Here is a 144,179-nt window from a genome sequence, read left to right as displayed (position 1 = left end):
TGTTTAGAGCAAGGTGCTTTGGGGATTCTTGCCTGAGCTTTCACATGTTATCTCAGTGGTCTCTAGCTGTCTGGAGACCTCAGACATCCATCTGTCCAACGGTGCAGTTTTGCACAACAGAATGATCCCTCGGTGTAGATCTGCAGGATATGTGAAGCAGCCATGGGTCTGCTCCAGTGTACACTGGTCCTGCTAAGGATAATGTCTCAGAAACAGGTTACCAGAGAGCTCAGTGCTCTGGTCATGTGGCCTCTCCATCCCTGACAGGCTGCTTATGCAGCAGCTGCAGAGACCTGATGTAAGATCTGGTCATGCATGAAGTTCGTTTGCTTACAAGTTTTGCTCCCTGCATGATACAGGGATAATCCCACAGGGGGAACCGTGGAGGGTGATGGATGGTGGAAATCTGATACCATGCAAAATTTGATGCAAACAGGCCAGGCGGTTACTGCAGTCTTGGATTCTAGGTGGAGGAGTCCATGGTGTGAGATGGCACAACTTGGCCTTGCATTGCTTTTGAGGCTATGTTAGTTATACAAGCAGAGCAAACACAAAACAACAGATATCAAGAGAGGGCTGTACTGTGAGTGACCAGGGAATGCTGTGCAACTGCAGCAACATGGCAAGGTATGCTCTGCAGGCCACTGTAATGCCAGTGTAATGCCCCGGCCGCAGCTCTCTCAGGCCTTCCCCAGGAAGTCCATGACCAGAAGTGCACATGCACAGCAGTGTCATTGTAGGACACGAGAACCAAACCTTCTATTCCCCTCGGCATTTGAAAGGCCCTGGGTGGGGTGCTCAGTTTGGCTCTAGTTTATTAAGAAAGATACACATCAGTTGGAGACAGTCCAAAGGAGAACTAGAAGGCTCAGAGGTCTAGAAAACCTGACCTTTAAGGGGAGACTGAAAGAACTGGTCTTGTTTAGTCTAGAGAAGAAAAAACTGAAGTGAGACACAGTAGCAGACTTCAAGTATGTAAAAGTTTACTGCAAAGTCAAAGACAGTAAACTGCTGGGGGATCTGCTAATGGTCGCTGTAGCACTTGAGTAAGCCACAAAAGGAAGGTGCTAGATCTCCTCTGCAGGAGGCTTTAAAGAACGACAGCTATAAGAAAGGCTAAACTTCAAGGACAACCGGTCCCACCACAAGCCTGGAGGATGAAACCTGTGTCCTCATTTGGGATCCCCTCCACCTCTGTCTCATGGCTCTGCAAGGCAGTCAGCTTCAGAGGGTAAGACAATAAGATGAAACAACGTGACACGATTGTAAAGAGAGTAAAGAGGAAGAAAAACATTTACAGCTACAGTGATGTAAAAATGTAAATTCAGACATATGGAACTTGACCTAGACAGTCCCATCAGATGCCCAGATGTAAAGCATATTTCAGCAGAACTGCAGCAGGAACTTGACTCAGCTGAGGGAGGAGACTAAGGTGAAAGGGGCTGTGGGAAAGAAACCCAAACACAAGCACATATTTACGTACACTTATATGGACTAAAACTGCATCTCTCTCATAAAGGACATGGCAGTTCTCTTTCTTGTTACAGCCACCAGTAAAATTCACCATCAATATTCCAAATGCTGAGAGGACATGCCTCACTCTAACTTTCAAATGCACCTCTCGTGTCCTCTCCATCTCCTTATGCTTTTAGCATCAGTTGTTTATTTCAGCAGCAAGACGGGTCACAGCGAGATTGGACTACAAGCTATACTCAGAATCCATACTTGGGTATGAGGCCACAATGACAGACAGTTTATAAAGGGCTAAGAAAATGCAGATCCATATGACTGAAGGGGGGGCCCACCCTCATCATTAGTGCACCAGCAGGTCATGAGTGCTCTTAAAAGTAAAGGGAAGGGGCGGGTTAATTATTGCCTATTACATGTAGTTGTCAGGACACTAATCAAGGCACTTGTAATATCACTTAGTTTTCCAAAGGCATCCCTGGAAGATCAGGGAGAAACAGCTGAGCTGCAGGTTTTTGGTGTCTTCTGTACCATGCCAACCCACCCACCTGCACCAGCAGTAGAAGTGGCATGGCTTAGCACAGCATGGTGTGGAGAAAGAGCTCGTTCCTTTCAGAAAAATATCTGGTACAGCTGGAAAACACACCAACAGCCTTCCAGGCATGCCAGCTTTTTCTTGGTGAAGAGAGGCCTGGCAGCAAGTGGGGAACACAACACCAAGTCATTGAGCCTGGGATCCAGATTCAGACTTGTCTTAGAAGCAGAGTACGACCCACACACTGAGCCTAAAGCCACTACTCCATTTACTTGCCTTCCCAAAGTACACTTGCTGGAGCCTAAAGTTGTCCATCGTACAAGGAGGGATGGCTTGGCTTGAAGAAGCTCCTTCATTTCACTTCTCTGGTTGGTGCAGGGTGCACCAGGGTGGTCAACAGGTTGCCTGCCTCCACAGAGCAGGTTAAGCTTTTGTGCTGCACAAGCAAAAACTGCTGCATAGCACCATTTGTGGGTTATACACACTTCCACATGAAAATAATTTTGTTTTCGTTATGTTTTTCTCTTACCTGGTTCATTCCCTTTGCTCTTTCCTCTCTGTACAGTGGGAGCAATTGTGCACAGCTACCTCAAATCAAACCCTGTGGTGCAAAGCTCCTTCTCAGAATCTCAGGGGTTGGAAGAGACCTCAAAAGATCATCTAGTCCAAACCCCTGCCAGAGCACGATCTCCTAGAGTAGGTCACACAGGAATGTGTCCAGGCAGGTTTTGAATGTCTCCAGAGAAGGAGACTCCACAACCTCTCTGGGCAGCCTGTCCCAGTGCTCTGTCACCCTCACAGTGAAAAATTTTTTCCTTATGCTTACATGGAACCTCCTATGCTCCATCTTGCACCTGTTGCCCCTTGTCCTATCACTGGACTTTGTTGAGAAGAGCCTGGCTCTGTCCTCCTGACACTCACCTTTTATACATTAATTAGGTTGCCCCTCATTCTCCTCTTCTCCAAGCTAAAGAGACCCAGCTCCCTCAGCCTTTCCTCATAAGGGAGATGTTCCACTCCCTCAATCATCTTTGTGGCTCTTTGCTGGACTCTCAAGCAGTTCCCTGTCCTTCTTGAACTGAGGGGCCCAGAACTGGACACAATATTCCAGATGAGGCCTCACCAAGGCAGAATAGAGGGGGAGCAGAACCTCCCTTGACCTACTAACCACACTCCTAGTACACCCCAGGATGCCATTGGCCTTCTTGGCTACAAGGGCACATTGCTGGCTCATGGTCATCCTCCTGTCCACCAGGACCCCCAGGTCCTCTCCTGTTCCCCAAGACTTACCAAAGATGATGGAGAGTGGCCTAGCAATGGCTTCCACCAGCTCCCTCAGCACCCGCAGGTGCATCCTATCAGGACCCATGGATTTATGGATGTCCAGATTGCTTAACTGATCCCTAACCCAGTTCTCATCAATCAAGGTAAACTTCTTTATCCTGACTTCCTCTTAAGCCTCAGTGGTCGGGGGCTCATGAGGACAATCCCCAGCAGTACAGACAGAGACAAAGCTTTCTTTGTATCCCCTGTCACCAGGGCACCCACCTCATTCAGCAGTGGGCCTCTAGTATTAGTTTTGTCTGCAAGCCAAAGTCATTTCTGTTGTCCTTGGCCTCTCTTGCATGGTTTAATTCCAAGGAGGCCTTAGCTAGTTGCCGCCCTACATCCTCTGACAACAGGCTTATATTCCTCCCAAGTGGCCAGCCCCTCCTTCCATGACTCTCTTCTTTGACTTGAGTCTGCCCAGGAGTTCCCTCTTTAACCATGCAGGTCTCCTGGCTCCCTTTCTTGATTTCCTACCCATTGGGATGCTCTGATCTTGAGCTTGGAAGTGGTCCTTGAATGTTAACCAACTGTCTTGGGCCCCTTTACCTTCTTGTACCCTGTCCCATGGGATTTCTCCTAGCAATTGCTTGAAAAGGCCTAAGTTGGCCCTGCTGAAGTCCAGCGTCATGATCATGCTTGGTATTCTGTTCCTAATGCACAAGATCCTGAACTCCATTATCTCATCGTCGCTGCAGCCAAGGCTGCCCTCAACCTTCCCTGCTTCAATGAGACCCTCCTTGTTAGTGAGTGTAAGATCCAGCAGTGCTCCTCTCCTAGTTGGCTCATCCACCATTTGTATCAAGAAGTTATCATCAATGCACTGGAGGAAACTCCTGGACTGTGAATGGCTGGCTGACCAGGCCTTCCAGCAAATATCTGAGTAGTTAAAATCCCGCATGAGAACCAGGGTCTGTAATTGTGAGGTTGCTTTCAGCTGCCTGCAGAAGGCCTCATCAACTTCTTTCTCCCGATCACCCACAACAGTGTCACCCATGCTAGCCTCCTCCTGTAATTCACACCCACAAACTCTCAACTCACTCCTCATCCACCCCTGGACAGAACTCAATACATTCTAGTTGCTCTCTCACGTAAAGAGCAACTCCAACACCTTGCCTTTCCTAAAAAGAACAGAGCCATCCATGATCACATTCCACTCATGTGAGCTATCCCAATACATCTCTGTAATTGCCACCAAATCATAACCCCTTGACCACATACAGATTTCGAACTCCTCCTGTTTACTCCCCATGCTGTGTGCATCGGTGTACAGGCAATTCAGGGAGTGAGCTGCGCATGCTGATTGACCCTAGGGGGTGGGAGGCCTTCTGGTCTTCATTAATACTAGACCTAGAACTCTGCCCCGCTGGTGCAACCCCAGCTATGACCCCATCCCCCTTCAAATCTAGTTTAAAGCTCTGTGAATGAGCCCTGCTAATTCTTGTCCTAGATCCCTTTCCCACATATCACCAGCAGGCCTAGTGTCTTATAAAACCAGTCATGGTCAAAGAACCCAAAGCCCTGCCTACAGCACCAGTCTTGCAGACAGGTATTTACAGACTGGATCCTTCTATTCCATCTCATGTTGTCACCTACAACTGGAAGGAGAGAGGAGAAAATAACTTGTGCCCCAGTCTCTTTCACCAACCATCCCAAGACCTTGAAGTCTCTCTTAATTCCCCTCAGACTATGGACTGCAGCTGCCTCCCAGCCTGTCTGGAAGTTCAGTAGTGGGCAATAGTCTTCTTCCTACCTCAGAAAGTTTATTTGGGAAGCAGCAGCAAACCTCATACCCTTGAATTTGCAGTAGCTCCACTGTCAGGAAAGTGACACTTGTGGAGCAGTATGTCCAGTGCTGTAAAATGATGTTTGAAGAAGACACACAACAATCAAGGAAGTGCTGGTGGGCAGCACCAAGAGCCCACAGCAGAGGCAGCCACTCAGCAAGTAAACTAGAGAAGCTGTTCTCCCCAGCTTCCTTTTATCTCTTCTCCAGCAGGATTTCTCTCTCCTCGCCATCTTCTCACATAATGTACACCTGTGATTTTGCCCTTAAGAGGAGGCTCCAAACTACTAGGGCAAGCCCTGGGCTACCCTGTAATGCTTTGTCTCTATTGTTGTTTTGTTTTTTTTTCTGAGCAATGATTACCTGCTCATGCATTCCCCCCACGCCTACCATAAAACTAACTTTGAAACACAGCAGGTAAAGAGGGATATGAGGAATGTAGACAGTGCACTTTCAGATCTAGGGAAGGAGGCTCTCTGACTGCTGGGCTTCTGACAGTGTGTGTGCCTCACCTGTGCTTTCTGTGGCCAGGGGCTGAGAAGTTATCTCCACTGTTTAGAGACTATTTGTCCCAGAAGCATGTCCTGCCCCATTTCCAAGAGCTCCTCTCAGGGCATCCTGCTCTCCATTTATATATTCTGCTTTTTAAGTGTATGGGGGGGGGGGGTATTGTTTGTTTTGGGTTTGTTTTGTTTTTTATATGAAAGCCTCAGCTATTTCCTCAGAAGCAGAGAGGAAGATGAAGGGGCTGGGGAATAATAAATAACATGAAATGGTGGAGCAGACCTCACATTAAGCCTGTCAAGCCCACCTGTCAAGACATAATTCTCTCATGTCTCTTGTTGAACCAACCAATTAACCCCTTGGGTACATGTTCCTTTCCTGACCTTTACAAGATGAACAATAAATGCAGAAAATGCTGCTTTTGCTTCTTTTTGGCAGGGCAGGCATCTAGCAGAGGTCTTCCCTATATTGTTCCTCCTTTCATGGGAAGGACATACGTGCTTCCATGAGGGATGCCTGGGAATAAAACGGCAGGCTTTCACATGCCATAATTTAAAGCTTTGGATCGGGGTTTGGTGCAACTGCTGTTCAGCCCGGTGACCTGCCCGGGTGCCCCTGGGTGAGCAGGATCGGGGCAGCGCTGGTGAGCCGGGCTCACTGTCCCGTCTTCCCTCCACCCCTGGCTCCAGCGGCGGGCAGCGACTGGTACGGGAATGAGACCCGGGTGATCCTCTGCACCCCGGTGGGCCCTGCTTCCCTTGCTTGGGGCTCTGCCTGGCCCCTGAGAGCCTGGCCGGGAGCATGAAGGTTTTTGCGGCCATTTACGGTAAGGCTGGCTCCGGCCGGGGCTCCCTCCCTCCCCCACGGTGCCGCGGCGGGGAAGGAAAGGTGGAAACCTCCCAGCCTTGTATGGAGCGCGGTGGCGGCCGAGCTGGTGCCGCCCTGCTGGCTCGGGGGTCCTGCTGGCGCGGGGGTCCTGCTGGCGCGGGGGTCCCAGGCTGCGCCGGCTGCTCCTCTCAGCCCCCCGCAGTGCCCGGCTCTCTCCAGCCGCAGCCGGAGGCTGTTAGGACTGAAGCTGAGAAGCGGGGGGCAAAACGCGAGGGGCCAAACTCGAGACAGGGGCAGGGGAAAGAAACAGCCAGTGAGGAGTCTGAGGGTGGTCTGACTGCTCCAGACATTTCTGTGCTGTTCGAATAGCTGTCTAGGTAAAGATGCGCTGCTTCATATTGCAGAAAGTGGCGGTGCCTTTCTCTCCGGAAAGGGAAAGCTGCCCTTACAGCTCCCCCTGGGTCTGCCCGTGCTGGGAAAGGAGAGCTACTTGTTAATATAAAGGAAGAAGTGGTTTTCACTTGCGCTATGGCCAACAGCAAACTCACAATCACTATTTCTGGCCCAAAATACCCTGAACATCCCTACCCCATCCTCTTCACAGGGCAGAAGTGGATGGGGTTTCGGCACTTCCAGCTTCAGCTGCCCAGGAGGCAGCCTGTGGGAGCAGCAGGAGGCTGGACCTGGGAAGTATGTGGACACTTGAGAGGGGGAACAACCCTTCCATGGCCATCAGGAAACTCACAGCTATTCATGGTGCAATAGCTATAGAACACTTTTTTTAAGCATAAGAACTTCTGCACCTTGCGTTTCTATCACTTGTGTGCCAGAGGCCCAGGACAACAGGTCTCTGACCCCATCTATTTAGTGAGATTGGTGCTGTGGGAAGGCTTGGCAGCTTTGGGGTGTGATGGGAGCCCCATTAGAGGCTGAAAGGTTCTGGCCTTGGGGCTGATACAGTGGGACGTTCTCTCCCCTTGCTCTGGATGAAGGATGACCTTGGGAAGAGGTTGTTGCAGCCTTGGCACATGCCTAGCACAGATCTTTTGTCAGTGAATCACTTTCCTCATCTCATCTGTCCTACACAAGCCTTGGCCCAAAACACACTGGATTGCAAACATCTGCTGCTTTTTTTTTTTTTTTTTTTCCATTGCAGGGACAAGTTAGAATCAATTTTCATGAAAATTGTCTAGGAAAGGCTACAGGCATGAAGCCCAGGCTCTGTGAAGCATATCGCTAGAGTCATCTCCCCATCCCCAAGCAGCAATGTGCTACCTCATGGGGGTAATATCTTCTGGATGAATGAACCTTACAAAGGCAGAGAGGCAGAGCAAAATGGTTAATGGCCTTGTTTTTCCTTCAGTCTCATGATGGCTGCTGCGTGTCCCTTGGAAGAAGAGAGTCAGCCTCATCTTCAGAGGCAGCCCTATGGCTCTTGTGTATCTTGATGTCTGACTGCAGCATTTTTTCTTTCAGTTTTAGGTCAGCTCTCCAGCCAGCTGCTTGTCACCATGGTGTCCTCCTCTGTCTCAGCATTTCACCCATGTGCAGCCTGACCCCAAGGAGGCATCACTGTTTCAAAGTCATTGGACAAGAAATGAGGACATCCCTATGCTGGAAAAAGAGAGATGAAGAGAATGAGCCACAAGGTCAGTGTGCTGTTCTCTTCCTGCTAATTACTTATCTCCAGCTTTTTGAAAAGAAAAACAAACCAAAAAAAAGTGATGAAATAGAAGCTATGGAAGAAAAAGAAAGTGACCTGGTCTAACTGTAAGACTCAGCAGCTCTGGGGCTGAGTTTGTGGCACTACCCTGTTCTTCTGAACACCCCTCTGACACCCAGTATCTCTGGAATACTCTGTTCACAGCACTGCAGTCTGTGAGGGAGGAACTGGAAATGTCAAGATACTGAGATTTTGTGAAATATCCTTATTTTCTTTTTATTTCTGACGAGGTCCTGTTAAAGATCCTCAGCTATCATAGATGAACTTAGATGGTTCTCAAGATACCCCATGGGTGACAGCCCTAGATTATAATCTGTATTCATCTATAGCAACACCCACATAAAAGACAAACCCTTGTGGCATAGACTGCCTGTCTGTTTATAAAGGCAATTTGTTCCTTTTTGAATGGTAAGTAGTTTCTGAAAGAGAAAATGTGAAAAAATTAAGAGGGCCACCAAATGTGTAAAACGAATTGACAATATCTATTTGCAAAATACAGTGAAAGATAATATTTTCTACTGCAAATCATTACAACTACTGACATGCACAGTTCTGTGTTTCATCTCAGGTCTAGAGACAGATATATGCCCTCAGAAAAACAACTCCAGTTCTCTGCTGATAGACCTCCACCAACAGCCAATGGAGCTGAGTTTAACCCCTCTCTCTGTTTCCTTCAGATCCAAGTTGTTTCTAAATGCACCTGAAGTGCCTCAAGTACCTGATACTCTTAAGACTAATTGGGGGGAAAAAAAAAAAAAAGAAAAAGTGTGGATATTTGACTAAGAACCTAAGGGAACTTACATGCAACTTATCCATTTGCAAACTGCTGCCAAGGCAGTGCCAAATTCAGCCCTAGCACTACACAAATAAGAACTTGGTTGATGAAGGGTGTTTGCTGGAAAGTTCTGGTTAATTCTGACCTGACAGCACCTTGTTAGAGCACCCTATGATTCTTAGCAGACAAAACTGGGAAACAATTTCCATCAAAGATCTGTGCATAGAGTCTGTTCTGCATACTCATAATGTCTGTGACATACAGTTTGGGGATGAATCATGTTTCCAGGCTCTTTATTCAAGGATTATTTTCTGCCATGGCAAAAAAGTAAGCAAACATCCCTCTTCATTCCCCTGGATTCATAAGTCACCAATTCTTTGAATGACAGGCAATGCAAAAGGTACACAGTTGACATTGTTAGAAAAGAAGTATAAACACTTCTCTATCACTTGACTCAAGCAAGGCTCCGTTTTGGATTCTGAAAGGTACCCAGGTCTCCCTTGTCCTGAGATCAGTTTAGCACCATTGCTTGACTTGAGTGGGAGTAGAGGGAAGAATAGATCATTTTAAAATTATTGAAATATCAGGTTATAACATGCTCAAGTAGCGTCTGCTAATAGTAGAGCTGAGCACAGCTCCCAGTGTGGTGGCATCTACACTGCTAATAGTAGAGCTGAGCACAGCTCCCAGTGTGGTGGCATCTACACTGCTAATAGTAGAGCTGAGCACAGCTCCCAGTGTGGTGGCATCTACACACACATCCCCTCTGCCCAGGGGCTTCAGCTGAGGTGGCAGAGCTGCTGGAACAGGCTGTGTGAGTCTCACTGAAACACATAAATAACACACAAATAACCCCAACCCTCTCCGATTCTGCTTTCTTAAACCAGCAAATTAGCTGAATTAGCTGCAAGTTACCCTGCTTAAGCTAAAAATAAAATGTAACTATCATGGGGTTTTCTGCAGATGTCTGGTCTCTTTGTGCCTGACACCCGAGATCCCTACAAGTGAAAACAAAGCAGAGGACACAAGGCTCCCCGTTTGCTCCATGCTCTTGCGGTTTGTTGTCTCTGGGCATTTGTCAACACCGTAAAATTGCTGAGTTTCCTCTCCAGGGCCAGTTTCCTTGCTTGCCCAAACCTTCCAAACAGCTCTGGGAGAGGAAGCCCAACCCCTCCTGTGTGACCACCAGAGAGGAGAGTCCCAGCCCAGCTGTGCGGGTTCTTCCAGGGCATGACCACTTCTTTTGCAGCACAGCGATGGCACAACACCTTCACTGATGCCAGCTGGTCTGGAGTGAGTCCCCTGACCCTTCTTATTTTGCAGCACAGCCCATCTCAGCACAGTTGCATCCCAAGCCTTGGGCACTCTCTGGCAGTGACTCCCATTTGCATCACAGCTTTTGCACTCAAGTAATAAAAGCTTTCACAAGAGAAAAAAAAAAAACCACAAAACAAAAACACCACAACAAAAAATCCCCCCCCCCCAAACACACACCAAAAAGTCTACATACAACAACAGTGGTAATTATGGAAAGAGCAATTAAAAAAAGAGAAAGGGAGAGAGTCTGGGCCTAGTCCAAATTATGTGTTCCCAATAGCAAAACTGCCATTACTTTGAACAGAGCTCAGGGCTGGCTTCTTCCTGATTCCCAAATAAAGCTACAGAAGGTGCACAGCTTGGATTTATAGAAGCATTTTCTCTTGTACCTGCTTATCTGCTTTGTTAATTTATTTGTGACTTAGAGCTTATATTTACAAAATGTATCCCATCCAACAGGTTTCTGGGAGCATAGTCACAGCATATTGCATCTAGAACACCCTGAGAGAAGAAAGCAGCTCCAAGAGCCTCTTAAACATCAATAGACTTCAGCTCTGCCAGAGCGTTGGTGGAGGAAAATTAGAGATGGAGGCAAATGGCTGAAAAATTCCTACACCCATTCTCCAGCCTGGTTCAGCAGAAGTACCAGCCTCCTTACAGCAAACTTGTCCTTCCTGATAACAAACCTGTTTACCTCCATACTCTGCCCGCACCATCAGTCCAGAGACCCCCAGCTTTCTGTGGCTGCTGTTGATACAGAAGTTTCAAGGCATGGACCATGGTATAGCCTGAGCACAGCCCCATGCTGCATATGCTAGCACCCTCTTATGTTTGCACCACCCCCTTTTATTAGGCAAAAGATGACAATATCTTTATCAATTATCTGGGTGAGGGGATCAAGTACACCCTCAGTAAGTTTGCAGACTAAGTTTACACCAAGCTGAGCAGGAGTGCTGATCTGCTTGAGGGTAGGAAGGCTCTGCAGAGGGACCTGGACAGGCTGGATTGACAAACCAAGGCCAATTGTAGGAGTTTCAACATGGCCAAGTGTCAGGTCCTGCACTTGGGTCACAACAACCCCATGCAGTGCTACAGTCTTGGGGAAGAAAGGATGGAGAGCTGCCCAGCAGAGAAAGACCTGGGGGTGTTGGTCAACAGCCAGCTGAATATGAGCCAGCAGTGTGCCCAGGTGGCCAAGGAGGCCAATGGCATCCTGGCTTGTATCAGGAATAGAGTGGCCAGCAGGACCAGGGAGGTGATTGTGCCCCTGTACTCGGCCCTGGTGAGGCCACACCTCAAGCACTGTGTGCAGTTCTGGGCCCCTCACTACAAGAAGGACACTGAGGTGCTGGAGCGTGTTCAAAGAAGGGCCAATGAAGCTAGTGAAGGGCCTAGAGCACACGTCCTGTGAGGAGCAGCTGGGGGAACTGGGGTTGTTTAGTCTAGAGAAAAGGAGGTAGAGGGGAGACCCTATCACCCTCTACAACTACCTGAAAGGAGAGTGTAGCGAGGTGAGTGTTGGCCTCTTCTCCCTAGTAACAGGTAGGTAGAATGAGGAAATGGCATCAAGTTGTGCCAGGGGAAATTTGCATTGGATATTAGAAGAAACTTATTCACTGAAGAGGCTATCAAACACTGGAACAGGCTGCCCAGCAGGATGGTTGAATCACCATCCCTGGAAATGTTCAAAAGACATGTAGACATGGAGCTTAGTGACATGGTTTAGCACTGGACTCAGTAGAGTTAGGTTAATTGTTGGACTCAATGATCTTAGAGGTCTTTTCCAACCAAAACAATTGTATGATTCAGACCATTTTGGAACCAGCACGAGTGTCTATTTTCAGATAGGCCTGGGATGGATACCTTAAAGAAGGAACAGGAGCAGTATCTGCCTTCCACCTCCCCTGAAAGAGCAGATGCAGAATTCGCTCAACACTTGGCCCTGCTGAAAAAAAATCAGGTCTTGCATGTTAATCTCTAGCTACAGACAAGTCTCTTACTCCTTCCAGCCCTGACAGGGAGGCTTGGAAAGAGCTGCCACTGCAGGGTGTGTCCTCAGGGAGGATGTACACATGCATGGGCCCCCGGGTGGGATGAGATGGGAGGAACTGGCTGAGCCACAGGGCCGGGAGGGTGAACTGGTGGGGGAGCTCTGCACCAGGGGAGGCCCTGGGTGCTTCCACGTGCTTTGCTTAAAAACAAAACCAGAAAACCACATCAAGTCCTGGGCTTACAATATAAAAAGGCATTAGGAGCTTGATTCTCATTCTAGTTTAATGTCTGTGAAAGTTCAGGATGCATTTTTCAGTAGGACTCCATCATCCTTGAGTACTATCGGATAGTTCAGGTTGGAAAGGACCCCCAGAGGACATCTGGTCTAACTGCCAACTCAGAGCAGGGTTAGTTTTGTTCAGGTTACTCCATCCAAAAAGCATGATTCCATGAACATTTTCTTATTTATCGTGTCTGCTGGCTCCAGAGAATGGATTGTGTTTTTACCACATTTTAGTCACACTAGCAATGCAGAAACCGCTGCAGCTCTGTCCAGCTAAGGAGTCAGGTTCTGTTTCCCCCCTTTGGTTTATGTAAGAATGGCAATTTGTAAGAGCCCAAACTGACCTCAGCTCCACCAGAACAATGGCCATTGTTCTGGAAAAAGCAAGTCATACTGAGCCTCATTATACTATTTCTAGTGGCCACATTGTCTTTGATAAAAAACCCCAGGGCTATGTTTAAAAAAACATGCTCTGAGCTCCTCATGAAGGATGAGGTCTTCTGATAAAAAAACATGTCTGAAAGACAGTACCTGCCATAGCTTGGCCTCATAGCACCACAAGTAAAATAGTGCTGGTAACCTTGTGGTACCTGGGGTTTGCCTTGGAGATCTCTGGGCCAAATAGAAAGTGTGCTGGGTCTACACTGCCAAGAGACCAGGTGAGCTTGTGGTCCTTCCCTCACACCTCTCTGTTTTTTCCAGGAGTCCTGTGCCTTATAACCACTTTTCCTAGAGTCCACGGACTGGGCAAGAAACAATGGGATATCTGGCTTTCCATCATGTAGTGTTGGGCAGTGTAAGCAAAAATCTGACAAAGCACTGAGACCAAACAAAAGGAAATATGTGGAGAAGGAGAAGCTGTAGAGAACCAGAGAAAGAGAAGGAGGAAGGACAAGGGCCATCAGGTCATGGGCTCCCAGTGAGAAATTTAGCAGTGTTCAGGTTTGTCTGGTTTTAGGCATCATGTCCTGCCTCCTCCATGGAAACTTACAACTATGTGGAAAAACTTTTCTCTCTTCAAAAGGAATCTTCTTGTCCTGAATGTTGTAAGTAGCACCTGGGTTTCTCCCTTTAATGCCTGAGAGGTGGACATCTCTCACTGTTGTGAGACTGATGACTGATCAGGCAAGGAAAGGGGCTGGTGGCAGGTGGGGCTGCCCACTGCCCTTGCCCCACACCATGAAAAAAGGATAAAATTGGAAAGAAGCAGAAGCAGCGTTGCATGAGGGACAGAAGCAGAACAGTTTTGATACAAAGATGAACCAGAGAGCACGTAGAGAGACACTGTGTAAAGTGACATGTCAAAAGAGTCTGAGGACCACACAGGATTCTTGCAACTGTGCAAGACATTTCTTGCCAGGCTTTAAAAAGGATGCAGAGGAAATAGCTGGAATTTAATACTTGGCATGCCTACGTGCTATACCAAGAAGTAGCATTTTCCTCTTTGCTCATGGAGGAAACAAGCCATCTTAAAACAAAGGTTTAAATGATTGAAAGATCTCTTCGGGCAAACTTAGTGGGTGTCTGGTAAGAGGCAAATGAGCTGTGTTGATAGCGTGGCATCATCCCCCACTGCTTTTTAAGAGGCATAGAGGCTGCTACTTCTGGGAAAAATTGCCTGAGGGAAATGACAAATAGCTGATAGATTGAAAGGCTTATGTCAAAATCCTCCCTCGCTTTCTCCCAGTTCAATGTCAAGGAGAGGTCAAAAATAGGGCTAGCACAATGTGAGGGTCCCTAAAGACTGTTAGATGTTGTCGCTTTGCCCTGGAGTCAGCAGACTCAAGCTTCCAGTCAAGTGTTTCTAAAATCAATATTGTAGCGATGTCAATAAAATCCTCCAAAGCACAAAATAGGACACACTCCAGCAAGCAGGCAGATTACCAAGTTGTCTGGCCCGTTTACATAATTTCCTCCTCATAACTCATCCTGCGTGTTGTACCTCTGACTTGCACATCTCTGGTTTCCTTTAGATAAGGGAGAAATTCTTCTTCTATCACGTGAACTTCTTCAGTTTTATCGCCAGTCTCTCAGATAAGGGGCTCACGTGAAGCAATCCTTGCCGTGCTCACATTCCAGTCCTCTAACAGCAGAACATGGAGCTTTCCCACCTTATAAGGATGAGTTTCACCGCTCATTCAAAAGGTGCTGCAACCACTTTAGAAGATTTCTCAGCCTGAGTACTGCAGAAGGGCTTTTTCAAATACATAGCCAACAAAGCTAATACCAGAGGCAATATAGGCCCACTGCTGAATGAGGTGGGTGCCCTGGTGACAGAGGATATGAAGAAGGCAGAGGTGCTGAATGCCTTCTTTGCCTCTGTCTTTACTCCTGCAGGCTTTTCCCATGAGCCCCAGATTCATATAACCCCAGAAGTAGTCAAGATAGGTGAGGACATAGTAGATGAGGATTGGGTTAGGGATCAGTTGCATAATCTGGACATCCATAAATCGATGGGTCCGGATGAAATGCATCCAAGGGTGCTGAGGGAGCTGGCGGAGGTCATTGCTAGTCCACTCTCCATCATCTTCGGTAAGTCATGGGTAACAGGAGAGGTGCCTGAGGACTGGAGGATAGCAAATGTCACTCCAGTCTACAAGAAGGGCAAGAAGGAGGACCCGGGTAACTATAGACCGGTCAGCCTCACCTCCATCCCTGGAAAGGTGATGGAACAACTTGTCCTTGGCACTATCTCTAGACATATCAAGGAGATGGGGGTCATCAAGAGCAGTCAACATGGTTTTACCAAGGGTAAGTCATGTTTGACTAACCTCATAGCCTTCTATGAGGAAATTACTAGGTGGATAGATGATGGTAGAGCGGTAGATGTGGTCTATCTTGATTTCAGTAAAGCATTTGACACCGTCTCCCACAGCATCCTTGTAGATAAGTTGATCAAGTATGGGTTTGATGATCAGGCAGTGAGGTGGATCAAGAACTGGTTGAAAGGAAGAAGTCAGAGAGTTGTAGTCAATGGGGCAGAATCTAGTTGGAGGCCTGTGACTAGTGGAGTCCCTCAGGGGTCGGTACTGGGACCGGTGTTGTTCAATATCTTCATCAACGACCTGGATGAGGGCACAGAATGTACCCTCAGCAAGTTTGCTGATGACACCAAGCTGGGAGGAGTGGCTGACACACCAGAAGGCTGTGCTGCCATTCAGAGAGACTTAGACAGGCTGGAGACTTGGGCGGGGAAAAACCTGATGAAGTTTAACAAGAGCAAGTGTAGAGTTTTGCATTTGGGGAAGAAAAATGTCATGCACCAGTACAGGTTGGGGGCTGACCTGCTGGAGAGCAGTGTAGGAGAAAGGGACCTGGGGGTCATGGTAGACAGGAGGATGACCATGAGTCAGCAGTGTGCCCTTGTGGCTAAGAAGGCCAATGGCATCCTGGGGTGTATTAGAAAGGGTGTGGTTAGTAGGTCAAGAGAGGTTCTCCTCCCCCTCTATTCTGCATTGGTGAGGCCACATCTGGAATATTGTGTCCAGTTCTGGGCCCCTCAGTTCAAGAAGGACAGGGAAGTGCTTGAAAGAGTCCAGCGCAGAGCCACAAGGATGATTAAGGGAGTGGAACATCTCCCTTATGAGGAAAGGCTGAGGGAGCTGGGTCTCTTTAGTTTGGAGAAAAGGAGACTGAGGGGTGACCTCATCAATGTTTACAAATATGTAAAGGGTGAGTGTCAAGACGATGGAGTTAAGCTTTTTTCAGTGAAGACCAGTGATAGGACAAGGGGTAATGGATACAAGTTGGAGCATAGGAGGTTTAAGATGAATATCAGGAAAAATTTTTTTACTGTAAGAGTGACAGAGCACTGGAACAGGCTGCCCAGAGAGGTTGTGGAGTCTCCTTCGCTGGAGACATTCAAAACCCGCCTGGATGCCTTCCTGTGTGATGTACTCTAGGTGACCCTGCTCTGGCAGGGGGGTTGGACTAGATGATCTTTCGAGGTCCCTTCCAACCCCTAGGATTCTATGATTCTATTCTATTCTATGATTCTATGTGGTATCGGCCCATCTGCATTAGCAACCTGGCATTCCTGGGATGTTGTTTTGTGCACCTGAGCAAAAAGCATTTGGGAGGCTTTATCATTTACTCCTATTTTTTTGTAGACAGATTTTTGTCCTTCTTCCAGTCTAAGCCAGCGCTGGCTTCAGTTAATGCAGCAAGCCACAACATTTCTGCAGTGCATTGGAAATTGGTTTCATAGATGGGAATTTACTTGCCCCAAAGTCCACTCTCCTTTCTGATGGTTGAACTCCAGGCTCAGTGCATGTCTGCTACTGCTGCCTGAAAAACATCCAAGCTAATGTGCTTTGATCTAGAAGAACCCCACAGTGTTCCTTTTTTACTATGTGTGAGGAAAAGATGTATTAACAGAATAAGCACTGGCATTTAAAATGAAGCAGAGAAACCAGATGCTCTGTCTCTCTCTTCATCCAAAGCAAGAAGTAATTGTCCTGAGAAACACTGGATGGTCCCTGTTGTATGGAGACCTGGTTGCCTGTTCAGACTTTTAAGCAATAAATGGGACTCTTTAAAATATACCAAATACGCAGCTTAGCTGTGCAGCCTTTAAATTGAATTCCTTTTTGTTTTGTTTCCAGTTTTCAGGTTAGAAGTTCTAAGAAAAAAATACCTATTTTTGAAACCAAGGAAGATGGGAACAGCTCCATTTTGGCAGCTTGTTTGAATACCCGGGCTGCAATGATGAGTGATGCACTATCGACCATTTCATCACAGGCCACGCTGTTCTCATGAGGCCTCCTGCTTCTCACAAGCCTCCCCACTTGTGGCACAGAGAGCTCAGGGGCTGAGCTGTGGAGGACATCAGGTTTCTCCTCCACTGCTGGATGGATGTCAGTCTGCACAGTGTGGTCCTGTGAGAGTTCAGCAGTCCATTCTTTCCTCCTCTCTGTGTCTTCCTTCCAGACCTGCCTGTGTGAGGTTTCTGAGTAGGGCAGGTCAGGAAGGGCCAAAGACAGACCTGAGGGATTACACCAAGTGGTGGGGAGGCAGGAGGGTCATATCTCTGGGTGGGAGCGAAGGCAGATTGGAGAGGTTGGAGGCTGGTGTCCAACTGCAACATCTTCAGCCAAGACTGACGCTAGGAGAAGAATAGGTTATTTTTAATTAAATCAACAACAGAGAAGGACCCATGATACTGTCCTTGAATGGGAACTATTTAAAGGAATAAATCATCACCATGGAAATGGGGAGCTTTGCCAGAGCAAGGCAGGAAATGAAGTTCAGTGAGACATACTTGAGGAATTTTCAGCCATGATAAAGGCAGTAACTGCTCATTTTGGGTAGCACCTTTAGGCCAAGGGACCCTAAATTACCTTTATGAACCCATGGAACAAATGAGAGTCAATCTACTCAGGTGCTTGTGGTGGGATGCAGCACCTCTGCAGGGTTACCCACCAGCACCACATATGCCTGGGGTGGAGTGTGAGGGAGAGCAGAGCCCATGACAGAGCCTGCAAAAGGGCTTTGGTAAGTAAAAATGACAACACAAGGATTAGACCAAAATTAATCCAGAGGGCCTGAAAGCCTTGAAACATGTTATCAGCCTGGCTGCTTCACTAAGTCTTGATTAGGTCCAAAGGCCTGTTCTTTATTTTGAAGTACTAAGAGGCAAGGACAAGAGGTCAGCTGAAATGCAATAATGCCTTCACCCCATTTAGAAGTTCCTTACATCCCCCACACTCATCCTGCTGCAATAGGAAAGATATGGACACGATATTCTTGGCTGATCAAAGATAAGTCTCCTAATTGCATAAGGTGGCTTAGACAGTCATCACAAACCGAGTGGCACCAGCCTTCCTCTCTGCATTGTCAAGGAGGTTGAGCCATAAGTAGATCCTCTTAATTCTGTATGTTTTTGGCCTTTTGTGGGCCATTCCATGCTCAGGAGTCCCGCCTGGGCACTTATCTTCCTGTCCACTGCACCTGAAGCAAAGCAGAATATATAGGCAGCTGCTCCGTGTCGTTCTTCATTGGGTGACTCTTTGAGACAGTTCTAACCACGGTCAAGTGTTCAGGCAGAGCCAAAGTTGAAGGCATAGAAAACCCAAAAAAGAAAATCCAATTGCATAAAACACACTGGAGAAGAAACTGCAGCAGTACTCCAGGCAATGATGCAGTGAAAAGAAGGGTTAGGGAAGCCTGAAGGAACAGCCCCACCAAGGCAAGAGGAACCATTAGCCTCCCTCCTCACTTGAAAGCAAAGCGTATTACTTATCTGGCCCCCTTGACACTTAATATTTCACTTTGTGACAAGATACTTCATCACTCCTGCATGAAAATGAGTCTGCAGCAAGGGTGTGGGCAACCTTGGAAGTGATCTCTGATTGAGTAGCAGTCACCTGCCTGCGAGTCAGCCTGGGGGCTTGCAGTCGTGAACATGTGTCGGTAGAGGCTTTGAAATCCAGCCTGAGCAGCAGTTTTTGGGTGTGATGGAAAAATGTTCTCTATGGTCAACAGTTTCACGGGATCAAATGCCAGCTGCAGACTCTAGGATTAGTCCTTGGTAGATGAGTCCTCCAGGTGAACTGAAGCAGAGCTAGGGAACCTGTTGCATCTGAGGAGCAGCCGGTTTGGTAGGTATCTAAATGCAAGGGTCGGTCCTCGACTTCAGCAATCTCATTGTACCTCTCCTCTCCTTTTATGGGAGCAGCAGCCCCACAAGCACCCTGGGGACACGTCGCAGCACAGCGCCTGCGCTGGTCCTCACAGCAGCTGGGCTGCAGTCGCCAGACTCAAGCCAAAAAGGCAGCAAACCAGACAGAGGCTAATATTACCCTTTGCAGTGGTTCAGTAGGTCACTGCTTCATCCTGTGAGCAACTCCAAATTTCAGGCCAGTGAGAGAATTGTTTATATTGGCTACTTGTATGAATGCTGGAAAAAAAAAAAAGGGTATTATGAGACTTCTGTTCTTTAATTCCAAAAAGAAATCAAACATGTCTAGACTCTTGCATGCATGTGGCTTTCTTCCAGGCTTCTCCCACCTGGAGCAATAAGCAGGCTGGAAATTCTCCACAAAAGAGTTTTCAACAGCCATTTAAAAATGCTCTCACCCCATGCACACTAGCTGGTATCAACCAGCCAAATCCTATTAGGAAGCTATGTCTAATAGGGAAAAAGCTTTCAGGTCATAGGAAGCCTCTGTAGTTTCCTCGCTCCCTTTGCACAGAGGGAAACTGAGGAACCTGGCCCACAGCCAGGGCTGGGGCAGCACAGGGCAATGTGGCTGCCTGCCCTCCTGCGAGGGGGCTGCAGGAGCCACCACACACCCTACACCCTCCCAGGGCACACTCTGCCCTCCTCCAGCTCCAGGTCTGTCCCTTGGGACTCACCCCTGCCTCAGACCACGTGAAACAGGGCTGAAATTCAGGTGTGGGTTTATTGTTTTGGTTTGTTTGGGAGGTTTTTTGGGGGTTGTTGTTGTTGGTTTTTTGTTATCTGGTGAACTTGAAATTACTACTGACAAGAGATGTCAGAGCTTGCTGTGGAGGAAGACATTTTCCCTTTAGCTAGGAAGTGGCCTGAGTTCAGGCTTCGTTCACATCAATTCACTGAGGAGCCACTAGGGCAGAGATGGTGGGGGCACCAGCAGCCAAGGACCAGCAACTCTGCCCTTGCAGCCCATCCAGCCTGTCCTCTTTGAGGCTGGCAGGTGGGGTGGTAGGAAGGCTGTGGGAAGCAATGAGCAGAAGGGAGTAGGGAATTGCCATGCTGAGTGGAGCCTGAGGTCAGCAACCTCAGCGAGGCAGTTCAGAGGCAAACATGAGACTGTCATGCACCTTAACTCAGTTTTGGCCTTTGGTGGGGTTCCCTGAACCTCATAAACACTGAAGCTCAAGCTACCATGACCTATGGTAGGTAGCCATCTTCTTGCCAAGTTTACCAGTCCGAGACTTTTCATTCTTTTCCTCTCATGGAAAATCCTTCTTTAACCCAGCATTGTAAACATTTGTCCAGCAGAGGCTGAGGTGAGACACTGAACTACCTGCATAACCAGTCAGAGATGGGAACAGTAGGAGCTGGCTCTGGAAAGCCCCAGAGTCCCTTTCCCTTCTTTTTCTTAGGAGATCTAAAGAGCAACCTTGAACTGGTTTCCTTGCTGGATGTACTCATTCACAAAGCCTCAATGCTTTGCTATCACCACCATCAGCCAGCCTTTCCAGAGCTGCCAAGGACATGGGACAGGGAGAAGAGGGCCAGGGAGATGGGCAGTGTGGCCTTCACACTTCTTTAGTCCAAAAAAGCCCAAATCGTGTAATCTTCTGGGCACAATGCAAAAGACAAAGAGAGAGGTTCTGAGAGATCTGCTCCCACAATGGTGAAGAGTTTCTGAACTCGGACAGCAGGTTTAGTCCCTGTTTGAAATATTGCTTAGTGCTGGTGGAATTTTAATACACAGCAATGGGGTGTAAGTAGGTCTAGATCATCAGCTAGGAATCTTTTTAGTGCTATAAACTTGAAATAAACAAAGAGATGGGGTCAGACTAGGTCAGTTCCTCAGGGCTGGGGAGAACAAAAGAAGAGCCCCCTGTTGAGAAGGGGGTGCTGAGCCAAGCTGCTGGCAGCATGGTTTGACCCCACGTGGAGCTGGGGTTGGTTTGCACCGATGAGCACACTGACCCCATGGGTAGGTCAGGGAGCCCTAGTCCTGCACATATACTTTACAGACCTGCTAGCATCTTTTCACGAGGAATAAAGGTGGAGGTGATCTCTATGTGGTGTTTTTTTTTAGCGCATCCACTGCAGGCAGGTGAGGAGAGGGACTTGGACTGTGCCAATGTTCTGTGTCCAGTGTCTGCCTCCACAAGACTAGGGCCACCCTTGCCTTGCTTCACCACAAACCCACTTTTAAAGTCTCTAGGCTCAGCCCTTGGTCAGTGAAGTTTTATTTTCCAGGAGAGTTGGTGTGTTCTGAGTGCCAGAGCCTTCCACCTCCCCGTTGGCCACAGTGGACAGAACTGTGGGATGCCTACCCAGGGATCAGCACCTCCTCCAACACCAGCACAGGTGTTGGGGGCAGAAGCCCCCATTCTGCCTGTCCAAGGGAAGGGCTGTCATTGCTCACTTGAAATTGTGCTCAGGCTGGTGTTGGTGCACCCACCATGCTACCAATCCAGGTGGTCCACATCTCTCCTCCCTTTAACCGCTGTGTAGAAGAGCAAGCAGCCCCTCTCAGCAGACCCCAGACAGGCCCCTGTGATGGGGGGAGCCAGTAGCCACCCTCCAAAGCTACCTGTGACCACAGTTGTCCAAGAGAACTGCTATTGTGGGGGTGTCGCCTGCCCTCACAGGGCCAGCATGTTACTGAACACCCCAGGAGGCTGTCCAGGGCAGGAGAGAGGGATGGGAACCCTTTCTCCCCCATGGACCACTCATAACTAAGTGCTTCCTCCTCCTATGACAGGGCCAGCTCCTCTGCTGGGACAGAGGCCACCCCAATTTGGCCTTAATTAGGATCTCTGACACTGGAGGAAGACAGAGACTGCAGACGGGCTGCGCAGGAGCAGACAGTTGCCGTCTGGTGGAGCCGGCAGCTCCATCCTGGGCAGATGGGTAACAGTGTGGTGGTCACACAGGCACGCTGTGTCCAATCAGCTATCCATCTATAATTCAAGATGTGTGTGGTGACATGCTTTAAACCCTACAGAAGATGTGTATGAGATTACCACACACTAGCTTTGATGGATTACCCATCCCACTGCCTCGGTGGCATCCTTGTGGTCAGTATCAAGCATATTCTCCCATCTGGGATCACTCCTTCACCTCTGTGATTTTCCATGGCTGGTAACAACCTGGACAGAACAAAGCAAGGAGCTGGTCATTGTTATCATCACTTAAAAATTATTTCTTTGGGAACCTGAGTAATTTGATCAGATACTTCCATCTTCTTCTACTGATTGCCCAGGGCCAAGCACATTGCTTTCTTCACCAGCAGGACATTGTCTTCCTAATATTACATGAGTTATAAAAGGATGAATGAGTGATACCTATAATTTGATTCCATTTCCTGCATGGAAAAAAAAATAAATTAGATTTATTTAAGAAAAGAACAACAAATGAGGTATTATTCATCACAGAGCACTCCATGGGGAAATGTTAGAAAGCTAAAGAGAAAAAGCCAAGCTCCAGAGTCAGCTCTTTGACTTAGAGTAATAAAATTTCTCCAGGAACATGAATAGATCGCTCACTAATGCTAATTCAGCCTCTTCCTCTGTTTATGCAATGATGAATTCTGTGACAGATTAAATAAGCTCCCCCATCTTACTTTTCATGAGAAGGCAACTTAAATCAGTTTAGTTTGTTGAAGGTAGTCAAGTACAACCTTGAACAAAATCCAAGTTTTTGGAGAAAAATCCTCAAGCTGCTACTTTTCAGAGATGCACTGATAAGAAAGTGTGCAATAAACTTACCAAACATCACCATGACTGTGCAGTAAATTAATTTACTCTGTTCCAAAGAGCAGGAATGATCTGCCATCGAAATATCCGTATATCCCTTCCTTCCTCATTCTGACACCATGTAGAACCAGGTGCCCCCACGGGTTATTCTCCAGACCTGTCTGCATTCAGAGATTTGAAAACATCAGTTAAAGATTGGACTAACCAGAAATGGTGTAGCATTGATGCAGTACTTGGAGGGGCCAAATTTGCACTATTATTGGTCTCTTTTCCATCTCCTCATCTGGTCACCATTTAGCACCAGTAAATCTGTTTCCATCTGGCAGGGTTCTGCCATCATGGCCCACTCCAGCTGCCTAGAGCACGGGCTGAGCGGCACGAGGGATGGGGCACAGTGGAAAGAAACTGCAAAAGAGAAGAATCACCACCTGCCTTAGTAAGAAACGGGGCTCAGAGGGGCTTTTATCTTTGTACACAAGGCAAACATGGCTTTCACATTCACCTAAAAAGCAGGAGACTGGACCAGCCAGCTGCAGTACCTTCAGAATGGCTCAAGTGAGCTTAGTGTAGCTTCTGATGGTGCGCACAGCCTCGTTACCTGAAACGACATCTGAAATGCTTTTTCAGAAGTTCCTCTCTCTGCTTGCCTCTCCACTACATCAGGCAGGTACAGGTTCACCTCCTCAGAGAATTATGTATTGCACCATTTATTTCCAGCAGGAAACTGGGCTGATTAAGACAAGGGAGGAAGGTCTGTACCATTCATGTCTCCATGCTAGGGCTGTAGAAGATGCAGAAGAGTCAGCAGCATGCAGCCACCCAGCCACAGCTGGTTTCTCTCTGTGAGAAACCTCCAGGTTTGACTTGTGCTGCTGCAGCCAAGGTGATCAACAGCACAGCAACTAAAGGCACAAATTGTTGAAACTGCTTCAAGTCTGGTTACATTTAAGTTTCCTAAAAGATGTGAGGAAAAGGTAGTGTTGAGTTGTCTGTTTCATACCCCTCAACCTCACAAAATCCTGCTTTCCTGGCTGTGTCCCTCCCATACCTGACTCCCCCAGATCTATGCTTCCCTTTGCCATGCTTATTCCAGCCATGACATGAGATCCATATTTTGTGTGCCCTCTTACTTGCCAGCTTCCCATGCCAGCTCATCCCACTTTGCTAAGGGGAGGAAAAACCTGTGGCCTTTGCCCCATAAGTTAGAAGATGCAGTGAAGCAAGGTGTAGTGTTCCCACACCCACCTCCCAGCAGCCAGGGCATCTCAGGACTTTCACCCTTCTTCTCACAGAAGCCTTTTGTGCAAGCAGTAGGTGAAAATGAAAAGAAAAAGCCTTGTGATTTATATTTTGTCTAAACAGCTATTCTTTGTCTCAAGAAACAGGCTTAGGTTTGGCCTGAACAAGCATTTGCTGGGTCCTTACTAACAAGCAATCCAGGTTCTTCAGCATCAAAGATGCTTTCCTTCACCAGCATCAGCCCTGTTTTCCCTTTGTCTGTCCTGCCCAACCCCCGGAGAGGCTGCTCCCATTTGTGCTGTCTTGAGAGTCCCTGCTGTGTTGTATAAAACAGCTACTTAATCTTCTACAGGCCAAGCCTATCAAATCCCAGATCCTTTCATGACCTCTAGGACGTAAAAGAAACAAGTTCCTGGTTCCTGCAGGATAGTCTGTACGGGCAGTGGTAAAGCTTTTCCATACGCTTCGGTGAAGCATCTGAGGACAAGCTCTGCCCTGGTTGCTGGAAGCAGCAGCTTTGGGGCTTCACAGGTGCTGCCACAGCAAAAGGGCTTAAACAGGGCGTACGTGTGTGTGCGTGTAAGCGCAGACACATAGAATGGTCTGGTTTGGAAAGGACCTTAAAGTTAATCTAGTTCCAACCCCCCTTCATGGGCAGGAACACCTCCTCCCAGACCAGGTTGCTCAGAGCCCCATCGAACCTGGCCCTGAATAGGGAGGGGACAGCCACAGCATCTCTGGGCAACCTCTTCCAGTCTCTCACCACCCTCACTCCAAAAAATTTCTTCTCAATGTCTAACCTAAATCTCCCCTCTTCCAGCTTAAACCCATTACCCCTTGTCCTAGCACTACAAGCCATTAGAAAAAGCCCCTCCCCAGCTTTCTTCTAGGCCCTCTTCAGGTACTGGAAGGTCACTATAAGGTCTCCCTGGGGCCTTCTCCTCTCTAGGCTGAACAACCCCAACTCTCTCAGCCTGTCTGCATAGGAGAGGTGCTCCAGCCTTCGGACATCTTCATGGCCGTCCTCCTGACTCTCCTTCTAACAGCTCCTTTCCCTTCTTGTGTCTTGGACTCCAGAACTGGACACAACACTCCAGGTGGGGTCTCATGAGAGTGGAGGAGAGAGGGAGAATCACCTCCCCTCAACCTGCTGTTCACACTTCTTTTGATGCAGCCGAGGACGTGGTTGGCTTTCTGGGCTACAACACACATTGCCAGCTCACGTCGAGCTTCTCATCATCCAACACCTCAAAGACCTTCTCCTCAGGGCTGCTCTCAAACCATTCATGGCCCAACCTATACTTGTGCTTGGGATTGCTCTGACCCAGCTGCAGGACCCTGCACTTGGCCTTGTTGAATTTCAAGCAATTTGCACGATCTTACCCCTTAAGCCTTTCAAGGTCCCTCTGGATGGCATCCTTTCCCTCCAGTGTGTCAACCACACCACACATTTTGGTGTCATCGGCAAACTTGCCAAGGGTGCACTCAATCCCATTGTCTATATCACCAACAAAGGTGTAAAACAGCATCCATTCCAATACTGATCCCTGAGGAACACCACTCATCACTGATGTACTTGAACAACAAACCATTGACTGCAATTCTTTAGGTGCAGCCATCTAGCCAACTATGTATCCACCAAGTGGTCCATCTGTCAAGTCCATGTCTCCCTAATTTATAGATAAGGATGGCACGTGGGGCAGTGTGAAATGCTTTGCACAAGTCCAGGTAGATGACATCAGTTTCTCTTCCCTTATCCACCAACGCTGTGACCCCAACGTAGAAGGCCACCAAATTAGTCAGACACGATTTGCCTTTAGTGAGCCCATGTTGGCTGTCACCAATCACTTCATTATTTTCCATGTGCCTTAGTATAGTTCCCAGGAAGTTCTGCTCCATGATCTTGCCAGGCACAGAGGTGAGACTGACTGCCCTGTCAGCTATAGCTATAAACATATAGTTACACATTCTCATGGAATATAAACATATACAGGCAAACAAAACCAACTCCAGTCAGTTGGATATGTAAAACATTTTCCACTTGGGTCTTCTCTCTGGAGGGCTGAAGACCGTGCTGCATTCAGTCCCCTCACCCCAGGCACAGTCCTGGGGAGCCTCAGCAAGGACACAGCCCTCAGGCAATGCCTCAAGTGTGACTGGTTCCTGTCAGGCTTTCTGCATCCAGTCCTGCACCCTGGCAGTGACCTGAAACCCAGCCTGGCTGGGAGGGCTAGAGCCACCTGGGAAGCCTTGTGAGATATTGTTGGTTCTACATGAGGTGGTGGCCACCACTTGAGGGTCAGGACTAAAGAGACAAGACCTTGCAAGTCTGAGCCCAGCTGCTGATGGCACCTCTTGGTTTTCAGCTCTGGTTCACCACCCTGGTGCCATTCTCTCAGGTAATGCTCTTGGGCTGTTAAACACCTGTGGCAAAGTTCTTCATAGAAAGGTTAAAGTCTTTTGCTCAGTTCTCATATGGGTGCCAAGATGTTCTGGGGTGCACCACACAACACAACGTGATCCAAGCTGGGCTGCTAGGTGTGCCAGGTTGCAGACACCTGTCCTTCTCACTGCTTACCTTTCCTGCTTGTAAAATGGGCTGGGAAGGACACTTGTGTGCTGCCCAGTTATTAATAAAGCTATTAATAAAAGTTTCTGCAATAAAGATATGGAATCCTTTTCTGGCCCTGCTGTCCACTAGAAGTGTCTCTAATGACTCCCAGCTTGGGGTTAACACTGGAAACTTACCCTGAACGTGTGCTGTTCCAGTTTAATAGACAATGCTTGGACCTTTCAGCACTGAAAGCACCTCTCCAGGAGCCCAAATGTTATTGCAGTTTCTACAATAATCAGCTGGACTTGAATTCTCATAAAAAATAGAAAATAGACTGTGTTGAGCTAAGCATATCATTCCCTATCAGTCTGCACTATTAATTAGCCATGATGATATTTTTTTGCTTCTTTTTCAGCTCTTGTCCCATATCAAGCCTTCCACTGCTCTGCTGGCACTGAAAGCAAGCTGACAGGACTGGAAGTAGGTCACTCCAATTCTACAGCTGCCTCCCAGTCTCCCAGAGCTCCAAGGCTTATTAATAACCTCACACACACACACACACACACACACACACACTACATTAGTGGTTCAGAGACTTCTCCATGTGGTTAGCTGAAAAGTCCTGAGAGCAAATTATCCACTTGTGGTGGTTTGAAGACACCCAGCAAGAGCAGCAGCTGCTTACCAGCTTTCCTGCAGCAGGGTTATCACACCTAGAGATCCTGCCCACCCACTGCCCACCCTGTGCTACTGCCAATAGACTGCACCTTCAGCTGATCCTGGACATACACCAGGTTCTTTCTGATCCAGGTTAACTGAACACTCCTTGCCCTTTATTCAATTTTTTTTTTTTTTTTTTCCCACAGGACCTTTGTTTCCCTCGTTTCCGGCACACATTTTCTCACTTTTAGTTCATATTTATTACAGTGAATTTGCCCTTTTCACTGTTTGCCAATTCTAAATACATACTTTATTACTGTATTTACTGCCCCAGAACTCAAGCTCATTTGCAAACCACTAGGACCCAGCTTTTGGACTTTCTAGGAAAATGCCTTAAACTGTTCTAAGTCAGAGCTGGGGGTAAAGAAGCCACAGGTACATTATATCCTGCTACTGGCAGCAGTGAAATGAGGTTTTCACATCCTGAAACAAAAGGAAGTGTGTATATTGAGTAGTATCAGTGAGGGAGGGAAATGGAGTCCTAGTGACCATTCTCCCCAGTAAATCACTCCCCAACAGGACAACCCCCCCCACACACTTTCCACTGATGACAGGAGGCAGAGCACCCCCCCCCCCCCCCGGCTCCCATCAAACACTCCTGCTGTTATTCTGGGGTTTTCCTTGCGAGTCAACAAAGACCCTAACCCAGGAGAAACTTACCTGCTTTCCACCAGCTTTGGAAGCTGAACCATTCCCACGGGAAGCCCAGCAGAGCAGGACCGCATGCCTCCCTCCTAGAGAAGAGGATTCCCTCTGCAGCAGTTTCATTCTAACAGATTTCAGCTGCTCATAAAACCAGCGGCCTCCTTCTCACTCAGCCTGTGCAGTTTGAATATTTTCCTTCCCCCAGCTGTACACAGATGAAGTCCTTTCTTTTAGGCAGTATAATTGCTGTATAGTATGATCAGCTGAGAATTTAATTTGGTTTAAACTTCACAAATGTAATCACCTAAGCAAGGCACTCATTTTAAGTTGTATAATAATTTTCACCTGGCAAGAGTAAGACTAAAGTAGATTTGCCCTTGGGCTGGAAACAAACACTGACTTTGGAAACTACAGGATACAACTGTGGAAACATCAAAGGTATTTCAAGCCTGCAAGCAAGAGACCTCAAGATGTGTCACTCAGACTGAAATCTTCCCATGTTTGTGCAGATTTTCAACTTAAGAGCATGGCAAAGTGATGAATGAGCCATTACTCCTGCTGTCTCCTGCAATTTATGCATCTCTAGCAAGGTGATCTACTGTCCCAACATGTTCATTAACTGCTGGGAAGCTGGGCCACAGATCTGTATCTTTTGCATCTATATCATTAGTGGAGGGAATGAGAAAATACAGCCTTCCTGGCCAAAGACATGGGAGATGAAAGGTGAAGAGCCCTTGTGTTGGGTGACAAACAGCAAAAGTTTTGACTTTGAAAGTATGTGTAAGTAAATGAAAATCTCCATCTAAGGCTGTAAATTGCTTCCACTGTTGCTCAGACAGATTATCCTAGTTGGTCAGCCATGAAGGAATTCAAAACATTGCTACAGACTTTCCCAGCTTAAAAATAAGTCTTGCACATCATCAGAATGAGCTAAAAAAAGCTTCTTTATGGGAAGGCTAGAGAACTGCCCCATAGGACATACTGAATCAATTCTCAGCTCTCATGCTTCATTAAAAGGAAACAGACTGCTGCTCTTGTCATCCCTGCCTGCAGGTAAAAGCACCACATGGCAGAGTCAGCACATGGGAAAGTCAAACCTTGGGAATACTGAGAGCGCAGAGAGGGCTTCTAAGAGCTCAAAGCATGTACTTCTCTTCATTCCAAGCCTGTTAAAGTCTAGATCATCTGTCCTTTCTCTTCCCCTCCAAAGCTTAGAGACTTTTCTCATGTTTTGGAGAAAATTGTATTCGAGGATATAATCCAAGCCAGGAAATGCCAGATCTGCCTGTAATATGTTGGAAATGTCACTGAAGCAAAGAGCATTGTGACATCCTGAACTGGGAACAGTTTCGTTTTTGCTTTCTAAGCACCCAACACTGCAAGTCTCTTTAGATCCTAGAGGTAAGAAAAGGGTACAGATCTCCTCCAGGAGATGTAGAAACGTCAGGGAGGGGGAAAGCGAGTTGGAGAAGGGTCTTGCCTCAGAATTCTCTGTTCTTCCTGCAATGATGCATTAGTTTTCTTAACTCATCTTAACGTGCTCCCTGAAAGAAAGCCCTGAAACTTCCAAGTTCCAAAGGCAAACATCAAGTAAAAATGAAGTGCTTTCCTCCAGGCATCTTTCTTCAGCAAATCCCAGGTGATACGAAGCTAAACCAGAGAGCTGTGCAACAAAAGAGACAGAATCAGTCAGTCAAAATCAGGGACAACCCTGCTACGAACAACCATTCACTTCTTGCCCTGCAGGCCACAGACCAAAGAAGGGGTCTCTGATGGGTAACAACCCTGTTGTTGGCCTGTTCATAGTGTGCTGTGAGGCACAGCTGTGGCTTCTCAGCTGCCACGGGTCAGTCATCTTGAGTTGTCCAAGCTCAAGTGTGGCAAGTCTCTTCTGATAATACTGCTTAGGTTTTTAGGAGCCAGACTTAGAAGCAGGTGATGAACTTCTATTCAAAACCTATCTGGTATCCAGGGCGTGGAGGGTTTTTTGTTTGTTTTTAAATACATTTCAACTCCTTTCCCCTTCCCTGACAAAAGTAGATTCTGAAGCTCATGCTGTTTCTCCTTCTGCTGTACATCCAAATTTTAAAGAGTTCTAAACGTATCTCATGAGTATTAAACTTTAAATGCTGAGCTAAAGCCAAAGATCTTTGAAAATATGCATCAGGCTTTCCTTGAAGCAAGTTTTGTTTCAGAGAATCAGCACTTGACCCTTTTAGTCTTAATTCTGGAAGCAGAACACTTACACACAAGCTTTCCCAAAGAGCATATGGTTTGACCATTTTGAAGTGACCAGAATGAAAACCCTGTAAATATGTAGGAGGTGGTGGTTTCAACTGCTAATGCTGCTATACGCAGCCCTGGTTTGTGAAGTAAAATGCTGCAGACTCATGTGGTCTCAGGGATACATTGTACCTAGAAACTCCCATAGCATCTGATAATGAAAGTGCTAGGTGTTTAGCCAGAGGCATCACTGGTTGTGAAGGACCTGGTCCCCCATCAAAAGTTTAAATTCGGGCAGTTTTTTGCCTATTCATAGGAACATACACATTGTTTTTCCTCATTCACACCATCTACTCCCAAACAGCCAGTGTGCAAACAGCAGCTTCACCAGAGGGGCAGCTGCCACTGGCTCTGAATGCAGCAACCCTGCCAACCCACTTCTGTGCAGCAGCCCCAGCACCCTGTAGGTGTTGCCTGATAACTCAAAACACTGGAGCTGAACAGAAAAATATTCATGAGACAGAAAAGCTGAGCCAGGCAGGATATCCCTGAGCAAACAGCTCACCGGCTTGGGTGCTTATTTAGGAGGCTGGTATTACATGTCTACAGGAAAATAACAGAAGAAAAAAACCATACATTCTGTCCAATTTGGAAAGGACAATTCCTCCATGTTCAAGACAAATGGGATGCATACAAGGCTGGATCAGCATCTTCCTCTGGCTTTCTGGACCAAAGATCACACGAGGTGGAGAAGGGAGAAAGAATCCTCTGGAATTTTCTCAGCAAACTATAAATCAACAGAGAGGGGCTCAAGACACCACTCCACTATTTGTGGAACTGATTCAATTTCCTTGCTCCTTTGCATTTCAGACAAAGAAAGAACAAAGCCCAGTCCTCAATATTGCAATAGGCTGCTTAGGTTGCTTAGAAAGCTCAAGTGAAAGGCAGGAGACCCAAGTTCAAGTCCTTGACTTGATACAGAGTACAAACAGCACATTCAGATTACTTATTTTCTACAACACAAGACAATGTCACCTATTTTGAGATTTTCTCTGCTTTTTGACCTGCAAAACCACTCAAGAAAATTGTAGCAAAACTAGCACCTGCCATAACCAGTGGGTTGGATTTTGGTGTGGCTTTCGGTCGGGGTGTCCCGTCCATCTGTCCATCCATCTCCCCCCCCAAAAAAAAATAAAAATTGCCATTTTCTTAGTAGGTGTTTGGAACAGAGTTCTCGTTCAGACTGGCCCAGCATTAGCTGGGCTAATTAGTGCTCTTCCAACACAGCTGCAGAAGCATGCTGATGTGGTTTATAAATTATGTATGTGCCAAAATTAGCTTATTAAAGAATTCCTGAAGACCTACGGGCATAAGCACATAGTAATTGAGTTGTTGCAGCTATGTGCATTGCTCTCTATTACTCTCCAAGTCCCTGAAGCAGAGCACTGAGCTTCCCAGGTTTCGCAAAGACATTTGGGAGAATCCAAGTTGGTGAAAATGAGAGAAAGCATCAGGTGTCTAGGGTACCTCTCTCCACAGCACTGCCTGGAAAAGAGATGAAATCTCACTGACATGGGCCATTTTAATGCAAAAATTCTGTCTTGCTCTTGTCCACAAAAAGCAAAACAAATTGTAACTGCAAATGAAAGAATCCCAAGACTGTAGTAGTACCAAGCCACATCAGCTTCTGGTGGCTGCAGTGAGCAAGAAACCTCTCACTGTTCACTAGAATGTGACAAAGCAAGAGGGTACAAGACCTCAGAAGCAGACGTAGCTGCATTTCTTTCCTTGAAATTTAATTTCAGTAAGAGTTGATGTTCCAGCTACCAAGCGACACAGCTTATAAATAGAGATTAGGACCAGGTTTCACTAAGAGAATGGTTCTGTTGTGACATTTAGGAGAAAAAAAAAATACTGCACTTTTGGAGAAGACTCTGAAATAAGTGGTCCTTCTCAATTATTACTCCAAGACAGGATGGATTTCAGAACATACTGCAATTGACTGTCAGGCCCAGGGTGAAAACCTGTGCTCTTCACCCCCAAGGCAGCCGTATCTTTCTGCAAGTGCTTTGCCTACAAAAGAACCACTCCTCAACAGCAAAGCACGATCTCCACTGAGCCACTCACCTTGGAGAAGACTCACCAGGTTGGTAAGAGGATCACTTGAGAGGTGGAAAAGCCCCAGTAGGACTTTGGGTGATAGATCTCATATCCTCTTGCATCTCTGAAAGCAGTTAGTCCAGCCCAGAAAAGCCTAATGCTTGCCTGCTTCAGAGTAAAAAAACATTCTGTCTCTCTCAGTTAAGATGCCAAACAGGTTGGTTTGACACTAACACTTTAAACAGGGAAAGGTGAAATAAGCAAATCTGTAGCTTGTGAACTTACAGGAATATGAAAAAGGATTTATTTAAAGATCAGTCTTTCTCTGCTGAAACTGCTCTGAAGAGAGATAAGGGAGTTTTTCTTTCCCACTAATAAGGTTTTCTGGAGATGAACTGTACAACCTGGCCTAGCCAAGTTCCTGCCATAACAAGCTGCATGCTAAGCAAACAGCAGCAAAGAAACCAGGTAGTTCAATATTTACACAACCTTTAAGTTTCTAAGTACATGGCACAGATTATTAGAAAAGGTAAAATCTCTTCAGATATACTTGTAAAATTTTGCACTGAAGAGCTTACCCTCTTTCCCCAGAAACAAGAAGTGACAAGCCAAACACTCAGCAGTGCTCAGGCCTGGCAGCCCAGGACACTGCTGGCACCTGGCACGGCAGCACCTGCTGAAGGGGGAACATGCAGATGCACACGGGATCAGCAACAAGGCCAAGCAACCTACAAAGAGCAGCTCTTCCTTGCTGGCTCCCTGCAGCAGACGTGCTGCTGATGGCTTCCTTGCTTTCTTTTCCTTTCGTTCTTTTCCAGATAATGTAGCTGCCTAATGCTGATAACATTTATTTCTGAGAGGTGAACCTGCTGGCTCGGAAGCTGCAGTTCTTGCGTGCAGGGAAACTTCCTGTGAACAAAAGGTGAAGATCACAACCCACCCTCCTCCTCCTTGAAATAAGAAGCATGCAGACAGCATGGGAGGCTGTCCTTGGGAAACCACAGCAAACCTTTCTGCCCAGAGCCTTAAGAGGAGTGTTAACACCAAACCCCAAAGCTTCTATTCTGCTTTTGAAAGCAAACAAAAGAACCAGAAAGTGAGGCCATAAAGCATTTGAGAAAAGATGACCCTGTCAAAGGAGAGTGGAGAGCCTCATTCACCAGCAATCTGGGTGCTCTTCAGAGAAGAGCAGAAGTGACCTAAAATGCTTCCAATGTCAAGAACTTAAAAAAACCCAACAACAAACAACTATAATAATAATAATAAAAAAAAGATAATAAAATAGTATTTTCAGACTCGGCAACCTCAAGATTTTGCCTAAACCCCCAGTATTTACAATAAAGCATTTACACAACCAAGGAGTACACCCCTATAGTGATCTTGATTGCAGTGATCTAAAAAACAATCAATACAGAACAACTTTTTCAATAATGTAACAATGTATCGGCTTGTCCTTATTGCCACTTTCACTCATGTTTCAAAACTTCCCTTTCTCTGCTGTTTTGCATGCTTCTTAATTACTACATTGTATCTTATTCCAAGTTCTCACTTAGCAAATCCGACTAGGCAGGGGGAAACAGCCTATGGCACACAGGAGTTGTAAGAACATTTTTCAGCTCATGCTCTACAAGCTTCCTTCCCATACCCTTTCCTCCCAGCATCCCTTCTGGAGTCATCAGGCTTTAATGGGGTCTTGCTCCTTTCCCCAGGTACCAGGTAGCTCTGCATATGAGACAGTTACTCTGAGATCAGGGCTGTACAGCAGCACACTCCTAGAGTCATAGTGAGAGCAAAAATCTCCTGTTCCTTAAAATAATCTAGACCTTACTTCAGCAGTGGGCTTGAAAGCCTGTGACAGTTACTGGGGTCAAAAGAAGCCTCTTATTCTGTTGTCAGCAATGCAAGGCACAAACACATAGGCTTAGTGTCCTTTATGGGTGGTTTCTTTTCCCTTTACACACCAACTCCTCTTACCTTGTTGCTTAGGAAGCAAGTGCAATTCCACCAACTCCAGCATGCCAGAACCGAGAGGACTCACTAGATACTCCATTAAAAAAGAGCTCAGGCCAGAAAGAACTCTGTCTACCTGACCAGGACACCAGCTGATGGCAGCCAGCAGTCAGCACTACCCTCTTGCTCAGGTTCTGATTGCCAGACTCAAGAGTCCCAGCACACTCACACGTGGGGATGTTTCTCTGAAGCTCTCCCATACACACACTATTGCATCCATCTACTCATCAACAGCTTTAAATATTTGCAACACAGTAGTGGAAAACCAACCCTTATCTCTAGTACCAATCTATTTTGAGCTCTGGGCTAAGAAAACTGCTAAAAAAAGCAGTTTTCAGATTTTAGCAAATGTTGCTGTTAACATGCATCAGTTGCCAATATTATCCATGCATCCAGTATTTTCTCTCTGGCCTACTGCCTCCCAAAAGTAGGCTCACAGGGGAAGCAGAGGGCACAGCCAAAATATGTCCCAACACTCAGAGCCATATTCTTAATTAATAATAATAATAACAAATAAATAAATACTCTCTATGTGTTAGGCCCACAGAAAGGCATGTTTAAATACCTGACTTTTAATAGCTCTTGGTTAGAGTGAAGCCTACAGCACAACACCTTCCTGTTGCCAAACAATCACAGTTTAGCATAGTGATGACATTGTGTTATTCAGTTCTTTTCTCTAAAAAAAAAAATCCCCACAAAATTGAATGTCACCATGGGAACGGTCTAAAGTTGATTTTGGAAAGAGGGTCACTTTCTATAGCTTTTCTGTTGGTATGAAAATAACATCAATGAACTGTATCGGAAGCAAGTGCTTTATGAAGCGTAATCTCTAAAGATACCATTCAGTTCTGAAAATATCCTTCCTAATGGTTGAATTTCTTTAGTTTCTGAAGCAGAATAAAGGGCCCAGAAAGGTTTCGTTCCTGTTTTTCTGAACAAGAAACACATGCCAAGCTACCACCAGTGTGATCTCATTCAGTCATTCTTCAGCCTGTAATGTGTAACAAGTGTCAGTATGGAAAAATTCCTTCTTAGAAGAACAATTAAAATTTAAAGCAGTTATCCTGATTGGCTGGCTGAACAAACGACACATGTTCACACAAGAATAATTCAGTCAACCGTCTTAATAAGGATTTACTTGAAACAGAACCTTGTATGGGTACACTAGACTCAGTCTCATTAAGGAGTAAGTTGGACTTTTATACAGCATGAACCACTGGCAATCTAAAACAGACCCACTGAAGAATGGAATGGAGAATCAAACGCAACGTTTCAGACCCAAGCTCTATGTGCCTTTAATACTTTCTTTTACCTTTTTTTTTTTTGAGAGTGCACACTATGACAGACATTTGCATTTATCATGTTTTTAACTTCTTTTCTAAGGATGAACTCTCTGAATCTGCATCTTCCAACTCCACTCTGTGTCTTTTCAGTCCTCCGAGAGATTGAGTGCTCTCACTGCCTGCAGGATGCAAGTCAGCATTATCCTCTCTTCTGCCCACATTGTAGCTGTTGGAGTCCATTTCAGATAGGCAGCAGTCTTTGTGCAAGGTCACACCCATCTGTACAAGGTTGCCATTATCAGCATTTGAGTGCACCTGTAGTCCTTGTGTCACAGTCTCGTGCTCTCCAAAACTCTGTCCGTTGTTGAAGCATGAAGGGCGAAGGTGCAAGTGGCCGTTATTGTGGTTGACACAGGAGGTGTCGAGGCTCCTCTCCTCACTGTCATCAGTCTGGTTTCTGGAGCAGTGACCTGACATGCTACAGATGGCAACAGCAGAGAATGGAGGGACCAACGAGTGATGGCTTGATGCTTGACTATTTTTCTGTTCCACAAGTCCTGCAGTCTGAATGCATGGTTCTTCAGTACAACTATTTAGCCCTTTGCAGTTAGCTTTTCCATTGAGCTTTTTAGTCTCAAAAGAATGTTCTATACCTCCACTGATAGTGTCTTCAGGTGTGTTTTCTTGACCTTCCATCCGTCGCTGATTGTCACAGTCATGAGCTTGACCATTACTAGAATTTTCCATCAAGCTACATTCTTTTAAAGTTTCCTTGCTGTGGTTTTCAGTAGGAAGAGCTGGGGAACCTTGAGGCACCAATGAACTCAAGTTTCTAGCATCCTCCTTATTTAGTGAGTGTGATGTACTGTGCCTTCCACTAGTTCCTGGTTTCCCTTCATCATTCTCCCCATCTCCTCTGGAGGACTCACCATCTTTATTAGCTGAATATGATATGTAAGAATAATGAAGCCATTTGTACGCTTTGTAAATCTTTCTTTCAACTGATTCACTGTCTGAACAAGGAGAGGTCCTTTCTTTGAGAACTTCTTTGTTGGCTGAACTCCTATCTGGTGAAGAAGCTGGAGAAGATGACAGATCATCTACTTTGATCTGGGGGTAATCATAGATATCCTCACCTATGTAGGGGGTCACATTCTCTGTGTTAGTACTAGTCCTTTCCTCCTTTTGCACCTTCTGCCGGCGCCTCAGCGCGTTGCGTTGCCTCATAGATGTGCGTCGTTCATTCAGCTCCTCTTCATCTTCTGTGCTGCTGCTGCTGCTGGAACTGCTGGATTCATTCTCCTCAGGACTTGGGGACCGTGGCCGTGGGAAAAGGTCTGTGTCTAGTTCTGCCTCACAGGTATTGTCATCAGAATCAGATTCATTGGAAAGGGCCAGGAGACGTTTATCCTGATACTTTCTCAGTGCAGAGAGCCTCTGCTGGCGGGAAGCCACGTCTTCTCTGGCTGAGGGGGATTCAGTTGATCTTAAGGCCCTTAAGTTATAGGTAGTTTCATCAGACTCTTCAGCGGCATGTGGTGGGGAGTGATGCAAAGAGGCAGAGGACTCTGACTCACTGTAAGCTGAACGTTCACTTACTCCTGCATGAAGCTGCAGGATGGTGCTCTCACTGAGGTCACTGTCCGAGTCAGAGCTCCAGCCCTCAATCTCTCGGCGCACCAGGGAGTCAAAAAAGGCCATCATCCGTGGATCTTCCTGGACTGACTGGTTGGCATAATCATGGGACAAACCACTACCACTGTTCAACACAAGACTGATGTACTCTTCATGAGTGTAGAGGCAACGTGAATCATCCTCAATCCTACCATCCAGATCCCCGGTGCAGTCCGGCTGTTTGTAGGGACTCCAGATCTGTAACAGAAAATAAAAATAATACATATATGTCTTTGAATTAACAGACTATTAAAAGCATTTTAAATAGAACAGTAGCACAAGTACCCAGAACAATTTCAAGTTGCAGACTTTATTAATTTTTACCACTCAGACCCATACTTACAGGTATTCCAGCAATGTGGGGGGATTTTATTCCCCTTTACTAACGTGTTTTTCCTGCATCTGACTTCACCCATCCAGAATTTTAAAGCTCTCACACTGCAGATTATCCATCGCTTCAGTATTTCACTGTGTAATAAATTTCCCAAATTGCAGGGCTCTATTTTTATGTAATAGGAGATGCTTACTCACTAACGGTAAGAATAGTTTGTTGCCTACAATACAGTCTTAGCCCTAATGAAGGCACTTGTTTCCCAGGAAACTAGAGTTGCTTGTGCCAGTGATGTAGAGTAACATTTCATCCAGCTGCAGTCAGTCACATCTGATCAGCAGGCAGGGAGCTGAACGCATGGAGGTGAGAAGCAGGCTTGTGCTACTCCCTTTAGGGAACAGTCGTGAAGGAAGGAAAGCATGCAGTACCCTCTCAAAACACTGCAGCAATTTTAGTTACTGGGAAAAGGTGAAGGAGAAGAGTTTTACTGAAAGCTGCTTTTGAAGTGGAGAGAGGTAGTAACACTGCAAAGTGTAAGGATTTAACTGATAGCAACAGCCTTGACTGTGTTGTCCATCTAGCTCTAGCTTTCCCTCAGTTTTCCTTGTATGGAGAGGAAAAGGTTTAAATCAAACAAACACACCCAAAAAAACCACCAAACCCAAAGATGATCCACCAACATCCCTAAGAAGCTGGTAAGCCACAGCAAACATAATAGCTGTATCTCCTCTCCCCTTTCTCAGTTTTACTCCCAGACCCAGGGGCACTTTGCTTAAGGCACTCATTGGACAACCATTCTCACTGTCTAGATGGACAGTTAACGTGATGCACACCACTTACTGTAAGCAGAGCCAGTCTGTAGCCTGCCCACAACACTGCCTTAACCTTCTGCTTATAAAGCACCTGATTTCAATCATGCTTTGGTTTTACCACGCTAACAAGCTCAGGGAAAAAAATTCTATGCCAGCTGTCAATGCCAAGTTGGCCTTTTGGGACAGACTTTGGCAAAAACATCTAACTCTTTTCCCAATAGAAATTACTCCAGTTTAGTTCCAAGTAGACAGAACTGCTAACAAAAAGAGTGTTTTGCCTGTGTAAATGGGATAATCAGCACTCATCTCACAGATGCACAGTTAACATACACAACATAATCTGATACTATCATGACAAGCACTATAAAAAAAAGCCCACGAGAATGCCAGTAATTCTGAATTCACAGAGATTTTCAGCAGTGTACACTAAGACCTTACACAGGAGAATGGCCTGTCTTCTCCCCCCACATAAATATTGGAAATAAACCAAAAAAAATCATCATTGAAAGTGAACAAAAAAAAATAATTACTATCACTTGTTCAGCACACCCAAATATAAAATGCACAGGTAACCTTTATTCTGGAATTCTCCCAAACTTTAATGCCTTTACTTTGCATTCTCTGTAATTTACGGTTAACAGAGCTTCCACTTTGTAGACAAAAGAGACACTATTTCAAAATTAAAGTGGGCTGCAGATACACCTTTCTCTGTAGGGCAATCATCAAGCTGCCTTTCAGAGCAACGGCAAAGGAATTTAACATTGCATTACATTAGCCTGTTCCTAGGAACGTGCCTCAGTACTCAAGTTGTATTTGCTATCTGCACTGAAGTGCTATGTCATTATTTGCAGTACTTAAGCAAATTCTCTTCAAGTTAATTAATATCATACTTGAAACCAGGCTGAAGACAGTCTCCACTGTTTGGTTCAAGCACTGCACTTGTAAGACATACAGCTCAAGGAACAAGCATCAGGTTTCAATAAAGATGACAAAACCCAGCTGAAGCCCACTATGTATAGAAGTCCGTCAACCATTCTTAACCTTTTTGAATAATTCAATGGAACAGAAAAAGTCTCTCCTCATTCTCTCATTATTTCCTGTGCTCCACTTCCTAAAGACAAGGTGGGAGTCTTCTCTCAGTGGATGCACAAGAGAGACTGTTGATTTGGGGGATACATCAAGATTTTAATAGAAAAGCAGAACTCTACTTGCTTAAAGGACACTTTTGAGTTGCTGCCTTTTTGATTATTTAACTAGCATATGTTCAGTACCTTCTTTCACAACTTACCAGATCATTTTCCCTCTTTGTCCCACTACTGAGCATTTCAGCAAATAGATCAGCTGTCTTTGTATGTAAAAAGTACGTACCTTCTTCTAAATGTTTCATACTGTAGGCCTGGACTAGCAGGCTGGCATGTCCCTTTGTCAAATAGCTTTAGCAGGGTTAGACTGATCACTAAGTTTTATAAAACTTTTTTTTTTCCTTTTTAAAAATTTTGTTTTTAAGCAAGAAAATTAGAAACCCATAGATGCTGTATGAACCAATACAAATGGAGGAGAGTTAGTCTGCTCTGAAGCCCCTCCAGGAAAGGTCCGTTTTATAATGAAAAGTCATCTAAAAAGGTACATGAAATGTACACAGAGAACATCCACATCCTTGTCAGCGCTACCAGATCTTTCTTCTCACTCTGCAAGCACCAGAGAAAATACAGCAGTGTTAAATATTGAAAAAAAAGCTATAAAGAGTCAATATAAGGCTTTTCCTTTCCCAAACAGATTTGTTCAGAGAGAAGGAGTAAACAATAGATTAATACCTGTTTGTACAGGATCAAGTATCTATGGAGACTGATAACCCTACTTTTTTCATACATTTTGCCATGAGGGAGTGTGAGAGCCTGTTGGAGTTCCAGAAAGAAATGAGAATCTATTATTGGCAGAACCAGGAAGTCTTTAAACTGGCAGCAATTAGTCCAGCGCTCTTCTGTGGCACCTGAAATGGACTTCTTTGTAAATGGAAAGCCCCTGACTTTTTCTCATCCTCTTACTGATGCCATGTCAAGGAATAATGAGCAAATTGGAGAAAATAAGTTGGCAAATCATCCCACTGAAGCAATAATATATCAAGAAGTTCTCTCTCTGTCAGAGGATTAAGGAGTCGAATATTACTCACCAATGCCCATAGTACTAATGTAAAAATAGGAACAATAACAGAAAAAAAGGTACAAAAACGGATCTCTACTTAAGCAGAGATGCTTCAGAGAGCATCTCTGAATTGCTTGTATTCCATGGTGACAAACCTTCAGATTTTAAAACAAAAAAGTAGTTGTCCTTAGTGTGAGAATAATCAAAGCCAGCTCTGTTAGATTATCTGATTAGGCAGAGGCAGCTAGCCACAATGACAGTAATCTGTCACCATAGCAACATGGGCAAATAGACCTTGCTATCTTTGATATACTGATGATTTTTACACACATGGACCTTACAACAGTTGTGCTCAAAAAAAGTTACAAAACAGTATTTCTTTCTGAAAATCCTAATGCACTTTATCTAATTCATCTCTTCTGGAACTGTCTTCTAACTGCACAATTCTCCATGGCCCTTCTCTGAGCCCTGCACATCAGAGGGAATTTCTCATTTATCCTCCTGCAATGCAATTAATTTTCCTGCCAGCATATCCCAAAGTCTCACTGCTAACTGAGGAAAAAATGGTATTTTTCTGTTTTATATTGCTTTAGCCCTCATGGCCAATTCTTGCTGCAAATTTTAGTTCACAGCTTTGCTCTTCTACACAATTTCACTGAGATTCAGATTTCTGAAGTGGAGAACAATTAACAGGTTGCGTTGATGTATCTAGCACAAAATATCTGGAGTCAAGGCTTCTACTATTCTTTATTAATGAGCTTGTTGAGTCTTTGTTTTAGCTTTCTGAAACCTCCTCATGTGAATGTTGACACCTCCCACCACATCTTCCCCACTGTATTCTCAATCCTAGCAGAAATCAAACTAATGGAGCTACTGAATTACATTCTTGCAGATGCTTTACAACAAAATATAACTAAAGCAAAAAAACCCATAACCACAAAGGTCAAAACCATTCTTGCAGATACTAATAATTTCAGCAGGACTAGGCTTGAGATGAGTTAGTATCTCATTTACAATCAGCATTAAAATAGCAAGCGCTAAGCTAAGTGTTTTACACTTAGTTAGCGGCAGTTACTAGCCTCCAGCCTATCTGCAGAAGTAGCTGGGATGAAGAAGAAACCACATTTGTGTGGTCACCTGCAAACTGCTGTTCACTAAGGTGGTACATTTAAAGTGTGAAGTCATGCAGATAAGACAAGATACGGGCCTTAGAGCAACCTCATTCCCAAACAAGGCACACTGCAAGGTTAGACAAAATGACATACAACAAATGGGTAAGAAGTTCCGGCCCACTCATAAACTTGATATATTAAACACCTTTCCCCTAATTTGTTTGTAGCTCACAAGGCTGGGGAATTCAGTTCCCTCAGAGGGGCTACACAAGTTCCACTGCACATACTGCGACACAACAGGCATTCTCTTCTAAGGAAGCATTCAAGCAGAGGTGTCTTTCAAAGAGTTACACAACCTGTGACTGGGTCTTTAATCAAACCAACCTTTTAATCACTAGGCAAAATTCCCTCCTGCCAAAACCCTATCAAAAGTACACAAAAGCAACACAGGGGATGTTTATACCAATGCTAATCCAACAGTCTAAGCACACTCATGCAGGAAGGATTCATAGGGTGAAGGGTCAGCAGATCTAAAATCCAAAAGGGAGATTTCAGGCTGTGTGAATCAAGTTTCCAAAGCAAAAAAAACCGCCTCTGGCAAAACCTTTGTTAAACACTGGCAGTTTGACTGCTTGGAAATTGAAAAATTGGTGATCTGCTAAGACTGTTCAATGCACTTTTGCTCAATGCCTGTGTTTGACAGATTTGTGATCAAACCTATCAGAGGGACATAGATAAAGAGAAAAGTAGAAAAGCAAACTAAGATACCAGCAGAAGACAGGAGAGAAGGAAAGCTGAACTACAATCAGAACCCAAATGCTGACAGTAGCTGTAATGCAAGTAATGATGCAGCTGGGCACTGGGCCATGGTCCCAGGGTTTTGGGCCAGTTCTGGTCCATAAGTTGCAGACTGTTAAAACATTCCTTTGACTGACAAGTTCATTCAGTCAACTTGTAGCTGACTAAAGCCTTTACTAATACTCAAACAACCTCATTTATAGCCACACGCTGGTAAGACTTCTATGAAGTCATTCAACATATAGTTAGAAGCAGCATCAGTTCTCATCATCCTACTTAAAAATTAAATTTTTCTATATTCTTTAATCTTTTTGGTAGATCTAAACAATAGCAAACTTGTATGGCAGCAGAATGCAAAGTGAATTAGTGTAGCATAATCCTCCACCTTCCCACTCTCAATCTCTGCTGTTAGATATTGCAAAAAAGTTTCTGCTCTGCTCCCACAATATTGGCTGTTTTTCCTTAAGGAGAGAAAGTTTCACAACCTAAAGTTTGTTATCTCTCTACATTCCACATGAAAAGGCACAAATTTTCTAAAAATACTGCATGCTGTTAGAAGATACAGAAAAAAACATATCATGGAAGGTATTAAGAGTCCTGTATCCTCTGAAAGCCATGGAAACGTATGTTGAAATGATTCAATGCAGAATTGTGTACAAAAATTACAGAAGGGCTCCTGAGGCAGTATCTGGGTCAAATACAGCTAGGTCAGGCTAGGCTAGGACTCAACAATACTCTTCGGAGAGATTTCTACTAAATTTTCTCCCAAAGTATCAAAAGTCTTAGGTGATCACCTTATAGCTGTGACCAAACTCTCATGAGAAGGACTGTTTGCAAGACACTTCAGTTATGTATGGACTGAAACTGGAAAAAAATAAATTCCCTTTTCAAGTTACAAATCCAGGAAATTTAGATCTTATCTCTAAAACCTTGAAAATTTAATCAGAATTTAAAGTTGAAATGTCTGGTTAAAAATCTGCATCAGTTTAGTCAGCAAATGAGACATACCACTTCAGAGAAGAGTAAGATTCTATGATTCTATGGAGAAGACAGGATGAGAGCAGGAAAGAATGATGCTGAGCAGAACAAAGCATTTCTTCCTGAAATATGGAAGGAATACACTTTCTTGTCATTAATCTTACCTTTATAATCTTTTCAACACCAGAAGAACAAATCATGTAAGTGTGAGGATTAAACCGGACTTGGTTTACAATCGACCGATGACCTTTCAAAACCATAAAAGCACCATTGACGACCCTGCCAATGCCACCTAGGGGAAAAAACAAGCACACACTGAAATAAATAATTAAGTCTTCATATTGCTTTCATTCATAATCAAAGTCATATTATATTTGACAATGCACTTCAGCTCTGTTTTGCAATATCTTAAGGGCTGCGTTGGCTGCAGAATTCCAATTTTATGAGCAATGCCTCTATGAAAAGCTGCAAGTTTGATGAAAAGCATCCTTCCTGCAAATTAGGACTTGGAGGCTAGCTGTGGTTAAACTATCTAAATAAACAACGAAGGTTTTTGACCTAATATAACAAGTATGTGATTAAGAACAACATTCATACTTACTGAAATCACCAGTGAAACCATAGTGCCTAAGGCACGACATGACTCACAGTTTGTGAAGTTGAAGCAGAGACAAATAAAGAGGTTGACTTTTCAAACAGTTATATTCTTTTTTTTTTTTTTTTAATTTATTTCTTAAATCAGCAAATCATTTCTGTCACAGTTGACTCTAGTCTGATGGGCAGGAATCTAAAGGAGGCAAATCTTCAAGGCTACTCACCTGAGTTACTACATCACAGCTGGACCTAGTATAGTCTTCCCTACACCAAGATCTATACTAACTCATATTTCTGTAAATCAAGCTTCAAGAGGGATCTGAAATAACACATCTGACCAGTGGGTTATATAATTTTTTGTCAAAAGGCATGAACATAGCTGAACTGGAATGCTTTTGTGCTAATGGTACAACTCAAAACAGAAACCACACAACTTTTCTACTTGGTCATCAACTTTTTCAATCTCTAAATACTGAAACAAGAAACTGTCATACAGTAATTTTTTATATTTATAGATTCACATGATTAAAACAAAAAAATTTTAGAAAACACACCCATGTAGCTGAATAAAAGAGTGTCAATCAACATGCTATGATTATATCTTCAGTAAAAGAAATAAAAACTTTTAAAAGAAGTACAAACTGAAAACCATTTCAGAGGAAAACAATCTTGCTATTTACAGAGGTCCCAAGCACACCTTACAGAAAGTTCTGATAATTTCATTAGCTTCTGTGCTACATATAGCTGTATTAACACTAAAGAAGTCAACTTCACGTTCCCCTTGCTGAAGATATTTACTATCCTCCATTGTTCTCAACAGGAGTTCTTTTGGCTAAAACAGGTACTGGTTTAAGCCTCAAGCCCCATGTTGAAAAACTTGTCTTCCAAAACAGATAAACTTGCCTTCCAACATACATTTCTTAAAGAAAAAGGGGAGAGGGGGGAATGAAAAAGGGGAGAGGGGGGAATGAAAAAGGGGAGAGGGGGGAATGAAAAAGGGGAGAGGGGGGAATGAAAAAGGGGAGAGGGGGGAATGAAAAAGGGGAGAGGGGGGGAATGAAAAAGGGGAGAGGGGGGGAATGAAAAAGGGGAGAGGGGGGAATGAAAAAGGGGAGAGGGGGGAATGAAAAAGGGGAGAGGGGGGAATGAAAAAGGGGAGAGGGGGGAATGAAAAAGGGGAGAGGGGGGAATGAAAAAGGGGAGAGGGGGGAATGAAAAAGGGGAGAGGGGGGAATGAAAAAGGGGAGAGGGGGGAATGAAAAAGGGGAGAGGGGGGAATGAAAAAGGGGAGAGGGGGGAATGAAAAAGGGGAGAGGGGGGAATGAAAAAGGGGAGAGGGGGGAATGAAAAAGGCATTATTCTATCACCTTCCATTAGTTAGGTTACATACATTTCAAATAACTGCAGCTAGTGAGCTTGTGTCCAGCCCCTCTCCTCTTAGGAAAAGTACTCTATCCCTTCTACTTATTGTAACTACACTCTGAAGACCAGACTGATTTGTACATGGTGTACAAACCATGCTAAGGATTCAGAAATTGAGTCAACCAACTTCTAAAAAGCCACAGACAGATCTTTTTACTGTTTCTGGAAAATGTTATGTTTGCACAAAGCTATTTTTGCAGACCAAACTGCAGTCTCATGGCACTTGGGGATAGAAGATAACATGCTTGAAGAAGGGAAAAGTGATGGTGAATTAACTCCATGGACCAAAACACATGGCCATTTTAAAGACTTTGTATATAGAATGAAGGCTCATTTAAAATGAAGAAAACTTGAAAAGGAGACTATCACTCCAGGGAACTTCTAAATATGTACTGAGAAGTAACTGGTTGGAGAGCAAGTTAATAAAACATCAAATTGGCCTCTTTTGGTTTTCTTTTCCATTTTATGCGATTCCTCATGTCCTTTCATTCTGCTCACCCTGCTAGACTTTCATGACCACATTTATGGCTGATGGCAAGTTGCCCTACTCCCACGGCACTCCTTCCAGCCAAATCAGAGTTGTCAATTCAACTGCATCAATCAAACCAGCAGAAGATGGTTACATGAAGTCCAGTTCTCAATGCATTTATCTTGACCTAGTAGAAAAATGTTCCAGGAAAGTGGGCCTTGGGAATGAAGAGATAATTTGCTTAGGAAATGTTTCCAAGTCTGTAAGTAATGCCTAACTATCCATGGACTCCAGCTGCCTGAATTCTGTACAAAACAAGAAATATGCCCTACAAAACACTTACAAAAGAGTCAGAGGTTAGAGAGACAATGAGCAAAGAAAGAATTATAATGGAGACAAAATAAAAATTTAGGGCACCAAAATCTTGGGCTCCATTTACAAGTAAGTCATTGGCCTTTTGTGATACTGTCAGCAGTGTAAACTAACCTGTGGTTATTTTCCTAGTAAAAAAGTTAAAACAGTTATTTAGTGCCAGAACTGTCTTCTGGCATTAAACTTGAAATGTTTTTAAGTACTCTAAGAGCATTGGATGAAAAATACACAGCATGCCATGTCTAGAACACAGCTGTCCCCAGGCTGCAGTCAAATTTAGACACTGTCTGAAGCCCAGAAAGCCAACTGTATCCTGGGCTGCAATAAAGAAAGTGTGGCCAGTAGGTTGAGGGAGGTGATTCTCCCCCTCTCTACTCCACTCTCGTGAGACCTTACCTTGAGTATCAAATTCTGGAGCCCCCAACACAGGAATGACATGGAGCCATTAGAGTGAGTCCAGAGAAGGGCAACTGACACCAACAATGCTGAAAAGGCAGAGGTCCCCAAGACCTTTCTCACCTCTGTCTTTACCAGTGCTGTTGGGTCCCAGGCCATAGGAAAAAAAATCCATGTTGACACAGACACCAACTTGCTGTCAGTGAAGGAAGAGTTGGTATGTCAACAATTACAGGAGCTTGACCTGTACAAACTGATGGGTCCAGATGACACTCACCCTAGCGTTCTGAGAGAGCTGGCTGATGTCGTTGCAAAGCTGATGCAGGGTTAGCAGTGAACATCATCTACCTGGACTTCTCCAAGGCTTTTGATATGGTCTCCCACAGCCTCCTCCTAGAGAAACTGACTTGTTACAGTCTTGGTAAGTGGTCTGTGCAGTGGGTGGGGAATTGGCTGATGGACCATACCCAGAGGGTGATAGTCAATGGTTCCTCCTCAAACTGGCAACTGGTCACAAGTGGGGTCCCCCAGGGATTGATATTGAGCCCAATGCCCTTTAACATCTTCATAAGTGACCTGGATGTTGGGATCAAGAGCACTCTGATGAAGTTTGCTGATGACACCAACATGAGTGGAGAGGTTGACACTCCAGAAGGGAGAGCCAACCCCAGGATGAGCTAAATAGACTGGAGGAGTGGGCTAGAAGGAACCTTATGAAGTTCAATGGGGAGAAGTGTAAGGTCTTGAACCTGGGAACACATAACCTAGGAGTGCAGTTGAGACTGGGATGCACCTGGCTGGAGAGCAGCCCTGTGGAAAGAGACCTGGGAGTCTTGGTGGATAACACGCTCAACATGAGTGACCAGTGTGCTGCAGCAGCAAAGAAAGCCAACAGGATGCATCAACCAGGGCATCACCAGCAGAGATCAAGAAGTCATCATCCTGCTCTACTTGGTGCTGGTCAGACCACATCTGGGGTATTGCATTCAGTTTTGGTCCTGCTCTACAAAAAGGATGGAGACGGGCTGGAGAGGGTCCAGAGAAGGGCCACAAGGATGATCAGAGGACTGGAGGACCTGCCATATGAGGAGAGGCTGAGAAAACTGGGTTTGTTCAGCCTTGAGAAGAGAAGGCTTCAGGCAGACCTTATGACCATGTTCCAGTACTTACAGGGTGGCTGCTAAGAAGATGGAGACTCCCTGTTTACAAGGAGTCACATGGAAAAGACAAAGGATCATGGTCACAAGTTTCTCCTGGGGAGATTCCAACTGGACACAAGAGGAAAATTTTTCATCATGAGGAAAATCAAACACTGGAAAAGTCTCCCAAAGGAAGTGGTAGATGACCCCACACTGGACAGTTTTAAGTCTTAGGTTGTTAGGGTGCTGAGCCCTCTCATATAAAGTATAGTAGTACCTAGAAAGGTTGGACCAGATGATCCTTGATGTCCTTTCCAACCTGGCATTCTATGATTCTATGAAGTTCCCCAAATTCCTCTTAAGCTGTTAACAGTAAAATCAGGGGAAGCACAGTAGTAGAACATACTTCACTCTTCTTAGAATGGTGAACCTCCCTCTAAAGCCCCGTAAAACAACTAATTGCCCAGTTACAGGAAAAGTCCTCTAGAAGCAGATTACTGCAATCACAAATCCTAATAGTCAGCTTCTTCCAGTAGTACAAGAGGTTTTAATCATTTAAACCAAAAGTATTGACAACAGCAATATTCTGATCATCTTTGTGTCAAATAGGCTGTCTCAGAACCTCATTTTTGGACAACCTCTTGCCTGGATGCAATGTTAGTCTACCAACTCCTATGTGCTTAAGCTACATTTCTAAGTGCCTAATGCAGAGACATCTAGATCCTTATCCTGACAGCAGCCTCTTCATTTTATAGTAGCTCAGCAAAGTTGGTATCACATTACACAAGGATCTGCATGGCAGACATATGCCTATGTCCAGACTTGTCTGGAAACCCCCTGGTCTCCCAGCAGAGGCTTAGTTGCAGCCTTACATCTTCCAGCCACCTCACAGTGTGAGTTACATTTGCTCATGTCTGCTGGCAAAAATAAAATAAAAAAAAAGTGCATCTGTACATTAAGTGAAGGTCGGCCATAAACTGCTCAAATTCCTGAGGCCATCCTCCTTTTCTGTACGTAATATTTTGGGGTTTTTTGCTGTCTTCACTTAACTGCTATTTTTATTTGTATTGTTTCAGCAGAATTCACCTCTGCTATCCCAACAACACTCAAATTTTGTGAGATTTAGGTTTTTTTTTTAGGGGATGGCAGTGTTGTTTCTTTACTTTTAAATGTAGTGGTGTGCACAGGTCCTACAACTCGTGTAGCATGGCAGCTTTTATTTTCTTAGATAGTTACCTCATGTGTAAGCAGTGTTTATACAGAAGCCATTAGCTTCCACATGTTATTAATAATATTTAAAAAAAAAAAAGTATTACAGTCTTCAGAGGCTGATTATGCCAATTTTAGAAAGCTTCTAACTTTCTAATCTCTAACTTTTGGAAAGATGGGATGGAGATACACTAGCTGGTTTTGCAATACTATAAAAAATTAGAATGCTTTAAGACAGTTCTGAGTAGTAGTTTAGTGCACTAGCTGTGCTGGTCAATGTTTTTTTGGCCTGCTTTTATTTGAAACACAAAGTGAAATGTCCAGGAAACCTCTCTTCCTGTACAGCCAGCAAGTAAGTGCTCCAAAGAGGAGCAATACAAAGTCTCAAAAAATTCTTTAAATAATATCCTACTATGATATCTGATCAGCTGGAAGAAATAACTTACAATAGGCTAACTGTGAAGCGTACATTTTAAGAGAGACTTCCCCCCTATATGTTTGACAAAACTACCACAGCAACACCAGGCATATATACAGGCTCTGATACAGACAGAAGGAAGGAATAACACAATGCTTTGAAGTGGTAGATGTCTGCTAAGCTGCTAAAGTGTTTACTTCTTGGTTTGCTTTATTGCTTTATGTTTTAAGTATTATGCAAATGAAATAATTGTTTATTATGCAATTTTTAAAAGAGTTATGCAAATGAGTTGGCATTTCACATAGTGAGAACATGCTGGATGAAACATACCAACACATTAAATACCACTAGTAAACCTTAATGAAGGAGAGGGAGATACTTTGACAGCAATCTGACTTCCTATGCACAAGTTCAACAACACATAGCAGTGTTTAAAAAAACCCAGAAGCATGAATTATTTGAAGGATAAGGAAAAAAGGGAAGTGACAGATTACTCTGAAAGTGCCCTAGTGCTGAAATCCTTTAAGAATGTAGAACAGCCTCTAAACTAATGGAAGCTGCATTGCTCCGAAATTTTTTTTAAAACTGTCAAAGCATCAGAGACCTTGCTGGGATAAGGAACAATCCTCCACTGGCTCTGTAACAGAGGAATTAAATGACCTCATTATGAAGAAGTCCTTTTTCAGTGTCCTAGAGAGAAAGAAGTCCCACTGGTTGTTCATATAAGGTAGAAAGACATTCCACAGACTAAAGCATAACTTCAATACAAACCTTGTGAATTACTCAAAGTGCTGAAAACTCCTGAGAAGAACCAGATATTTGCAGCTGCTGCCAGTGTGCCACAGCATACCATTCCACTGTAGTACTTGGCACTACAGTAGCTTGTTTAAAATTAATTTAGTTTTCATTAATAATAATCCACATTTAGACCCTAGGCCACAGTCCTGCATTTGAATCCTATGAGGTCATGATGCGCTAACGGAAGCGAGATACCATAGTCTGGGAAACAAATGCACAGCTCAATGCAAGCAAACGTCCACAGCATATGGGGCCTCTGCCTTCAGTGCAGCAAATCCTGTTTAGACTCCTTAAAAAGCCTCTCTCACACCTGTATTTGTGTGCACACATTCATTCAATGCGTGTCAGCAGATGGCTTTGCTCCTCAGAGATTGTCTCTAGAGAAGCTAGATTTAAACACTAGCACCTTGCCCAGACAGCACAGGGCCCTGCAGCATCCCTCCCAGTGGGATCAGCAATCTGATTCCAGCTCTGGCAGCAGCCAGAGCAACTTCAAAGTTTCCCAGCAGCAACAGGAAAAACCGACCTGGGTCACATAAAATATGGGGTGAAAACAGCAAGGGTTGGCCAAGTTCCTTTCTCCTTCTGGCATAGTTAAGAGGAGACAGTTTGGAGGAGGCACCAGAGGACTCCAGCTTAGTACATCTGCTACTACAAGAGAAAGCAAAGCCTGCCCATAAGAAACCAGCTCCACTTCCACCCGCAGACTGCTTCCTTCATCAGCTTTGAACCCACCCTCTACCTCCCAGGCCAGGTGAACAGATCAGTGTGCCCTTGAAGAGCTTTAGGGTAAGCACAGGGAGCAGTGGGCTGGCCTCAGCACCTGCCTCAAGTAACCTGCTCTTCCAGGCAATCACCCACGTAGCCTAACTTAGGCCTAGAACCAGCCCTGTGGTGCTCTTGTACCTCTGCAGAGGTTCCAAAATCCAGTAAAAAAAAATAATAATTTAAACATCTAAAGAATATGTGAAAAGTTGTAGTGGTAGTGACTATTTCTGGATGTGTATTTCTCCCTTCTTTTGTTGCTGCAAAATATCTGCCACATCTATCTACACCTTATCTGTACCAGTCCTCCCACAGTTGTTATCACCAGTAGAGCTTAACAACAATACAAAAGCTAAGACAAAATTACTACAGAAATACAACTCTGGCACACCCCTTCCACTCTGTCCCTTCTCCTGGTCTGAGAGAGATTGTTCTTTGGGTGTGTTTAACTGCACAGATAACAATGCTTTTTACAATGTTACTGAAATCATGGAAGTTAGCACCAACAACTATGAATTCTTAACATAAAGGGAATCACAAAATGTTAGGGGTTGGAAGGGACCTCTGGAGAGCATTGAGTTCAACCCCCCTGCCAGAGCAAGACCACCACAGAATCTAGGGCAGGTCACTCAGAAACACATCCAGACGGGTCTTGAAAGTGGAGGAGACTCCACAGCCTCTCTGGTCAGTCTGTTTCAGTGCTCTGTAACCCTTGCAGTAAAGAAGTTCTTCCTCATGTTGAGGTGGAACTTCCTGTGCTCCAGCTGGCATCCCTTGCCCCTCATCTTATCACAGAGCACAACTGAAAAGAGATTGGCCCATCCTTCTTGACACCCACTCTTTAGATATTTATATACATCCATAAAATCCCTCTTGGTCTTCTCTTCTCTAGACTAAACAGTCCCAGGTCTCTCAGCCTTTCCTCATAAGGCAGGTGTTCCAGTCCCTTAATCATCCTTGTATCTCTCCATTGGACTTCCTCAAGTAAATCCCTGTCACTCTTGAACTAGGGAGCCCAGAACTGCACACAATACATCAGTCGGGGTCTCACTAGGGAGAGTACAGGGGGAGGACAACCTCCCCCAACCTGCTGGACACACTCTTCTCAATGCACCCCAGGATACCACTGGCCTTCTAGGCCACAAGGGCACATTGCTGGCCCATGGGTAACTCGTTGGCCACCTGGACTCCAAGGTCCATAAAATAAGTGAAATTATCACACAACTGATAGCTCTTGAAAACCGAGGTGTGAAAACTGTTTGCCTGTACATTTATTTTGTACTGGTAGCTGCAAATACATTCAGTACAATAAAGAGGAAGGCGCTTTGGCACAGTCAGATGGCTAGCTGCTGGGTACTAAGGCTTCTTCAGCCCCACCCAGCATTCAGTGTTATCTTCAGCTTTCTAGTGCTGAATTAGATACCTGCTAAGGCCACTGAGAGAAACACTCAGATTCTGAATCATCTTCTGCTTGGCTACAGCACCACAAAGCACTCAACACTGCCTTTTTTTTTTCTGATAGAAGTAATCTAGCCAGGACATTTCTGCAGGTTTCTGGTGGAAACCAGCCTAAACTCCATTGAACATGAGAACTTCTTCCACACTGCCCCACCACTTACTTGCTGTGATAATCTGTTAAACTGCTCCATGGGCACACTGAAGGAAGAGACAAACTACAGGCCTACAAGTTAAATAGTTTAGATCCCTAGACCATGCCTCAGAAAAATCAGTTTTTAAAAAATTACAAACCTTCCAGAACATGCTCTCCATTATACCAGATGGCTTCCCCCACCCCAACCCAACTGGTGAATATATACAAATGCATACATGTGCAATGCATGTGCATCTATAAAAATCTCAAAAATAGCTAATGACATTAAGAAACAATCATCTATTATTCATCTTCACTTATCAGCCTTGAACTTTGAGAGCTTAAACCACAAGCTGTCTCCAATGAGATAACTCTGTTCAAATGTTGTGAAAAGATCTGTTGCTGAATTCTTCAAGCCTAAAGAGGTGTCTGCATTTACAATTAACAAGGAAAAAAAAAAAAAGGAAAAGAAAAATTGCATTAGTTCTGCTGAAAATTGCTGCAATTAGTTTAGTAACTGGACCACAATGACAGGCACCTCCCTGCTAGCAGTTACAGTCACAGACATCATTAAAAAGAGGTTTTGAAATGCAGTTTGCCATTCTGATTTAGTGAAGTTTTCCAGAAGTCTAGTGACAGCCTGCTCACGTAAATGGAAGGATTCCCACTGTCTTCTCAATCACACATAAATAACATATTCCTCACATAGCATCTTCAAGCAATATTTCAAAAGCGAGAGACAAGCTCCGAGTTGCAAAGATGATTCAGAGTAGTGGGTGAGGAATGTAAATTCCATTTTTGCAAAACATTTGGTCTACTAAGCCCTTTATTACCCCACAAGACATGACAGGTTCTGTCTTGAACAGGGATTCTTTATCAGCTAAGAGACCATGTTTATGGGAGTTGGGTTTAAATACTGCCTGAAGTGCTTATATGCTAACAGTCTTGCTGGGCAGGTCACATAGAGCTGATGTCTCTTCCCATTTCTCATTTGCATTGGAGTAATGTAAAAGCTGTGGAAACTCAGGACTGCTTTTCTTCTGCCAGACTAATGTATTAATTCTGCTAGAAACTGTGCCTCTGAAGAAAACTGGGATATATACTTGAAAGAGGAAACTGACTAACGAATTCACCAATCTGTAATTACTTTTGAAGTACGGTGGAAAGCTGGGTAGTACTTGGATGGAGAAGAAAGTGGAAAAATGAACAAACTGCTCCATCTTCAAGAAAGGGAAAAAGGTGGTAAAAAAGCAACCGACCTTCTGGCACAGGAAACCCTGGCCTATTCAGAATAATCTAAGATTGTGGAGGGAGACAGACAATAAAACTCTTCAACAGAATAGATTCCTAAGTAATTTAGTAAATAACTTTTTTCACCAACCTTCCCACCCAGAAGTAAATCCTGTCTAATAACTGGACCAAACAAAACGACTAGCAGAGTTTCCAGTAGAGGGAAAATGACTTGATGCAACCAGCTGACAGGACACTTCTAAATTATTATCATTTTCAAAAAACAGCAGAATTTGTTCCATTTTCCTGGAAAAAGACCAACACAGGTAACTGCATTCTGCCAACTTGAAATATGTTTGTAATTGTCTGACTGGTGTGTTTCTTTCCACTTTCCCTCATCTTCTGTTTAGCAATGTTGCTAACTATTAGGTAGCTAGTACTTGCTGCACCTGTACTGAAGTAAAATTTATTTCAGAGGTGCTGTTAAGGATGCAGCTCTGTAAAAAGTTTTAGGCTTGTAAAAAAGTTGCTATTTACAAACAGCTCATATAATTTAAGGTAGCAATACCATAAATATTTATAGCAACATGATGTCTGAATTCAAACCAAAGGTAGAAATAAATTAAAGAGATATTTTCATTTAAAATACCAATGACCAGTACAGGACACTACATCACCCTCCCTAGTTTGTACAATATTTTAAATGAAAGACCACATCCCAGACCCCTCAGACCACAGACCCAAAGACATTTGTATTTTAAGCTAGAACATGAGTACAAAGAGTTTTCCATTGAACCAGATTTCTAAAGTCACCACATCCCTACAGCAAGACTCTTTCTCCAAGAAGGAAGTACAAGCAACCTCTCCAGCTGGATAACCATTCTGAACCACAGGAAGAGATTCAAGAAAGGATATTTCATCACATTCAAAACAAGCACAACCATTCAAGAAGGGCTGAATGAACAAAAAAAGCTTCAATAAGGTTATCACAGGTGATTTGGATGGCTGACGATTTATTTGCCACAGAAGTCAAATCTTTAGGTCTAACAAACAAAGCTCATTAGCTTTGCTAAAATATTTCAACAAGAAAACTCCTTATGTTACAAGAGACTAAGACATACACCTTCCTACTACAGGATCTTCTGAGCCATTAAGCAACCACTGAGGGCAATTGACATTAAGTAAGTAATTTTGTAACTGAAATGTTGCAAGTGTAAGGACACCCTTCCTCATATTACAAGAATAACAAACAAAAAAGCTGACCAAAAACATGTCTAATACTATTTTGTGGTAACTTTAGCTATCACTCTTTGTGGAAAGGCCCCAAATAAAAAGTTTGTCAACTGCAGCTACCAGGGAAAAAAAACCTTTAAGACCATCACAACCAGATAAACACAAAATCCCCAAACCAGAATTTACAAATGGAGTCAGAAGTATAGTAACATGCATAAAATGGAAGCCTACAGTCCACACATTGCAACTTACAGGTAAGTAACTAATTTAAATTTATGTAACCTTTGTTTTAACTAAGAGGAAATTCTGTAAGTAGCAGTAAAACAGTGTCAAATCTAAAAGGAAACCATATCAACTAAAAGGAAAGTGGGCAGAAGTCTCTATAGACCCTACACAAAGATAGAAGGCCAAGGAACTGGTCTATTTAGCAGGACCATCTTCAGGACTTCTGGACTGCAACATGAACTGTTGGTTAAGTAAACAATCCAAAATTAGAACGGCATTTTCCTCAAAAATGTGCTGTTATCCAAACCTCTAAGAAGCTAGTCATCCTCTCAGCTGTGGATTACACAGCTGTGATGAACAGCCTTCGAATACGAAAATATTTTCATTTAACCTCCAACACAGCTTGTAATTTGCTCTCACTACTGCTAAAGCACCTGAGACCACAGGATAGCACTCGGTTGCACTTAATACCACTAGAATATAGTTTAAACTGCCAGAGTTGTTAAAACTAGAAGCGGTAGTACATTTTTCTGAAGTCTTTAGTCTTTCATTCAACATTTAACACCCTTCTAGAGGAGCACAGTGATTTATTTCAACAAAAGAGACATGCTGACATTGTATGGCTTAGAGATAACAGTGTATGATGTCACATTGCCAAGCCCTACACAACACCAGATGATATCAAATTAGGCACTGACCAGCTGTGGCATCTGCAACACAACTGTTACACTCCCACCCCCCGGCAGTATTGCTTTTCTTGATTCAAAGAATACCCCTCTCCTATACCTTCACACAGAACTGAGACAGTGCTACTTGCTTAGCATGTCTGCCCCAGCACTGGTAAGGGTCAGAAATGAGTCAGAAGTGGTCATTTCCACCTGCTGATAGTGCTCTTCCACCCAGAAAGTAAGAGAGCATAACTGCTCTGCATTAGAAATCAGTGGGAGGGGTTTGGTGTAAGAGGAAAGAAAGAGAGGAAGAGGCCAATGGACTGGAGATGTAAGGAGGAACCTGCAAACCCAGCACTATTTTATGCTGAAAATTTCATTATGAGATGAAATTTCTTAGTAACAGATCATAAGTTTTTCAGTGAACTATTAGTCAGAGTTGCCTCCTCTCCCCCAAATTCCAAACCAACAAAACTTACCTGCTTCTGGATCTGGAGGAATCCTCCACATGTACAAATTGAAGTCATCAGAGCCCGAAAGAATGTACTGTTAGGAGTAAAAACAAAACAAGTTTACCACAAAGTATTCCGTGAATTATGCTGTTTTACTCTTCATCTAGTTTCCCCCAACAAAAATGAGAAAAATATATTAATTTGTTGCACCTTGCTCATCAACCTACCCTTAAATAGGGGTGAGGTACCAGAACAAAAATGTTGTGTGCATATAGAGATCAAAATTCTAAAGTGTGCTTCATGCATCTAATGCCTACTGCCTAGAGTGTATGTTTTCTTTGCTAAACAAGGCTATGGATTTTGGTGGCTTTAATAAAAGTGTGTCTAGAGCAAACCCCCATATCCCAGTCTGCAACTCTGGTCTTTTTTTTAATGTCAAAGTCTTTCATCCTTTTTTCTCATTTCCTGAACTACCAAGGAAAATTCCACCAAACACATACCTAAGAAGAGAGTTTGCATGTCCATTACACATAAGCACAACATGTCCCTGCCCATGGCAGGGGGGTTGAAACTATATGATCTTTACTGTCCCTTCCAAACCAAATCATCCTATGATTCTGTTCCTGACTCAGCAGTCAACTGGAAACCATCAAAGGTCAGCCACTGAAGATAATTTTGAACACTGAACAAACCCAAAGCTACACATTCACTGTCAGCAAGTCTCAAGTGGTTTATAAAAGCACATTTATAATGCTGTTAATTTTTTCCTTGGTTATACTTACCCTGAAGAGATGAAGGTTGCCCTTTCTCAACACTGCATGAATGATAAGCAATCTCTTTATTGTACAGAAGTTTAGGCAGCATGCAATTTGATGTAGCTTAATGTAATACAAACATGCACTGGAATGACAGGTGACATTTGACATGGTAAAAAGCTTACGCCTCTCAGTTATGAGTGGCCACAAACTGTGCCTTGTCTCCAAATATCTCTTCTCCAACAAACTGTACTCTCTGACATTTATTTCTCTCCCAAATTAAAGATGAGATGACACTTAGTGGAACCAAGGGCAGATTCCAGTTCCAGTTATATTGGTGTAGACAGTGTAAATCTCCAGCCCTCAACTGACTTAAGGCTTCTGCTTTATCAATACAGTCAAGAAGCTGGGTTTTTCATTTCATTATAATCATTAGGGTAGAGGGAAGGGAGAAAAAGAAAGAAACAGAGCAAGTCTGTCTGTCCCTTTTCTAACCTTTGACAGGAGACAAATTCTGTTTTGTTTGGTTAAAATATAACTGCTTTTTGTGCTTCATTCCCCAGGGATACATAGACTCCTCAGAAAGGGTAACAGCAAGCAGTGAGAAGTCTTGGAACAGCACAGAACTGAGAAACAACTAAACAAAAAATACACACTAACACAGAGAAAACTGCTAAAAATTTGCATATATTCTGTCTGCAATGCTAATTACATTTGTGCAGTGTTTGAATGTTTCCAGCCACAAAAATGCAATAACCAACCACTAAAATCCCTTCTCTGGTCTCCTACTATTACAATCCAACCATTCTTTTTTCCCTTATTATTAAGGATGTAGGATATGAGTAAGCACTTACTAATGCAATGCTGCTTGTTTTCTGACAGATAAGAAGCACTGATCAAACAAAAGTTCCTTTAAAAACCTGTGCACACTAGTTCTGCATCACTCAGAGGCCCATCCTTTCCAAACCAGAAAGTTATTTCTGCTATAGGCAACATGTTCAAGCACTTAGGCAGCTTTCCTCTGCCAAACTGACCTGATGGTGCCAGGAATACATGCTTCCCTTTCATTTGACTGCTCATAAATGTTAGCCCACAGCAAGCTGGGCCACTGTGCCAAAACTACACAAATTAGAGCTCATGTAGGCAACCTCCCAACAATCAGAAAGAAAGCACCTCTGATATGTTTTGTTACACAGGCAACGCTACACAGCAAAAAAGTCTTGTTTAAAGATGTTGCCAATTATTAGCATTTAGTACCAAATCATGTAGTTGAAGCAGCAACTGGTTTACCTAGGACACGTAGAGAAAAATAAACTTCTAAAACAGAAAGCTCAGTGTCTTGAATTTATGACCATAACACCCCTCCCCCCCCCCTTTTTTTTTTTTAATTTTAAATCAAATGAGCTCTAACAAACTCTCAATGAGAGTCATTTACCGCTTTACAACATAAATCAAACAAACCTACCAACAATGACAGGCCCCAAAGTGACAGATTTCAGATATCCTGCACCAGGCACAACACAGAAAAAACACGTAATGTGTGCTCAGGGAACAAAGTGTCTGTGAGACTCCTCAAATCAGCTTCAAAACTGATTTGCAGAGGTACGTACTGTATATTCTGTAAGACTCAATGGCCAGCTGCCTAGGAAATCTAGTGTATCGTCACTCCCCAAAAAAGAACACGGTACCTGCAAAGACCACTGGTCCAAGTATACTCTGCCTTGCTTTGGAGATAGCAGAATTTAGAATGCCCTTACAGTGATGTGGACTCGTGACACTATGAAGAGTGTAACCAGGAGATCAAGAAAAGCCTTACTCCCCTTACCTGGCACTTCTGAGGCCACACCTGGAGTATTGTCTCTGGTTTGGGCCCTCTGATACAAGAGTGACACTAACGATTTGAACAGAGTGGAGGAGGGCTGCTGAGGTTCAAGTCATGTGATCCGTGAGGAAAACCTAAAGGGAATTAGCCTTATTTAGCCAGAAGACGAGAACACGAAGAGATGGAATGAACCTTAACAGTCTCCCACTGCCTGAAGGAATACAGAGCAGCTGGGGACAGACTTCTTCTCAGAGACATCCAGTGGATGCTCAGGAAGCAGTAAGTTACAGCAAGGGAAATTCCAGCTGAGTACAAAGGAACTGTTTGTCCAGGAGGAGCGTAACAAACACTAAAATTTGGCCCCAGAAAGACAGTGGAATCTCCATTCTTGCAAATCCAAAATTTACCTGGAAAACTCCGTGAGCAACCTGATCTGACTTAGAAGATGCTCTACTCTGAGGAGCAGCCTAAGACAGATGACCTCCAGAGCTCTCTTCTGATTCATTTTTTTAAGAAGGCAAATAATTGTCTTGGTGGATTTGGACTGGTTTCTAGGTTGGGGGGTGGGAAGGGGAGAGGGCAGGAGAGTTGGACAGTGTAAGGAAAATGTCCACCTGAAACCTTTACACCCCATCACACATCACAGCTTCATGAAAACTTGAACGGGAAAACAAGCTTAGGCCACACAGAGAGAGACATAACCCGCAGGTAAGCACATGGACTTGCATTAATGCAGGTGGTCACAATTTGGGGAATTTAAAGAAAGAAATCAGCGAAGTATCTTAAAGTAGTTCACAGAAATGCAGAAGAGCTGAGGCTGGAAGGGACCTCTTTAAGTCATCTGGTTCCAACCCGCCTGCTCAAGCAGGATCACCTACAGCTGACTGCCCAGGACCATGTCCAGATGGAGTCTCAGTATCTCCAGTCGCCAATCCCACTATCGCCAATTGACATTGTTCCTACCTACTTAAAAGCACTAAACAGTCCTTCACTTAATTATCACTTTCTAGCCTAATGACATTTGCACCAATCAAATACACTTAGCCAAAGTATCCTGGAGTAAATTAAGAGAAGAAGAATGAATAAAACACCTGCATTGCAATTTATGTCTAGTCACATAACAAATCTCAGCTGTTCTGAAGAAGTGCTTACAGGTTTAATTTTGCAACTGAGGCAGCCATCAGTAAGTACCAAAAACATTAACTGATTAAGTCATCTAAAGAAGTTTGATGTTGTAAATAATGGGCTGCAAGTTTGTGGTGAATGGACTTAAATGCACTTGCTGGCTGGTCACAAGGGGTGTTCCCCAGGGCTCAGTACTGGTGCCAGTTCTGTTTAATGTCTTTATCAATTATCTGGATGAGGAAATCGAGTACATCCTCAGTAAGTTTGCAGATGACACCAAGTTGGGCAGGGCCAGTTGATCGGCTTGAGGGTAGAAAGGTTCTGCAGAGGGATCTGGACAGGCTGGATTGAAAGGCCAAGGCCAACTGTACGAGGTTCAACAAGGCCAAGTGCCAGGTTCTGCACCTGGGTCACAACAACCCCAAGCAATGCTACAGGCTGAGGAAAAAGTGGCTGGAAAGCTGCCCAGCAGAGAAAGACCTGGAGGTGTTGGTCAAAAGCCTGCTGAACATGAACCAGCAGTGTGTCCAGGTGGCCAAGAAGGCCAGTGGCATCCTGGCCTGCATCAGGAATACTGTGGCCAGCAGGACTAGGGAGGCGATTGTCCCCTTGTACTCACCATTGGTGAGGCCACACCTCAAATACTGTGTTCAGTTTTGGGCCCCTTGCTACAAGAAGGACACTGAAGCAACTCCAGAGAAGGGCAACAAAGCTGTTGAAGGGCCTACAGCACAAGTCCTCTGAGGAGCAGCTGAGGGAGTGGGGGTTGTTTAGTCTGGAAAAAAGGAGGCTGAGAGACCTTATGCCTTCTATGATTACCTGAAAGGAGGTTGTAGCAAGGTGGGGGTTGGATTTTTCTCCCAAGTAACAAGTGATAGAACAAGAGGTAATGGCCTCAAGTTGTGCCAGAGGAAGTTTGCATTGGATATTAAGAACAATTTCTTTACTGAAAGTGTTAAGAGGCACTGAACAGGCTGTCCAGGGACACGGTCAATTCATCATCCCTGGAGGTATTTAAAAGATGTGCAGATGTGATGCTTAGGGACATGGTTTAGTTGGCAGTGTGCTGGGTTAATGGTTTGACTTGATGATCTTAAAGGTCTTTTCCAAACAAAACAATTCTATTATTCTGATTCTATAGATCACATTCCACACAATATCCAACTATTTGGTATTTCTGCCATTCCACTGCTATCACTGTAGCAGCCAGTAATTTCTTCCACTCTCTTTCCCAGTTAGCACACCTCTGGGGTACAATTTTTCCTGCTGGTCTCACAACATAGACTTCAATACCCAGATATATTCCTTTGTCCTTTTCTGCAAGACCAGGTGATACAGTTCTGAGAAGGAACATGGGTTTTCAGATAGAGACCAAGAGACTGTCAGAAGCATAACTTCATGACTGCAGCTATTGCAAGATGTGCCAGCTGAAGCTTCAAGAGCAGACTCCCAGAACCACGTCTCTTCCATGACATTTGAAAAAGTAACTCAATTCCAGCTAGTACTCTGCACAAGACAATGGGAGCCCAAGGCCTCTGACGTTACTAGGATGTTTACATGATTATCTGTGAACACTTTTCTCTGATCTATTTATTATTAGTATAAGAATAAGCCAACAGTTTTCCAGACTAGTTGAAAGGTGGAGAAAAAGGATTGAGAAAATGCAAAAGTCATTTCATAGTACCAGAAAATGCAAAGTCCTAAGTTGCTATGAAGTTCTAGTTTTTAAGGCTGAAATCCTAAGGGAATGGAGTAGACTTTTTAAAAAGAAGGAACAGAAAGGAAAGAAATGGAAGGGGTTGGGGTGTCATGCTGCATGTGCTTAAGACTCCATGTTAATTGTGGCCAATGATTTTTGCTCGAGGGGATGTGCAAAATGTAATTCCTAGAACAGCACACCTTCTACTCATTCACTGCAAGAACAAAAGCCCAGATAATCAAATCTCAGAGACAAGCTAGTGAGAGGCCAAACCATCCACATTCGCAGAGACAAGTACACAGCTAAGACAGTCTGCATTTTCCCTCCTCTTGCACTCCCTACCCTGCCCCTCCCCGCAAAAGACAAACTCCAAGCAGAACATAACCCCAAGAACCAGTGTAGTGCTGAATTCAGAATCAGACCAGACACTGCACTGGGTGCTCAGATGTCTGAAGGGAGAGACCAGTATTAAAACCACCTGTTTGAATGTCTGCATTTTTGCTCTTGTATCTGAACAGGACTTTGGAAATCAACATTCACGATATTCACATGAACATGAGATTAGACATGAAAACAGTTGCTAAGAATTAATATTGGTGTGTTTTTTTCAGAAGGGAAGAATCACCTTCTATGTCTAGCTGTTAGCAACAATGACAGGAAAAGGGTTCCAGATGACTACGAGCTGCTGATTCAGAAGTTTGCCTTAGAAGGAAGAAAACTCTCAGGCGTGGTTAAGAGTCTGCTGCTGGAGAAAACACAAATTGAGTCTGAGCTTCAAGTACACATAAAATGCTTAAAATGAACTACCAACAGGAATCTGGCTGAATTACTTTGGACTAGCACTCCCCACTCATTCCACTCTAACTGTTCTCATTTTCTCTCTCCTCATGGAAATGACAGCAGTTGATATAAATAAAGGGAGATCTAATATGCTGCTGGTAACAGCAGCATTAGCATTGCATTTTGCAGAGTACTACCACTCTGGGGAATTTATTTTTGTTCTTACCACTGCCAATTTGAACATTTTCAAAATCCCACAACTTACATATCCTCAAGTGCTACTGAATGTAGACTATTTCAATAAAATGGTATTTTACAGCTTCTAATATCAACATTTCCTGTTTCCATAAAATTTCTTCTTACTTATGACCTACATCAGAGACATTTTTAAGCTCTTGACCCTAGACAAGGGATCAGCAGACACGGATCATTTTTCCAAAAGAATCAGCAAGTCTTTTGAATGGTCCTACTAATATAGGGAAGAATGAGATGAACATAAGAGAATTTGTCTTAAAAGCACAAAACAAAAAAGCACCTTCACTTTATAATTTTAAGTGGATGAATAAGCCATGGGTAATGGCATAGAGATGATAACCATTTGAAAAGAGATTGCTGCTAAGCTACTAACAGGCAAATGCTTGTTAGAGACACTCAAATTCCATGCCCCTGCTTACAGCTTTACTAAGAAGTCAACTCTGAAAGAGACTAAACTTCTTATATGTCAGTTCCCACTCACTTGAGCATGTCTGTCCTCTCCTCAGATGGGCCAATGAAACTTGGGGCACAAAAGATCAGAGTAGACAGATTTTTTCTCGGGCTTTTAGCAAGTTGTCCCTTAGCTTTTTGAAATAACACAAAATTCACATGCTGGGGAAGAAGCACAGAGGCATCCAAATTTGATACAGTTCTGTTGGTGTTTTGTGCAGTTTCTTCTAGAGGCTGGATGTACAGCTCTTCAATATCATGCATGTAACATAATGGGGTACAGGCTTTTGCTTTTTTTACTATGACAACAAATAAAAGAATCTGGTTTGGTGGCAGTCAGCTGGGCTGAAATCTTAAGTGCTCTTGACCATATTGAGAAGAGCTTTCTGGTGCAATATGAACTGTGAAAGTCACAGTTTGACATGAAGCATCACTGAAGTTTGAAAAACATTGATTATTTGTCCAAAAGAGATGGAAATTCATAGCAATCAGCACTTTGGAGAAGGAATCAATTTACATGAAGAACATAAAACTGTGTATTTTGACAGGCTTTCCAAAGGCACAGGGCTTATGTTATTTTGTTCTTTGTGGCATCTTTCCGTCTCCAAGAACTTTTAAAGTCTAATGGCCAATTTCAAATTTGATATAGAACCTGAGGGTTCCAGAATTATGGGTTGCCTACAGAGAGAAAGACCCTGAAAGTAGCCACTGAGAGCAAGGCAGTCCTATAATCACATACCCCTACTAAGTATCAGGAAAGCCAAATGGGAACTCACGCTTGAACAAAACAAAATACCAGGGAAATCACCACAATCTGCTTCTCATGGGACTATTTCAAAGGGGATAAGAAAGCAAACTATAAATAAAAGCAAAAAGTAATAAAGTTCACCTCATATACATCTGTGTGCTTGTATACATATAAAAAAATTGCAACCATCAACACAGAACTTGCTATACATTGCACAGTCTGAATGAAAATGTTAGAAGATAATTTTTTGGGGGTATTTCTGGGCATTCTGTGATGCCAAGAATGGTCTACACATCTTCCTTATAAATGAGACTTCTTGTGGGTTTTTTTTTCCATTAATAATAATAAAAAAAGACTGGTAATTAACTTGCAATTTGAATATAATTTAGTTTAAGTCTGCATTTCCGGCAGGTAGAAAACCCATAGATTTGTTTTCAAATAATCTTTCTATTATTAGAGTACCTGCTGACCAGAGGGAAAACAAGGTAAGGACACATCTATGGAAGAGGAAAAGACTTTTTCCTATTAAAAAAAAAAAAAAAAAAAAAAAAAAGGGGCAACAAGAAGCAAACCAAGGAATCAGCAAGACAATACAGCTTGTTTGAGATAGGCAATTCCAGAAGAGAAAAAACAGGATCTCCCACAGAGCATTTCCTTTCCTTAAACAATTAAGAAACAAGCAACATCCAATTGGTTGAATATTTCCATATCTCTGATTCCTGATATTTCTGTAGGGCTGTTACCTTTATGCTGATGGATCTAGGCATTTAGTATAGAGTTCCCACTGAGTACAGCTTGAAAAGCTGCTCTAATAACCACCTGCTGACCTCCTCTGCAGGTATGCTCCTACCTAAACCTCTTATGCCAGCATCAGTGCTTGTGACACAGCAGTGGTCTGGTTCAGCAGCTGGAACTGTAACATCTCATAAAAATCACAATCAATCATTATGTTTCTTCTCATTTATCTATTTCAACTGGCTTCTATACGGGTCAGGTGGGTGCCAGTACAGCCCAAGTGAAGTACAGAACCTCCCATCTCAATGACATACTGCCTTCTTGCACCCTCAGTCAGAGTGGCTGCCACTTCTTTCAGAAGCTCTCACTTTCACCAACAAAGACATTCCTCCTTCCAAGGCAGCTAACACAGGGTGCAGGGCTGGAAAGAGGTAATGAGCAATCACCTGTGCAGGATATTAACCTCTTGTTGCTGTCTCTCAATGACAATGCCTAAAGTAAGAAGAGACGTAACTGGGAAAATTATTTCTGAAATGTGTTTTGGAAAACTTATGGTTAAGAAAATAATTTACCTGCAAAAAAGGATACCTATATGTTCGTTTATCTTCTGCTTTGTAATACTTTCTGGAGCAGAAATCGTATCTTTTGAGCAATGTTTATCAAATTTTAAAAGTAATCTACAATTAGGGCACACAGCCCTGTGGTTTTAAGAAATGCATTTGCTTTGAAAACAGCTGTTCTTTCTCATACTACCCAGGGCAGCAGCTTCTAACCTCTACTACTTGAGACTTTTTCAGGAAGGCTGAAACTGGCACAAAAAAAAGAGCTTAAATGTTTTCCATCTTGGCCTGAGAATCAAACAGGTATGACCAAAGGCTTCTTACAAGAGAAACTTTGTTCCTCAGTAAGAAACATGCCTACCTCGTGAACTGGAAAAAGAAAAGCTGTGACACAGCAGACTGGAGAAACACAAATTGCTCCTAGTACATAAAATGAAAAGCCAAAACTTTGTATTCCCACTCCCTAAATCCCTATTCTTATAAGCAGCCAGCTCTGTGTGGGGCAGTTTTAAATGCTTGCAGAAGCATCATCAGGAACAATCCATCAATATTTTTACAGCTGCCTTTTTGCCATGCAGAAAGGCCATAACAATAATTTTATTGATGAACAAAAGCAACTTAGAAACCCTTATTGTGGATTTCAGCAGCAGGAAAAATATTCCTATTACGTTCCAAAGAAAGCAACAAGTTTATCGGAGCGTATGAAGGGGACTCTTCTGTACACAGCTGAAACTGCATGTACCCCAACTGCTCTCTTTTGTTTTCTTCAGCCATCTGTTATTTACATTTTCCAAACACACATTAAATCAAATATTCCATTAGTCAAAATCCTGCAGAAGTCAGTGTTACTTTTCCAGTATCTAGACAAGGCCTAGTTTTAGCAGCTCAACAAGAAACACTGTCCACACAGCACTCACTGGGTGTTAGTTACCTTTAGCAGTGCATTCCTGCTCACTCTGCCTTCCCTTCCCACTCACCAGTCTGGCAAGGGATGCTACTAAACTGCAGATCTACTGTGATGCACCTATGAGGGACATGAAACCTATAAACATCACATTTATCTTTTGAGACAGGGTTCCACTCCACCAGAATTTAGCTTCAGTAGGGTTCCCTTTGGGCTCACGTTTCACTGTCCATAGATCTAAAAACCTCCCTTATGGGCTTACAGAATGCAGAAGACAAGGTGGACAAGAAATGGAGCAGGTGGGATTCCCCAAGGAACAGGGAAAAGGTGATCAAAATAAGAACGGCTAAAGAAAACTTGCAACCCCTTCTATCAAGACCCTAACTCTGAAAAATATATTTTCAGTACAACCCTCCCATGTTAATTACCAAAAGTTGTAGGGAAGAAACAACTAAATTCCATAGCCAGATAAATTACTCATGTACGTATTTTATATGTTTGCAATGTTATCTATCTGGCTGGGATTTAAACTGCCATTAAAGTCAAAACCGAAATGCAACCTCACCAGTAATTCTTGGAAGAAGTCAATTTAACAGAGCAAGACATCGATTTTCTTTTTATCCAAGCACAACATACTTGCACTCTTGAGTGCTTTTCACATATTACAGAATACTGACTGCAGTCAGCTACTGTTCTTTAAAAATTCTTCTATGCACAGGAAACTCAGAATATCTTCATTAGAAGAAACATTCCCCATCTTCTTTTTGTTTTTTAAAGCTAAACATTAGTAATTAGTATTTCCTGAGATAAATGGCCTTTGAGTTAAAAGAACACAGAAGAAAAGTTCTGTTTCTTTAAGAAGGCAATGCACAACCATGTAAGACCCCTAGAACCTATACAGCTAATCCTGTTCTTTGAAGGGTTACATTAATGTAGTAATTCTGTCCTGTTAAAAACTAAGTTATCCCTAACCAGGACTATTTAGCACAAAGACTTCAGCATAATGAAGGCTGTAACTTTATAGGGAGTTGGAGCAGTCTGCAGTACTGTGAGTGGTGCATTCCTGAAACTCTCCTATACCAATGTAATGTTAACAGAAAAGGCTGAGTGGTGATGTAATGTCTGAGGGCATGCCAGAGTCAAGACGCTTTTTGTTTGATTCACAGGGTACAAGTTATTTCTCCCCACCCCCATCTTTTTGTGCTTGTATTTACTATTGTTCTTGTATTTACTATTTGCTGGTTTTCAAATTAGGTTCACAAGGACTAAGACAATAATCCCTTTAGAGGAAAACAACAGTTTGCAAGGACACAAAAAGAAACAAAGCTCTTCATCTTCCAAGATTCTTGTCACTTAGCTTGTGCTACAATCCACACACTCAAAATACCTGCAACAACTCAAAACTATCTAAGCATGATAATGATAATAATAATGATCATGATTTGGGTTAACAGGTGAATCTTTCTGAGCTTTAATTCTCAAGGCATTAATGGTATTTTATTCCTTGACAAGAGGTCTCAATCTACTTGCATCCCAGATACTCCACTACTCCAGACCACTGCACACCTACTGGTGGCAGGATCTCTCCTCTAGAGTGACAAGTCAAGAGTTCTGGATACAAGACCTGTTGAATACCTGTCACACTCTATGGGCACTAAAATGACAATACTGAGAAAAGATTAGTATACAGAGCCTAACTGCCATCAACTGACAAACCAATAAAACTCTTCCCAAACTAGGAGTCTGTGTTTCATTTGTGCAAAGAAATTGTAATAATTTAACACACATAGTTTGTCAAAGTAAGCATAAAACAATTGATCATTATGGGAACTTAAGTACTTAATTTCCTAAATTTCTCGCAAAGAGAGGTCCTGAATTACGTACTTGCAGCTCAGAATCTGTTCATTTTTGCCGTACTAGAATCCAACAGCTCCATATGGAACATGGAGTTATTTACCTTCTCTGTAGATTTTCACCATGTTACAGCAAACTAAGATACTAACAGTTGTGGGTTATTAAACAGGAAAACTTCCTGTGAGTAAACCTTTTTTCATGTACAAACTTCATAGACAGACTAGCAACGGCTGCAGTTCTGTCAAAAGCTGAGTCTCACAGCATGGAATGGCCATGTCTCCATCTCTCACCCACACTCTGATCCCTTCCTTATACTGTACTCAAATGCTTGCCAGCACACTCTGACTGTCTACATAAGTCATTAACCTAGGAAAAAGAAGAAAATACTTCTGCCAGGTTGGGAAGTTGCATCAGTGAAAGGTCTTGCATCACCTCTGCTGGGTAAGATAGATCTCCCCCTTTCAGCAGTTCATTTTTTTCCCTCTGCAACTGCATTCTAGTCACTGATGAGTTAAGGATATCCCTTTCTTGTTAGGGTTAAAATAGAGGATCAAAATGCAACTTGATCAGAGGAACTAACTGTACAGACAACACAATTTTTGAATACAGGAAAGTCACATTTTTAAATTACTAGGCTCTGTGTGAAGCACTAAAACTTAACTATTTAAGATAGTTCAAGACAGAAAAAAAGACTGAGCCTTCAGTTTAATAAAGATGAAAAGAAAAACTGAACACAGAGAAAATAAGGGGTGCAATGAGAGAAAAATTGCTAGAAGCCTCCCTACCACAAGTGCCACTCATTATTTGAACACAACTTGCTTATCCTTAGATCCCTTTCAATAAGCCTTAGCCCACACTAAGTTTTGATCCTACAAGAGCACATAAGCAAGGAATTCTATGCAGCTCACTCTGCATGGATCTCAAATGGAAGACATTCTTTATTAAGGCAAAGGACAGCAATATTAAATGATAAAGGGGACTGGAACCAGACTGAATTTGAAACAGATTTCTTCGGTGAGTTCAGGTTCCTGGGGGGAGTCTTGTATGCATTATTTTATACCCACAAAATTCACCAAAAAGCAAAAGCACGCTAGTTGTATAGAAGGGCAAAACTCAAAAAGCATTGTAATTTTTTATTCATCTCAGGTATCTTAAAATAGGTTCCAACTCCAGCCTTCTTTACTAGATACACCTGGAATTGGAATTGCATTCTCTGTAAAAGGCAGTCCCTAAGGACTATCTATAGTGTTAACAATCTTAGTCAGCTGAATTTGAGCATTAACAGACAGTTTCAGACATACAGAGCTGGACCACCCTGGCATTTTCTGCAACTTCATTACATTTTTTCCTTTCAGCTAGAAGATGGGTACGAGCAAGTACCTAGATTTCACATGCCACATCTCTCTAATATTCCATCTTCATCTTTCCTTTTAGCTTCTTACAGCATTAATATGGGGATATAAATGTCTTTTGTTCTGATTTCCCACTTGGTAGTTGCATTATGTGCTGCTACTTACCTGAACAGAAAATCCATCAAGCCAAAAAGAGTATCAGGCTTTTTAAAAATGCAGGCTTCTGAACAACCACATCAACCTGACACAGAACAGCCACATTCTTTCCATTAAAATAACACCACGCCCATAAGAAAACAGCTCAGAGAGCAAAACAAGACACTAAAGCTTTTATCTAGATCTTCAGTAACAAATGAGAAGCTGAACTGTATGTCAGAGTGTACACAGGTCTGCTCTGACTTCCAGAGAAGAAAGGAGAGTATCATCTTTAGGCTGACTAAATAATGGATCACAAAACATGAGCAATTTTCTTCTTAAACAATACATGTGCATGCCCATTCTTTATAGTAAGCCACATGTTTTAAGATGGTTTAATTATTGCATTTTCATACTCCTTCAGCCAAAAACTATGTAAAACTCAAACACTGCTCAAGTTCAGTGATGTATTCCTAGCAATCTTCAAGAAGCTCAACTCTGCCTCCTGCAGCAGAAGCATCAATACAACTAGTGACCAAATTCTAACTCTGGAAATTTTACTCAAGACAGCAAAGAAATTTTCAAATCTTAGTTTTGTACTATTGTGGCTTGAAAAAAAACAGTATTTTTTTTCCTTAAACAGCATTACTGGTTACTAAATACAGGTGTCCAAAGACAATATCCAGCTCCAGAACCATAAAAATCTGCTGTTAGTCACTTAATGGGTGACGTATTTCTTTGTCATTAGCAGTAGGGACAAAGTCCTGCCCTCAGTGAAGCAATGAACTATTCTATCCTAGTTTCCATCCTCACCATCACCACTTAACAGAATACTGAACTATAAAGACCTATAACCTGAACCAGTAGAATAGTATTAAAGGAGAAACATTACAACTTGAAGTAAGAATGAATAACTATAAAACCACAGTATTTATGTTTTGTGGGATTGCTTCTACTGCAGTCAGTAGCAATACTGAAATTAAAGGAAGATGCTTCCTTATCCAGATAATATCGTTTACTCCTAAGTCTAAAGTCATATTAACAGAACCTAAAAAGCTTCTGCAAATATTTTTCTTGTGACTATCACTTTCTAGCTATTACATCACATCCAACATCAGGTAGAATTTATCTCATGCTTTAATAGATGTTTTTCATCTCTCACAGCCTACGTTGCAAAACAGTTCTGAAGTAAGCTTCCACATGTCCTGACTCCTGTTCTCTCCTGAATCAGAAAAAAAACAACTTACAGAGGTGTTCTCAAACATTCATGGAAACTCTGGAGACTCAGGACAGCATTGCTTGCTTATTACCTGATCACGATCACCTGCAAAACAGCAGCTTTTCATGGTACATGAGTTGAAGTACCCTTGGTTGTCAAACTGGAAGACAGGCAAGCGGCAGTGGATGTCATAGAGGACTGGGGGAAGGCGACGACGCAGCGCCAGCAGCTGGGTCCCATTGCTGTTGAACCGGACGCTCATGGCACTCTGAAGGGAGAGATTCCCACCATAGCGGAGCAGTGAACTGAGAAAAGACAGAGGAAACAAGTGAGATGGGCCACATGTAAGAACTGAACTAGTTAAAGACAGAACTCTTATTTTTGACCTGAGCAATTTCAAACAAACAAGCTCAGTAAGCTATAATCTAATTTAGATTCTGCTTCAAAGTATCAATTCCTGAACAAATTTGATTGAAAACCCAAATGACAAACTATCAAAATGCTAAGACAATAAAGTCTTCAGAAGAATTAAGATGGCAAGTAGTTTTGTTAATTACAACTACATTTCCTGCACAGGAGCAAAGTCTCAGAATAGGCTGTTCTTGTACTTCTGACACGACTTCATTTGAGACTGACCCTACCAGCTTTCAGCTCTTTTTGTTCAGCTGGTGCCTGAATCCAGCCAGCCCAAACTTTTTTTCCTCTGCTCTGGCACTGGATGGCACTTTCTCTGATTATAGATCCTCTGACCATTATCTCACTTCTGTTTAATTTACATTTCTACAGGGCATCTAAGGATGTTTGAACTCTACAATCAGTTGCAGCTGTTGTAAATAAAGGGTCATCTTATTAAAAAGTTATTGTAAGAAATCCTAAAATAAGTCACTTAGCTAATCTCAAACTTGCTTAAATATAAAAAAATTGCTAAGTAGGCAAGACCAATTGTTACCACATGTTACCACATTACACTATTACCTAAAACTCTCACATGGTTGAATTAGCTAGCTTCCTTGTCCCATAAAAGGCTGCATGACCAGAGCTGGAGTATTTGTCTCAGTCTTTATTGACATACACATGACAAAAAACAAGGGTCACAAGTTTCCAGGCCCTGTCTCTAAACCAGTAACAGAATATGGAATTTGCTCCTCCCATGAACCTAAAGATAATCAAAGCATACCTGAAATTCAACTTGCATTGTATGGGCTTTGTTTTTTTTTCAAAGCCTTAATTCAAAGCCTGTACTTGAAATGATCATGTGTATGGAATGGGAAACAGAGAAGGAAGACATCCCTTTTCTGTTCAGTGATCACTGAAACCTTCTTAAGCAGTACCAGAAAGCAACCTTTCATTAACAGGTTTTGAGCAATCCCCATCAAATCTTGGTATGAGCTGTGACTTTTATGCACCTTCTAGCCCAGACAAGGCATGCCAGCACACAACTGGCAGATTCTAGAGGAAAGCTCATGAGTAGCTTTTAACACGTTATACTTTCTGATGTAGCCCTCTGCCCCTGCATTTGTGAAAAATGAGTCACTCCACATGGATGGGAAGCCACATTCCACGCAGGCTGAAGCATGCATCATTACATGAGATACTGTAAAGGTAAAAAACTATTGTTCTTAAGCTAGAGTTTAACAGAACCAACAACAAAATAGAAGATTCCACATGACTGCACTAGAAATACACTGCTCTCACACATGAACACTGTGAACAGAACAGGCAATGCCAGGGTGTCACACAGGAACCAGAAGTTACATTTTCAAAGCCAACTAGAAAGAGCTTCAAGCTGGGCACCAAAACTTCTGAAAAGCTGTATCAACATGAAGAGTCCTGCTCTCTCATTTGTGGGCATTCTCCTCCACCTACAAAGCCACTGAGCTTCTCTTAATAGTATTTATGGTTTTTAATAAAAATACAAGAAAATTTAATACTAGAAACTGCAACCTTAGAGACAGGGAATCCCCCTCAACAGCCCTAGTATCTGTTCATCAACACCGAAGAGCACTGAGCAAGCTCAAAATACTCAATCAGGCATTAAAAAAAAAAAGCACACCAAAAAAATATCCCAAAACACTGACAACTTTCCCCCTCCTCCTCTCGTAATAAGTTTGTGTAAGCCAGAATTTCTTTCTATGTAAGTTTCCACTTACTGCTAACTTCAGCAAATGCAGTTAGAAGAGACTTAACTGAAAATTACTAGAAAGAAAATTAGTTCTGTCCTTCCTCAAACCAAAACCCAACCAAAATCCTAATCAAAATAACATGCACAAGAAACAAACCCAAACTTTTCTGGCTATGAAGGGCCAATTTTTCTACAAAAATATTCAAGTTCTCCACCATGGATAAGAACACTGCAACATACAACCAGATTTATTGTCAAAGTGTACCACCACTGTACCGAAACTGAGCCCGTCTCCTCATTACCAGTCCTCCTCAACCTAAACCACAACCTGGAATTCTCTCATGCCTGCAAGAAAGCAAGCCTACCAGATGCCCCATCCTTTCAACTCTTCAAGCAAAGTTTCCATAGTTACTATTATTATGCCCTGCCTGAATTTTTTTGAAATTATATTTTATAGTAACAGTAGTGTAATATTAACCTAGCTTCCATTCTACTTACAGATGTTTTCATTAAGCTCCTATAGCAAAGCCATCAAGGAAAACACCTCTTGAATTCTGTATTGTGCTTCAGTAACTTTAGTGTAACAAAGCTCTAAAAGAGTATTTTCCTTCAGAAATTAAATGAAGCAAGAAAAACTAGAACTTCAGAAATTATGATCAGATACACAAAGAAGTCTAGAATGAAGGAGCTGAACAGTTAAGACCCCAAAAGATCCACAGCTTTGCCTACCACAAACTCTCACCCTGCACAATTTAGCCACACCTGTAATGGATATACAGTCTGTGCTGCAGTTCCTTGAACATTTGGCTCAAAGGAAAAAGAATACAAACAAACCCAAACCCAAACAAAACCCCAAAACCTAAATCGCACACTAATAAAAAAGGTAGTGGGTTAAGTTTGACTGACAGAGAAAGAAATGCTAAAACAGCCATTTACCATTCATATGAAGAGCAACATGCTGATGACTTTCCCCACTTGCCTCAATTCTGTCCCAAAAAATCAGACTCTATAGGTTCCAAGCGTAGGATGCTGCTGAAGTAATCACAATACAATGGTTTTCTGTCTTCCCCACCCTGATGTGTCCTGCTTGCTTCCTCTCTGCCTCTTTGAAAGACTGGTTGAACTAAGTGCAGTGCTTTCCATTAATAAGCTATGAAAAGAAGTGGGGATGAAGAGAGACGAGCTGACACTAAAAACCCCCCAAACATCCATTTCCTGACCCAAACAGAGAAGAAATATTTGCTCTCTCTCTACTCCTACAAGAGAATGTCTGAGAGATATGGTCAGAAATATGATGGAGGAAGGGGGAAGGTATGGAGGGAGTGCAGCTCACAGCTCTATCTTGGTGGAAAAGCTAAGAACCTGGCTCACAAACAATGGACATAAAGGATTTGAGGAAACTGTCTTCCACTGACTCCGACCGCAGGCAGTACACAAGGTAGCACTGAGAAACCCCAAGACTTCAGTATTTCCCATTATAAAATTTAGTTGATTATAGAACCATGTTGGCTTTAGGAAAAACAAACCAGTAATTGCCTGATATGTCTTCTACAGCATTCCATCTCAATCAAAATTGCAGGAAAAAAGCAGTCATCTATCTCCAAGAAAGAAGCTGGGGGAAGTTATGTTATTCTTCACAATAATAAACCAGTACTAATACTCATTAGTACTAAAGAGGATGTCTGAATCAAGTAGCTCTAAGAACTTCTGATTAATCAGAACCAAATCTTTTGCTTGCTTTCATTTTTTTGGAGTGGGGAGGGAATATGAAGAGCTGTGTTTAAGCACGTTCAATGTTCAAATTACTATCTCCACTTTACCGGTTGCATGATAGTTCTGTTCTGTACCTTTAGTCAGTGCTACTTTTGGATTTTTCACACAGGATTATGTGGGGCATTGTAGATATGCTTGGACATGTTGCTCATGTTAGAACTGCCACTTCTGCCTGCTCCTTAGTGCATGCTTCAGCAAGGGAATTCCAGAGGCAACACCTTCTTGCAGTTGCTAAAAAGCCTACTGATGCATCAAACTAATACACTCTGCTTAAAGATACATGACAGCTAGAGAGAAATCTGAAAATAATCCTAAAAGGGCATCTCTAAACAAGATGGATGCCTTTTCTGCCAGAAGCATTACCTTTAAGAATCCAGACCCAGACTACTCTGGGATTTAGTCCATTTCCAAATTTGGCTCACCCAGGCAGCTGTGAAATGCTGATGTTGCCTAGCAGTTCTGGAAGCAATATAGAGACACATACACTTCTGAGTTTTCTAAAAAAGTAATCTTGTACTATTAAGAGAAATATTTACTGCACAGACAGGACATTACAATCCAAACACACATGCTGGAGCTAGAGGAGGGCTGAGGAGGGCAAGAATGGACAGTTATGTGCAATACAGTCATTTCCGTAGCTGGATATGCTCCACACAGGCAGCACTCAAGTGTTAACTAAATACCAGCTCAGCCAAACAATGGAAGGCTTTCAATCCACGAGTAGCACCACTAACGTAAATAAATCCATTTCTACTGGCAGCTAGTGGGGTGAGGGAAGCAGTCTCACTGCACTCAGAATTTTCAGAAAGTCTGTACCTGAAACAAGCATTTACATCTCCTCTGTTCTCCCTTTTTTGAAACAAAGAAGTTGTTTCACTCTTTTCTGAAAAGCTGTCTGCCTGAGCCGTAACATAAGCTTAACCCAGGCCATTCAAAAGTTAGTTTGGCAACAGACACTGGCCATTAAAACTGAGAGAAGATTAGTGTCTTGGTAGAAATAAAATAGAAGCAGCATACACGAGAGCATTAAATAGAACCATTAAATAAAACCTTTGAATAGCTTCTCTTGATAAGCTACAAAACCTGACAACAATCTGCAGTACAGACACTGTCCGTGGGAAATTATTGTCATTTAAGAGGGAGAAGGAAGGAAGGGAGAAAGTCTTGATATCATGAACAGCAGTGTGTGCAACTAACTTAATGAAAGAATGACCTTAAAAGGAAAAAATGAATTGAATGCTTGTAACTAATACACACCATTGCATACAACTGTGTTTGTCAGCATTTCTGTAACCACAAAATTGAGGAACTTCTAACTGTGCAAAAAGAACTGGAATGAAACTTGGCAAACAGAATCTTGGCCTGCGAAACTGCAGAAAGGTTTGGGGTTTTATTTGGAAGAAAGTTATTTTGTGTGTGTAAAAACATACACAATTCTTATTTTGTCTGAAGTAAACACTTAGAGCCAAATTAACTGACGATAGAAAGCAAGTACAACATCAATTAAGATACATACTTTTTTTTTTTTTTTTAAATAGATTACAAGTGTCACAGAAATCTCAAGGCAGTTTCTTTGAAAAACAGCAAAGTCAAGCCAAAGCATAGGGAGTTTCTCTGCACATATTTAGAAGTGTTAACAAATGTGAGGAAGTCAGCATCTTAAGATTAAAAAGGTACACATGCCAGAGTCAGGATTTTATTATTTCTCAGTAACCTGATCTTTTTTCTAAATTCTGCCATCATCTTTACAAAAACTCTCTTCAAGAACTACATTCCTCAGAATCCTTAACAGGTTGTTTGGACTTTAAATAATAACCAAATAAAATAAAGGCTGTATATTGTCAGCAAAACTAAACACCTTTGTTTTCTTTCAAAAAGAACATACAAGTAAAATCAACTGCAGCCAGCAAGACTGGAAAAGTAGGAAGCTTAGGGTGAAGATTCTGCATGTTCAAGAACGTGTCATTCCTTCTTTTTACTGTCAGGGTCAGGAACATGAAAATTAGTATAAAACTGAATCCCCCATAATTAACAAACTTTCACACATGACAAGCTCTGAGGTGAACAGAAGCTTAACCTTTCCTTCCAAGCCAGAAAGGCGATAATATATATATTTTTTTTTTTCTTCATAAGAGAGATTCTTATCTGATAACTGACTTTAGAATCTGGAGCCTTAAAAATGTAAAACATCACAAGGTTTATATACCCAGAGAAGCCTGATCTCATAACAGGAAAGACTTATGTGGTTTGGCCCTTATGATCTAATTGAATCGCTGAACACTAATATTCCTTCACCAGTGATCACAGGCAGTACTCCAGAAAGCATTGTTCATTCACAAGAAAAATATTACAAAATTTCAGTATTTAGAGGAAGATTAAATGAGCAGAGGCATAAAGTATACTAAATTATCCCCCTCACCTGTTTTATTTTTATCCTTTTAAAGATTTAAGGGTTACCTCTGCCATTACAGTGATTTAACAGCAGCAAATAACAACAAAACTCTTATTTGTTTCCATGCATTGCATCCTCTCCTCCAGCTCTATCCAAGGTTTGTTTTGGTCTTACTACAGACCTGTTCCCAAACATTATCACTGTCCTCAGCTTGCCTTCAGAACAAATTTGAGTCAGCAGGCACAAGAGTGTCCTACTCTCACTCTGCTTGAATCATTCAGATGTTACTGTAACTTAAGTAATAAATGAGATCTAGGAGACAGTAAAATAGTTTTGCAGGATAAAAAAACATTTAGCCAGATTAAAAGAAAGTAGAGAATACAAATAAAGAGCAACTGTGCTGCAGGCACAAGCAAAGCAAGCTAAATCACTTGATTATTTTCATTCTTTTCCAATCCCTAAATTCTACAGTGTCCACTATTCAGCCTGTTCGGAAATGTAGGATGGAGTATAGACTGTGAGAGAGAACACTGCTCAGCTCAATCCAGCAAAACACAAAGGCGTAGGTTTCACCAGATAACCAGTGAAAATGTAAATGGAGCCAGACATGGCATGGGAAGATGACCTTTTAGGCTCAAATGAAGGAACTGTAGCTGTTTCCAAAACCAAGCACACACCAAAGTCAGTATAAGACAAAGAACACAGATACCAGAAAATGCTACCTGAATCCAAGTGTAAAAGTTGGTAATTCCTCCTGAAGAGCAAATCCATTTTCACACCTTAGTGTCTATGCAAAAGCAGTCACACATACTGCAGTCCTCACAAAGCCTTTTTTCCTACATATATTTCTGTCCTGCTGTTCTTGCACTGCATTAGGAAAGCTGAGTAACATCAGTCAGATTTCTTCTGTCATCCAGGAATAGATACAGTCACCCCTCCTCTTTTCTCTAGCAAAGCCGCATTAATTTTTAATTTACCAAAGCTAGAAAAGCTGAAATTAAAGAGCAGCAACAAGAAAGAAGGCTTTTCTTTTGGCACGATATAGATTCTTTTGCACCGACATAAATGAGGGGTTGACCTGCTAGAAAGCAGTCCCATGGAGAAGGACCTTGGGGTCCTGGTGGACAACAAGTTATCCATGGGACAGCAATGTGCCCTTGTGGCCAAGAGAGCTAATAGTACCTTGGGATGTATAAAGAACAGTGTGGCCAGCAGGTCAAGGGAGGTTCTCCTCCCCCTCTGCCCTCGTAAGACCACATCTGGAGTATTGTGTCCAGTTCTGGGAAGGACAGTTCAAGAGGGACAGGGATTTGCTGGAAAGAGTCCAACAGTGAGCTACGAGGATGATTAAGGGACTGGAACATCTGTCATATGAGGAAAGGCTGAGGGACCTAGGGATGTTTAGTCTTGAGAAGGGAAGACTAACTGGAGACTTTATTAATGTTTATAAATATCTGAAGCGTGGATGTCAAGAATGGGCCAATCTCTTTTCAGTGGTGCCCTGTGACAGGACAAGGGGAACTGGCACCAAGATGCAATACAGGAAGTCCCACCTCAATAAGAGGAAAAAATTCTTTACTGTGAGGGTGACAGAGCACTGGAACAGGCTGCTCAGAGAGGTTGTGGAGACTTCTTTGTTGGAGTCTTTCAAGACCCGTCTAGATGCTTTCATTTGTGATCTGCCCTAGCTGTTCCTGCTGCAGCAGGGGGGTTGGACTCAATCTCCAGAGGTTCCTTCCAACCCCTATGATTCTATGAGAAGTAGTGAGATCCAAGATGCTCTGCAGAAGCACATTCCAGTCTTCAGTCAGTAAGCTTCTGCCTCTAATAGGTAGAAGATTAATAAAAATTATCATGTAAAGCTAACTCAATGCAACTGCACACACAATTTTGGTCTCAAAGTTGGTTCCATCACATTTTCCCAAGGACTAATGTTTAAAAGACTTCCTCCCTTGTTTTATAATAGGGGTGAACTGATATCTCAGATGTTCTCCCAGTAAATGCCCTAAGAGGATGTCTCCCTTGTATCTAGTTACCAACATTTTAAAATTATTATTTTTTTTAATGAAAAAATGGTATCTCTTTTCATTCCTCATTTAATTCCCTCCTCACCGAAATGAGGTGATTAGGGCAAGGCTTATATGATCACAGACCTATTTCTTTAAGAAAGCAGGCTACAAAACCCCATTAAATCAGAGCTTCTTTTGAACAACAGATTACTATTTTATACTTTTAAAATTTGCATTGCCAAGACAATACTTTGCACTTTAAGTTCTTGCTTTAAAAAGACCTGTACGATAGAGAATTTCAAAGCTAACGAAAAGATTACGCATCATAAGGCTTTTGAAGCACGCAAAATTCCCATTTCTTGATACAGGAAAAACTGAGTGCAAGAGAGGGCAATCAACAGACCTATCCAACACTGTGAAACAAAACCAGGTTTTCTGACTTCTTGTTTACTGCATGAAGCTTCTTAGAAACTTAAAAATTATAAACCTGAACACCACAGTTGCTTCAAGGAGCACGCTGGATGCACTAGCTCAAAGTGCCTGGCTAGAGCCAAAGCAGGGCTAGTGTGGGGATGCCAACAGGTGTGAAAAAGTTTGATCTTAAAATAAAAAAGAAAAAGAAAACATGCATATGATGGAGGGCTAACTATCTGCAATGTGTCATTTTAACTGGATAGTGCTTTTTTAACTAATGAAGGTTTGAGAAAGCTACTAAATCAAGACTGAACAGAAGAACAGCCCTATCTGAAAATAACAAAAACTTAAAAGCCAAACTACTAACAATACACATTTTTATTATACAATTTGAACCTCAGTACTCCAAGAAACAGTTTGGTGTGTGATCAACAAATCTGGGGAGGCAAGCTGAAAGAAAAACATTTTCCTTTGGTCATTAATAAATAAATAAATAATAAAATTCAATGATCCTCAGTTTGCACATCAGTGAACTAACTTGAATACACTCCACTACAGGAAGGATATCAGCCTAAACATAGCAAAAGATAAGCCTAACCCTCTATCCCTGGGTAGGCTGAGAAGATCAGGCATAAAAAACAGGACTGCAACTGAAATGAAAAATCTGCACATCTAAAGCAGAAGCTAAGTGAGATAGGGTCCTTCCTATGGTACTGTTCTAGTTCATTCAGCAGTAAGGACAGGACATACAAGTGGAAACAACGAGACTGAGTAACTGCTTTGCACACTTGCATACCAGACAGTATTTGGAAGACTTGCACACTTGCTTAAGTATTTCTAGGCTACCTAGTAGTTGGTGCTCACACCAGCAACAGAAAAGGTAACTTCCTTCAGAGCAAAAAATACTAAGCAATAAATCCACCGATTTACATCTTCTGCAACTTTAGCACAGCATTTCTGTCTTTAAAAGGGAAAAAGAAAAGAAACTAAGAAGAAAACAAGAAACAACTGGCTTAAAGTGGCAACCACATAAAAGAAGTCCATATGCAGGAAAGTGTTCTTCCCAGCAGAAATACTACTTAAACCATCAGCAGGACTAAAGCCTTAAGGATATCCAATATCTCTCTGCTCAAAGTACTTACAGCTTATCTGTAAGTACTCCTCTTTTCTTCAGTGGCTCCCTACTAGAAAGGCAGAGATTACTACCTTAGATATTACTACCAAATTACTGCTTTGCAGTTACTAAGTAGTAACTGCAGTTACTACTTAGATTACTACCAAAATCACTTGATTTTGGCTAAACCATTGGCAAGCAGTTTGGAGATTTATTTATGGTCACAATGAGGAAAACAAAGCAAAAAATAAATAAATCCCAAAACGACCCCCCACCCAGATGCCATTACCATTCAAAAGTTCTTTAAACACTCCAAGATTTCCAGAAAGTAATAGTTCAATCCCCACGAACTTAAGCAACAATCAGCTCACTTTCTATGGCATTAAAAGAAACTTCATAAGAAATAATGAAAAACAAATAGCGGGGGGGGGAAATAAATCTAAGTTTAGATTCTGTGTTATTTGGGGAAAATATTTCAAGTTGAACCCAGTCAGGAGAGCTTCAAATTCTAGGTTGAGACACAAAGATCAATTGAACTGACTCAGTAGCAGAGAAGCAAAACAGATGAAGATGGTCATGCATGGGATGGTTTGCATTTTCTCAAGTGCAAGAAAAGACAAATGGTCATTTGAACTATTTGAGGTGGTGTTGTTGACCCATACTGGTGAGTGCCTAAATAGCACTTTAATTTAGGTAGGTTACAGTATAACAAATTTTATTACTCTAAACAATATAAAGTTAGTCAAGATTCACAACACATGGTTCAACTGGGAAGGCCAAGAAATTAACTGATAAGCTTGAGAATGAAAAAGTGGTTGCCAAGATGCACAGTTTTCCCGCCCTCCTTAATACAGCGCTCTGCCCAAAGCAGGACTGACAAAGGTCTCCAAACAGAAGCATGCAGCACACTTCTATTGCTCTGAAATAATTTAAACAGGCAGTTGTCAATTCAACTATGTAGACAACTCGTCCATCTCCAAGGGGTTGGGCAATCCCAAAGCACAGGCATAAGAAGTAATTAGAATCACAAGCTTCTTTCATTTACATACAGGGTCAAAATGCAAAATATCCACATATTATTCCTGCCATCCCACTACTGTAGACATCATGTAAGATCTTATAAAAAACCCATAGGAAAAAAAACATTTACAACCAAAGATGCTACTTTGAGAAAATTCTTGATCCACTAGTTCTAGCCTCTGAAGAGCCTTGAACTTCATTAAACTCGTTGTTAGAAGCAAACCCTGTGGTTAACCCTGAGACTAATAACCCCTGCAACACAACCATCAACAATATTGGATCCCACACTTGCACTTCCAGAAGTTCAGTATTTCAGCCAACATAACAGATGTCCTTGTAACACAGAACTAGGCAACAGCTATTCTTTAGAGTGACCTCAGGAAGGTAAGCAAAAAAGGATAAAACTCAGCACATGTATTTCTCAGAAAGTAACTGCTGCCTCTGTTATTATATGGTCTTTAAGGATCAAATACCCTGAAGGTATGAGCCTGGAAACTAAAACTGGCAACTGCTGGAGACCTAAATCTTATGGACTTGGACTTAGTTATGATGCTGGGTTTATGACCTTAGAATACCTTCTGCATCACCACAAGGGTTTTCTGAAGTCCTCTCTGTGCAACAGGCTATAAATATCACCTGTGGTACAGACAGAGCTGCAAATACTCATAATCGCCCTTTCCTCCCTTTTCCTTGCACTCCCACCTATCAACAAAAAAATCCCCATCAAAATAAACCATGCCTCTATTCAGAGGTAATACTTACACTTCTCTTATAAAGACGTTCTATCTGACATGCAACTAAGTAAACTGAAGAACCGTTCTTAAATTGCCTGTACTTCTGGCAGCTACCACTTCTATGTCAAAAGCAACACAGGACTTATGAGCCTGAAACCTAGCTTTTCCTACATGTCAGTATGTCAGTCTAATATAAACCAACTGCAAGCATCCTTAGATTATTCTGAATACAGAGATATTCCATACCTCTTGGTACAAAGAAGTCATGTAAGTACATACAGTGTTTTCCTCTTGCCATCAGACACCATTACATGATGCAGAAAGATCAAAGTCAGAAACAAAACTCATCAGGTCTTTAAAAGGCTGTGAATTAATTGAAAACAAGTGAAAGCATACAGCAGAGCAAACAGGAGCCAAGAACTAGATTTTCAGAAGTACTGAGTACCTAGGATTTCCAATAGATTTGGACCAGAAGCTATGCAGTCTGTATGTAGTTTTAAGAGCACAATGCTGCAAGTTGAACACCTGGTAATCAGCACTTGGGAGAAAAAGCTCTGTTCAAGACAAAGACTTTTGAGAATACACTGTCAGTTGGAGACAAACAGCACAGTACAGCCACATCCTTCAAAGTACTCCACACATTGGCAAGATCAACATACCCCAAAATCCATAAAGATGCTAAGAAGAGCCCTTCCTCAAGATCCCCCGGAATCTAATTAAATTACTACAAGGAAGAATTTTCCATCTCTACATTTTATTTACTATTTAACAAGCTAATCAGTAGGTGATTTACTGATATCTAACAACAGGTATTCCTCATTCTGAGCTTGGGAGTTCACTTCTTCTGAATTCTCAATGCAGGAGGCAAATTTGATATTATTTTGAAGTCTAATGAGAGAGACTTCTTAACTGGTGTTCTTTGAGACTCAAATTTTCATTTAATGTGAGTTTAAAATGTTTGCTTAAAAAGACTCTGAATTGCAGTTACTCCTCAACCAAGAAAAAGAAATCAAAATTGAGATGCTCCTATTTGGCTTTATCTGTAAAACTTTGATAGAAAACACTGAAATTGATACTCCTTTAACTTGGGGCTTATTATGATTTGCATGATCAAGTTAGCTTTTAAAATATGGCATAAGGTTTACAGTCACCAAAGGATACCAGCCTTGTCCTGGTGGTTAAGGGTTCCACTCATCGATGGGCTTTTTGAGTATATTGACTTAAACACAGACAGCACAGGCCTCCTGAACTTTTAGAAGAATCTTAAAGAGGTCTACGGCATACCAACAATTTTACCTCATGCATAGGTTGACTCCAGTACTTGAGTTCTGGGGACAAGAGTGTTTCCAGAACTCAATACTCAAGACTGGTGTCCTGGAACGCTATGCTGTTCTGCTGGAACAAAAATGTCAAGTGCCAAGCAGAAACACTCTCTGCATACAGTTTATTCTCACGAAGCTAGCAACCTTGGAAGGTAAATCATCCTTAACTTTACTTCCATTTCTCTTCTTCTACTTTGTAAAAAGCCACCAGAAGTGCTTGTAAGGAACACGCTGATGAGACAAAAATAGGGAAGGTTAGTGTAGCAAAAGAAACGCAAGCAAGTAAAACAGTAATGCCGCAAACAGCTGAAAGTAAGAATTTACTGTTACTCAAATGAGGAAGGGTCTTGCTTCCTTCTTATTTTCTGTTCTCAACCTTACAGGCCTCCCTGCCTCTTCTCTGTCACGTATGTTAGTCACTGGGCCCTCCCTGAAACCAGTTAAACTTGCTAGGCCGTAAGAAAGCTACAAAACTTTTCCAGGTTAGTTTTCTAACTTCTGAGCATGATGAGTTGGCTCAGAAAACCAGGTCAACGACAGAATTAGTGCAATGGACATTGCAGGAATGAGGGCCTGGGAATCTGTAGATCCACAAAAATGCTTTGAAATACACATTTCTGATACTGATCCAAGACTTCGCCCGACACAGACACACAAACAGATCCCTCTGTGTAAAAAGCAAGGGCTCAACACTCCCATCATAAGCAGAAAACATTTCTGCAAACAGCCATTTTGTAATAAGAAAACCACTTTAAAAGTAGTATGTGATGGTCGTTAATATAACAGGCCAATAATTGTTTTGATCTCAGAATCTTCCAGGTTAGTTGATGTAAGTGGGACAAGAGGGAACACAGGAAAAGAAATAATTAAAGGGGAAAATTTATTGGGGGAAAAAACCCACAAACTTTTGATTTCAGTAAAAAGGAGATGGGCATGGGGCTGTGTAAAAAAGGGGAAGAAAGGAGAACTGGAATGCCTAAAAACAGCTGGAGTTACTAAGCTGTTGCTTGCAATATATATATGTAAACTGACTTATTGAGTTGCCTCCAGTAATTCTGTTACAATACATATTTGCAATACATGTATTATTGCAAACAGTTTAAGACACACTGGCCTGTCTTTTTTGCTTTTCTTAACACAGGCACAGCTTCCAGTCCCCATCTACTGGTGTGAGTGCCTTACAACAGCCTCACTAATCAAGACCACATTTAAGCTTCTCAACGCAGTTTTTTAAAACGAAACAATACAGTTTGTTCCACTTTGACGTCCATCTGAAAGAACAGCAATACTCGCACATTCTCAAATTAGAAATGTAAGATTTCTAGAACCACTAGTCAACCTGTGATCTTATATGAGTTCTATTTCAACAATGCTTCATATGTTATTTTTGAGCAGCCAGCCCCACCACATTCATATCCTATTAGTATACTGAGGGAGAAGGGTGGTATCTCATTTAATTGCTGAATTAAATCTGAGACAGAGGAGATACCAAGCTGTGAATGAACTTTGAGAAAAAGCAAAATGAATTCAACTCTGTATCCTGACTCAGTCAGCAAGACTAATCAAATTATGACTATTTGAAGTGAGCTAAACTTTTCACAATTCAGAGCTGTGCAACTGTCTTGAAACTTCCCCAGGCCTGCCAAGAAATTCTGGCTTTTCAATTACCTACTTCATTGTAACAGCCAAGCATAAAGCACTTCCAGCTTCCCATCAGCAAGTTAACCACTTTCACAGTATATGAATAAAATCTACTCATAATCAGGACTTCTTCTCTAACCCTAAAAATATTTAACTTTTAATTTGTAGAGGTATTTAGTGTTGCCTGACTAAAGAAGCAGACAAAACCAGCTCTTCTGGCTAGAGTAATGTAACAGCAAACTAGAAGACAAATTCTCCTATAATTCAATTGGAGAAGAGCTGTGTCTTTTGGAGAAAAATATTCCCTTGTAAAATTCTCAGATTTTCCAGATAACTGAGTAGATGCAGCTCATTTGTTTCTGACAGGCAGTGGAATCCATATCTGAATTATTTAGCCTACTAGGATATCACCGCTCCATCCAGTCTTTTGAAAACGCAGGTATTAATTTAAAACTGCACAATTACCCATAGTACTCTGACTTCCATACAAGTTTAGAAGTTGACAGCAAATTGTCCCTGTTCTGACAGTGCAACATCAAGCTGAAAAAAGTTAAAGAAAAACTATCATATATCTCAACCTGAGGAGCCTCTGCTGATTAAAACCAGAAATTCAGCATTAAGCCCGATCCCTTTCAAATGAGTGAAGGCCAGGTGAATCCCATGACTTATCAAACCTCACCTCTTCCAGAGTATTACCACACCAGTTCTGATGGCCATAGCACATGTTATGTGATGGTATATTGACAGCTATAGTACTGCTACATGCCACAAACAGCTAGTCTTTGGAATTCCAGACTTTTACATTTGCTTTCTGGATTTTGCAGGGGAGCTGCACCAGGAATCCCCAGCACAGTGACTAGTTATGAAGCAAACCAACTAGTGGCTGCATCAGTTTAACTCTGCTTCCATCTGAGAACTGACAGAGAACAGGACAATAGCTGGGGTAAATGAGTTTATATGAAGTGTTATATTAGCAGCAAATTATTGACTACATGTAACCATTTCACCTTTCCCATATTGGAGAAGTGCTGCAGTCCTGCTTAGCCCACTGGAAGTTACTATTTTGGCAATACACAACAAACATCTAGAAGCATCTACACTTCTTTCCTTCTACCTATTCAACCCCTAATCAAAACCCTGCTACCACACATCATGACAGAACAGGTAAAGTTTACCTGATGTAGTAATTTCTGCTAGTACCACAGGTGGAATGATAGGACTGAAAAACTTCCAGAATGGCCACAGTGTTATGAAGGATTGCATCAATACTGAAGGAGGAATTTCCCTTGACAGCTTACAGAATAAAATGAAGTCCCTCACAGTGAACATATTGTGCTATTCAACAATGCCAGTGAGTTAGTATTTCCACACTGTATCCTCCCAAAGACTCTATTCCCTCATTCATCCTACGCCTCAGACAGCATCACATTTTCTTGGATACTGATGGCAGTATAAAAGAGAGCTACAAAGCTGTGCAGAAGCACAGATTTCCACCATTAGCAGACTTTTTTTTGACAATGAGAAAAGCAGATGATGCAGTAGCCCTTCTTTGCTGTGTTGGTGTTCTGGCACCCAAGTTACACAGGCAGCTTCCTATTTATCCCTAGATGTACAGAGAACTTCAGGGCTGTTTAACCCATTCTGCCTATAAAATTCATCAGCCAAAATTGTTTTGGCACACTTCTTACCTGAAACTGCTCTTGATTAGTAGTAAGAATATGGAAAATGTACACAAGCTCCCTCACATAATAACTTCAGTTCTATGTAAAGTCTATTACAAGTTCTTGCAGCATTATGTGGATTACTTCGGATTATTTCATCCTTAGCAAAAAACTTCTTTTTTTCTTTCTGATAATTTAAGTTCACGGTGTACTTTCCACAGAAGAGACTGTAGAAAACTAAAATCCCAAAATGAAATTGTGGCTTCTACTATTTCACGGAAGTGACAATTATATTTTAACTGATCTACAAATTAGTATTTTTTTTCCCCTCATAAGACAAAGCTAATTGTCCCCAAATACATTAAAAATCAAGATTGGTATTTCAAGACTAGCAAACTGGATCTGCAGAGACCAGTGGGAGTTTTGGCTCCTGCAAAATGAGTGTGAGACCAGGGAGCTTGACCAGAGGAAGTCAACTTTGCTCATATTAGTTCACAAGGAAAAAATAGGCATTAACTAAAGATAAAATAACAGAAAATTTATAGGAAAAAACCCAAGAAACAAGCTTTTTAAGAGCAAAATAACCCTAATATCTTGTATTTATCTCCCTTTCATCTTTTATGAAGTTGAAATGTTGAAGTTTCCTGTTGGAATGTTACTTACTAAGACCTAGACATAAAGAGTTTGACAAGGATAAGAGAAGATATCTTATGTAACTTTCTAACTCCATTCCAGTCAAATTTTATCAAACCTAAATTTAATAAACTGTACAAGAGCTGCCAACAAGAATTCCAGCAAACCTTGCAAATGTGAACAAGCTCTAGGGCTACCAGCATCAGCATACCAATTCTGATTCAAGTTTAAAAATAAAATCAACTCAAAACATTAATGTTTACAATTTAAGAAAAATAAATCCTCCTGAAACCATAACTTGATTGCTTTTATAATGAATGTCTAAACATTTTAGATTTTTAAGCCAGTCATCATTAACTTCATATGAGATTACTTCTTCTCTCTGTACAGTACAAACCCATGAAGAATTTTAGTGATACACACTTCTAGGTATTCCCAAGAAATTCACCAATAAGGAGAGAGTAAAGTATGAGCTACAGAAGGTTTTAAATAGTTGAGGCTACTGAACTGTAAAACAAGTACCTGCTTTCCCCTCCTTTCACTATTTTAAATTATCCTTTCTACACTTACACTTGAAACATGTAAACATAAAAGTTGGGGGAATAAGGGAGAAATATTTACTTGAGATGTTTAATTTCTGTTTTTCTGATTATTATGATAAAAAAAGAAAACTGCTTTCAGAACACGAAACACTGGAAGACTTCAAGAGAAGCTTAATCTCTCATGCATGTGAAACTGTGGTATTAGACCCCTTCAGAATCCAGTCTAACCATGCTTCATACTGCAAACTTATTATCTTCATTTGTTTAAAATCCTATGCAAATCTGTAAGTATGTTATACAGCCAATATGATTATCCAGGTGTCTAGGAAATCATATAAAACTCTTAAGTGTTGAATAAAAAGCAGCCTTGTCCAAATATCTGGTCAAACAGCTGGGCAGAAAAAACACTGTAAACCAGGCAGTGCCCACCATGGCTTCCTCTGGTGCTAGGAGGCCAGTGCTAAACATAATGATGGGAACAACAATCTGACTTAATCTGCAGTGGTGAGGCCAGGCAGTCTTCCAAAAAAATAACTTACCTTTACATTGAAGATCTAGCCTCATTTGAAAATCAATTTAGATTGTATGTATGAAGAAGAATGTTAATTATGCAAAATAATTTAATTCAGCATTACTAACATTGATGTTAAATTTGTTCTGCATTTTTTCCTACCACCGTATGTTCAGATTTAAAACACCCAAAACCAAGAGGGAGTGGCATGCCATCACCTCTCAAGGGAAAGAAATAGCACAGCACAAGACAAGGTCAGCCAGATCTTACCTCTGAGGTTTACGAATGTCCCAAAGTCCCACACCTTCCTTAGAGTTGGCAGTAGCCAATAATCTGGGTTCTACTGGATTAAACATCACACTGTGAAATGCTGATGGGTAGTGTGCCAAACAGAAGGGCTCTGTGGAAAAAGTTGAGATTTCAGATATAGGAACAAGCAATGCACACAACTGTTCGATGTAATGCATTTGGCAGCTTCATATGGAAACAGAATAACAAGATTTGAAGATATGGAGACATGTTCGAACCATTTCTCAAGCTGACACATCCCAAGCAATATAAAAACCAAGGTTTTGAAATCCCCCCCACACATACATTAACTTTGTCTAAATATGGAATCATAGAATCATAGAATCATAGAATCCTAGGGGTTGGAAGGGACCTCGAAAGATCATCTAGTCCAACCCCCCTGCCAGAGCAGGGTCACCTAGAGTACATCACACAGGAACGCATCCAGGCGGGTTTTGAATGTCTCCAGCGAAGGAGACTCCACAACCTCTCTGGGCAGCCTGTTCCAGTGCTCTGTCACTCTTACAGTAAAAAAATTTTTCCTGATATTCATCTTAAACCTCCTATGCTCCAACTTGTATCCATTACCCCTTGTCCTATCACTGGTCTTCACTGAAAAAAGCTTAACTCCATCGTCTTGACACTCACCCTTTACATATTTGTAAACATTGATGAGGTCCCCCCTCAGTCTCCTTTTCTCCAAGCTAAAGAGACCCAGCTCCCTCAGCCTTTCCTCATAAGGGAGATGTTCCACTCCCTTAATCATCCTTGTGGCTCTGCGCTGGACTCTTTCAAGCACTTCCCTGTCCTTCTTGAACTGAGGGGCCCAGAACTGGACACAATATTCCAGATGTGGCCTCACCAATGCAGAATAGAGGGGGAGGAGAGCCTCTCTTGACCTACTAACCACACCCTTTCTAATACACCCCAGGATGCCATTGGCCTTCTTAGCCACAAGGGCACACTGCTGACTCATGGTCATGGAAAAGGACATATACTAGGTTTCCAGACGCCATTTTGCCTATGGAAGGTCATCAGTATTTAAAACTAGCCACTTAAAGATCAAGTATTTGAATCTTCCTAAGGTTCAAGACCAAATGGTCATCTAATAAACACTACACATGGAGGGGCTTCTGAAAGTTTCCTAGCAAGATATACCTGGAAGTTTCCACAACCATTCATCATCACGCAAACTGTAAACGTAGCAGCAATTGCTTATATGGAAAAGTAATACTACAAAAAGTGAAACAAGTTTGTATGGAATTCAACTGAAAGCAAGCTTCCAATTCTGGGGAAGAGAGGCCTGCCATCTCTTCAGTGCTGTACATCAGCTGTGCAAGTAGACAGGAAGGGTGTTCCTCTTGCATAAAAATGGTAACAGTTGGCTTTTGCTGTTCACATATAGAGCTAAAAACTTGCACATCCAGACTCTTTCCCCTTCATCTTGATTAGTATAACAAGAATGTGTTTAGCCTGCTACTCTGCCCTATTCATTCTGTCAAAAGGCTGCATGAAGAGTGGGGAAAAAACCTTGACTCTTGTCATCTTTTTCTGTATCTTTCTGCGAGCTTTATGGCTTTAGGCACAGTCTAATTATCTTTGTTATGTGTATCTTTTGCGGCTGCCGCTCTTTCACTCAAGTAAGAAATGAGAATCAATGCCTATTTTGAGCCAGGGATTATGCTAGACTTTTCCATTTGCTGTTTGCTTTGATGCAACCACTGTGCTGCTTGCATGCTTGGGAAACTCTCTTACTGCCCTTATTTGAGCCACTCTGTGCAGGAACCGTTAGTCCCACAAGTACTTATGAAGGTACTTAATTTACATTCCTCATATCCCTCATTAAGATGCATAAAACATGGTTAAACAGAAAACTCTCTCTAATTTCCAGTATTTTCTGAAACTACTGCCCACCAAGCAACTGAGACAGAATTGAAGTTTATTTGTCCCACTCCATCTGTATCCTCCTCTTATGCTCTATTACAACCTTTCTGACACAGGGACTTTCCTTTTTTAGCATTCATTTAGCAGTGATCAAAACAGAGGTTTCTGACCATGGCTGAAGCTCTCTGGTGCTATTAATTGTCACAGGAGACAGAGGTAAAGGGAAGAACACGAGGAAACTTGTATTCTGCTATCCTGCTCCAAGGCTTTAAAGATGGCTTTTGGACTGGTAGTGGTTCCAAATCAGGTTTAACATCAAAATTAGGTGGCAGCCTCCACTGAGAAACAATGGCCTGTGTTAGTTGAGTGGAGACACAAGATTAGACTGCCAAATAAAGGGGTTGCTTTTAAAAATAAACTTTTACTTTGTGTACATTTGTTTAGTCGAGTCATTGTCACTAATTACTGGTGTTCTCCTTCACCCCTTTACTACAAGACGCCTGGCACTACTGTTTTCTTCTAAGATATCAAAAGTTGCCTTTCAGCTTGTCAAAGAGAGCTAAAACTAATGAGGCATGAAGTCACTTCAATGAAAAGTAGGGGGATTATTTTTTTATTGTTCTTTATGCTCATTCACAATTGTAGCTTTTATACACTCAATTATGAAAACCTGTCTTGAGGGAGATCATCACCATCTCTAACAAAATCTAAAAGTGAGTTTACAAAAACTGCATCATAAATCACTCAGCAGTGAAAAAGAGGGAGAAGCAGAAGGGGAATGAGACTCCTTTTCCAGCTTCTTTTTATGTGCTGCTTTAAACCAGCAGGTTATTTGCAAGATTTTAATGAGCTGGCGACTCAGGGGAACTAACTATGGTTAGGCTGGCAGGTATAGTGCTTATTCCCACAGCAATACCATTGCAGACAAGGGGATTACCCCCATGACAAGCATTATATTGTAGTAAACATTGGCAGGGTTCATGTGTAAATGCTGACTCAGGACTCCTATATAAGCATGTGAAAGCCCTTCATTAAAAATTCAGACAACCAAAGGCACTACCCAAAAAAGTCCCAAATGTATCACAGCCAACACTTCTCTCAGTTTTCACTAGTGCAGCCTTCTCATTCAAAGTCTCAGCAACAGTAAAAGCAATAGCAAGGTTTGACTACATCAAAGAACGACAAACTTAATTTCATACAATTTCAGAAACTCAGATCAGATTGGACATTAGTTTATGATACAAAGATGCAGCTGTCCCACCAACTGTTGACATCCACCGTCAGCAACAAGTAGTTGTCCTAACAGACAGATCTTTATGGTGTAGAGTTCAGGAGAAGCCAATAAATGGGCATTTCACCACCTCTAATTTGAAAGCCAGATGCAGTGCTTGGTCTCATCACTTGGATTTCACAAAAACAGAAGAATGGGGATGAAGTGACATTTGGATTTACCAAAAGTAAATTAGTCACATTATACTAATTTTATCTCTTTCTTTGATAAAGTAGATGACCTTTTATACAGGGTAAAAGCAATAGATCTAATGGGAACTAAATTCACATGTGGTATAGCATCAAGTTTAGCTACCAGCAGCTGGGATTAGCAGGATTTCCATGGGAAAAACACACTGCCTGCAGGGAAGACTACAGTTCACTGTGCTAGTAAGGGACTTCTGAACAAGAGGGAGGTGATTAATTAGCTCCTCAGAGTGATCTAGAGAAGAGGCATTACAGATGTTTTTATCAAAGTCTGTGATATACTGACTGTGTGCATTGTTTTTCAGAATGTTATAGTAAAATATCTAGATGGGAAAGAGATAAGGGGTATCACAACTGCACAAGAGAATCAGAATTCACAGTAAGAATCAGACTACTGAAAACTAAATGCAACGCTGCTGTATTTAACTTTTGTTTATACAAAGGCAATATGCCTGGGGCAGGGAGGGCATCAATAAGTAATCTACTCCCAAGTATTCTGGTGGGGCTAATCAAGAACAACCTAATGCTGCTTACTCCATTTCAATAAAGCCCTCACGATACTAGTGGCTATAAAAGACCCTTATGGCACTATAAAGTGTCTTGTTTCAGCTTGCATTTCCCAGTCAAAAAGAGACAGAATCGCAGTTTAGAAAAATTATCCAATTCACTAGGTATGGGAAAAGCTAACAGCAACTTTGTCCCAACAACAAACACCTATAAATTGCCACAAAATACACAGGCTGGATCTCAGTGCCACGAAAAAATGTCCTGTAACACCAGTAGAAACTATGAGTTGAGGTAATTGCATTTCATCAGCTTACAAAGAAAAGATGAAAGTTTATTTTGTCTATGAAGGAAGGGAACCAGAATCCGTACGCCTGCAGAATGCTTGGTTTTAAATTCTCAGCTTTATGTTCTTTAGGCTGGGGTAAACTCACAACTTAATTTACTGAAGTATTACTGAAGTATTCTTATACTGAAATTCAATTACTGAAGTATTTCTCTTCAAATTTATCTAACTACAGCTCTAAACTAAGATGTTTCAGCTTTAAAACTGCAGCTGTAAAAACACATTATAGTGTTTTGAGAAGCTGCAGGTTTGTTACATAAATCAAAGTATTCAGGTTTGGTTTAGTAAACAAAGATTGAGGTAATAATTAAATTCCCTGTTATCACATAAGGGTGTTACGTTTCCACACAATCAGGAAACATTATGCGTAAGAACAAACCTCAGCATCACAGGCAAGTATATAAAAAGCTTTTCCAAAATAATTTTCCAAAATTATTCAAATCAAAATAACAGCCTTCTAAACATAAAAAAAAAACAATTAATAAATTATCCCAGGCTATAGAAAAAAAAAAATCCATATACCTAATTGACTTCAAATTTAACAAGACATTGTATTGAAGAAGAATGTCCTCCACTGCTTTACTCAAATTACAACCTAATCATACCAAATTCTGTTCTAGCCTGCACAATATACTGGTACTTCATGAAGCCGTTTAAGACAGTAACACTGAACTGTAAAGATCAGGGATTGCCTATCACTAGCCACAACACTTATGCCTCACTTTCACCTTCTTCAACACTCCCCGTCTCGACTGTCCCAGATAAACATAACTTGTCCTTTCCCTGTCCTGCTCAAATTCTTCCTAAATCAATGACCTTTTCCATCTAGAGATCTCACCTCCATGGGAAGACTCTCGGATGTCCCAAATAAGAACCCGGCCATCATCTGATGAACTGGCAAAGATGTTGTCATTTACTGGGCTCACTGACAGGCCGTACACTGCATCCTCATGGGCAAACACATCCAAGGTCTCTGTGCTGGAAAAAAGACACACACTATTATCATTCTCCCTTCTTTTGACATTGTTTTAAAAAACAAAGTATTTACAGCTTTATCTACCTAGCAATACTTAGTGACAAGGTTTATGGAACTTCATAAGAAGACCCTTGTGTTTATTTACAACCAAAGACAAACAAAAAGTCCATGCAGAGTGACTCAGATGTCATGCTAGGAGGCAAAAAAACCCTGTCAGACCAAAACCCCACACATTAAAAACTTCAGAAACTGCAAAGTACTAATGGAAATCAAGTTCTATTAGATTAAACTTGGGAGAAGGGAAAGGGAACAACATATTTAAAGCTATGGACTAAATTTTTACTACTTAATGTAAAAAGGAAAACAAGACAGAAGTTCCTTCTTTAATACAGACTTCTGTATCATCCAAAAGTTCAGTTGAAGCTCACAACGGAGCAACTTGCCAGCTTGGTTCTCCAGAATAGACCAGACCTATATTTTTTCCATGGCGAAAAGGAAGCAAAAAAGAACAAAATAAAAATAAGTCCCCTGAAAGTACCTAGATTTCAGCCATTCCACAGCTATAAAAAAGTCTGTTCTTTATCCTTTTTCCAACTTTTGAGATCATTTAAAAAGGAATAAACAGTGGCATGGAGAAGCTGAAAGCTAAGGTATTAAGACAGAAGATTCTGCAGTTGGTTTATTTCTTTGGCAAAACTCCTTCATTTCTTCAAAGAATAAACTTCGTATACAATCTCTATACCTCATGGAAACTCCACTTAAGAGATCCCATCGAAAAACAGTGTTTTGCTCACATGACAATAGATGTTTTTAGTGACAGATCTACTAATTCTTTCACGGACCACTAACAGAAACAGGACAAAACCAGCAGTAACAGAAAAAGCCATTTAAAATTATGAAAAAGCAGTTGATACATCGAGTGTTACCATTCAAAAAACCAAAAACTTTCTATAGAAATCAATCAGAATTCAGTGTGTCACATGAGTAAGGTTCCTTTCAGAAGATCACACTAACAGCCTTAGAGAAATGAATTATTTATGCATTACAACTGGACTTAGCAAACTCCACCCTGGTAACAAAAACATTAAAATATAATTACAAATTACAATCTAATTTGATAATTACATATCAAAAAGACAAGTTAAATCTTCTAAGCAAGAAAGAGCACAAAAAAATGGTTTATTATAGAAAATTATCAAGGACAAAGATCTTGCAGAAGCTTGCAAAGCCAGAATATAACAAACACAAGCATCTAAAATGTTGAGTTTCACATGTGATTAAAAAAACAAAAAACAACCCTCTCAAAAAACCAAACAAACCACCAAACAAAATAATGCATAAAGCCTACACACCCCCCAGAAAAGAAAAAGCCAAACTACACAACAACAAAAAAACCCTCACCAACACAACATATTCCTCAGAAAGCATTAGAATAGTAGACAAAGTTACTTTTCCCCATCTCTAATGCAACATTTACACATGATGTATTTAAGGCATCTGCAGCCAGAGTTTTAAAAGGTAGGTAGGCCAAGCACTAGCTATTTTAATGGAAGCCAGGTGAGTCTTTTGAAAAACAAAACAAAAAGCTCATATGTATCACAATACTTGTATATATGCCAGAATAATCTGGGTCTGAAACTACTCAGAACCTACTATGCTGTCTGCAGGAGAGCATATGTATTTAATAAACACTCTCTTTCCCAAGGTCAAGATGACGCAGAACCAAGTGCTTAAAAAATGGGGTGATGTGGGATACTTAATTCCAGGTATTAATTTAGATAAATAAAAAACACGTGTCAGGATTAAAACACTGCTCTCCTCCCAGACTATTAATTTAAAACAAAAAGGGCCTCTAATGAGTTAACGTTAAGGAAGCTCCTGAAGCAGTGCAAACACAAACTGTGTATTTACCTTTCAACATCGTGGAGTATAACTTGCTCATCATTGCCTATGAAGAGAAAGACAAACACTTAACATCACATTCCAGCAGTTAAAAAGCATTGTAGTGAAAAAAACCAAAACAACAGTTTATTTTAATTTTCTGTTTCAAAAAGAAAACTGAAGCAGAGAGAAGATCAGTTCAGTTGTCAGGTGGTCAGCCCTGTGCTCAGTTATGTGAAAGGTTCCATGTGATACTTCCAGTCATGACCAAGTGCACCAATCCAGTCCATCTGCTACTGCTCAACAAGTAATTCTGCTTAACCATGCCACTGATCATTCTTTGCTCAGTTCGAGCTTGCATTCTGCAACATTTGCAATAAAGCAAATATTATTATATGAAGCAGCAGAACACCTTTCTTCCTACTCAGAGGATGCTCCATAAACAGATAACGGAAAGTGAAAAGAGATGCTGTAAGCAAAATGTACTGGGCTCCAGCTCAAATGCTGCCAGTTCACACTGTCAGCATTCAGGGTTTTGCAACCATTGAGAAGGCATGAACATGACAGCCAGTGTAATTCCTTTTATATTAACAAAAAACAAACCAAGTAGCCAGACAATCATGTCAGTTTTCTTTGATCACATCCATTGAACACAGAGGAAACTAACCAGAAGTGTGCAGAGTAAGAGCATCAGAGCTACAAAGTACTACCTCATGCAGTGTATTTCAAGCTACAGCAACAGAACTGTTTTTTCTAGTCTCTGCAGTGAATATTAACTTATCTAATTTGGCACCTCCTCTTTAGAAATACTTAAGGAGATGCATATTTGCATTAAATTTAGAAGAAAAAAACCAGAAAGCCCACAAAGTCATTTTTATGCTCAGTATGTCACTGTAGTTGTGATATCAAGTTGTGAAGCTTTCTCAGTGTACACCAAAGCCAACGGTACTGGAAGGTGCCAGATTTCACATTATGACTTAAATGTTCAGTTGACTCAGCTTTCATTTATCCCGTGCACATTTCAATTTGTATTCTGTCCCAACAGAAGAACTTAGAGAAAGTTTCTCTTTGACTAATAAGGTGTGAGATTTTTCTATATCCACTTGCTCTTTTTGCATAGGCTCCTAGTTAAATTGTGCCAGCTTTAGATTACTGCAGTAGCTCATCTTTTCCACAGTACAATAAACAATTCAGTTATACATAAGTGTTCTTTGATCATTAATTGCAATACAAACTGCACCTTATGCACTGCAGGCAAGGTTATACCTACTAAAACTACTGTAGTGCCTATGTATTTCACCAGTGAAAAACGTAGCGTAGTTACTCCAGTGACAAAATGTCCTCCAGCAGACACTCCTGCTCCTCTGTCTTCATACAGTATGAAAAGGAGAATGCCTCTAGAAATCATGGAACCAACCTGACCTTCCATCACAAGCTCCAAAATGGGAAAGAAAGAACAAAAGGACATGGTGTATGGAAAAAACACTGCTTCTCTCTGTTTTGTGTGGGTGACAAAAATCTAACCACAAACTGCTTGGTTGCTTCTGGTAAGGATGCATCCCTGCAGAAAATGTCACTGCTGTTCAGCCCAGGAGGGCTCCCACATACAGTGTTTTACTTTAAGACAGGCTAGTTCATTCTTCATTGAGAAGAACTCAGCTGTAATTGAATAGGCAGCTCTCCCATTTATAATCTCCCTTATTTTGATAACGGCAGTTATGGTCATTAGAAAAACAAGAAGTTTCTGCCATTCCTTTCAATTATACCTGTGAGGATGAAATACTGCAGAGAACATACAGAGAAGCACACTTAAGGTGGCCTAAACCCCACATCTGTCACATCAGGCCTTGGCAGAAAAAATTCAGTTCCCTGTAGGTTTATTTCAGCTTTTCACGCACCTAACATCAAACCCCAAAACAAACAACAAACAAACAAACAAAAAACAAGCACCAAAGAAAACCAACCAACCAAACAACTAAAAACAACCCAGCTTACTAAGAGGGGATCTTAAATATCAAATGCTGCTTTACTCTTAGTGTGTGTGAACAGAGAAGGGCAACAGTATTCTTCAGGGATGGGAACTTCTTTGGTATCTCGTTTTCTCTTCAAGGACGGGAACTTCTTTGGTAACGAGTTTACTCTTCAGAGATTACATGTAAAACACTATCCACTCAGTTCCTGTCTTCCATTTTTGTAATGGCTACATGTGATGCATGCTACACATGCGCTCCTTCAAAGCAAAGAGCTTTGAAATTCCGTGGATGCAATCGAATTTGTACTGAAGTGGAAAATCTTTTCTCCCTGCTATCAAGACCTGCTTCAAGGAAAGGTCATCAGATCCTAAGTGATTAGCCATTGGCAGGCTTTATTTACAGAATTAATTAAGTCTGTGCACCTTGTACTAGTTTCCACCCTGTGGGTTTTGGGTTTGTTTTTAAAGTATTCTGGCTTCCATTACTTGAATACAACTGCAACTTCAATACTGGGGGGAATTACAACCAACAGATCTTGGGACCCACAATTCTCTCAGACCTTTTAAGAAGTACCCAGTACATTGTGAAGTGAATAAATATAGTTATCCCCATTTTATCAACAGAGATAAAACAGATGGTAGATCTAGGTGATACAGCAAAATGACTCTTTAAAAGAGATCCAAGAGTCAGACTCAGCCCTTGCAGATCAGTTCTGTGAATCTTGGTGGAGCAGCTGAAAATGTTCCTGACTCCTCCAATGGAAATAATTTCTGGCAGAGGCACAGTGTGTTTATGGAAACCAGATGAGGAAAAAAGAGATGAGAATGGCCAGTCTGTCTGTACATGAGCTGTCAGAGCTCATACAACCTGGCATCGTAGCAAAAATCCACCATGATCAATCATGTCAATCTTTAAATGCAGGTGTTAAGGTACATTCAAACCACTCTGCTGCCCTTCCTTTAAAAACAGTAGCCTCTGATGGCAGGGCCCAATGGGCAACAGGTTGAGTTGGAAATGAGAAAATACCATTTCAGCTGCCCCAGCAAGATCTGGCACAGCTCATTCCTTGAATATTCATGTAAAGTTCCATTTGTCTGAATTCAAACTGAAGTAAAAGACTCCAGCCCAAAATTTCATTGGAATCACTCATGCAGATACATTCGTTTGCAGACAGCATGAACTATTTTCTTACTTATAAAGCTAACAACAGTCCCCAGAATCAGAAGACAGGCATATTTGATATTTTTGGGGTTTTTCTCCACCTGAGAACAATATGTGAATCGCTTCATCCTTAAAATTTGACACCACCTTAAGCTTTGTCATGCCTTTTTTTTTTTTAAGGACTTTATAGTTTTAACAAAGTGTTGAATGATGGAAAGCTTTTGCCATTCACATGTGCTTAGAATCAACTTATAGCATTGATTTGCAGTTGACAAATGTTGATTCAAAAAGGTAATGAAGGGCTTCGACCAAGTAGTCACATAATATCATAAGTTTAGCTGTTTGTTCATGGATATACTGATAAAATATACAAATTCCTGTCCGCTCTATTATCATGTCAGATAGAGGTAACGAAATACAGCAGAAAACTACACTGACTGCTTTTTGGAATACTTGTGCCTTTTTCTTTTCAATTCATTCTTTTTCCCTACTTCAACACTTCAAAAATGAAGTGGTGAAATTCACCTAAATCCTAGGTATTATTATCCCAGAATATGAACATGTCCACTTTCCAGTTTTAAGACTGAATTAAACTGTCTGTTAAAAAGTGGATTTATATTTTTAAAAATGAAGAATATCAATGCCAATTAGAATCCCAAGGTTCCAGCGGTTCTACAAGGCAGACACTTATCTATTGAGGACTGAAATGAGAACCAAAATGAAGTCTGAGAAAAAGCAATCCACCAATAGATGGCAACAGCCCTTCATTAGCCATCTAAGCATGCATTAAAATCAGCTAGTAGCAGCAGTGATTTTCAAGCATCTGGCTTTCATGCCAGAGAGGATGCAGGGTCTGCTCTCAGTATAGCTATGAGAGAACAACAAAGACCATGTCCCACAGTCTGCAAAACAATTAGTGGCAGACTGGACCTGGGATTCTCATGATAGGTTGAGACATGATGCACTTATACCAGGGTTTGGGAGAAGCAGTATGATAAAATTGAAAACGCTGCGCTAGCTAAATAATTCCCTGTTCCCAAATAATCGTCACCTGCTGATTAAGGACACCTTCCACATCCTTAGATCACGGGAAAGACCCTTCATGTGGGGCAGGACCTTGCTCATGGCTTTTACTCTAAGGCATTCACAATGCAAACTCCAGTGAGATCAGGGTGCTTTTCCTTCCATACCTCCAGAGAACACTTTTGTATTGCCACTGTTGAAAGCTAGGCAGAAGATGTTAGAGTGATGCTCCCCTTTCAGCTGAACTGGTTTGACTCTTGAGTGGATGGCTTCTTCCATATGCCAAAGTAAGACCCGGCGGTCATCCCCTCCTAGAAGAAAGGAAATGTGCATTACTGCCTGAACCACATGTAAACTGACAGACAAATTATTTAACTCCTCGGTTATTCAGAAAATGTTTTGCTGAAACCCTAATTAGCATTTAAAAAAAATATACCTTGCAAGAGTTTTGATATATAGACACACATTTACATTAGGATGCCATGCAGTCCAGTATTCAATTCATATTCATGAAAACAGAGGATTCAGCAGGAAAAGTTTGGATTAAACAGCTGCCATTCTGCCAACAGATAGTGACATCCTACAGCAACCTGGAGACTCAGAATTGTAGTGGTATGTAAAATGATGTGGCAAGCTGTAGATGAATTACATACCAAACTAACATAGGCGTGTTGGTAAAATGCTTCTACATCAACTCCTTGTTGTCAGCACCACTCATACTGTTCATGAAACAGGAATTTTTTCCTTTCACCAACAACTGTAACTCCACTAGCAGTCTTTGCAAAACCTTCATAGCATAGGTTGGCTACAAGACTCACATGTGGCCACAAACAATTTTACTGAAGCATTCGGAAGTCTTCAGCATGCACCATAATGTCATGCTTCTAGATCTATGAAGATTTAGACAGACATTTCTGAGGTGAACTCCTGATTAAGAGAATAACTGGGGAAAAGAAATTCAACTCTTTTGCTTTACAGCCTACTATACAGTTTGCTGTACTTCTAATTGCTTGCCAAGGTACAGTTCTCAGTTCAGAGTTCTTTGTGCAAGTGTATTAAGTGCTTCCTTCTCTATCTGGTAAACAGTCAGATATAAAATAAATATTGACTCTGTTCATGCTTCAGTTGGATTAAACTATTGTTTATTGGGAAGATAAAAAAATAGATACTATTGTACTAGACAGACCTCCTCACATCAATTTTAGATGTCTGTAAAAGCCTGAATAAAGCTTTTTTAAGTCAGACTTAAAATATCATTGGCATTGGTTTTTAATAAGAAATGAAAAAGAATGGCGTTGCAAGTCAAAAGTGCCACTAGAAACATGCTGATTTGGGTTAAAACATTTTACTGCTTCTTTGTACAACCAAAAGAATAAACTCAGCACCTTCTGAACTGCTGTCCAGATGGAAAAAATACATGAAACAGACTAAGGGAAACTGAAACTAATTAATCTGTGGTTTACTTCAAGAGGAGGTGAATGCATAAATAGAATTCATGACTACTGTTAAGCAGATTTCTTCAAACTTTTCACATCATATGATGCTATTAAGAAGTTTCCCCATGAAGTTGACTTATGTAAAATACTCTTTAAGTTAACAGTCTCTCAGCCTTTAAAGTTTCCAAACAGATTTTATGACAATCACTTTGACAGACAGTACAGCTGCATGTTATGCTTACCCATGCTCCATGAAATTGTGTATTCTTCCTCCTGATTTTGTACTTTACAGAGCAAATTAATACATAATAAAAATATTTGTGATGCATTTGATAGCTACAGGGAGTAAGAGTCAAATGTGATGGTCCATAAAAACCTCACAGTAGTTTATGTTCAGCTAAACTGATGGGAGCTCAGATGCTTTTCTGTCTAGAAATAGGAAAGTTGTATTTGCACCCTAGCTCTTGCAGATGAGCTAGTAATAAAGAGACACAGAAATACATAACTGCAGAAACACATGACCAAATTCAAGAAGTGATTGTCATACTTAAGTTGTTACTTTCCAAAGCTGTGGACAGCCAGGTCTTCATGTTATCCCTACCTGGCAAACAATTTAAGCAACATTTAAGGCTGGTGAACACCAACATTGCTTCTTTCAAACTACATATATTGTCTTTCAAGACTTCTGTAAAAGACATTTCAGGGCAAAACATAATAACATACTGTTATTAGTTGTCATCAGAGCAAACAAATTTGCAAAACCACTGCAGTAAGTCTACATGTCCTCCCACCTGATAGCACAGCCATTTAGGTGTCTCTTTCACAGCAAATTCATGTTCATTTCTACTACCCACATAGTCTAGATATGAACAAAAATCATGAAGATACCCAAAACCAACAAACATTACTGTGTTTTCAAGCACACAGATAGTATGGAAGAAGTGGGATAAACTGCAACCTGCACAGAAAAGTCTTGAACAGTGTTAAATGTTCCCACTACCTTCTTTTTTATAACTTAACACCATAGTGCCCATTTCCTCTGCCTCCAGCTTAGAAATAACTCTTCCTACTGAATCCAAATGTCTCTCTCTTCCCAGACTCCTAGATCTCCATGAGACTTTGGCACAGAGGGCCCCACTAGCGCATATCCAATACTACAGCAGTCTGAGATCTGTGTTTGTCTTTGTGGCAGCATGTGTTTCACAGTTCAGGAGCTTTTAAACACTTCCAATGCTCAAAATTCTGGCCCTCTCCATCTATGTATTGTCTTGCGCATACTTGTCTTTGAGAACTTCAGTGCCTCAGTTTCATACCCCACTGAGACAGAAGAGTTGAATAAAATTATGTTAAGTGGGTTGGAAGTGTGTTCCATTCTAACTCTAATTCACCTATTTCAGAAATGCTTCTGACCTGAGGCCAGTTCCACTAAAAAGAAAAATTACCAACGTGTCCAGCAACAGAAGAGGATTTGTAGTACACACTTCACCAGTGTCTACATCCTCACGAAAGAAAATAAGAAGTGATAAGTCATAGACAAAGACAACCAAGAAAAGGTAAATCTTATGCGACTGAAACCAGGAGAGGTGCAAACAGCAACTGCAGTCTCCACTACCAAAATCTGACTCTCAGAAGTTACAATTTGGGGGAAGAAAGGAGGGTGGCACACATGTATGGACAGATGTATGGGGAGACAGCAGAGAAAATATGAATATATAGAGGTTTTATGCTCTGCAGAAAAGAATCATCATTCATCAGACACTAAGCCCACGCACATTACGCAGTATAAGTCACAAGTCTGAGAATTATAGGAAACTCCAGGCCTACAGCATTAATTATGTGCAGCTAATCAGTGAATGCACATTAAGACGTTTTCAATTTACAGTGCATTTATTGTGCACATACAGCTATTCCACAACACGACAAACAGAAGCCACTCAATACTTTTCAAAAAGCACTGGACTCACTGCACAACTTGTGGTAACTCCACAATGTTCCCCAAAAGAGAATAACTGTGTGTGGCAAGGGGATGTTCTTGACATGACACAGAGCATGTACCAACAGCAACAGGTTAACTACATATCTTGGAAACCTGGATATATGGCCTCATATGAAAATACCTTAGCCACCAGGGCTCCACATGCAGATTTTCCAGAAACTGAAACCCCCCATAAAGTCTTGGATTTGTAACTTTTCCGTTCATGGTGTCAGAAAGAGTAAGCTTGACATCTACAAAGTAGAAACAGCTTCACCTCCATCACAGTTTGCAGATTTTGTTCAGGACTGCATGAGTGACAACTTGAAAAGTAAAAGTTTGTGTGACCCAGCTAAGAATCCTATCATGCCATTCTACAGTTCCATTTCAGAAAGGAACGACATTTTAAAAGATGTAATTAGTGAAGCACTTCAGTGTTCATTATGGGTCAAACCTGCTACCACATTCAAAATCAAAGTGAGACAGGAAGTCAGGCTAAATAAGTTACCTGTGATCAGAGAGGCTGGAAATGTTATCACCTTCCCACATTACTCCTGATGTAGAGAAAAGCAGCAATTTTGTGGTGTTTTTTTTTGGGTTTTTTTGGTTTTTTTTTTTGCAAGCACAAATCAATGAAAAATACATAAAAACACGTTTCTTCCCTGCCCGAAGTCACTGGAATACTTCATTAATGCTTTGGGCCTTCTGACTGATGTGGTGGAGAGACATGGGCAGGATAAGGAATTCCACCCAGAACATACGTAACAGAACATACCCAAAAAGAAAGTTTGCATTTAAAATCTTGGGATAGTCATCCTGAAATCGATTCTTAAGTAGACAAACACTTTGCATTCCGTCCTGTGGACCCAAAGTGGAGATCGCAGAAGAACTAGAAGTGTCTTCTTCACAATTTGCCTGCTTCAGAATAGTCTGCGCATGCTGCGTACCCCAAGATTTGGTGAAGGAAAAGAAAAAAAGAACAGGCTCCCCAGAAAAAGATCCTTCTTTTGTTTTGGCTTTTTTGTTTGTTTTAAAGTAGCACAAACACGCTGTAGATAGCCTATGCCTAGTCTAAGTAACTGAACATGTCCCAGATGACAGCATGCCACGTATCTCTGCATAAATAGTTCCCTGCCTGCCCAGTTACTAAGCCGAAGCATTCTAGTTTTGCACTGCTTTTGGACTAGTTCTCTACAAAAGTTTCCTCATCTGGTTACCTTCTAAATAGGTACTCACTAAACTTACACACAATTAAATTTGGAAGAAGAATCTATCTATCTCACAGTAATAGTGGTTTACCTCTAGTCTGAGAGTTGTTATTAGTCCTAAAATGATTAAAACAGGGACAGAACACATCCTTGCCAAAAGCAAACCTGAACATTATCTGCGTTCCTCATGAGCTCTTGTGTGCAAACAGAAGCACTTCAAAATCACAGCAGTCAGGACTTAAAAACTGCAGCTTTAAAGTGCATTAACGTCACTGACTGTAGACTAAGCTACTCCTCTTTGTCCATCATATACCAGGTTCAGTCACTGAAGAACCTCTGTGGCAAGTGCGCAACATGACTAAACAACATTAAAAGATTAATCTTACTGCTTGTATGTATCATAGAATGCCAGGCTGGAAGGGACCTCAAGGATCATCTGTGATTCCTTGTGAACAGGTAGTCTCCATCTTCTTGGTAGCTGCCCTGTAAGTACTGGAACATGGTCATAAGGTCTCCCCAAAGCCTTCTCTTCTCAAGACTGAACAAACCCAGTTTTCTCAGCCTCTCCTCATATGGCAGGTCCTCCAGTCCTCTGATCGACTTTGTGGCCCTTCTCTGGACCCTCTCCAGCCTGTCCATCCTTTTTGTAGAGCAGGGACCAAAACTGAATGCAATACTCCAGGTGTGGTCTGACCAGCACCGAGTAGAGTGGGATGATTCTTTATCTCTGCTGGTGATGCCCTTGTTGATGCAGCCCAGCATCCTGTTGGCTTTCTTTGCTGCTGCAGCACACATCTGCTCAAGAAGCTGCACAAATCACAGAAAGTGGGATGAGACATTACTTCAACAAGATGACCGCTTAGTTGACACCACCCATGGGCAAAAAGTCAAACTGTCAGAATTACTACCAGCAGATGTGTATCTAGCTTGTTCTTGATAAAACACCATTGAGGTGGAGTTCACACTCTCCTTAGGCAGCCTATTCCAGTGCTTCATTATCCTTGCCATTAGGCAGATTATCCTAATATCTAGTCCGAGGGTGCAGCCTGACGTTACATGTAATCCTACTCCCCCTTGCCATGTGCTCCTGCATTGAATTCAGTGGTGATGCAGCCAGAGGGTGAGAAGGTTAAAGAAGATGACCTGACAGAAAACCAACTGTCTGACAAACAACCTCTCCGTCCTTCTCCTGTTCAGATGCTTGCATCATACCAGCTCTGAAAGTGCCGCAACAGAAAGAAGAAATAAGTGAATTAACTACAGTATGAAGGAGAAACATAAGATCAAGTAGCTTTTTAAAATCTTCCTGTAATTTAAGACCATTTCCTTGTCCTATTCCCAATGCACAAATAAAACTTTACAACCTTATGTAATAATAATTAAAAATAGTTTTATGCATCTTAAGATTTGCATCTCTACCTACCTTTTATTTCTGTAGACCAAATGGATCCCTTCCTTTCAGGCTTGCATTTTTCTAGACCTCTAATCATTCTTCATGCTGTCTTCTGAATTTTTTCCTAGTTTGGCCACATCTTTCTCAAAATACCATGCCCAAAATTTAGCACAGTGCTCCATTTGAGGTCCCAACAGCACCAAATAAAGTAGGATTACTTTACTGTCAAAGCACATTACATTTTTTTTTTCCAGATAGTGTCTCTAAACTTTAAAATCAACACCTAACCTTTGAAATTATTGTTGCCTTTCCTGGTATCACCCTTAAATGTTATAATTTCTCAGACCTTAATGAAAACTTTGTGTAGCAACTGGACTTAAATCCCTCCTCACACAGAATCCTACCTGATACAAAGAGACTAAGATTAAGTTTGCTGCTCTTTAAAACATACCCGATACAAAATCCCCTTAATTCACACATAGTATTCCACTACCTTTGCTAAAGTCACCTCATTCCCCTGTTTTAGGCTCATGCTCCTTCAGATTTACATGGCAACCAAATAACACCTTAATTTCCAGTACTTTCTTGCACCACTACAAATTTATAGACATGGAAGAGCTATTCATTTTTGCATTATCTGGTGACGGAAAAAGAAGCCAAGAGAAAAAGAACATATGCATGGATTAAGTAAACCTCAGATTACAGTACTTCCCAGAAGTTATCCTGAAAGTGCAGTTTAACACTGGGGGGGGGGGGGGGGAGGGGGGGGGAAGTAAAAAAAAAAAGTGGGAGATTCTGATAAAGTTACTTGTGTTTGCAAGAGATAGCAGGCATGAAAATGACAGATAAACAAATAGGAAAACATAAACACCAAACTTGGAGAGGGGAGAAAGAAAGCTTGTAACACAGACTAAGTAAACATGATTTTTAAGAAGTTAAATTTCAGAAGGAAATGCTTGGCACATCTGAAGGTAAAAGTCAGTTGCATATCATTGCATGGTGAATTTAATTTCCATGCATGAACAGTCATGTGCTTCTCAAACAGAAGAATACCACTACCTAGTATATAAAGTGTTGCAAAGATACATTTTGTCCAATGAAATCTTTTAATTCCATCCAGCAGTTAGTTTTAACTAATTTCAGCCTATTTACACATTTCTTAAAACACAAAGCTTTCCTTCTCTGTTGTGTCACTTTATAGAGAGGTATTTTGTACTTGTCAGATTGCACACTGGGGCTCCCAGGACATGGAGCTCTTGGAGCAAGACCAGAGAAGACCGACAAAGATGATCAGAGGGCTGGAGCACCTCTCCTACGAATACAGGCTGAGAGAGTTGGGGTTGTTCAGCCTGGAGAAGAGAAGGTTCTGGGGAGACCTTACAGCAGCCTTCCAGTACCTGAAGGAGCCTACAGGAAAGCTGGGGAAGGACCTTTTACAAGGACTTGTACTTGTAGGACAAGAGGTAATGGCTTTAAACTGGAAGAGGGTAGGTTTAGGTTAGACATTAGAAAGAAATTCTTTAGTGTGAGGGTGGTGAGACGCTGGAACAGGCTGCCCAGAGAAGCTGTGGCCACCCCTTCCCTGAAAAGTGTTCAAGCCAGGTTGGATGGGCCTTTAAGCAACCTGGTCTAGTGGGAGGTGTTCCTGCCCATGGCAGGGGAGTTGGAACTAGATGACCTTTAAGGTCCCTTCCAACCCAAACCATTCTATGATTCTATGATCTTCTCCTGCATATCCACCTATTCCTTTCACTTCTCACAATTTTCTTCAATTCTTGTCCTTACACACCTGTCCCTTCTTCTAGCACTTCTGCCACAAAACACTAAGTGTCTCTTGCTGTCTTTCTGCCCCTCTCTGAAGTGACACTGTTGACTTCCACACAGGTACAGCAAAAGCCGACAGACTGGCCTCAACTCCCTGTTGATCTCAACTTTTTTACTTGAAAGCATTGTTAGTAACAAAATTAACTACTATTAAACCTGTCATCTCCAATACAAGATTTAAAACAGTTAAGATACCAGAAGTTTTCAAACACACTTTCAAAAGGCCTGCTGAGACTAGTCTACACTGAAGCTCTCTTCAAAATCCTAACAGGAAAACTATCTGGAACTGTAATATAAACCTTGTTTTAGCAGTTTAAAGTTTACTGAAACAGTAACCATCAGTCTTTCAGTCTTGCTTCTGGGAGACACACTAAGAAAAAATAAAAATGTGGGACTCATATCCAAGAAAAGCATTCCAGCCAATACTGATGAGAACAGCACTAATGTGAATGCAAGCCAGCATTTAAATGGCATCAGTATAGCCACTATGAACGCACTGTATCGTCTGTAGTTAAAACAGCTCTAACAAGGTCTAAGTTGTTAACAAGTCAACTAGCTGAAGCAGACTTCTCTAGGTTAAGATTATACATATTACTTAAGACAGAACAACTGAAAAGATGGCTTGCACTCTCTCTTCACACTCCAATATCCCTGTTAACTCTCTTAGCTGCTATAAGCACAGATGGGAGCATCTAACATCTCTTCCTTACCTCAGCACACTGACTATTTTGAGGGAGGAGACCCACATGCCATCTATTCTAAGACTTTATCTGCATTTGGAAGTCTTCTGAAGCAACCCTTCTAGAAAACTTCAGATTAGAGGCGGCTTATACCCATCTTTCATCTGAGCTCTCCGTCTGTTTTTTTCTGCTTTTGCTGTTTCTCAGAGTTTCAAGATTAAGTATGACCTTAAAAAAGAATTGGTTTAAGTGTCATTTTAATGAAGCCCGGGCTTACAATGCCATGAAATTTAACAGAGTATCCATAAATTTTTCACCTTTTAATTTCTTATTCTTGACTGAAGAAGAAATCACCTGCCTGCTATTGCTATGTCACATAAGGCATTATAGGTCTTATGGTCTCAGAGAACACAAAACTTTGTCAAAAACAGCTACCATGATGAGAGCTCTTTATTTTCTCAGGACATCAGTACAAGGTCAGAATTAAAGTAGTCTGTTCTTATTTATCCGAAATCTGTGCACTACTAACACAAGTAACTTTAGCATCCTCTTTCCACCCCCACCTATTTTTATTTTTTTCCATTTGCTTCCTAGTCATTTCATGAAATGTAGACCTCTCATACCATTTAGCTCCTACATATGGAGGAAAAGAGTACTCCCTTTAAACATTCTGTAGCTTTATGAAAAGTTAGGAAATTGAAAACGGGACATGGTTTTAAAGAATGCCATTTACCTATGCTTCTTTAGATGTCCACTGGATGGCAAATCTGCATTGTCTCACTGCACCTACCTTGACTCAGGCAGTCTGGACAAAGTTAATTCTTTAAAAGTCCCTTGTAACCCTCAACTTTTTATGCTTCTACCTAAAGAACAGATGTCAATATAGTTAAGTGCACTGACGGTATGACAAGACGTGCCGTGTCTCCTGAGGCCTTCGTGAGCAAGAACAGAAAATACTGACGTTTTTTCCCCTCACTTATGGAAAATGAAAAATCAACAACAGTTGCACTAGAGCTCTATGCAGCACTTTATAAGCAGAAATACATTGCTTTACTTACTACTGGAGGACCAGTACAAAGCAGCATGCCAACTCTAGCACATTCAGGAATAGATTAATCAGTATTCCCTTCTAACGCACACACAAGCATACGTGTGTGTATATACATAACGTATACTCACAAGATAAATGGATGCATATCTCAAAAGCTGTATGTGCATTTAGATAATAGACTACCAGACAGAAACACTAAAATCCTTCATGGACACTTGGGATAGAAATCACTGGGCTTAAGCTTTTAAGTTTCTCTAGGTAAGAAAGTTAAATTTAGGAAGGTCTCACTATATCAGCTTCCACTCTGAGTTTATACAGTGCTTCTATTCTGCCCTTGTTTAAATGTAACCAACGAGCCACGGTAACTTTTGATCGAAACTCCGTGTTATTACCGATACTTTTGCGTGACAGAACCCGCCGCTGCCCAGACACCCGGGCAAGGCGATGAGCAGCCGGCTCAGCCGTGCTCCCAACACCTTCCTCAGGAGCCCCTGTCGCTATTTACAGCCCACCAGAGGGTGAGCAGGGAGAACCGAGACCCTCCCGCCTGTCCTCCATCCCTTGGCTGGTAACCAGGCCACTACCCTCCTGCAAGCGCAGACCACTCTCAACAAAGCCGCCACGGCCTTAAGGCCAAGGAGCTCTGCGCTCGCCGCGAGGGCCGCTGCCCCGCACGGCCGGGAATGGGCTCTCCCCGCTGCAGCCCTGCCCTGGCGAAGAGAGCTGCCGGCAGCCCCATCCCACGGGAGGGGAAGGGGGCTGCTCCCTGCAGCCCGCTTCCCTCCAGGGCAGGCGGCGGCCGGGACGTGACGCCCCATACCCGCGGCCTGCAACGGACACCGCGCTCCGCAGCCTGGTCGTCCCCGGGGCGGCGGGGCAGGGATGGCCCCTGCCGAGCCCCTACCCTGCCCCTCCCCGCCGCCCCGAAGCGCTCTGTCCCCTCGCAGCGGAACGCGGGGTCCCTCGGCTCGGAGGGAGGGAGGAAGGGAGGGGAGCGTGGCGGCCCCGCCAGGCCCGACCCCCCGTGCCCCGCCGCGGGCGGGATAGGCCCTCGACTCCCCGGCCTGTCGCTAAGAGCCGCCCGAGGAGAGCGCGGCCTGCAGCGCCCGGCCAGGCCCCGGCCTGAAGTTGCCTCCTTCCTCCGCCTCCCTTCCGAGCCCCGGAGGCGGGGAAGAAGGAAGAGGCACCTGCGCCAAGCGCTGCTGGGGTGGGGGGGAGGCAGGCAGGCAGCGGCCGAGCCCCGCAGCCCCTCCCCACTCGGGGGGAAGGGGTGCAGAGCCTTTCCCACTCCTCGGCGTCGCAGCTCGTGTCAAGCCCTCACCTCCCTCCTACCTGACAGCATCCCCCCACCCCCACGGCTCCCTCAGCCCCGGGCAGCCAACAGGGACGACCTGAACCCAATTAGCGTCACTAGGAAAACAATCTCCCCCCCTCCCTCCACAAACGCACCCAGCAAAGGGAGAAAGGAGGAGGAACAAAACAAAACCCTACTCCCCCCAAAAAGAGATTGGGGGGGGAGGGGAAGGGAGGTGGTCCCAAAGTGACCAGTCCCTCAATTAAACCGATCCGGTTCCCTGCCCGACGTGGGGCGGGACCGCAGCCCCCCGGCCCCGGCCGCGGACCCCCGCCCGGCCCCCGCGGAGCCGGCCCGGGCACGGCGCTGGCACCCGCCGCTCGGCGCCCACGATGTGCGCCGCGGGGTTGTCTCCCCTCCGCCGCCCTCCTCCTAAACACTAAAATAAATCTTTTAAGGGGCAAAACACGCAAGCCATGAAATATAGGGGCACCCCCCGCGCCCTGGAAACACTCCCGTCAAAACTTTGTCCAGGCTTTCCCCCCCCCGCCCCCGCCCAATAATAGTAGAATTTAAAACCTGTCAACCATTTTAGATCTCTACTTGGGAAACATTATTCCCGGGCACGGGTGGGTTTGAGAAACGACTCTGAGCGCCGCGGCTGCTGCCCCCCCCCCTCCCCGGGCCGCGGGGCAGGCGGCCGAGCAGCAGCAGCAGCAGGAGGAGGAGGAGGAGGAGGAGGATGCTTTTTGGGGAGGGGGTGGCAGGAGGGGGCGAGGAGCGCTCGCTTTACCTGAGACCAGCCACTGGCCTCCATTGTTGGAGAATTCAATGGCATTGACACAGCCGAAGTGGCCCAGGAGGTCCTTCTTGTAGAGGTTCCTGCAGCCCCGCAGGCGTCTCCGCTGGAAGTCGTGGGTGAGCAGGGGGTCCCCCTCCAAGCCCCGCCGGGACAGGAACCCCACCACGGACCGCATGCTGCCCCCCCGGCCGCCTCTCCTCTTCATGCTGCCGCCTGCGCCGCTCCCCGCCGCTCCTTCCCCCGCCGCCCCTTCCCCCGCCGCCGCCGCCTCCCCTCCCCCGCTTCCCCCCTTGTTATGGTTATGATGATTTTTCTTTAGCCAGCCATGGCAGAGAGGTGTTAGACACTCCGCCGCTTCCTGATCCCGCTGGCTCCTCCCCGCTGCCCTCAGCAGCTGATCCTCAGCTGCAGCCCGCGCCTCCCGGCCCGGCTCCAACGTCGCGCCGCCGCTTCCCAACTCGCCGCTGTAACGGCGCGGGGGGGGACGGAGCCTGGGCCCGCTCCGGGGACCCGCAGCAGGACGTTTTTCCACCGCTGTTGCTCGTGGCCGGCGGCGGGGCGAGCCCCGCAGGGGAGCGGGGCCGGGCAGGTGCTGCCTCGTCCCGGCGCGGTCAGGGACAGAGGGACGGCTGCAGAGGCACGGCCGGCCCCCCGCGGGCACCTCGGCGGAGGGAGGATGAAGAGGAAGAGCGGCCCAGGTGCCCACGGGTTGCAGCGTCCTCCGGAAAGGCGGGGCGGTTTCTGCCGAATTTCCAAAATTATGTCTCTCTCCCCGAGCAACACTGAAAATAGGACTGCCCCTTCTCAAGTGAGGAAGTAGACCTCTCTGCAGCTCCGGAAGACTGTTGAAACACAGGTGAATTTTCTTCCCTTACCTTTCAGCATCAACAGACCCTCCAAAGGCAGCTGGCTAAACAGGTGGAACTGATCTGTGTTGTCCTTCATTGTTTTACGACACCCGTTAGGTGTGTTTGTGGGGAAAAGCATCCTTTGTCTTTCACAGGACCTTGTCCCTCGTGTGTAACATCTGATGCCATGTGAGACAGCAGGAGTGTCATCTGAAGAGCGCTGTTCATGAGGCACAGTGGGGAGCCCCAGACCCACCTGGCAGTGTCCTGACCGCATGCTGCCTGTGCACAAGGTGAGCTGTCCCAGACCTGCACCTTGAATCTTTCAGGTCTGTATTTCCCCACAGGTGCAGGTGAACTGGCACCAGTACCTAGGGAAGATACAGTTTTCAGAAGGTGAGGAATTAGCCAGATAGTCCTGGCCTTCTTTGGAACTGCACCTGCTAGGCGTTAAGGGTCTCCAAACCTTCCTGACATAAACTGCTATATAGCAACATTTTTGAGAGCCAGCTATTCCTATGTAATGTCTAGCAAGCCTCAGTATAGAGGCAAAGACCCACTCTGTCATTATTTGAATTTATTGCCTTAGCTTCAGACACAGGTAAATTGCACTGGTATAAATCTTATTTTACAGCTCTTTTGCTTGTGTGCCTTGAAATTCTGCGCCATTACAGTTATATCAGAAACTGTTGCTCACCCCTGAATTCCCAGCATAGATAAGTGACATTACATTTTTCTACTGATAGACTCTAAACTGACTCATCAGTTTGTATTCCATTCCCTCCTCTGTAATTTTCATACAGCTCACATCGCCATATGATCTGAGAGCCTTCCAGAAATACATTACAGAATAATAGAATCGTAGAATGGTTTGGCTTGGAAGCAACCTCCAGTTCCAACTCCCCTGCCATGGGCAGAGACACCTTCCACTAGATGAGCTTGCTCCAAGCCTTATCCAGACCAGCCTTGAACACTGTGCCTGTCACTTTAATCCACATGTGGTTCATTTTTTCTTCTTTCCCTAAGTGTTGTTCAGGCTGGATATCTTTTGTTTCTGTATTGAAATAAATAGATGTAGGAGCTTTCCATTTGAAATGCAACACAATAAAATCTCTGGTTGTTTTTCTTCTTGTTCTGGATCCAGTCTCTAGGAAAGCCATGTACTTAGATGGATAAATAGAAATCAAACTATTTCCTAAACCCCCAGTGCTAGAATTTCTTGAAAGATTTAACTGAGTGTTTTTTTTAATCACATTTGTGAGCAGTCAGAAAGTTCTCATTTCAAAGAAAAATAATAGAAGACTGCCAGTCTGTTCTGCTAAATGTCATATTCTCTCACATGATCATGTAGGTTTAAAAAAGAAAAAGTTGGTAAGCATTCTTTTTGCTCTCTGATTCCTTTGTTTGAATTAATTTTTAGTAGAACACCTAAGGGAATTACTGTGTAATAACGTGTATTCTGGTAACATTTTACTTTGAACATAATGTGTTGGTGTTTTAATCTTGCCAGAGTGCTATAATGTCCTTAAAACACAAACTCTATAGGTCTAAGTCATGCTGAAGTAGCATCAGTGAAGCATCTTTTTCTGCTTTTAAGAGGAACCTTCCACAGCTCGGAATGGAATTGAGGTTTGGACAGTAATTAATCAAGCAGATTGGACATGGGAAGTTACTGTTCTGTTGCCATGTTAGCACGTGGGGTGCTGTACTGAGACGTTTGAATCTCACAGACCGAACTGGATTGAGCCTGGCCAGAATCTGGGCAGAGTAGGCCACAGCCTGTTTGTTTGTGCTGCTTGAGTAGCTTTAGTCTGTAGGATGTTTACAGTCTCCATGCTTCAAAAGCATAATGTAATAAAGCGCAGAAAATGTTTTGATTGGATTTTCAACAAGTGGGCAATAGAGGGGAAGAGTAAACTGGAAAGGAAATGGGAGATAATCAACAGGGTGATGACTATCTGTAGATGCTCTTGGAAATGAAGATGAGTGAATAACATTTGATGCTATACATAGGAGGGAACTAGTGGAATGCTTCAAAGAGAGAAGTTATGTGGTCAGAGTAATGATCTACATAAATAATCTTGGGTTGTGGTTTCAGAGTTGCTAATTCCAGGGCTATGCAAGGCCCAACTTCCCTGCAGTAATAAATTGATCTGGATTGGTTATGGCCATGGTGTCACATTGCTCTCACATTAGCTTCTTCTGCCCATGCTACAGAGTTTCTGCTCTGCCTCTAGAAGGACTGACAATACTTGATGTGGTTTTAGTGTGTGCTAGTACAAAATTATTGCTTTGACATTTTTTTCTGAGCAAATTTGAACTGGCAGAATGAGTTAAATTGCATTAGTGGTTTCCATTTGATGGCTGTGGTGTATTTGATCATTAATAGGAGGTCTACAGCCATCTTTACTCTGTTGTCACATCATGGCATTCACAGCAGTTGATGGCTGTTGTGTTATGAGCCGCATTGTATGATGCTGGACAGAGAGGCATTGGGGCAGTCTAGGCATGGAAGCAAGAGACCCAAACAAGGGTCTTAGTTTCATGGATGGATCTCAAAGAGCTTTGTCTTAGAGATGCTATATAGATGAAGTCTAAAATTTAGATGTGCCCTGGGTGCTAGGATCTACAAAGAGGCATCAGTCAGAGTTGTCATACAAGTTTGAGTGGCAGGTAAACTGGTGATTTTGTCCACAGATACACACAAAGAAGAGAATAAGAGGGCTTTCAGGGAAGAGAAAGAACCATGTTCTAGCTGTGCTGAGCTTTAACTTCCTGCTAGTCATCCACTAAAGAGAGAACAAGGCTGATTTGCATTTGGATAGAGGGAGGTAGCTCTGGGGAAAGGCGCAGATCTGTAGATCATCTGCAGAGAGTTGTTAATTGTGTTTTAGATGAGATAACATGGAGATAACATGGGAGGACAAACGAAGAAGACCAGAGGATACAGCTCTTTGAGAGTCTGTCAAAGAACTCTTGAAAGGAAGGCTTAAACAGGTAAAAAGAAAATATTTTAAGTGAAGTTGATGAGGTTTCAATACCTTTTTTTGAGCTCTGTTGAACCTTTGAATCACACACAGGATCACAGAATGTTCAAGGTTGGAAGGGTCCAACCCACCTTTGTTAAGTCAGAGTAGAATTTTGAACACTGATAATTGACTACCAGTCATCTGAGGTAAAGATTTTATTTATACTATTTTTTTATTATTTTGAGGGGGAAATGGAAACAAGTAGGGTAAACCAAGAAGTCTGTGCCATATTTTAGTCATACAATTTAAAAAAAAATAATTTTGCTTGTGGAATGTATTCTCTCTAATGGAAATTAGATGGCTTCTGAGCTTCTTCTGCTTTTTCTTACCAATTTCATGGACCAGAATGGTGTAATGAACAAGCACTGTTCACTCAAACATCTCCCCCTGGGGCTGTTCAGATAAAGATGTAGGTTTAACAGGTCGATGAGCCAATGTAGTGACTTTTGGCTACTGAAAAGTGGCTTTATTTTTCATAGCTGTGTGTTCTGTCCCTTTCTTTGTGCTGATATTGCTGATTGGACCTTCTTATCTGTCATTTTACTGCGGTCCTTTGGCTCATGGAGTGTCCAAATAAGTACCAAAATCATCACGGGCTAGTCAGGAGTGCCCAGCTGGGAGTGGGGTTTTGGGAGATGGGGGATGTCATCTTTGTAGCAGCCATGAACTGTGAGGCCAACTTGGTGTCCCTTCTGGAACTGAACCACTGGGGTAAGTTAAGCGGCTCAGCAAGAAGCAGAATTGTGACATTCCTCTCTATTCCTACATAAGCAATGAAAGAGTTGGCACTTAATTAACAAGTATGTTGGTGATGACCAATGTTTATACAGCTCATCCTCACAGGATCAATCTGGCAGCTCACACCTCTGAGAGCAGTTTTTTCAGATTCTTTGCAAAACCTGCAAACTTTGGCAGATCCCTGCAGTGAGTTACCGCTGATTCATCTTTTGGCTTAGGATGTAGTTTCACTGAGAACTCTTTGAAACTCGGTGGTGAGCTAGTTCAAGAAGTTAAACCAGAAGAAATCTCTATTTTTTTGCTATGATAGCTTTCTGCTCTCTTTGACTCCTTGAATCAAACTGGCACCAGTGTTTGCAGAGTGAAGCAGTGGAAGAATGACAGGTAGAAGGGGGAAGCAGAATTGCCTTTTCAACAGGAGCTAAACCTGCTGTCCACCTAGTTGCAATGTGAAAATCCACCTTTAGGATGTGGCTTCACAGTTGAGTGAAACTCATTCTGACTTTTTTATGAAAGAAGCAATCCTGCTTCCTCCCTCGTATCAGCCCTGTTGAAACAAACCCTGCTGAAAATTACTTGTTTGAATATGTAGTCATGGGGTTACTAGCATCAACATGAGGCAGATAAATCACATTAGGAGTTGAAATGTGAGTTTGGCTTTCTTCTGTAGCTTGGATGGGGCCCCAAATAGAGTCTTATTAATGAGCTAGTGGGGACTACTTGCAGCTCTCTGCTCACTGTCTGGTAACAGCAATTTAAGTCTTGACTGGAGCCTCTTTCCTTTGATATGCTACAATCATTGATTTTCCTTTGAACACTGAGTCATTTACCCTGGTCTTCTTCTTGTTAGAGGATGAGCTAATGTGATTATAAAAATAATTTTTTTTTTTTTCTGTGATCATCAGAACAAGTGAAGCCTGGTTTGCTATAGACTTGTCTTGATGTGCCACTGCTGTGTGGATTCTCATATGTATGTTAAGCCCTGTCTGCACATGCTTGCCATTTTATCAGTGGCAGCTTTATTAGGATTTGTTCCATCGATCTGACACTGCATTTCACAGAAGTTACCTTTGTACAAATTTAGATGGAATTGGGCAATGGCTTAAACATGCTTTTTTTTTTTTTTTTTTTTTTTTTTTTTTTTTTTTTTTTTTTTGGCAGGGAAAGGAGGGAAGAAAGGGGACCCACAGGCAGAATCACCAACAGCACATAATTGCATAAGCCTTCTTTCCTTGGGAAATCAGGCTAAAAATTAGCCTTTTGCCAGAGACCTCTGCAGAGATCTCAGATCTACAGAATCATGGAGTCATTCTGGTTGGAAAAGACCTTTAAGATCATAGAGTACAACCATAATCTAACTCTACCAACCATTAGCCTAACTCTCCCAAGTCCAGTGCTTAAACCATGTTCTTAAGCACCACATCTATAAATCTTTTAAATACCTCCAGGCATGATGATTCAACCACCTCCCTGGACAGCCTATTCCAGTGTTTAATTACCCTTTCAGTGAAGAAGTTTCTAATATCTAATCTAAACCTCCCCTGACACAACGGGAGTTCATTTACTCTTGTTCTGTTGCATGTTGCTAGGGAGAATAGGCCGACCCCCACCTCACCACAACCTCCTTTCAGAGACAGAGCTAAAACTAAATCTTGCTGTTTACCATGTAAAGGCTTCCTGTTACCTGCTGCAACAGATTTCTCATAAGTAGGGCTAAGCCAGCAGTTGGTGATTACTCACTTGGTTACCTTCTCATCTTCAGCAATGTCCCTATCAGGCTTTTGGAACTTGTGTTTTTGCCAGAGTGCACTCATGCATCAGTTGCTTTCATTTATTTTTAATTTAACCTTTATACTTGAATAAATGGCTATGTAGGTAGTAAGACAAGCTGTTAAACAGACTTGTGGTTTACAGGACTCTGCTTATCTCAGTGATGCCATGAAAAATAAAGGCTTTAAGTGCAGGCAAGGATACAAGCCTGTTATTGTAGAAAAGCTAGACTTGGGAGTTCCATTACATAGCATCTTTTCTGTGAGACTTTCACTGTGTAATAAACACTGGGGTATTTTATTGTTTTCCTCTCTTTTGTAAATTTGCACTTTAAACTCCTATTACCTTAGAAATGAAAGTAAACAGTTTGTAAAAGGAAAAACTGGCCTATTTCAGATTTCTGGGTGGATGGCTGTTTCTTTCAAATGGATCGAGCTATGAACAGCCTTTGCAGATTTCTTCAGGTTTGGTTGCTATTCTGAGCTTATCTTGAGCTCTGATAGAGTTCTCTTAAGTTCTCTCTTAAGAGTTCTCTTATGGCTTGCCTACCCCATAACAGGGCATCTGGATCCTAGGGTCCAGCCAGATCATCATCTGGGTCTCCTTCCAGTCACTTGGGCCTTGAAATAAGTCTGTCATGTCCCCAGATGTTGACTATTTTCCTTGAACTAGTTGACAGCTGGATCAGTTCCCATATTCTCTGACCCTGTCATTACAGAAGTGCTGGTGCTGGAGGAAGGGAGCAGTCAATCAGGTTGAACAGGAACTGTGGGACTGCCCTTCCAAGTAGCCATCCAGGTTTATGCTAGATTATCATGACCACGTAGAACAAAGCATTATACGTTGTAGGGGGTAAAGGAAAGAGGGAGGTAGGGGGGGGAGAACAACTCCATCTGACCATGGGAACTTGGTTACAGCCAGACCCCTCCAGCTTTTTGTCCCAACCATGCACGTGATGCACTTTTCTCCTGAGCATGAGCCACATGATGAGCTTCTGAGGGGTGCTGGCTCCTGCTCAGTCACCTCCATTTCATCTGGACAGCTGTGTCTGGTGCATTGGGTCCCAGAGGATGGACAGAGAGGCCAGGGCTGGGCTATGGCTGTGCAGGAGATGCAGTCCTTCCCTGTAGATGAGAATGAACCAGAGACAAGATGTGCGAGTTACTACAGCGTGTGAGATTGTAACCCCCAGTGGGCAGATAAAAATTTATTAACTGGAGAGTAAGATTGAGGGTCTTTGCTGAAAGTCATTATACTGAAGCTGTAACTCTCAGGTGTAAAGCATTTGTACCTTCAAAATATGGACACAAGTCAGTGGAAAGCACTTCCCTGATGTGACCCCACTACCAGTGAGACCTGACATGATTACAAGATCCTGGCTTAGACCAGGCTCTTAGAACAAGCAGCTGCTTAAGCTTAAGTGGCCTGGTCATCTTGTTTCTGACAGGGAGAGGGCCTTATCTGCTGAGAGAAGTGTTATTCTGGACACCAACTGTGCTCCTTGTTGGCTATCAATTGGTTCCTACCTAATTCCTGAGATTAAAAAAAAAAAAGGGGGGGGGGGGGGAGGGGCCGAGGGAAGTGAGCATTCACCTGTTCGCTGCTTTGCTGCACCCCTCGTGTCTGCTCAATGCCAAGGAGGCAGATGCTCACTGCGATGCCAGCACTATGCGACGTGACACTTGCTGTAATTGTCAGAGCCCCTCAGAGCAGCATTTCCTGTGGTTTCAGGGCCTCCTTCAAAGCGATGGAACTGGCTGGGGTCCGGACAGCACAAACATCGGGAAATTCTGGACGGACGCCCAGATTCCTCTCCGTTGCACGGGAACTCGGGCTGGTTCGCTTCTCGGCAGCCGCAGCCCGAAGACGCGGAGCGGGGGCAGCGCGCTGCCCGGCCTTGGCCCTGCGCTCTGACCTTCACCTTCCCTCCCGCACCCCGCCTGGCCCTGAGCGTTCCGCTCTGCAACGCTTCATCCCATTCGCCTGCCCCGGAAGCGCCGGGACAACCGCGGGCGCCCCTCGGGGATGGCCGGAGGGTGAAGTGACAGGAGGCAGGGCAGGGCTCCCGGGGGCGATGCGGGGACGATGCGGGACCACAGCCCGGAAGCGCCCGCGCGCGGCCGCGCACCCGCCTCAGCCCTCCTGCCAGCAGCTGCCGTACAACATGGCGACGCCCATCCGCGCTTCGCACGGCGGGGTAAGAGGAAGCGTCCGCCGCTCTAAGGCTCCCGGTGTGCGCGGGGACAACCCCGCCGAGGGTTCCTGCTGCCGGAGCCAGCCGTTCCGCGCGGCCGCAGGTAGCGGGCGGCAGGTGAGCACCTGGCGGGGCGCCCCGCGCCGGGAGGCGGGGCGGGGAGAGGCGGCTGCGCCCACCCCGGGGCCGGGCCGGGCTGCCCCGGCTGCGAGGGCCGCTGCCCCCGCGGCCTTTCCGGCCGGGTCCTCCGCGCTTCCCGCCTGATTCCTGCGGGGCGGCGGCCGGGCCTCTTCCCGGTAAGTCCCGGCCCAGCCGAGAAGGGGGCAGCGCTTTGTCCTGGTGCGGGACGGCGCGGGGAGCGCGCTCTGGTGGCTGCGGAGGGAGGCCCTGCGGCGCGGCGGGGCGCGTAGGGACCCGCCTGTGGGAATCGAGGTGGTGCGTCAGAGGGGTGGGCTGCCAGGGCAGGAGTGAGTTCAGGTTGATGAGGGGGAGCCGGGCTTTGCGGGGGAAAAGGGAGAGAGATCTTACAAATGGATGCTGCTTCTCCAGGGCTTTCCAGTGCCCGAAGAGCCGTTTGGCCTTGGTGAGGAGGTGAGTGCGATGGACAGTGCCCCTTCGATAGTGCGTGAATGGACGTGCTTGTTCTGCAGTAATCTCGTCTTGGCCTTGCTTGGGCCGATCTGGTTCCAGACGAAGCTAAAAGATGTTGGCGATAGCCCTGACTGTTTTATGTTCTGTGAAATATGAGAGTTTGTGGAAGCCCCTGGTTGCACCAGTATAAGTCAACGGGTTCCCTTTGAGGTTTCTGGTGGCAGGACCAGCAGCAGCATCCAGTCTGCTGGTCCAGCCCAGCCCACCGCTGTAGCATGTCCTCTCACCCTCAGTCTGTCAAAGTGAGAGCCCGTCCTTCTGTCAGGATCACGAGTTGGGGCTAGAACCTTGACATCATGCCAGCGGGTGTATTTAATACCTCTAAATACATTGCATTGAGTTGTCTTTAATGACCACCTCTCTCCTTTTTTCTTTGCAGGCCATGATAAAATCCTACAATGCCGTTTTGAGCGGGTGAAGTGAAGGGAGTAAAAGGGGGATAAAAAATGCCCAAGCAAACAGCAGTGACAATTGCTGTTGCAACCCTGCTGGGTGTTGCAGTGGGGGGCCTGGTTTTGTGGAAGGCAGCCCGGCGTCGGAAGGGAAAAGCATGCTCTAGTAGCCAGGGAGAGGAAGCAGTTACACATTCGGGAGAAGAGAAACAGATTAAGGCAGAGGATAAGGAGGTGCTTTCCTTCTTCGGATCTCCTACCTTTTCCTGGGTAGAGAGGACCCTTGGTGCAGACATAGTGATAGTTTCAAAGCAGGGGGAGTGGGATCATGTTGAACCTTTGCTGAAGAAGGAGCTGGAGAAGTGGCCAGTGCTTGGATTTGATTGTGAGTGGGTGAGTAATCAAGAAGCACCTCTCCTTTAGATTGCAAACTAGATGGGACATCACCTGGGGAGGACTTATTCCTTTGCCTGAATGGTTACAATGTGACTGGCTACTGAAACTGCCAGTGTGATTATCTGTCATGACAGCAGCGAAGTATTTGCTAATTTTGATCGTTCTCACACGTGTGGTGACTGTAAGCTTCTAATTCACTAGTTGTATTTGTTTGCTGAACTTCTGTGATAAATCGACTATACTAAATGTAGGGATAATGGTATAGCTAAATATAGCATTATGTGTTTCCTGTAGTATCTCTTGAAAGGTGATTTACTACAAGTAGCTTGGGTTTACACAGTTTTAAATCCAGCTACATACTTAAGTAAAAAATTCTTAAGACTAGTAAAACCACAAAGGAAGTTAATACTGGTATGGAGGTATAATTGAGACTGCCAAAAAGAAATTCTTCTTCAGCTGGTACATTTGCCTTTGTGATCTCTCAAAACAGGCTTTGAGTTGTCTGTAAAGCCTGGCTTTGCCAGGATTTTGGCTGGCAATTTATTCACCTCATAGTCATTAGTATAAGCCATAGTTAACAACATGTTTGCCATGAATACTTACGTTGTTGGGTGGCTTTGTGCTGATGTGGATTAAGAAATGTGTCTGATTTCTTCCACCAGCTCAGCTATGAGAGGGAAGGGTGAAAGGGGGAAAGCTTCTCTTGTAGGATTGTGGCAAGAAGCAGCTGGGGGACAGTAACTGTGAGACAGGTCACTTAATTTACAGCAAAATTTTAGAGACATGTAAGAATACTTGACTGTATAAACTGATAGGTATTTCCTGTATTTGGTGGCCTCTTTTGCAATTTGTTCCAGCTGCAGTATTGTTGATTATATTGTAACCCAGACTTTGATTTATTTCTTTTTTTCAGGTATCTGTGGAGGGAAAAGCAAATCCTGTATCCCTCCTGCAGATGGCTTCTTCCAGTGGCCTCTGCTTTCTTGTACGGCTGCCCAGGCTTGTTGCCAACGGACAGACTATCCCAAAGACCCTGTTGGACATCATGGCAGATAGTGCTGTGTTGAAAGTTGGAGTAGGATGCTGGGAAGATGCTTGCAAGTTACTTCATGATTATAATCTCCCAGTCAGAGGGAGCATGGATCTTCGCTACTTGGCCATGAGACAGCGGTGAGTGTCTGAAGACAGAGGCAGCTCTCTTTGAGGCATCATTTGACTTGGAAACATTTTAGAAGTAATTTGCCTATGTTGAATGATATCAGGCAGGTAGGCCTGCAGTTTTCAGGGTTGTTTTAGAGCATCACAATTTTGTTCTGTGGTCTTAATGGTCGCATATGTTAATTGTGTCTGTTAGTCTTCTTGTGCAATACCCACGTGGACTTTTCTGAGTATCCAGCTTCAGCTTGCAAGGTGTGGTGATGTAGTGCAGCGAGAATGATCACCATGTCAACAGATGTTTGAATATGCTGCCTTAGATGTATGGAGTGAATGTGCCAGGGACACATAAGTGGAACTGCTGAAAATTTACTAAAATACACAGTCTTTAATTTTCTCTTCTAATAATGATGCTTCCATTGCAAGATTACAATTATTATGCCATTTTCCTAGCCTTCATTCTTTCTAGAATAAAATGTTTTATTTGGGAATATTCTTCATGTCCAATATAAGTAGGCTTGGGTGTGTTAGTGGTCTGGGACATGGATTTGCTGACCTGATGGTGCCTTTGTATCCATGAGGATGGACTAGTTGTCAATAGTGACCAGGATTCCTTTGAGTCATTCCTGGTTCTCATGCTTCTCAAGAATCCCTAGGGCAGGCAGTCCCTCACTCTATGATAGACCTGTTTAGTTCAGAAGTGATAGTTCAGAGTCAGACACTTCAGCCTCAAATGTTACTAATTCCCAACTTCACCTGTTTTGCATATTGCAAGTACTAGATAATTACTAAATCTATAAAGGACAGTTTAGCAGAGGGGAGGGAGAGGGCCTGTAAAGCTGACAGGCAGCTGCGTGCTATTTGAGTGGGAGTCGTGCATCACGTGCCTTGTGTTGTGGCAGGTTCAGAGTGTGTGAGGCCATCCAGATTTGCATAGCTGTATCGTTTCATTTCTAATGTTTTTGTTTCCCTTTCTTTGTTAAACTGAAGGAAGGATCTACTTCATAACTGCCTTAGCCTTAAGTCTTTAGCCGAAAAAGTTCTGAACTGCCCGCTTGACAAGTCTCCTCATGTGCGTTGCAGCAACTGGGAAGCGGAAGAGCTGACGAGAGATCAGGTGTGTCTTCCACTTCAACTGAGTGTTTTGAGAGAAAAAACAACCTTCTTAGTAGAGAAGAAATACTACAATAGGGAGATCTGAACTTTCTTTGATTTTTGCCTCACAACCTTGTCTGTCTGTGTTGTTTTTTTTTTGGACTCCGTGCCCATGTTTTGCTCCTTTTCCATGAAGATAATTTTCTGTTACTCACCATGGGTTCTTGACCCTTGTTTTCATTTTATCTTGACAGGTATACAAGGGAAGATTCCTTGAAGAAGGAACCTCACCCTCTTATTATTTTCTTTTCTCTGGTCTGTAGCAGTCAGTGCAATATGAGAGAGAGACCTTGGGACCCTTGTTCACCATCTTTAGACCATTATGATTTCCCTTGCTGCTCACTTCCATTGCAGTCATGTTGCAGATGCCTGCAAAATCAGTGACCGGTAGAGGGAGCGGTAGGATAACCGTAACGAATAGTCCTAGCCAGTGCGTCAAAAGGGAGCTTTTTTTCGTTTTTACTTAGAGATGGCTTGGTGGGGCAGCAGTGTGCTTGAGGCCTGGCTGAGCTGAGTTTTTTCAGGCCCTTGTGCTTCCCGGGGGCATCCATGAGTATTTCAAGTCTGCCTGATTGTAAAAATGTGGGGTGTTGTGGTGTTATGAAGGTGTCACTCAAATGCCAGAACTTTGTGTGAACTTCAAAAGGAAATAAATTCTGCCTCTGGCTTTACTGCACCGCGTGTTAAAGACTGATAATGTTTGGGAGTGTTTTATGTTTGTCAGAATCTCAGTGTCTGTGCTTTCCTGCAGGTTCTTTATGCTGCTAGGGATGCTCAGATCTCAGTGGCTCTCTTTCTCCATTTGCTGGGACTTGCCAGCCTTCCTGCTACATCTGAAGGTGAAAATTCTGTCACTGCTTGGGAAAAAGCACTGGTTAAATGCCAGGGCTTGATGGATATCCCGTTTAGAGGAAGAAGTGTTGGCAGCACAGAAGAGGAGAAGAGTGGAGTGGGATGCTCTCCTCAGAAGACAAAGAATTGGAAATCTCTGGGGAATGGCCAGTCCTCTGGCAGTCAGCAAGTGAGAGATCCTCGGAGGCAGAAGCGAAAGCCTCTGGGTGTGGGATATTCTGCAAGGTAAGGCTGTGAGCTCCTTTTACTCCTTGTGCTGCAGATGGCAAACTTTGTGTGGTGTGTCATGCTCTACTCATTAAAGTGGAAAATATGAGGTAGGAAAGGAAAAATGGGATCTAACAGTCATGGAAGCCAGATGCTATTTCTGTTTTCCTCATTTTCCTCTAGTGTTGAGAGTGCGGGCAGCGGTTGGATCTGTACTAGGTCATGAGCAAGTTGAGGGGTTGTCTTCAGACTTTGCACTTCCTTCTCCCGTGGAGGCATTAGCTGGAGAGCAGAGTCCCAGTAGGAGGCAGCTGTTTGTCTGGATGGCTTTTACTGCCAAAACAGCTGTGCCCTGCATAGAGCTTGTCTGTGAGCAGGATCTTAATACTGTGCTGCCCCAGGTCAGTGTGTCCGCAGAAGTGTCAGGGTACTGGGCAAAGCTGAAAGGTAGGGTTAGGAGGGGAGAGAGAGGTTATGTGAGGTGCCAGAGTACAGAGGAAGGAACATACTGTGGCAGCATCAAAGTACTGCTCTTCTGTGTTGGCAAGGGAGAGAGAGAAGGCAGTGGTACTACTTTGGCCTTGCAGGAGCAGCAGTTGCTGAATTCAGGATCCCATTCCACAGGTGATTTTTGTGGGCCGAGTCTTAAATTCTTGGGGCTTTTTGCTAATGAAAGTTCAGTTGTTTTTCAATTAAAACAAATTGGAGAAGTCTCTTTAAGCTCAATGCAGTGGGAGATGTGGAGACCTCGTATGTTTGCTTTTGTTTGGATAGAATCTAATAAAATAAATCACGTGGATGTAGGAACTAAAATTGACTGTTATTACCATATGGAAAGAAAATGAGTTGGTTTAGTATTTATTTTCTCCTTTTCACGTTTATTGAATTGGCAATGAAGACTGTAATGCAGTCAATAATACTGATTTCATTAGTAGTTATTAATAGTGTTGTGTTGTACACAGCAAGTCCCTTCAGATTTTTGTTGTTTTTTTTTTCAGTTGGAGCCTGTGTCATACAAAACAGGACTGCACTTCATGGGAGGACTCAAATTTACACAAAATTGCATTCCAAGCTAAACTGAGATCTTCTCATGTTTGCTTATTTATTTATTTATTTATTTATTGTATTTAGCTGCTTGACTTAATGAGAGATCTGTAGACTCACATTTTTTAGTAGTATTTCCAGCAGTTTGTCTCTGGTCTGTAATAAGACTGGATGTGATTTCAGAAGTCCTTTTCCACTCTTCCTTTCTTCATGCCTGTTTTGTTTTAAGGTTTATTCATTTAGAGTTGGGAAGTGCTCACATTATCATGGTGATTGAGCTGAACTGCTGATGCTCAGTGGAAGCAGACCTCCTGTATCATTGTTTTGTTGGGGTTTTTTTCCCCCATGGGCCTTTTGTCAAATTACATAACCTGTGAATCAACCTTTTTAGTTGGTAGAGCTCTGCTGAGTATTTATTTATATGATCTTGCAGGAAAGAAAGGAAACTTTCCCACAGTGTATTGTGACATGTGTGTGCCCCTGGCTAGTTTCTCCCAGGTGCTTCCTGAGCCCAGCAGGCTGTGCTTTTCAGTTTTATTTGAAGGAGGTCGGCAGAGTAGGGGAATCGAGCCCTTCCACACACTGCCACAAATGGCATCTCTTGAAAAATGGGATACAAATTTACAATGCTATTGGGTGCAGGAGAACAAAGATACCTTACAGTCAGTTGGGGAACCCCAGATAAGTATTTAGACATTCTGCTTCCCTTAGCAGCAGCTTATGCAGTGCTCAGCAGCTTTAAATATATGTTTAAAGGTACTTCTGTGATTTGGAGGAGGCTGCACAGATTGCAGTGTGGAATGCATGGCTGCAAAGAGCTGGGTTATTTTGCATACTATTATAGCTGCTGTTTGCTGCTCTTGTTTCATAGAAAATCTCCACTGTATGACAACTGCTTCCTTCATGCACCAGATGGACAGCCCCTCTGCACTTGTGATCGCAAGAAGGCTCAGTGGTATCTGGACAAGGGGATTGGAGGTGAGCAAACCAATTCCTGTTGGTATGTGAAACACAGGACTTTTGGGGATTTTTGCCTTGTTTCTCAGGTCACTAAGCTGGAGTTTTTTGTATCCTTTCTTGTTGGAAATACCGTTGGGCAGTCACTAGGATGAGAGTCCTATGTTTTAGCATTGTTATTTTAGCTTTCAAATACGAATTTGCCTTGGATATTCAGTATTTGCTTTGCCATTTCAGAGCTAGTTAGCACAGAGCCATTTGTTGTGAAGCTTCGGTTTGAGCCTTCAGGACGTCCCGAGTCTCAAGTTGATTATTATCTGACAGTCAAAGAGAACCTGTGTGTTGTGTGTGGCAAGCGAGAGTCCTACATCCGGTGAGTTTAGTGGGATAAGAGAAAAATGTGTCTTTTAACACGGGACTGAGGTTTGCATCTAGTATGGTATCCAGAAGCTTGGTTAGTGGCCTGAGGCATCACGCTTGTTCACATCCTGGATGGGCCATCACTGTTTGTATGGTCTGTATAGTTTGAATGGTTTTTGTGCTTGACACCGCCCAGGCCACCCTTCCCTCTTCTTCCAGGGACAGGAGGTATCGATCCTTGGAGAGAACAAAGCGTATGGAACGTGTGTATGCTGCGCTTTGAGTGACAGGGGGCAGCAGTGTGCCAACAGGCACTGTTCTGATGCCATCTCCTCCTGAAAACAGCTGTAATTCCCCTTTCACTACTTAATCCTTATTTTTTTGAAAGGTTTAGGTGAGCCTGAAGCCCATGAGGCCACAAAGGTTGAGATTTTTGTCTTTGCAGCTGCTGCTGTTTAGCTGAGAGGTTTGCTTGTCATGGTGCATTGCTTTTTTGTTTGTTTTTTTATAGTATGAATCAGGTTGGGTTTTTTATTGAAAGCCATGAATTTTTGGAAGGGAAAAAAAGAGAAATGCAGAAAACCTGCAGAGAGAAGTACAAATAAAAATGAATTGCAGAACGTATTGGTGCACTGGGGGTCCTGAACCTGGTGATCTTTGTTTTCCTGGACTTTTAGTATTAGTTGACCTTTTGTGGGCCATGAAGAGGAGGAACTGGGAGGTAGCAGCTCCAGGCAAATGTAACAATCTGGCTGATTCATCTTCCCTAGGAAGAACATTGTTCCTCATGAATACCGAAGACACTTCCCCATCCAGATGAAGGACCACAACTCCCATGACGTGCTCCTGCTCTGCACGTCCTGTCATGCCATCTCCAATTACTATGACAACCATCTCAAGCAGCAGCTGGCAGAGGAGTTTGGTGCCCCCATCGGCTCTGAGGAAGGCGTGCGCCTGCTGGAGGACCCTCTGCGCAGGCAGGTGCGCTCGGGGGCCCGAGCCCTGCTGAATGCAGACAGCCTGCCTGACCCCCGAAGGGCAGAGCTTCTGCAAAGCATCAAGGACTTCTTTAACACAGAGGTAGTCACCCCAGAGATGCTCCAGGAAGCAGCTGGTCTGGAAACCAGGTATAACAAGCCCATCAGTAGATGTAACATTATAGTAATTAATGTTGACACAGAAGTTCAACAAAAAGTTGTCTGCACACAAAGCCTTGTGTAAATACTGCAGCAAAGTAAAAGAAAATCCAGCAGGATTTGCAGAGCAGAGGATCACACATGCTGACTTTCTCCCTCCTCCCCCTAGTTTTTTAATGAACATAAGACAAATCCCACTGCTGGTCTCCTTGGGATATTGATGTATCTTCCCTAAAATAATGGTGTCAAGATGTGTCTGAATTTGAGAGTACTAGGTATTGAGATTCACAGGAAAAATGAGTCTTGAAAGGCGTAACGTTATCATTTGTATATGCCTGCAGAGTCTGGATTTATAATACTTTGATACATTTAACTAGAAAGCAAGGATAGGAAGAAGATAAATGTGCTGTAGCCTAAGGCTCTAAGCAGACAAGCACACTGTGTTTCCTACTGTGTTTTTGTTTATTCCCTTCTCCCCTCAACCCAGTAGTAGTCAGTGAACTGCAGTACTTGTTTCTTCCCATCTTTCCCTTTCTCTTCCAGCAATCTCCTTCTGTTCTTGCTCTTCATCTTCCCCTCCACTACTTTTTACTTCTTTTGAAGGACAGATTATGGGGGGAGACCTAAAAGACAATCCTATCAGAAGTCTTTCTCAAAAGCCTCCATATATATCTTAACTGGTATCTGGTGTCTGTCTGCATGAAGTCAGTACTTTCTCCTTGTTATGCTCACTGTTGTTTGTAATGTGCCAATGTTACAACTCAAGCTATCCAGGCAGGGAATTCAGTGGCAGGATGAGGGCTCTGGAGTGTCATATGGTTCTTGCCTTTGAGAAGTTTGTAGTCTGTCTCTTGAAGAGCTTATAATGGACCTTGAGAGCTCTGTTTAGTATTGGTGTGAAAAAATACTTTCTCAGTTCAAAGAAACCAGCTTCCCCAGTGTAACTGGCTTCCAGAAGCAGTCTGGCATAGAAGCAGAGCTTAAAACTCTCCCTCCTGGTTACCATGTGTCTGTAATTAAACTCCGCAGCTGAAAGTTTCTTCAGTGTCTTGCTGTTCATTGTAGACAGGCCTGGAGTCTGACAGTGGACTTTTGTGAAAATAAACTCTGCTTGTGTCCTGACAGGATCTGCAATGAGAGTTACATGCCTCATGGACTAAAGGTGGTGCAGTGTTTTGCTAAAGGAGGCCTGCGCTCCCTCATGCAGCTGGAGAGACGCTGGCGGCAGCATTTCTTGGACAACATGCAGCCCAAGCACCTCCCAGAGCAATGGTCAGTGGACCATAACCACCTGAAGCTGATCCGAAAGTATGGGGAGGATCTTCAGATCATGCTGTCGTGAAAGTTAACTTCCTGGACTCTAGGTAGTGAGTAATGGACCTAAGTAACTGAAGGTGGAAGGACTTTTTTTGTTTCTGTGTCTCCACTAACATCTGGGCCTGGGTTAGCAAACAGGCAGCAGTTGGATCTGCCAGATTTGGCATTTTACAGAGTTAGTGCATTGCCTTGGATTTTCAAGTGGTTTGGAATTTTTTAATCCTAGTCTGTCACTGACTGGTTCAGCACAAGAGTGATATGCTAAGGGAACTTGTCTTCTCCAAGTGATTATGGAGACTTATTTTCTAACCCCATGGATGGCTGATGCTTCCAGACCATCTCTCTTAACACAGAGCACAATATATGAATGTTTCCAGGTTTTCCAACATGTACATCTATGCCCTTAGCTGCACCTTGAGAGTCTTCTGATGAAAGTCTTCATAGTTGTACTCATGAGTTCTTCTCAGAGAAGACTTCCTGCCAGAGAGCAAGTCCTTGTTTGGAAGTGGCAAAGAAACCTTGCTTCCCCTCCACACACACACCTTCTGTTGTTGCATAATAGGCCTCAGTGGCAGCAGCCTGATGAGAAGTGGCACTGACTGTGGCAGTATGGAAGACCCATGTCAAGTCTTTTCTTAAACAGCTTCTGGCAACACAGTCTATGAAAATGTGATTTCTTACATCCTAGAATAATAGAATTATAGAATGGTTTGGGTTGGAATGGTCCTTAAAGATCATCTAGTTCCAATCCCTCTGCCTTGGGCAGGGGACACTTCCCACTAGATAAAGTTGCTCAGAGCCCCATTCAGCCTGGCCTTGAACACTTTTCAGGGGGGGGACAGACACAGTTTCTCTGCAAAACCTGTTCCTGTGTCTCACCACCCCCATTGTAAACATTTTCTTCCTATAATCTCAATCTCCCCTCTTTCAGTTTAAAGCCATTACCCCTCATCCTATCACTACATGCCCTTGTAAAAAGTCCCTCTCCAGGTTTCTTGCAGGCCCATTTCAGGAACTGGAAGGCTGCTATTAAAAGCCTTCCACTTGTTTATCAGTAGTAGCTCTTGCTGGGTACCTTTTCATATCAGACTGAGATGGGGTCAGGTGTCTTAGAAGGGATAAGAGGAAACAAATTTTATTAAAAAACCAGCATCTTTTAAGAGGTCATGCCATGTGTGGCAGAAAACAGGAAAATCTTGTGTTCTGTCCCTGGGGGGGTGTGGTGGTGAGCAGGTCATACTCTCTCCATGCCTGTTTTCCTGTCTCTAAAATGGGACTAATACTACTTACCTATCTCACAAGGGTGTTGTGAGGCCTATTTAGTTCATGTTTTTGTAAAATGCTTTGAAAATACAAGCTTGTGTGTGCTAATTATTACTGTTGTTTTTAACATGTGGTGCTGTTTTTCTTAAATATTCCTGATTTTTGCCTGGTGTTAGACCTTAGTTAAATACAGCTTTTTAAAAATATATGCCCCTTTCTGTGAAATCACTTTTGATTATTTTGATTGCACGAGATGAGTGTGCTTCTCCTGAATGATGAAGCTTTGCTCAACTTCTACAGGTCTCTGTAAAGAAATTTCAGTAAAAACCTTATCATACTTCACACTACTGCGTATAGCACAGTTGACCCATATTTCATTATAACATTTGGTCAGAACCTTGGACTAGCTGTAATGGTGTCTGAAACTGTCCCCTATCAGATAATTGAAGAAATTTCACAGACTAGGGTTGAAAATCCTGATTGTAGCAGAGCCTGTTTGAAATAGTTAGGAGCCATGGAGATATTGAATGTTAATGTCATCCCAGAGGAACTGCAGTAGCAGCCTGAGCTTGAGGAACCAAAGATTCAAGATAAATACTAGTCACAGACCGTTTTCATGATGAGGGCCTTAACAAAAGCAAATGTGTCCTGTTTCTGTGCTCATTCACTCAGCTGATCGTAATCTCAGCAAGAACCTCATGTCTGTAACAGCAGCTTGGGTACAACTATTTCTCCCCAAAGCATTTTGAGCATGTGTTCAGATAGCACTAACTCCTGTCTTTAGTGTCATCTGATCAGGGTGGTGAGAGCTCTTTGCATGGCTCAGAAACTCCTCTTAAAGGAGTGCAAGGTGTCCGTCTCACTTACTTGTTCTGCTTTAATTTTTTTCTCCCTTTGTTCTGATGCAGGAACTCCTGATAAAGCTGTGTTTATTTAATGGAAACAATGGGGTGACCTCATGGCTGCTGTCTTTTATGTTTATTGAAACAAGAAAATGATGTTCAGACAAGATTTAGACTGCAGGTCCTCTAAATTTAAGGAATCAGGGTTATCATTGAAGAGTTTTGTGGGTTTGTTTTCCCAAATCACTTGTTCAGAAATAGAAATTTGCAAGGAAAACTTCATAAATATTTTCTTAACTGGGATTCTTTGTTGTTTTTAAGGTACCCTTAACTTGCATCATTTTAAGTCAACCTGAAAGAGGAGGGGAAGCAGTATGTTGTGCAGAAAAAGGTTATTTTTATATTATTATGATTTTAAATTTTTAGTCAGTTTGTAGCTAAAGTTTCATCACTAATTGTTACACTCAGTAAAAATCTGATCTTTTACCAGACTTATCTCTGTTGAAGCTCTTTTTTTCCTTTTTCTCAGGCTTCCTTTTTCTCTTGCTTCTCTGTGTCTCACCCTGTCCTTGAGTCCATCATTCCTTACAGTAATACCTGGACCTCACCTTCTGAGTTTCCCTTTCCAGTACTTTCCCTGATCTGTCTGTCAGAGATCAGCCATGGAAGAGCCCATACTGGCAGCAATAATGTACTTCTAAGCAATGCAATAGCAAGTTTGCTCAGGTATGTTTGAATTGTCCTGAGGCTCTTGGTGGATACAGGTGCTGTCCATGGCCTGGTCATGTTGATCAGTCACGATGGTAACAGATCTACCTTTTTTTAAAATAAAAACTTAGATTTTGCTCAATCTGAACTTTCATTTAAATTGCCCTGATTATCTTACCTGTAAACTTAGTAAACTTAGTGCAGGTAAACTCCTGCACGAAGCCATGCACACCCGTTTTGTCTGCAGAGGGAGAGAACTGCCATGCCTGTCTGTGTGGGCTGCCTTTCACAACACGGGGTGTTTCTGTCTGTCATTTGTCACTGGATGTTTGTAAGTTTGCCTGAGGTTCGTTGGCAGAGAAGGGGAAGTGAAATTGTCCCTTTCACATGACACTTGATGCCGCCCATGTCCGACTGGTTCTGGCAGGTTCGTGGGGAGCACACTCCAGCTGTTGAGGTCCCCAAACCGACTTTGTTCATTAATTCCCTGCGGAGCTTGCCTCCATCCTTTTTGTTTCAGGCTTTTTGCCCATGTGAAACAGATTTGCTTTTCTAAGAGTATGACTGGGTACAAGTTTTCAGAGCCACTCCTGTGGAGCAGGAGTACAACAGCCCCTGTGGTAGGTTAGCTTACCTTCCCCCATGGTCTACAAACTGATTTCTGTCATCACAGAATCACAGAATTGTCATGGTTGGAAAGGACCTCTGAGATCACCAAATCCAACCATCAAGACAAAAAAACCCAAGCAAACACAACCACACCAAAAAACACCCACAAAACCTCCCACAACCTTCCACAATGTTGGCCACTAGAAAATGCCCTGAAGTGCCACATCTACACGTTTCTTTAATACCTCCAGGGTTGGTGACTCAACCGCCTCCCTGGGCAGGCTGTTCCAGTGCCTCACCTCTCTTTCAGTATAAAAATTCTTCCTAATATCCAATCTAAACCTCCCGTGGTGCAACTTCAGGCCATTTCCTCTGGTCCTGTCATTATTTACTTAGGAGAACAGGCCAACACCCACCTCACTACAACCTCCTTTCAGGGAGTTACACAGGGCAATGAGTTCTTCCCGCTCCATAGTGGTCACAAGCTCAACAGTTTGTTTTTTTCTTGGCTTTGCAGTAACTTAGACATCAGGCCAAGCAGCATTTGATAGTCTGGCAGGTGGAGGTGCAAAAGTTTTGCACTTCTGAGCGCACCATACATGACATGTTAATTATGCTGCTGACAGACTTGGCATTTGGAGTGTCTTGGTTTTCATCTTTTGACAGTCTTTAAAAGTCTCAGCTGTCACATCTGTGAGTGACAGGACTGAAGACAACATATCCCCATGGGTTTCCTGCATTTTTCTCTGTTTGGTACTCATGCCAGGGATGGGAAGCTGTCTTCCTGTTGCATTTCTATGGCTCTGGCTCCTTAGCAAGTATCTGAACTCTGCAATTTCTCTAACATGGTTTTGGTGGGGTTCTTTTTCAGTGAAGGCAATATCGTTAGCCTTGAGAAGTACCTCATTGCCCTGGCCCTGTGCCTAAATGTCTTTGAGAAGCTGAGCCTTTTGCACATGCAGAGTGAGCTTCTGTACCAGGCAGTCACCAGGAGCCGTCACCAGTGTGCAGTGTTCTGTTCTGATTTAGAGGCACCAGCAGTATGAACCAGTAGGTCAGTTCTCATCACTGTTCCTTGGTCTTCTCCTTTCTTCAGGCTTCCACAGTAGCCCAGACCTATACTCCCTTCTTCATTCCCAAAGTCTGACACAGACTCTCATCCCCTTCATGTTCATTGGGAATAAGGGCTGTTTTAAACCCTTTTTTCTCATTTCTATGTAGTGCTGTGTTAATGGCAGAAGGGCTTTTCCCCAGCCTCAAGGGTACATTTTTCTGCAGAAAGGGAGAGGCTGCTTGAGGTAAGTGGCAAAGATGTATCCAGCTTTCTCTGTGCATTACTAAGAGAGCCGCAATGTGTCCTCTTGTATTAGCCCTGCATCAAGAGAATTTTGTTAAAAGCTTTTACAGGTAGAGAGGGTAAATGCAACATGATTAAGCTTAGTAAGGGAAAAACCCCTAAAAAGCCAAATATACATGCATGGAACATAATTTTCCTTATTAAAAACAGATTGCTCTATCACTGAGAATTCCACCATGAAGGGCAGGCAGCTGTGGTAAGGATTTTCTGTGCCAAGGTTAGTGCTGCATCCTCTCTTCCGACTTAACTTATCATGGTGCTTGTTGCTGTCTTGAATTAGCCAGTGTGATACTATGTGGAGTCTTGGTGGTGGTGTTGGTCTCCAGGAAACAGAGCTAAACCATATTTCTTTTATTATTCTTCTTTGCAAGCTATTGGATAAGTTCAGTTTCTGAGATGGGGGGGGGCGGAATGAAGAGAACTGGAAAAAAGAGGATGCAGGCTTTTACTATAAAATAGAGATGTCATCTTCAGATAATAAGAAGCCTTTCCTTATACAGGAAAAACTCCAGCTTCAGCTATAGATTATATAAAATACAGCTTCTGCCTTTCTTTGCTTAAAAGGTGGAGAGATTGTGCAGTGGTTAAGGATCAAAAGAGAGAAGACATTTATCTAAGCATGAATGTGACAAGCCTGGGAAAAAGGTACTAGGCAGCTGTCAGAAATGCAGCCTAAGAGAAAAACTGCCTGTCCCAATGCCCTCCACAAACAAACCCTGCTTTTCTAGGAAGATGTTTCACATTGTAGTGTGCTCTGTGGGGAACTGACATGTATCTGTTTTGTATTGATTAACAACAAGTCCTTTCCAATTGATTGTCCTTTGAAAAATGCCAAACAGTACTTTGCATCAGCTGAGGTTTGCCAACTTCTCTTCCCTTTTTCCTCGTGTGCCCTGACTCTATCCAGGACTTCAGCTGTAAATAAAGGCAGAGAGAGTGACTGCTGTTGGGAAGTTCTGAAAATGGGAGTGGGACCTCCTTTCAATGCACAGTGAATAAAAAATCATCCCTACTTGTCTAGCAAGGGCTATGGAGACCCCAGATCTGAGCTCTAAGCATCTGTGTATAGTTTTATGTAAGATTTTTGCTATTCAGATAATGCTTTCCATATGTTTTTAAAGTGTTACACCCTCTTGTTTCCCCCTCTGGTTCTCCTGTGATAAATGGATAGTGATACTAGGTGTTGTTCAGCTGCACGTGTCAAAGTGCTGTGATATCTTAAAGACCACCTCCATTTCACAGATATTTTTCCCACACTAGAAAAAGTGTCATTCCAAGCTGTAAGATTAGAACTTAAGAAATCTTTACAGAGCCCTGAAAAATACCAGATTAGGCTGCCCATCTCTTAACAAATCAGTTACAGGAGAGAAAGCTTAAAATTCAACAGGCCTTCAAGTGCATGTTCTGTGTGTGACAGCTGTAGGTGTCAAACATAAGATAGTGCTGAGTATTAGATCCTCAGGAATACCCAAGTATCTTTTTTTTTTTCCCTCTGCCTTGTAAATGGGCATTAGGAGTGTTCATGCTGCTGGGCTGTGGCCCCATTAGCTCCATGCCACCAGTTCTGTTTTGCTGCTTTCTGGGTTTCCAGTGTGTAGTGAAATACTGGAGGGTGCTCTTGCTGCCACCAGTGTGAAAGCCCTGCTGCAACTTTGGACAAAGAAACAAGGAGATGGGATAAATACAAGTAGATACATATATAAGAGCTAAAAAAAGGTGGATTATCCTGATTTCACTCAATTAGAATAATCACTAGTTAAAACCAGAAAGGTTTCCTTCTAGCCATCATCCTTTAGTTGGATGTGTTTCACCATCAGCTATGGCTCATCCGTGGATTCATAGCAAAAGCTTATTTCTAATGATGGGCTGCAGTAGGGGACAGGGAAGAGAAATTGCTGTGGCTATCAGGTTTGCACTTGGATAATAACCTTGACCATCTCAGCCTACCTTGCCCTAACCATGGAGGTAAAGGAGCTGAGGGAAGCCAGGACAGGTCCTTGTCCTCCTCATTACTTCTTTTGCTCAGGACCTGACACTGTGAAAGGTGAGTCCTGTGCTCTGCAGGAAACACCAGCATGGAAACGTGGCTTATGAGCAAAGCCCAGAAGAACTGAGTTTGTCCAGCTTGGGGGAAACAAAGAACTGAGGGTCAAGAAGATAAATTTTTTAAAAATACTGTGATGAAGAGGAGGGGTATTTTTGTGGTCTGCTTTTTAGTCTAGCTAGGACAAGAGGTTATGGACTTAAATGTCCATGAAGGAGATTTGGGCTAGTCCTGAAGAAAAGCTTCTGTATGGTACACATTGCTTCATGACACAGGTCACATTGCTTCCTTACCAGCATGCTCACTGGCTCCCCAGCTGCAAACCATCTGTGCCACCCACTGACAAACCTGGAGGTGATAAACACTGAAATGTTTTAGCTGACTCTGTTCATGGGCATTCTGCTCCCATACAGGCTACATGCCCTTCAGTCACCTGCTGCCAAGGCTGACACGCAGTGCTTCTCTCTGAGCTGCTTGCAGTAACATGTGCCTGCTCTGGATTTTTATAGCTCTTAAAAAGTAGCTGTGAGTGGTGTCTTGTATCAGAGGGAGGTTTTTATTACTGCTGTGAAGCTTGTCTTTGCTACTGCTGAGGAGGTGACCTTGGCATGTGTTCCCTCCCCTTTGCTCCTTGCACTGTGTTAGCACCAGGCTCTGCTCTTCCAGTCAAATGCTTCAAAAAATGACATGTGAGCCAAAGGATTTTTTTTAAATGCAACTTGGTAGCTTTCAAATAGTCCCTGCCCCCTTGAGAAGAAATTCAAAAACAGACCTTCAGACCTAAACAAACTTTATTTTGCTAAATAAGCCCTCATTTTTTAAATCTCAGAACTTCACTTAGGGGAGAAAATGGTGACAGTAACTTCACCAGCCTTGTTTTTGTATAAATTTTTGTGAGTTTGTTGGGGGGGATTTTTTGTAGTTTGGGGTTTTTTTTCTTCTCTTTTTTTTGTTTTGATTTTGTTTTTTTTTTTTTTGGGGGGGGGGCTGTTTTGTATTTCTTTTTGGGTTGTTTTTTTGTTTGTGTTGTTGTTTTTTGTCGTTTGTTTTTGTTGTTGTTTCCCAGGGAAGTTAAATGGAACTGCTTGACAAGAAAACAAATTGAGCTGGAATCCAGATGGGAAATTCATGCCAGTAAAACCAGTATGATTTTCTCACTTCTATCCTTACAAGACTATACTTACATCCTGAACAAAGATGAAGAGGGAAGCCTGGGAAACACAATCAACTAGAATTTTAAGGAAATTCCAAAAGCTGTAGGGTGCTGTGTATTAGGCACACTGAAAAAAAATACCCCAAATAATCCATGAGGGCAGGGATGGGGATGTAGGGGTTGCTGTGCTGGACTGAGCCAAAGTCTAGTTAGATCAGGATAATTTTTCTGATCATTGTGGTCAGTAATGAGAACATGGTTCTCCCTAGTTTGTTTTCCATACTTTATGTTTTCAGGGTGAAAACTGATTGGTATTTCTTGTGGTAGTTCAAGGAGAGCTAGGCAGAATTTTTCTAGCCAGTCTCCTGTCACCAAGACTTGTGGCAGTGCCTGCCTTGCTGAGGATGAGCTGTATGGTCAGCAGGATTTAATTTCACCTTCCCCTCTCCAAATAAACAGCAGTGAGTATACTCCTAGTGAGTTGGCTGGCTGAAAATCATCAGCTAAAGTGGCTGCACTTGTTTCCACCAACACGAAATCCCAAACTGCATTTAGGATTTGAAGAGGGAGGAGAAAGGCCCTGTCTGATACATCACTGCTTCAGTTTGCTTGGCTGAAAGGCTCCTGCATGGAGGGACTGTTGGTTAGTTAACAGAGTATTTTACACGGAAGAACTTTGGTCTTCAAATGGATTGATCTTTGAAGCACTCTATTCTCTAGCTGGCTGGTTTCTTTCAAGGATGGGAGATGCAGGGAGTAATGGTAAATGTAGTAAAGGCATCTGTGGAATGAAGCACTGGTGTTGAGGTAGATTTGGTGGCAAGCTACACAAGCTATCTCACACTTTTTAACCCTGGAGACTTCAAAGGTCTAGGTATGCTGGTTTGATAGGCAAAAAAACCCCACAACTCTTCTTCAGCCTTCTTCCTATATTTGCCAATGTATTGTGGTGATTGTGACATAAAAAGATGTTGGGGAAGAGTGTCAAAGATACGTAATCTTAACTTTCCAATGACAATGTCTGGCAGAGGAATAGAAACTCCCCCTATGCGTGTGTGCTAGCCTTGCAGGTTTGACATGGAGGGGACAAAGCAGGGACTGAAGTTACTTTTGGTGTCCTTATTGCCTCTGCTGAAACTGCTTGCCCATCAAATTCTGCACTGCGGAAACAAAAGCCTTGTAATAGATCATGAGCAAGCTGGGGAGATGGGCTGTAGTGGCTGGGAGACAGAGGAGCAGATACCATGGGCTCAGGCTTGATGAACACCATGGCTGTGTCTTCAGCAGTGAAGTATTTATATGTCAATGGTCCTTACTAGCGATGCCTATTAATGTCTACTGAGATGCATCAAGTGATTAATTGTCTAAGCTACTACAGGCTGCCTGAAGAGGACCCTATGGATGCATCTTCCTCTGTCATGATTGTCAGAAATTTTGACCTTGATTACACACTGTTAATTATTATTTTGATTGGGTGTGGATTTTTTTAATTGTCTTTTTCTTTTTTTATCAAATCCAAGTTTGAACTGATGCTGTCAAGGGGGGTGCAGAGTCTGTTCTGTGGCTACAGCTCATTGCTCTGGCAACACAGTGCTATAAACACCTCAAATCCAGCAGCTGTGTCCATCCTCAGGGAGCTGCACTGGTTTAATGCTGTCACTGTATTAAAGCAGCAATGCTTGTGTATCAACAAGCTCTTCTTTTAACAGTGAAAACGTTTTTTCTGACAACAGAGAATAAAAGGCATTAAATCTGTGTGTCCCCCCCTCAGGCTCCTGGCTACCTGCATGCAAGGACTGCTGGCAGCCCCCAGCCCTGCTGAAACCCAGCAAACTTACACAAAGGATCCTGCTGAGGAGTTGGGCTCTGGAGTGTCACTAAACTGAGGTGGGAGGTTGTCACAACACCAGGGCCACCCATCCTCAGGAGCAAAGGAGTAAGAGGCAATCCTGGGCAATGAAGCTCTTCTGATTCTCACATTAGTCATTACAAACCTCATGATTTCACCCTTTGCTCCCACTCCGTGTTAACTTCACATCAAGAGAACCCAAACCGCACACAAAAAATGTAGGAAATGGGTCACTGCTCCTTCAGACAGCTCCCATGGGGAGGTCTGTTCTTGTGATTTTTAAAGCCTCAAATCCCTATAAAAGGCTGGTGGTGCCCAAGTAGCTGAGCTCGTGCTTCAGCAGGTGGGGTGGTGGTAGGGCATTGCCCAGCATAGCTGGAAATGATGGAACAATGCTGAAAAAAAAGGTTCATAAATGCAGCAAAATAGTTTTGGGGGAAGAAACAACACAACACAAAACCAGACTGAGACTGGGGCATTTTAAGGTGACCAAGCTGCTGAGCAGGATTTTCAGAGCTGCAACTGATCGATCTTCAGAGAGAGGAGGAAAGTGGCTCCACTAAGGTGTGTCTAGCTGTCCCACTTCTTCATTCCTGACCTGGCATAAACTATCTTCTGAATTTTGCTGTTGAAGCTATAAACTCCTGACTTCAACAAAGCAACAGCAAAGCATAACACATGGGCTGAGGTCAAGAAATGACAAAAACAGCAGAGGCACAAAATCAGAAGTACCTCCAAACCCTTCTAAATCTCGATGTGCTGGCTGTAGCACATTTACTGACTTCTGCTTTGTCTTGGGGCAAAAAATGGGCACTTGGGATAAATGTACAGAGTCTGCCTCTGTTGAGTCCATTGAAGGCAGCACCAGGTCACTGGTTCCCGTGTTTTATTACTGAAAGAAATGCATCTGAGCCAAAAATTAACTGCAAGTCTTATAATTTATACTGTAGAGGCTGGTGGCCTAACTATGCATGGCAATTTGGGTGAGCCCCAGTTCATGATGAGTGGGTAATGCCCTAATGGTCTGATGCCATCATAAATAATTTCTGCTGCAGATGATTTAAAACAACTTCAGTTTCAGATGGATATGGTGCTAGTGGCACCCCAGATAATAGCCAAATCTTCTGCGATCTTTATTCCTCTCCCACAGTACCCCAGATACACCACCCCTCAGTTTTGTCCTGCCTCATGCATGGCATGAGCTATCCACCTTCTGCTCTCCCTCGGCTTCCTTACTGTACACCTAATTTAACTCGTTCCAGTAATTGTGTTATTTTATTTTTCCAACAAACTTGTCTTGAAGCAGCCAGGGCAGTGTTGAATGTGCCCAGGAAAGGAAGAGCATCCTGGCTTTCCTTGCAATGCCTGGGACACCTGGCTGAGGAATTCCATGCATTCCCCAAAATTGCTCCTCTGGCAAGAAGTCTCTTATTGCAGCTCCCCCTGAATCTTCAGGAGGTTGGACTTCAACTTCCAGATCTGTCAGACATTTTTCATTGTGATTCCCATTTGTCATTCTCAGCTTTACTGGCTCAGACCCTTCATTTCCCACTTCTGCACATCACAGAAGGTTTCAACCTGTGTTACTTAATGACGGCTAGTTTTCTGCTAGTGAGCTGAAAATGCTTCTCTTCCTTTGCTGTTGATTACACCCTCATGTTGCTCATTCTTAGCTTTTTATTTTATTTTATTCAGGCTTTACAAAGAACATGAAGGAGGAGAAGGCAGGAGGAGGGAGATGGGGAGAAGTGGAGCATTTGCTTCTCCTTGTCCATTAAGAATTGGGGTATTTCCTTCCCTGAGTGTTGTTGTCCTCCATCTTGTTCTGCAAACCTCCATCCTTCTCTATCTGTTTGTTTTTAACTTGATCCATCTTCTCTTGTCACGTTGCACTTTGTCCTCACTGCTCTTCCATGTCTGGTGCACATACAACCTGATGAAGAAAGCCCATGTGTTCCTGAGAGCATCTCACCTCTGCTCTGCAGGGGGATGCACAAGGTGGATTTGTCTAATACAATTTTGCGCTTCATCACTGTTGGAGTTGGTCACAGGTTGGCAAAGGCCACCTCCAGGTTCAAGTGAATGCTTAAGCCTGCAAGGGCAGTGGTGAGATCACGGCCACACAAATCTGTACTTATTTCAGTCAGAGGGAAGCCTTTAACCTGGTTTTGTTTGATGCTTTCAAATAAATTTAAAACATAGCTCAAACAAGAGGCTTGAACTGACTTAAATTATCCTTGAAGCTGCTGTTTGGAAAATGTTATTTAGGCCAGATCTGGAGGAACAAAGCCACCCTCAGAGAAGCTGGCAGGGCTGTGCTGGAGCAAGTCACAGGCCATGCATAAGGGGTGTCTGGCAGCTGTCACCAACCTGCCCACACTGTTTCTCCAGCTCCAGATTTCCACTTGGTGGAACATTTGCAGTGATGTGTCCTCAGAGACAGGCAGCTGAAACCAGGGCAATTCTTGGTGCACCATGCAGTGTCCATCTTCTGAAGTGCCACTAGAACAGAGAAAAAACATTCTGGGATGCTCCTGGCAGAGGATCTGTCTGGGAGCTGCTGAGAAGGGACCCTGGCCCAGACCAGGCTGAGAACTGCTGCTCCTGCCTTTCAAAGTGATACCCTGCCCCATGCTGTGGGCTCACCTTGCTCCACCCTGGGGATGTGGGGATGGTGGGCTTTCCCTGCCAGAGGGGAGAGCACCCAGTGATGGTGACGGAGTTCTGGGCTGCTCTCAGTGGTCTGCCTCTGTTAGCAAAACAGCCTTCATCTGTGCATGGCTGGCAGCATGCTCTCAAATAAATCATTTTTTAAATTTTTTTTTATTTTTTCTTTTCCATTTATATATTGTTAAAGGGAACATTTGCCTATTTGAAGGCTGATCTCTCTCATCCAGAAGAGAGACTGAGGAGTCTGAGGCTGGCCAGGGGTGAAGCCACATATTTCAAGCTGGCTGCTGCAGGTTGTATTGCAGTAATGCACAGCCTGTCTCCAGTTCATCATTGTGCAGGCTCTTTCCATCCCTTTGGATACATAAAGCAGCATGCCTGACAGGGTTCACAATAAACTTGTGCAAGGGATGTGATAACTGGACTAAAATATAGGGGTAGTTCTGCCTATGGACAAAACATGTAACCCACCCTGGGTACAGCTGACTGAGCTTCTGCTTTCCAGATACAAAGGAAAGGTGTAGGTCCATGGGAAAGGTGCAGGTACATTCCCAAACTGGAGGGACTTGTGGGTGTTGAGACCTCAGGTTTAAACATCTCTCCACATCCTCACATGGAGGAAAGCTTTAGCTCTTTGAAATCTTAATTGTGCCATCACATCTGACCCCTGCATCTGTACAGAGGGAAACCCTCTTCAGACCCAAATCCAAACCCCAACAATGCCCTGATAAATTTATACCTGGAAGGCCCAGCTTTAGTGTGTTAGTTCTTCTGCAAGAAAAAGAAAAACAAGCAAAGGAGGGGAGAACAGATGGCTTTCTGATTTACAGGTGCTTTTGCTGTAAAGCACTTTCAGAAATGATACTTTGCATTGGTAGTTTCTGAGAAACAGAACAAGCCTCCTCTTCCAGTCATTGGGTGTGGCCACATTTCCTTTTTTCCCCACCTTCTCCTATTTTTCCTTTTCAAACACTGTTATTTATAAGCTCTAAGAGTGAGAAGCAGGTTTTTCCTTGCAAATACCAGAAGGGCCATTATTTGAAAGCAATTAGCTGCAGCCCTCTCTGCCCTGCTGAGAGGTATGAAGTGTGGCTCTTCTCCTTGGCACTGTTACTCAGAGCAGAGCCTGATGGTGTTGGATTTTTGCTCTTGAACAATAAGCCTCCCTACATCTGGATCTTGGTCTCACTGCAAACACTGGAAGAGAAAGCAATGCCCTGGGACAGGCTGTAAAGCCTAGATGTGGGAACTGAGTTTTTAAGTAAGGCTTCAAAGCTTACTTTCAGGGGGGTGGTGAGCAGCCTGGGGTGGGCCAGTGCTGGGAAGGTGCAGCTGCCACTAATGAGGTTGGAGAAGCCACCCCTCTTTGGACAGACCAAATCCCAAACACAAGGCTGTTTGTATGACAGCTTTCAGAGATGAATGAGGATATGATGGTTTCAGAGCAGAAGAGATAAAAAAAGAACATTA

The 144,179-nt window shown here is 42.9% G+C and overlaps 2 protein-coding genes and 1 long non-coding RNA gene across 11 annotated transcripts; 1 reads left to right on the top strand and 2 right to left on the bottom strand.

The window, feature by feature from the left end:
* Window positions 1-35,555: 35,555 nt before the first annotated feature.
* DCAF5 (DDB1 and CUL4 associated factor 5) lies at window positions 35,556-112,254 on the bottom strand. 5 transcript variants are annotated; one of them, XM_051621598.1, is made up of 9 exons: window positions 112,005-112,254; window positions 100,521-100,664; window positions 96,227-96,263; window positions 94,178-94,317; window positions 89,112-89,241; window positions 71,045-71,258; window positions 56,588-56,654; window positions 43,744-43,871; window positions 35,556-37,604 (listed from the first exon to the last, which is right to left on the bottom strand). In XM_051621598.1, the coding sequence occupies exons 1-9, from the start codon at window positions 112,216-112,218 to the stop codon at window positions 35,808-35,810; spliced, it is 2,871 nt and encodes a 956-aa protein (XP_051477558.1). In that variant the 5' UTR covers window positions 112,219-112,254; the 3' UTR covers window positions 35,556-35,807. The 5 variants fall into 5 exon arrangements, with proteins under 5 accessions (XP_051477558.1, XP_051477562.1, XP_051477561.1 ...); XM_051621602.1 differs by lacking the exon at window positions 112,005-112,254 and adding an exon at window positions 110,738-110,758; XM_051621601.1 differs by lacking the exon at window positions 112,005-112,254 and adding an exon at window positions 110,046-110,498.
* A 126-nt stretch (window positions 112,255-112,380) lies between these two features.
* Window positions 112,381-132,810, top strand: EXD2 (exonuclease 3'-5' domain containing 2). 5 transcript variants are annotated; one of them, XM_051621604.1, is made up of 12 exons: window positions 112,381-112,869; window positions 113,017-113,154; window positions 115,756-115,858; window positions 120,130-120,595; window positions 121,623-122,028; window positions 122,945-123,201; window positions 124,177-124,303; window positions 125,093-125,418; window positions 127,316-127,422; window positions 127,639-127,774; window positions 128,532-128,888; window positions 130,023-132,810. In XM_051621604.1, the coding sequence occupies exons 5-12, from the start codon at window positions 121,690-121,692 to the stop codon at window positions 130,237-130,239; spliced, it is 1,866 nt and encodes a 621-aa protein (XP_051477564.1). In that variant the 5' UTR covers window positions 112,381-112,869; window positions 113,017-113,154; window positions 115,756-115,858; window positions 120,130-120,595; window positions 121,623-121,689; the 3' UTR covers window positions 130,240-132,810. The 5 variants fall into 5 exon arrangements, with proteins under 5 accessions (XP_051477564.1, XP_051477563.1, XP_051477568.1 ...); XM_051621603.1 differs by lacking the exon at window positions 115,756-115,858; XM_051621608.1 differs by lacking the exons at window positions 112,381-112,869; window positions 113,017-113,154; window positions 115,756-115,858; window positions 120,130-120,595 and adding an exon at window positions 120,607-120,709.
* On the bottom strand, window positions 118,677-120,137 carry LOC127385663 (uncharacterized). Its single transcript, XR_007889722.1, has 2 exons — window positions 119,992-120,137; window positions 118,677-119,522 (listed from the first exon to the last, which is right to left on the bottom strand). It is a non-coding gene; the product is annotated as an uncharacterized LOC127385663 (long non-coding RNA).
* Window positions 132,811-144,179: the final 11,369 nt, after the last annotated feature.

Source organism: Apus apus, chromosome 5, assembly GCF_020740795.1.
Source record: "Apus apus isolate bApuApu2 chromosome 5, bApuApu2.pri.cur, whole genome shotgun sequence".
Lineage (NCBI taxonomy): Eukaryota > Metazoa > Chordata > Aves > Apodiformes > Apodidae > Apus > Apus apus.
Note: the sequence above shows the minus strand (reverse complement) of the source record. Positions and strands in the feature narration are given on the sequence as shown.

Coding starts and splice junctions, on each gene's coding strand:
- DCAF5 (XM_051621598.1), bottom strand. CDS start 112,218: ATGAAGAGGAGAGGCGGCCGGGGGGGCAGCATGCGGTCCGTGGTGGGG. Junction 94,318..96,226: donor ATACTCCACGATGTTGAAAG/GTAAATACACAG, acceptor TCTTTTTTCCAG/CACAGAGACCTTGGATGTGT. Junction 43,872..56,587: donor TCCTCCAGATCCAGAAGCAG/GTAAGTTTTGTT, acceptor TTTTTCCCCTAG/GTGGCATTGGCAGGGTCGTC.
- EXD2 (XM_051621603.1), top strand. CDS start 121,690: ATGCCCAAGCAAACAGCAGTGACAATTGCTGTTGCAACCCTGCTGGGT. Junction 123,202..124,176: donor TACTTGGCCATGAGACAGCG/GTGAGTGTCTGA, acceptor GTTAAACTGAAG/GAAGGATCTACTTCATAACT. Junction 127,775..128,531: donor AAGCGAGAGTCCTACATCCG/GTGAGTTTAGTG, acceptor CATCTTCCCTAG/GAAGAACATTGTTCCTCATG.